This window comes from Eurosta solidaginis, chromosome 1 (assembly GCF_040869045.1).
Source record: "Eurosta solidaginis isolate ZX-2024a chromosome 1, ASM4086904v1, whole genome shotgun sequence".
NCBI lineage: Eukaryota > Metazoa > Arthropoda > Insecta > Diptera > Tephritidae > Eurosta > Eurosta solidaginis.
Window position 1 is genome coordinate 91989096 of NC_090319.1, and position 121896 is coordinate 92110991.

At 38.2% G+C, this 121896-nt stretch overlaps 4 protein-coding genes across 5 annotated transcripts; 1 reads left to right on the forward strand and 3 right to left on the reverse strand.

The window, feature by feature from the left end:
* Positions 1-651: 651 nt before the first annotated feature.
* On the reverse strand, positions 652-1774 carry LOC137236488 (large ribosomal subunit protein eL33-like). Its single transcript, XM_067759141.1, has 4 exons — positions 1655-1774; positions 1108-1332; positions 822-1049; positions 652-758 (listed from the first exon to the last, which is right to left on the reverse strand). The coding sequence occupies exons 2-4, from the start codon at positions 1324-1326 to the stop codon at positions 735-737; spliced, it is 471 nt and encodes a 156-aa protein (XP_067615242.1). The 5' UTR covers positions 1327-1332; positions 1655-1774; the 3' UTR covers positions 652-734.
* Positions 1775-18327: 16553 nt separating this feature from the next.
* Positions 18328-21096, forward strand: bocks (bocksbeutel). Its single transcript, XM_067759112.1, has one exon. The coding sequence runs from the start codon at positions 18457-18459 to the stop codon at positions 20467-20469; it is 2013 nt and encodes a 670-aa protein (XP_067615213.1). The 5' UTR covers positions 18328-18456; the 3' UTR covers positions 20470-21096.
* A 9472-nt stretch (positions 21097-30568) lies between these two features.
* On the reverse strand, positions 30569-35524 carry P58IPK (dnaJ homolog subfamily C member P58IPK). Its single transcript, XM_067759113.1, has 4 exons — positions 35023-35524; positions 34691-34804; positions 34432-34631; positions 30569-32351 (listed from the first exon to the last, which is right to left on the reverse strand). Exons 1-4 carry the CDS (start codon positions 35117-35119, stop codon positions 31266-31268), a joined length of 1497 nt encoding a protein of 498 aa, XP_067615214.1. The 5' UTR covers positions 35120-35524; the 3' UTR covers positions 30569-31265.
* A 15309-nt stretch (positions 35525-50833) lies between these two features.
* On the reverse strand, positions 50834-120127 carry LOC137236474 (zinc finger protein ZFP2). Of its 2 annotated transcripts, none has more exons than XM_067759114.1 (6): positions 119656-120127; positions 102147-103731; positions 93978-94064; positions 87722-88204; positions 56894-57043; positions 50834-51092 (listed from the first exon to the last, which is right to left on the reverse strand). In XM_067759114.1, exons 1-6 carry the CDS (start codon positions 119785-119787, stop codon positions 51004-51006), a joined length of 2526 nt encoding a protein of 841 aa, XP_067615215.1. In that variant the 5' UTR covers positions 119788-120127; the 3' UTR covers positions 50834-51003. The 2 variants fall into 2 exon arrangements, with proteins under 2 accessions (XP_067615215.1, XP_067615216.1); XM_067759115.1 differs by having other exon boundaries at positions 51018-51115.
* Between the last annotated feature and the right edge of the window lie 1769 nt (positions 120128-121896).

Genomic DNA, 121896 nt, shown 5'->3' on the forward strand with positions numbered 1-121896 from the left:
GAGAGGGCAGATGAGCTTGCAAGAAAGGGTACCTCCCTTCCACTTTCGCCATCCTGGAAGAGGTTGGGCATGCCGCTCTCCACCTGCAAGCTCAAGATAAAGGAGGCTCTACTGATGGAAGCGGGAGCCAGGTGGAAGCATCATGGTAGATGCCACACGGCAAGTCACATGGCCGGAATGGAAAGAGAAGAGATCGCGAGAGCTCCGTACTACCACCTAAGCTCGGGTATTACTCAAAATATCTGGTGTGTAAGCCTACCAAGTTTTTCGTAGTTTAACAGCTCTTAGCTCTGCTTAACCGACATTATTTTGGATCATCTCTAACTGTAGTCCTTGCAAAAGTTCTGCTCCAATATGAAAAGATGAATGTGGCGTCGGTATTACATGAAATTGCTGAAAGATGTTTTCGGCTCCCGTCGGGCGTGTTAAATCTAAACATGTACTTTGGGCATTGATTATTCGCCTAACAACTGATCAATGATTACAACCATTGCGGCGTGGTTTGAAAATGTATTATTCGTATGTAATCTAATTAAACGGATTGGTAGCTTATTATTTTATTATTTATTTAGGCGCTACTATTAATACCTAAGCAAAAATAATGCCAAATGAAGCCTATATTCTCCTTAAATGTGTTCTTAGCAAATTAAATTTGTTTAAGTGTAATATTTTTTTATTCTTTAAAAAAAAAAACGTAAGTTTGTAGGTAAAATAATAGTAATTATTTTATGCACTTAAATCCTGGAAGGGTACAACATCTGTAAAGAGAATAATATATTATTTCGATATAGCTCAGAAAATTCAAATACTTATGATCTTACTATACGTATGCGGTGGCCCATTGCATGACCAGGTAAATTTCTGTTGAATCGTGCACGCACAGATCCTGTATTACCATGCACACGGGTCACTTTCCCCCATATCGCACGAATTCTCGTTTTACGTTCAGGGTGTTGGGGAACGCACTTCTTTGTCTTGGCTTTGTAAACATACACGCAACGTTTGCCAATATAGAATTTTCCGTGTTCCTTACGGCGAGCACCCTCAATCTGCAGCATAAAAAAAAAAGGTTGATCTTAAACTGTAAACAAGACCTTACAGACTTACCTTCAATATTGCCTGGTTCTCGTGTTGATTACGAAGGCCACGTTTGTAGCCAGTAAACACTGCCTTGGCAAAGAGACGTCCATGTCGTTTGTATTTATGTGCTACGGCTGGAGCACTGGTAGGCTTTTCGATCTTTGGCGCTTTAGCTTTGGGTGCCTTGGCAGCTTTTAGCGCTTTCGACGCTGGGGCAACAGCGGGTTTTGCTTGTACGTCAGCCATATTCAACTGTAAACAAAAATACGAATAAACATTTTGTCTCAAAATGGAACTTTGAAATGTAGAGCACGCAATTGGCCATATCGCAAGCACTTTTCTTAAAGTCAATATATTTGCTCCAATCAGTTCTGCGAAAAAACTATGTAGTTGCTTGAACAAATTTTTATCCAATAACATCGCTCTGCAATATGCCGCTTTTGTATGGCCAACAACTTGCACGAACATAAAAATATATTATCTCTCATTTTCAATTGTTATTTTATTGAGTTTTCCACAATTCATATGAATTTAGCAATTTATTAATTGAATGGCAGGAAAATTGCGTACATACCGGAAATTTGATAAATGGCGAAAGAGAGGATGTAACAAAAAAGAAATGTCAAAATCGCTCATTTGACAGCCAAATATTCTTTTTCTAATCATAGTTGCCACACCAAAATAGTTTTTAGGGAAATTAATTAGTACCGTGTTGTCGTGACGTGTTGTCGCCACATTAATGTATTTTCATGAGAAACGACAAATAGCAAGGCTCTATGGCTATCTGAAATACAAAAACTGCAAAATTTAAGCATGTGTAGTATCGTGTGTAGTTTACCTCACTTCAAACACGCTTAACATTACAAACATTCGTTCATTGACCCATATAACTACCATGAGTACATTCGCGTTTGCCAAATCGCCTAATGTATTAATGCGTCATACCAAACTGCTCAAGCAGGAATCATATTGACAATATGTAGGTCAATATAATAATCCTCTGACCAAGCATTGCTCACTATTGAGTCATGCACCTGTAGTATGTAAATATTAATATAATATGTATATATGTATAGGTTAAGAACTTTTGTATAAATAATAATGAATGTCATCAATAAAGACAATTAACAAATTGCTATCCAACACTACTCATCAGCGTTGGTCAGCCAAATCATTTGTTGTTCAATTCATTTTTTCCTTACATGGCGATCCTGCCAGTCTAGATCAGAATTAGCAAAACTGCTAAAGATCTATCTTGTCAGAAGAGCCTAGCAGCTCACGTTAAAAACACAAAAGACTAATTTTTTAAAGTCCCGGAAAACTACACATTGGCAACAAAAACAGGACATTTTTTAGAAGTTATTAGAAAATAAAGGAGATACAATGAATTACTACATTCGCAAAGACATTTTGTCGTATCGCAGCAAAAGCAAAGTGATGGCAAAAAATTAAATGGAAGCAATTTCAACAGCATAAAAAGGAGTGGAATATTACACTCGTAGCAAAAGCATAGTGATGGCAAAAAATTAAATCAAATGGAAGCAATTTTAACAGCATAAAAAGGAGTGGAATATTACAATTGACTGGAGGCAGTAAAAAACAACAATTGAGACTGGCAGCAATTAGTGTAAGAGTAAATATAACTAGAATCAATTGAGCGGCCTCAGGGACGCTAAACCATGAGCAAAAACTTGGTTTTTGCTTAGGATTTTTTTTTAGATGAACAAATTTTTTTACAAAATGTTTGATGTCAGCTTTGAAAATGACACAAACTAAACCAAAAAATAATAAAAATTGAAGCCCAAAGTGGCATAGAAAAATAACAATAGCACAAAATTCAATTTTAAACAATACTTTGTAAAGTAAATTCAATAAAAAAAATTAAATAAATTTCAATTTTAAGAAAAACATAAATGTCAAAAATATTAAATTTAAAAACTTTTTTTAAGAAAGTAAAAAATTTTAGAAACAAATTTATACAATAGCTTTTATAATGTTAATTAAATAAAGAAAAATAGCAAAATGGCATAAAAATAAATTTTTAAAATATTTTGTAGATTGAAAAAAAAAAACTAATATTTCTAAAATTTAAAGAAAAATGTTAATCATTTTGTAAAAGTAATTAAACAAAAAGAAAAAAATAACATAGAAATAAATTTTTTTAAATACTTTGTAAAATTAATATTTTGAAAATTTTGTAAGAAAATTTGAAATATCTGAATTTGAAGTGTTAAGTTTAACAAAATTTTTCTTTAAGAATAAGGATTTTTTTTCTAAATAATAAAAAAAAAAAAAATAATAAAGTAAAATGGAATGCATATTGTAACGAATTTACAGCAAATCCTCTTATTTGCAACCTTCTGCTAAGTTCGAATAACTAAACTGTTGAATAAATAACTCCACTATTCAATAATGCAAAATGGCCTTTATTAAAGTTCTTTACAATAACCTACAACTGATTTTCAAGATAATACTGCTATTGGTCGCTAGAAAGCGTCTTAAATCCAACTGATTATCGCGCCTCTACTGTTGCTGCCTTTTATACTCTCTGATTTCCTCGTTCGCATCTTCTAGGCGCTTCCATTTCCAGAATCTACTAGCTGGCCATCAGCTATCAAATTTCTCAGCTGTAACTACAGAAGCACGATATTATAGCTTCTCTCATTGCATACTTTCTGATCGTCCCGCCGAACTAAACGCCGCTAGCATCGCCAAATGTACCACTCTTTTACTCCGTGGTTTCCCAATGGTTTGTATGCGGTAGGTGGTATCACTGATCTTCTTCACAACTTTGTGCGGGTCTTCCCAACTGTACCGAATCTTGGATGGAACACCTTTTCGCCGGTGAGGGTTGTATAACAGTACCAAAAATCCCGCCAAGAAACCTTCCGAATTATTGTTCTCATCGTACCTGTGTTTCATCGTATACTCATTACCCTGGTGCGTTCCTTCACACTCTGTTGTTTGGCCAATGAACTACTTCGTAGAGCTTGCGCTTGACGGATTTGCTTTGCATAATCAGTATTTTTCCGACTCTTCACAACAGTAGTGTGTCCTGGCTTGAAACCACCCTTGCATTCTTTCTGCGAAATTCTTTCCTTCGTTTTAGTGCGTCCGTTAGGGCTTTTCAATGCCAGTGTTTCTCTCACAGGTACCTTCGGGTTTGATTTGTTTGGCCCATTTTTTCCATCAACCTTTGCTCGATATACTTTCCTTAACTTTCATGGTCTCTGTCGAATCTCCACCAGCACTCGCTTACTGCTGAACCCTTTTTCCAAACTGAAGTTAAGTGGCACATCCTGGTTCTCATAACGCATCACCCTTCTCTACATATCGATATTGATGTCATGGTTAACCAAGAATTCCACTCCCAATATGACTTCATCAACAATCTCCGCCACAATGAATTTGTGTAGAACCATGACCTTTCCAATTAATACCTCACATACCACTTCTTCTTGGACTTGATTATACTCGCCAGTGCCCGTACGCAACCTTGCTCCAGGCAACGGTTTTACTCTCCTGTTGACCAAGTCAGATCGGATTAAGGAATGAGATGCGCCCGTATCTACAGTCAGTACACGCTCCTTGCCATCCAGCTTTCCTTCGACGGCAAGACTGCTCGATTTTCTTCCAATTTGCGACACAGATATCACAGGATATTCAATAGCTGGGGCAAGTTTTCGTTCTTTACATCTGACACGCTCTTGCTCATCTCCTCCAGCTTTGCGTTTACGGCCACCCACATTGTTGGAACTATTAGGACCAAGATTGCAATGACGTGCAATGTGACTGGGCTTCCCGCATTTGAAGCATTTGATAATTTTTTCACTCCGCTTTTGCGATCCTTTCAGCGCCTCCAATATTGCGTCCACCCACTCTCGCCTTTCTACTTCCACACGGCGTGCTTTGAAAACTGGCTTACACAGAAGCGACGCTGTTTCCTGAATCAAATTTTGCGAAACCGTGCATTCGAATGTTGGCTTTGGGTTTGTGTATGTAGCTCACTTTGTTTCGACGTTCCGTATGCCATTTATAAAGCTCTGAATCTTCACCCTTTCAGTGTATTCCACGGGTGCGTCCGCATTCGCTAAATGTGCCAGCCTTTCAACATCCGACGCAAACTCTTGCAATGTCTCACCAGGCATCTGGAAGCGGTCCCGTAACTCCAGTAAACTCCCATCAATGCTTCATAACAGTTCCGTTCGCCCTCTGGAATGGTTTGTAAGATTTCAGCTGCAGGCCCTTTCAATGGCACGAACAGTGCAGCAACTTTATCTTCAGCATTCCAGTTGTTCACTGCTGATGTCTTCTCAAATTGAAGCCTAAAGACCTGGAAAGGAACAAATCCGTCAAAAAATGGAGTTTTTACCTTCGGATTGCTTGCTGAAACAGCCGGGGACTTAGTTTTAATTGCTCCATACGACCTTTTAAATCATCGACTTCTGCCTGAAATTGTGCAATTTTTGCATCCTGCGATTCAAGTTTTGATGATACCCTTGCTTCCTGTGCCTCCAGCTGCAAGGATATGCGAGTTTCTTGTGCTTTCAACTGATCAGCCATATATGCCTTCTGTTCTTCTAACTGTGTTTCCATTTTGGTTGTTATCTGTGTCGATATTTCTGAAATACGCGTTTCTTGTGCTTCAATCTTGAACGTTATGCGTGTCTCCTGCGATTCCATATATGTCTTCTGTTCTGCCAGTTGAGATGCTATATCTGTCTTTTGTACTTCGAGCTGTGCTGACATATTTGTGGATATTTGTGATGATATTTCTGTTATGCGTGTTTCCTGGGTTTCCATTTTTGCCGATACCTGTGATAACAAGGCCAATATTGCATTATTCTCGCCGCTTGCGACTGGACCCGGACTTCCGTTCTTCTCTTCAATTTTTGTTGTTGTCTCGTCCCCATCAGGATGAAAGACATCATCGTCCACATTAATTCCTTCCGACTCCATTACCTCTCGTAGCCGTGCTTGAAGTTCGATCTTATTGCCGGTTGTATTCAATCCACGGCTCTCCGACCCCTTCTTCAGTTGCTGGATTCTCAATTCACTCAACTTTGCCATGCCCAAATTGTATTCGCAATCTTTGGAATTTATTCAACAATTCCTATTCTGACACCAATTGTAATGAATTTACTGAAAATCCTCTTATTTGCAACCTTCTGCTAAGTTCGAATCACTAAACTGTTGAATAAATAACTCCATTATTCAATAATGCAAAATGGCCTTTATTAAAGTTCTTTACAATAACCTACAACTGATTTTCAAAATAATACTGCTATTGCTCGCTAGATAGCGTCTTAAATCCAACTGATTATATCGCCTCTACTGTAGCTGCCTTTTATACTCTCTGATTTCCTCGTTCGCATCTCCTAGGCGCTTCCTTTTCCAGAATCTACTAGTTGGCAATCAGCTATCAAATTTCTCAGCTATAACTACAGATGCACGATTTTATAGATTCTCTCATTGCATACTTTCGGGAGTATCTCAGATATATGCATGTGGTTGTACATTGCTTTATCCGCTGCGTGTACGTACATATGTGTAGACATAATGATTGATTCGTTTATGTAGATACATAATGATTGATTTATGAATGTGCATACAATCACTGCTTAGTATCGGCTTAGAGATGGCAGTACCCCTTAGTGTTGCTAATATTCGTAACAATATGATAAAGAATAAAACCAAAAATTTTATTAAAAATAAAATTTAGTTCCTTTCACACATAAGCAGGCAAAATAATTATAGGAAAAATTCAACATGGCTTGGTGGACAAAGATTGCCCACGGCATCCTGATAGCGATAGCTAGATATGAATTAGGGAAAAAAAATTCTGAAGTACCAGAGAATAGACTAATAAAATATGAGCCACCAGCTGAACCAGAGACAAGAATTACACCAAATATTCCAGATGTTTGGCTAGCCGTTTTGCTTTGCATAATCGGGCTATTGATCATTACAATATCCACAATACTAAAGAAATATATGAAGCATAAGTAGAGGCAACTAAAACCCGTTCAAGACCGTATCTAAAATTTTTTCCCCCAATTTACAAACGTCCACTTTAGCACCTTTTACTCAAAATCAAACCCAAAGCTGAGGAAGGGCAACAAATAATTAAAAATAAATAAATAAACCTTTAAACAGAAACCCTCAAAATGTCGCAAACGACATTAAAGGCAGCTTCATTAGACCTGCCCAAATTTACAATAATGACAAATCAATAATTTGCATACTTCACAGTAGTAGTTTCCATGGAAGTTAGCAAAATAACATCCTTGAAGGCTGTCAAGAAAAAGATTTATACCACAGCCCCGATATAATTCATGTCAGTGGATATATGCAAAATACAAAAACTTTAAAACCAGCCCATAACAACAGCAAGAATGAAGAAAAGTCACAAAGAGAACCCTAAAATATATGTGAAGCGCTATATAAATTTGCAACAAATGTTAGCGTAGAAAAATTATCAAGCAACCAGATTGTTGGGGAAGTTATTGACAGGCATACAATAAATGCCGGCAATCCAGGACTTGAAATTTATAAGGAAAAATTAATTGAATATTTACTGCAGTAGGCAAATTTAAAATTGATAACCAGCTTCTCAAGATCAACTAATTGCACAAATCCAAGAGGTTGTGCAAGTGACAAATCCCCGTATATAAAAAAAAAAATTCTTCATAAAAGTCATGACGATTCTGTCTTGGTGGCCGACGCAGAAATCGCATGACAAATAAGATCAAAGAAATTGCTGGAAAAATAAGAAAAATAAATTAAAAGATAGAATAATTTTTGCATCCACTATACCTTCTACCACTAACCAGCTAAACTGTTACCGCTAATATAAACTACCTTTCTCTTCCATCAATCACAGATACGAAATTTCTGTATACTTAGTGACATATTTCATATTATAAATTCCGTATAATTAGCTACAGATTTTTTTATTGTACTAAGTTTAATGTAACCCTGATAAAATGAAATAACAATGAAAAGATGTTATTTAATAGAAATAATTAAAGTTAGAAATAGAAAAAATAGATATAAATATGAGATGCTTCAGTTAGGAAACCTAGTTTTTAGAGAGGTAATAATTTTAGGAAAAATATTTTTTAATAGAATAAGAAATTGTAGTAGGAAAATATCTTTCATTCTAAATAGATTAGAAAATAGAAATAGGAAACATTTCTTTACATGAAATAGGAAACATTTCTTTCTTCTTTTAACCTACCTACAAAATAAGGAAATAGTAATCCATAAAAATAGGTTTAAACTAGTATAGAACATTTACTAGTAACACATACGATTTGAAAACCAAAACAATCATACTATAAGCATCCCAATTTACTCAACAACATAGATAAGTAAGAAAGAAAATGTAAATAAACAAAAGAAATAATAAATACTAGCCCATGTTAGCATCAAGTGACTGTTACTTCATAATAAATATGTTAACATAAACAGATTTTAAGTGAGTCGACACACTTAAAATTCTAATATGTAAAAGCAAATGTCAATAACACTTGATGCAAAACACTATTCATAATCGTAAGCACTCAACCATAAAAAATTAGCACAAAGAAAAATAACTAATTTGTTTATTGGCCGTTAATGAATAAATATATATATTATTCTGTTTTATGAGCTCTAGGCCTGTTTTAAATAAAACAACTCCGTTTGTTGCTTATATGTATTTAATTTCGATATTTCGATCTCAATCTGAGATCATCACCAGGACTGTAATAAAAAACAATAAAAACACACATTCAATTACACATAAAAAACATATCCATCTCTTAAACATATTATATTTCACATAAAAACATGTTAATCTACTTAAACATAATGCATAAGCGTGACTTACATCTTCCGCTGCGATGCAAAGACTAAAAATTATGAAGAAAAGTGATTATCGGAACCAACGAAAAAATAAACAGAGAGTGTAAACATGTAGATAATCAAATGAAATACCGTAATTGTAAACAAAAATTGAGAAAAATTTACAACAATAATATGGCAAGCGGCGAAAATAATAATACTGTAGGTATGCATACAAGTAATCATGTGTATAGTTATTGTACCAAGGCACAGAAACTACATGAGTGTGCATGTGCAGAGAATGGAGTAAATTGTTATTATTTTTGTTTTATTTTATCAAGAGTATTGATTGTGCTTTAAAATTAGATTGCGGTAGGCGTAAGCACAATGATCCGTGTCAGCCTTAAAATTCATCCTTCTATCATTAGGGGTGTTCACTATGTGAAGCATTTCTAAAGTAAAACGCTTATGATAATTTTTCTCCTCTTCCAAAATTTTGATATTTTCGAAATCCGGGTAATGTCCGGTATCCTTACAATGAGATGATAGAGCCGTTTTGTTGTCAGAAAAATTGTTCCTTAATTTTATATTGGATTTGTGAGCGGATTTCCTTGTCTTCAGTTTTGATTTTGTAGTACCCACATATACTTTCTCGCATACGTGGGACCCGTCGCCGTTGCAAGGAATCCTATAAACAACATCCGATTTTTCTTTTATTGGTATTGGGTCTTTTAATCTGCTGAACACCTTTTTAAAGAATTGCTGTAGGTAAATGCCAGCTGAACATTATGTGACGGATTTAAAGATTTTGGTATTTTGATTTTTCTCCTTATTATCTTTACCTAGACGCGAGTAATAATTATATATAAGTTTGTTCACTAATTTAATTGGAAAATCGTTCTTTTCGAGGGTATCCTTTATAAGTTTAATATTTTTGGTATGGTAAATTCTATCACTAATTGAAATTATTGGCCGTGTTCACTATTACTCCTCTATCATGCTGTGAGTTGAAGTTAATCAGTCTGCCGGATGCAGTAGGTTTTTTGTACCAGTCCAATGCTAATTGGTTGTTCCTCCTAATCACTAGGGTGTCCAGAAAAGGTATTTTTCCGTCCCTTTCTACTTCAATAGTGAATTTAATCGATCGGTGGTATCCGTTAAGTAGGTTAAGCAAAATATTTGTGTCCTCCGTTTTTATTATCGCGAACAAATCATCTACATATTTCGTAAGCATTCGTGGTTTGTTCGGCGCCTGCATTTCAAACCGGGATAAAAGTTCCTCCATCACAATATCCGCAATAACCGGTGACGCTGGGGATCCCATGGGCATTCCCGATCGTTGCTCGTATATTTTATCCTTATATTTGAAATACCGATTTTCCTTAATGCAAAACTTGACTACCGTCAAGAAAAGTTCTTTCGTCATGGACGTGTGCTCCTTTATCATGTCCCACTTTGCACCTATGATGTCTAGTGCTAAATCAACTGGTATGCTGGGAAATAAAGACACGAAGCGAACGACACCAAACTCTCGTCGTCATGCACATACGTATTATGTATCTTATTTTTGAACTCAGCTGCATCTTTGATGTTGTATTTGGATGAAGAGGTCAGATTTTTCAGAATTTGTGTGACAAATTTACACAGATTGTAGGACGGAGACTTGACGGACGAACAGATATGTCTAAGTGGAATTCCTGCTTTATGGATCTTGGGCAGGCCATAGATTCGGGGGAACAAAGCTTTAACATTAGGGTGATACCTGAATATATTTGTAACACGACGGATATACAAATACCGACAAATATCATGTGGCTTCTTTCCCTTGGTCCCAAACATGCTCTGCCCACGTTGGTTAAAGAATTCCCGTTATTCAAATTGATAGCAGATGGGGAAAATCACATTCAAACTATTAAAGAAAAAGATAAACAGGAAATCGAAAGGAACAACTTGACGGCACTTCTACAGAACCACATTAACAAAACAAAAATTTCAGCTAGAGACAAATTCACGGTAGACACACTGCGAGCCACAAAACAATTTTTGAAAAAGAATGAACAAATCTTAGTTCTCAATGCAGATAAGGGAAATGTCACAGTGTTAATGGACAGAACTGAATACGACATAAAGATGCACAAAATTGTTAATGATATTTCTATGTATAAAGTATTAAAACGCGACCCTACCAATCAGCTTCAAAGGAAAAACAACGATATAGTGGATAAATTATACAACAACAATGTCATTGATTTAAAAGAAAAAGTTAGTCTTAATTGTAAAACTTCCTATCCCCCCCCCCCCCCCCCCCCCGAATCTATGGCCTGCCCAAGATCCATAAAGCAGGAATTCCACTTAGACCTATCTGTTCGTCCGTCAAGTCTCCGTCCTACAATCTGTGTAAATTTGTCATACAAATTCTGAAAAATCTGACCTCTTCATCCAAATACAACATCAAAGATGCAGCTGAGTTCAAAAATAAGATACACAATACGTATGTGCATGACGACGAGAGTTTGGTGTCGTTCGACGTCGTGTCTTTATTTCCCAGCATACCAGTTGATTTAGCACTAGACATCATAGGTGCAAAGTGGGACATGATAAAGGAGCACACGCCCATGACGAAAGAACGTTTCTTGACGGTAGTCAAGTTTTGCATTAAGGAAAATCGGTATTTCAAATATAAGGATAAAATATACGAGCAACGATCGGGAATGCCCATGGGATCCCCAGCGTCACCGGTTATTGCGGATATTGTGATGGAGGAACTTTTATACCGGTTTGAAATGCAGGCGCACCACGAATGCTTACGAAATATGTAGATGATTTGTTCGCGATAATAAAAACGGAGGACACAAATATTTTGCTTAACCTACTTAACGGATACCACCGATCGATTAAATTCACTATTGAAGTAGAAAGGGACGGAAAAATACCTTTTCTGGACACCCTAGTGATTGATGAGTGATGAGGGACAACCAATTAGCATTAGACTGGTACAAAAAACCTACTGCATCCGGCAGACTGATTAACTTCAACTCACAGCATGATAGAGGAGTAATAGTGAACACGGCCAATAATTTCGTGAGACGAGTTCTCTCAATTAGTGATAGAATTTACCATACCAAAAATATTAAACTTATAAAGGATACCCTCGAAAAGAACGATTTTCCAATTAAATTAGTGAACAAACTTATATATAATTATTACTCGCGTCTAGGTAAAGATAATAAGGAGAAAAATCAAAATGCCAAAATCTTTAAATCCGTCACATATATCCCTGGGCTTTCAGAAAGGATCAAACATTCAAAAATGTATGATATGGATAATGTTCAGCTGGCATTTACCTACAGCAATTCTTTAAAAAAAGGTGTTCAGCAGATTAAAAGACCCAATACCAATAAAAGAAAAATCGGATGTTGTTTATAGGATTCCTTGCAACGGCGACGGGTCCCACGTATGCGAGAAAGTATATGTGGGTACTACAAAATCAAAACTGAAGACAAGGATATCCGCTCACAAATCCAATATAAAATTAAGGAACAATTTTTCTGACAACAAAACGGCTCTATCATCTCATTGTAAGGATACCGGACATTACCCGGATTTCGAAAATATCAAAATTTTGGAAGAGGAGAAAAATTATCATAAGCGTTTTACTTTAGAAATGCTTCACATAGTGAACACCCCTAATGATAGAAGGATGAATTTTAAGGCTGACACTGATCATTGTGCTTACGCCTACCGCAACCTGATTTTAAAGCACAATCAATACTCTTGATAAAATAAAACAAAAATAATAACAATTTGCTCCATTCTCTGCATATGCACACTCATGTAGTTTCTGTGCCTTGGTACAATAACTATACACCTGATTACTTGTATGCATACCTACAGTATTATTATTTTCGCCGCTTGCCATATTATTGTTGTAAATTTTTCTCAATTTTTGTTTACAATTACGGTATTTCATTTGCTTATCTACATGTTTACACTCTCTGTTTATTTTTTCGTTGGTTCCGATAATCACTTTTCTTCATAATTTTTAGTCTTTGCATCACAGCGGAAGATGTAAGTCGCGCTTATGCATTATGTTTAAGTAGATTTACATGTTTTTATGTGAAATATAATATGTTTAAGAGATGGATATGTTTTTTATGTGTAATTGAATGTGTGTTTTTATTGTTTTTTATTACAGTCCTGATGATGATCTCAGATTGAGATCGAAATATCGAAATTAAATACATATTAGCAACAAACGGAGTTGTTTTATTTAAAACAGGCCTAGAGCTCATAAAACAGAATAATATATATATTTACAAAGAAAAATGTACAAAAAAATGTGTCAAGAAAAAAAAAATTTGTCAAAAACAAAATTACTCATAATAGTAAATATACAAAAAAAATAGCAAAAGTCAGCTTATTATGAAGAAGCGAGAATCAGCATAACGGGCACTGAATGTAAATCAAATGCAAACGAGTAAAAACAAAAAAGAAAACACATTTACTCATAATATCAAGTTACCACAATGACATAATTAATTATTACATTTAAATTCAAAAAAAAAATCTATTCTGGTAACACCAAGCAAGTTGACTGGGTCATTTAACGAAAAATGAAACAACACGACACACTTATCACAGTGACATTGAAGTGACCGTCTATAATTAAGCATAAAATTATATACGCTCACTTAAAGGACCGATGGTGTAGTATCGCGTGGAATTCACCTCACTTCAAACACGCTTAACATTACAAACATTCGTTCATTGACGCAGATAACTACCATGAGTTCATTCGCGTTTGCCAAGTCGTCTATTGTATTAATGCGTCATACCAAACTGCTCAAGCAGGAATCATATTGAAAATATGTAGGTCAATATAATAATTCGCTGTAGTATGTAAATATTAATGTAAGTATGTATATATGTATAGGTTAAGAACTTTTGTATAAATAATAATGAATGCCATCAATAAAGACAATTAACAAATTGCTATCCAACGCTACTCATCAGCGCTGGTCAGCCAAATCATTTGTTGTTCAATTCAGTTTTTTTTTTTTTTACAATGGCACCTTTTTTAGGTTGAAAGTTTCCTATCGACAAATTTCTGAATTATCGGTTGGCCCGTTTTGGTGTTTCGCTCCATTGTTCAGTTATTAAGCTTATCCATATAGCCCTAGATAACCCTGTGGTTTTCACATTCCAAACTCCCGAGTGGCTCCTAATAATGAAAATTGTTATTTCTTTTCAAACTCCTTTCTGAATAACGAACAAAACTTTAAAATAGTACAGAAAATTTTACTTTTCATGAAAAAATTTTTAATTGGGCACACTTTTTTAGTTTTGCTGTAAATTTTGGGTAAATTACAATTAAAACCCCAAAATTGTAACAATGCTGATTATTTGAATTTTGCATTAATTTGGTAGATGCCGCAAAAAAGTACAAATCATGAGTGGTTGCCGTCCCGCCAGTATGCTAAAACCGGAGTCAAAGTAGCGCACGAGGTGCCATTTTTTTGCACTTTCATTTGAAAATTATTGCTATTATTTAGTAAGGTGCTCTTTTTAAAACATTTGTTTCGGAAAATTAACCTCCTCATCTCTTTTACGGAATACTAATAAAATTCCGGAAGTTCTGACTCTGTTCTACTGCCCATAGTTTGAAACCTATATGAGCATTCGCAGAGGTAGTGCGTGGCTGTTTCTTTGCTGTCCTCCTCGCCGCTGCTCCTGCCAATGCTGTAAAAAGTTATCCCCGTTCTCTCAGCATGCAGGCCAAGAAGCCAGTGATTGTGGCAATGATACTGAAGATTCATTTGCTGGAATATCCATCTCCACAATCTTTACTGCATCCAGCAGTGCCTTTGCTTTTGCAAGCTCATCGGACTATTGTGTTTCTGACCAGAGGCCCTATTCGCTAACTGTGAGTTTTAAAGTGTATACAAAAAATTATGTAAATTTTGGAATTCTGATTCTGGAAAGCAAAACTGTGAACAAAAAATTCGCTGATAAAAACTTCGTGAGTTTTCTTGACATTCAAAACTCATACGCACTGTTGCAAAATGACTTTTTTGTTTTCATGGCGTTTGATGAATATTTTCTCACTGGCAAGACTTTTACATTCAGCGTTCATTCAGCAAAACAATGTGCACAATAATTTACAGAATTGCATGAAAATTTAAAGTGTAAATTGTGTGTGCAAATGAGTTTTCAATGAGAGTACATTTTTCAGTTTTTCACAGTTAGGGAATTGACCCCCAGGAATCCATATAAGCGCTATTTTTGCAAAGTTGTTGTAGTTATTGTTGCTGTAGCGATAAGGACACTCGCCGAAGGCCTTGGCGAGTGTTCTCGAAGTTAACACGCTCAGCCACTGCCCATTCATACCATTCCCACCTTCGATCAACACACGCGCCGCAACGTCAGCACATTTTGTTTCCCGTCGATCGTTGCATGCGCTGCAGCGTAAGAATATTTGTATTTCATCATGAAATGCAATACCAATAATTTCATAACGCAACGCTTGTGGGAAATCAAGGCCACGGTTACTCTCACCTGCATTCTAACATCCGTACGATTAAGTCGATTTGGTGTTTAAGTTAATATTCAACCATTTATATAACAAATATTTTCTTAACTTTAAATTTCATTGTTGTACTAATTTCAACTTCTTAGTTTGTGTGGAGCGAGTTAGTTCCTTAATTTTTTAAGTGAAAGGATCTGAGATCCCTAAGTGGCGCCCGAGCAGGGACCGCTTGTGGAAGTGAATATCCTTTAAGGATCAAATAGGAAAAAAGCTGTGAAGTGAGAAAGAAGCTTACGTTGAAATAAGCAACCCTGCAAAAATTGTTGGTTTACGTGTTCCACTTTTTTCATGTTGGAGTACTCTAACAATACTCCTTTGCAATGCGTTTGCGGACCACCATCAGCCGATCATTGCTCGTTTTTTAACGACAGTGATCACGACACGATGACGATCGAACAGAGTTGCCAAAAGTAAAATATTGCATGCAAATAACTAATAATAAAATTTACTTTGGCAACTCTGATAAAATGCAACAGCGCAATGGTTTTATGTATACATACTATAGTATGTATAGAGAAATATTAGTTTCTTTATTCACGAAAATGCTAAATAACATAAGAATATTCGTAGTATAAAATATAAAAGTTGTATTGCCCCTCTTCATTTACTTTCATTTTAAATTAAATTCACTTCGATATTTCTTTCCGATACAATTCCTCTTTAGTACTTTGGCATATGATCCTCTGTGGGTGCTCCATGGGGTACTACAGTGAAAGTACTTTGGAAAGTACTCTCACGTATGTACTCTATGGAATACTCACAAACAAAGCGAGAGTGGGATCACCTACTCCTCTCCTCAATGTTAATAGGAGCACATTTTTTGTATGAATACAGATTAGATTTGGAGCAGTCCTATACTCCCAAAGGAGTATTCCTTACATTATTTATGGAGTACTCGCATTTTTTGAAGGGAAATTAAAAAAATATTAATATAAAAAAATTAAAAACCGAAAAGATAAAAGGGGTAAAGAACCTCACATTGAGAAAAGCAAACAAGCAACCAAAAATATATAAATAGAAGCTGGCTCATCTTAGGAAAAAACAACGTACACGATATAACACCACTTATGAACATTATGAACGTAGTGGTGCTGTTACCATAGAACTTAACCAATGATTAAATATACCTTCTTTTTTTCAACGGTAACAAGGATGAAGGATCTTAAAGTGAACGTAACGAATTTAACAGGTGCCGTTAATGCTCTGCTGTAGAAGATGAAAACTTTAGAGAGACTTGTGACGGAGTTTGACCGGCCCAATAATACCTTCAGTGGTCCTACGAGTAGCGAGGCAACAGAGGAAGTGGTGGCGCAAGCGAAATATATCGTCTGCCTGATTGCGTAAAAGAGCTTCAAGTTTTCGATGGAAGCCCTATACACTTCGTGTTCTGGGTACACTCCGTAGAAACCATCCTTGCTGACTTTGCAGTCATCAAGGGAAAACCCTTATACCGTGCTATATTACAGCACATTCGACAAAAAGTCCGCGGTACGGCGGATAGCGCTCTGATTTAAATTTAACCTAAAACAAGAGACGTCAATTTGCTACTCGTAGGCAAGGTGCACACGAGGCTACGTTTCATAGTAGCTGCAGGCGATATTTGTACGCTTTGATACCGAACACATGTATTTGAATGGAGAGCTGCATACGAGGCGTCAGCTGCATGAAAGCGACAAAGCACGAAATTTTCGTGTAGCTAAGCGTACAGCAAGGTTGGTCGCTGAGCGTACGTACGCTTGAAAAAAAGGAAAAACGAGATGTTTGTTTACATTTTTTTGTATGCAAATTTGTGTAATTAGTTAAAAAATGTTACTTAATTAATAAAAGTGCGTGAAAGGTATATTACCTAAGCGAAAAAGATTATTAAACACCACAACAGCTTGGTTAGACATTGTTGAAGCGTTTAAAAGGCTAAAAAGTGTTGGAAGCTAGAAATCACCCTTTTCTCTAGTCCGCGGTGGTTTAAAATTGCCTTTCATAATTTACAAAGGCACGGGGATGCAAACAACGTTTAATACCTATTTTCCTTTAGTTTCGGGAACGGATATAGCTGAAGAAATTTAATTTTTTATTTTTTTCAATAATTGTTTGCTTTTTGTAGCGACGCTAGAAAGTAGCTTCGTGTGCAGATCTTGAGGCGTAGAGAAATTGTAGCTATATGAATTATCTTGTACGCGTCTATGACGCGTAGCCTCGTGCGTACCTTGCCACTATTTTCAGCTGGAGACATTGGTGCTTTATCGGTAACCTTATAACAGCTGATTCGACCAATCTTTTGAGAATCAATGCAATCGATTATTGGTGCCGCTAAGGTCGTAACCATGGTTCAATTATGTACAGGTTGGCTCATCTCATCAGCTGATTTTATTTATATCATTGCATGGTCGAAGGGATTGTCAAAAAGAGATGGCAAACTCAAAATGAAACCAACACATTGGCAACATTTTACTTGCACATACAAAAACTGCTAAGTTTTATGTTTCCATTCCATACCATTCGCTCCAACACCAATACACAGATTTTGACAATATCAACAGACATATTTTGTTGCTTTACAGATGAGCCAACCTGTATATAGTTGAACCATGGGTCGTAACCGTATCGTAGCCAACCAATTGTGTTTTGGTTTACCGTCGTAACGATAAACAGCTGATTACGTTAGGGATACGGATACAGCGATACGACATACGGCACCAATGACTCCGGCTTTCGGTACTGGCGCATTGAGCAGCGTGAATCGTACTGCTGGACCGTATGTGTTATACACATGCAACTATGGGTGCTAATTTTTCAAGTCGGCAGCGCCGCAGAGAAAACTGTGCTAAAAAAACAAACCAAAAACATTTCATCATTTCGATTAGTAATTTTGCATTGTACAGATGTGTTGGAAATTTTACGTGTCGTATATATGTAAAACTGAAAATTGTAAAAAGTGACAAAAACTATTTTATATCATTGCGAAAATGAGCAAAAATGTAGATTATCCCGAACTACGCGCACAATTACAGGTGTTGAATAATAAAGAACTACACCAGAAATGCGTCGAGCATGGCATGAAAGTGCCAGTTGCCGATTCAACACGAGATGTCATTATACGCAAACTAATTAAGTCAATAACCGGGGATCCAAACATAGCATCACCCAAGGCCAACAAAAAGCAACCATCTACACCTATTGAACGACGTAAAACCGCTAATGTGTCGGTGCATGTGTCCAGCGATGAGAAAGAAGTTGAAAGGCAAAGTCGAACAGAAATTACAAAAACTCGAACACGTACGCAATCACCCAAAGGACATAATGTATCATTTGATACAACACCAAATAATAATAGACGTTCAATGGCCAGCGCAACTACCGCAGCGGAACCAAAAACCTCAACAATAAAGCAAAAACAAACTACACAACGCATGGATACAAATGCTAATAGTGGTGTTGGTCTTAGCAATAGCGCACGAATTTTGCCTATAGAAGTTGATTGGACGGAACAAGATGATTATAACATTGAAGTGCGTCGTAATGATGCATCATCACTCAACAAAGATGTTAACTTGAATCATGGAATTAACTTCGACGCGAGTGGAATGCGTACACCCCTGCAGGTGGAACAAACGCGTAGTAGCTATCAAGCAGTTTCAAATAATTTGGGTTTCGGAAATTATTCACAAGATGTATGCGACAACACACCATTGAGTGGGTACAAAGCACCTTCACACAATCTGGGTTACAGTCAAACACGTAATACCACTTATCAAGAGGACGAAAATATTACACCACGACATGGCTACATAGCCACACCGCCAGAGAGCACATACAATCGTACATCATATGGCTTCTACAGCCCAGGCTCGCCACCTACGGTTTTCAATAATGAAAACAAAGCAAGTCATTCATCAACACTAGGAAACCAGTTTGGTAGTGGCACTTCACCACCGACTGCACAAGAAAACGTTTTCAAACGGCCAATTGCACTTTCTAAATCCAATACTACGAATACATCTTATAATCAAGCTGATGCACAACGTTTATATCCACGCTTACCCAATGACTTACCTTCACCACCTCCTTACTCCACCTCACCCCCGACTTCACCGGAATCACAACAATCATCTAATCGCTCCAATCGTGCGCCCTCCTTAACTAAATCGGGTGTAATGACTACTTCATATTATCAAGAGATATCACCTGTTAAAGATGTAAAACACATTGAGGTAGAGAGTGGCGATGAGCACGCTTTAATAGACAATGGTGCTGGTGATTACGAAAGGCCTCATATCAATACACCTAGTGGTGGCACAAATTACGAACGCTCAAGTTATCTTGCTGGTCTACAACGTGGCGCTGAAACACAACATTTGCCTTTTGAACCACATCTACAATCGACATTACGCGATACATTGGATGCAACGCCGCGTTATGCCAACAGCCCATTATCACGGGAGACATATGTGCCCCATGCTGCTGCAACTAAACCATCATCGCCTCCGCCAGCTATCAAGCGTTATACTACTAACTCAAGCAGCAATACAAGTTACACGCGCAGCATTGATGAACCGGACAGTGGCTCAGAAGAAGAAAAACTGTCCGGCGATGAAATTTATGTGCAAGATAGTGAAGAAGAAGAAGAATATATACCGGGTAATAAGAAAATATATAGCAGTTTTGGTAGTAATAAAATTCAAGAACGTTTGCCATATCGACGCAGTACTACGACAGGGTCGAGTTCATCACCCAGAGCACGTTATAATCATTCACCGGTAGGTAGACCCCTAATAAATACAGTTGGTGCGGATGATTATGATGGCGATGATCTTAACACTTCGTTGGCAAACTTTATAGCAGCAATGGATCGCAAATATCACATTAAACAAATGTTATATATGTTTGCCATTTTTGCAGCGGCTGTTTTCGTTTATGTAGTTTTTATTGAGAAAGCTCCAGCTGATGAGGTATTGCTACCCACCAAGGTGCATCCTTGATATGGAAAAAGTGGCAAACGATTGCAAAGATTGTCGAGCCAATAATTGCAAACAGAAGAACATATGTATTTGACTTGTCGAAATTTAATCGCGTGTTTGTAGATTTATAAAAGTATGATATTTAGGTATTTGTTTAAATATTTATAATGAATAGAGGAAATTTCAATTCAAAATTAGTTTCATTTGAACATAATATTTTTCTTTTTCTTTAAATTAAATTGTTTTTTGTTTTGTGCTTGATAAATTAAAAAATGACTGCTTCACTAATTTTGGCAATTTTTGTTTAAATAATTTAAGTATGTAGGTCTGTGCACATTTATGTTTTTGCTATGATACTCAATCAAGAAAGAGAAATTAAATCAATAGATTTGTCGTCATGCTTGAAATGGACAATTTTATAATTTCTGTGGTGAAGGCTGCTCTTTTATAATCTTCCTTATTTATTTCTTTTGTAACTCTAATATATAACAAAAAATGTATTCATTTAAGTATATATACGCATTCTATTGTATTTATATATGCATATGTATGTATGTATGTTTATATGTATTGTACTACTGGAAATTTCGTTTGCGTTATAAAAGTAATAAAGCGCTAATGCGCACACAAAAAAAACCCAAAAACAAATATGAGTCGCCTTTTCTTTATGGAGCTGACGTCATCGATATTTTTTTTGGATTAGACTCATTTAGAAATCGTTAGCTTATCTACTACGTCATAATTCAAAAACAGACAAATGTGCTAAGAACGAATAGCACAAAGCTGCTGATATGTGAGCGCTAATTATTTATATGTAACAATAACATTGAGCGTGCCGAGTAAGCAGAACGAACTACTGCTCTAACAAAAACAACTATATATATAAAAAGAAGTGTACATTTTGATTGTCACTACATAACTCGAGAACGGATAGAAAGATTGCCATGACATTTTTAGGAAAGATACAGGAAGGAGAGATAATGGTTAGATGATTTTAAATCCCAAATCGGTTTACCCATATATATATATATATAAAAATGAATGTTTGTATGTATGTCATCGATTAATTCAAAAACTACTGGACCGATTATTATGAAAATTGGTATATATATGTATTTTTCCACGGGGAAGGTTTATATAATGAGCACTTTGATACCGGGTGGCTAGGGTCTCGATATATAGGCCAAAACATGGACCCGGGTAACTCCAGGAAGTGTTTGTACAATATGGGTATCAAATGGAAACTGTTTATGAGTACTTTGACACTGGGTATTTTTCGTACCCCTGGGTGACTAGGTCTCGAGATATAGGCCAAAACATGGATCCAGGCACCCCTAGAATGTGTTTATACAATATGGATATCAAATGAAAGCTGCTGATGAGTGCTTTAGTACAGGGTAGTTTTCTTACATATTGGTGACTAGAGTCTCGAGATATAGGCCAAAACGTGGACCCGGGCACCCCTAGGATGTGTTTATACAATATGGATATCAAATGAAAGCTGCTGATGAGTGCTTTAGTACAGGGTAGTTTTCATACCTATTGGTGACTAGGGTCTCGAGATATAGGCCAAAACATGGACCCGGGCACCCCTAGAATGTGTTTATACAATATGGATATCAAATGAAAGCTGTTGATGAGTGCTTTAGTACAGGGTAGTTTTCATACCTACTGGTGACTAGGGTCTCGATATATAGGCCAAAACATGGACACGGATACCCCTAGAATGTGTGTGTATTTTGGATATCAAATGAAAGCTGTTGCTGAGAGCTTTTAAGTAACTTTCATTGTGATATTCGATTTAGTCGCATCAACCTGGCAAAACTGATAAATATGCATGCGAATCCGAAATAAAGTCATGAATTAATAATACCCACATACCTATTTACATACGTCCTATTCGATTTGCTTTAAATTTGGTATATAAATTTGCCTATATTAGTATTTACGATGTTTTTTCCGGGAAGTAGACCAGAGACGGACTGGGACTGGGATTAGGACTGGGACTGAGACTGAGACTCGGAGTGGGACTGGGACTAAGACTCGGAATGGGACTGGAACAAAATACATACCACCCTCTGGGGCATTGTAAATTTTACCAAGTAGCGCAGCTAACAGCTGATAGGTGAAAATTCGAACATTCACATGCACAGTTCTCGACTCAGTTTCAAAAAAAAATTTTAGATTATTTAACTCAAATTTTAAAGTGAGATAATCCTTACGAATTTATGTATATAGAATATATAAGGCGTTTTTGTTGTTATTAAAACAATAGTTTTATTTATATTAAAGCTTTTATCATTTTTGTTTAAAACATTGAAAAAACTTCGAACACCATTCCTTCATTATATGACATTCGACTGCCTAGTCCACTGCCTTCCACTCTATTCGCAACATAACCTCTGTTTAAGCTGCCAAACTATATAGTAAACCATGATTCAATTACTAGAGGTTTGTTCTTCAATGACGGCAGAGCTTTGACACTCCCAAATTGAAAAATCTGGACGGGTTGCTTTTACGAAGTAAGGAAAACGGGGAATAATTAAATTCCCTTTAGCGAAAATTGTAGTAGAAAAGTACATTTAGTAGTATATTAGTAGTGATAAAAAAATTTGTAAATGCCAACAGGTTTTGGAGGAAATAATTCATTTTCTACTAAATATTTCATGAATTTATAAAGAGCTATGTTGGTTTAGAATTTTATTCAAAAATACACTATCTCAATTTGTTTCAAAAACCCCCTATATGAGCATAAGTTCAATGCATTTTGACATAAGAGGGAGTTAATGAAAAGCATTCTGAGGCGTTCTTCAATCTAATTCTAATATAGGGCGTTTTTGTGACAAATCATGAAATGGTAAGTTTTTGAAAAATATTTTGAGATAGGACTATATTGAAAATGCAGCCGACATGGTCTGCCAAAAAAAATGTAAAAGAAAATGGTTTATTGTCTTAGAACTTTATATTCCAGTCTTGACTTTGACAGAAGAGTTCAGCTTTTATGTGGTCCTGCTACACAGGGCGTATTCACCTTTTTACTCTGAAATTTCGGAAAGCTCCTTTACGTTGAGTATTCATGGAAGTCTTCCGTTAATTTAGAATATTCGGAACACGTCCCTTTCATACTACCTCACGGGGTCCGAATATATCAAATAAGTATATACTACATAATATTCCAAATATAAACCGATTCCCCAAATTCTTAAATGGGGACAAATTTTCCGAACATACGGAATGAATAAGTTAACATGCTCAATGAGTACATTTCATTATGGCATCTCCGATATTTACTAATTACATTTTTATGTAAATCGATTTACTAGTCGAGTTTTTGACGTTGAACGATGAATTTTGAAGTGGTTTAGGTTTCGTCTGTTCATAGGTTTACGAAAGTGCACGATTCCTTGATGTCCGTACTTTTCAAAAAATTACCTATGTTCACCCACACTAATAGATCATGGCATAGTTAATAAATTCATCATAAAATTAAAATAAACGTTCTAATGAATTATGCAGTTCAGTACTTATCAGGGATTTGTAAACTGATTGCTTCCTTTTTCTACTACTAATATTTTTCGAAAAATTGGAAAGAAACAACACAGTTAACGGATGTCAATTCGATTTGGGAGCAAAATGGCTGCAATTGTCAAAAAATTCGTCTGTCGAGCAAACCTCTTCTGATTGAATCATGATAGTAAACAATGCTCTGGGGCTGGCAATAGGATATGAAGAAGAAGGAGAAAAACTTGAGAGAAGAAAAAAGAGAGAGGGAGGCTGAGAAAGAGATAGAATGAGACGAAGATTGTGATATATGAAGCGAAAAATACGGATGGTGGAGTGAATACAAAGATTAGGAAAAAGTGTAGAGGGGGAGGGCAGATTTAGACGGAAAAAGCTTATTAAAATGTATGCAGATATACCAAATTTAGGGCAGAACAACGTCTGCCGGGCTGCTAGTATATAATAATTTAGGAATGTTAATACATGCAAAAGTAGAATTGCTTATCATAGTTTTTTAGTGCCGTTATTATAGCGGGAGGAGGAATAGCTTAAGTAGCGTGATCCCGCTAGTAGTCCCGAATGATTATTAAAACTTTGATATTTAGAACAATCTCAGAATTGGGTCCAAAAAATCCTAGCAAGTTCAAAGATAGAAATTGTTACGAAGCCGGTCCTAATTTATTAAGAAAACAATCCGGAAAAATTCTGTAAATAGTTCGGAATTGTTTCAGAAAAGTCCCGTAGTTATCCGCATACAGTTTCGAAAAGATCTGGCGATAGTCCCAAAATGATTCCGAAAATAAGCACAATAAGTTCAAGAAAAAATTTCGAAGATAGTCCTGGAACTATGCCGAAATTTTTGAATAGTCCCGATAGGTTCCCAATTCTGAATTCAAAATTCTGCAACTATAGCGAAAATAGTCCCGGAAATAATTTAAATCGACGGCTCCAGGTGGGATATACCCTGCTAAACGACACAGCTCAAGCATTATTTGAGAGACGCATAAAACTTAATCAATTTCCGCAGCCTTGGCACGAGTCGTCTTCATACCAAAGACGGGAAAATTTATTTACTTCCACTATAAATATACCTTGTAGCTTTGAGTCTGCAGTGACGTGTTACTCCTGCTGTTAAAATTCTTAAGGGATTTATGATGGATTTATATCGCTTAAGTCGTGCTTCTCAAACAATGCATTTGCCAAGTACTTTAAATAACTTAGTCAGCGAAGCCTTTGGTCTTTTATTCGTTGCTGTACGATGTTGGCACCCTCCAAAGTATCGTAAATCCTTTGAGACCAACCTTGATTCCATCCCACCCATTACCATCACCCCCACAGAGGTTAAAGCAGCCATCCGTAAGGACAGGCCCTCCAAGTCGATAGGCGTCGACGGAATAGCCATACCAATGTTTAAACACCTTGGCGATGAGGGAATAAAATACCTCACACATGTTTTCAACCTGTCACTGGAATCCTTCGTTATTCCCGAAAAATGGAAAATGGCAAGGATAATCCCGCTACTAAAACCCGGTAAACCAGCTAATAAAGGCGAGTCTTATCGACCGATATCGCTCCTTTCGTCAGTAGCTAAGACATTAGGAAAAGTTCTGCTCTCTCATTTCACGGCAAATCTTCGCCTAGCCACGCATCAACATGGTTTCCGTAAAATGCAGAGCACCACCACCGCGCTCAACACCATTAACACTCAGATTAATTACGGATTAAATCAGCAAAAACCCCATCATAGGACGGTGCTCGTGGCACTTGACCTGTCAAATCTTTTGACACAGTCAACCACGGCACGCTACTCCAAGACATAGAAGGCTCTCACCTTCCTGCTTGTCTAAAAAGATGGACCGCTAATTATCTGAGTGGTTGGCAGGCGTCGGTTGAATTTAGGAACGAAATTTCTAAACAGAAAAATTAAACAGGGGGTTCCACAGGGTGGTGTCCTATCCCCGCTTCTGTTTAATTTTTACATATCAAAACTGCCTTCCCCACCAGAAGGAGTCACAATCATTTCCTATGCTGACGACTGAATGATTATGGCTACTGGTCCTGGCCCTTCAGTCGATGAATTAGTTTCTAAAATAACACGCAACTTGACTAAACTTCTAAAGTACAAAGTCGCAACAAAATCCCCAAGTCTCTTGCCTGCAGCGCATAGGGAAAAGATAAAGAAACGTTGCTAACCACGTACAAAGCAATTGGCCGGCCGCTCATGAGCTACGCGTCACCAGTTTGTTCGCCTGGTCTTAAAAATACATACTGGAAAAGGCTACAGGCCTGTCAAAATGCTGCAATCAGAACTGCCACCGGATGTCTCCTTATGACCCCGAACACCATCTACATAATAAGGCTCTGGATACTGTAAGAGGTTTAACTCTTACTTGTTCAGAATCAACCCCGACATACGTAATGTATGTCCTGCATGTGATGTGTCCCTACATGACACCAACCATCTTTTCAATTGTAATGTGGAACTTACGCCTCTAACACCCATCTCCCTATGTCCGAGCCTGTTGAAACAGCCAGTTTCCTTTGACTCCCGTTAGAGGATTTTGACGACAATTTGTGAGTGATCGTGCCCATTGAATGGGGCGAAGCACTGCTACAACAGCAACAACAGTCATTGAGTGCGTGGAGGGTTTGAATCGTTTAGGGCAAAAACACGACGAGTTTGGCTTGGCTACCGGGCCACACCGGGTGGATGAAACGAGGAAGCGGACAGGCTGGCCAGCAGGGCAGCGGCCGAAAGACTAAGGGTACACATAGTAAGTGGGTAATGGGTCCCACATAATGAGGGATTATTGTTATTCAAGCAGGAGGAGGCCGCTTCAGAGAACGACATTGGCGGGAATTCCAGGAGTCGGTCAGGCAAAGACACTGATAGGACGATGTAACACAAAGCGATATAAAGTCATGATCAACCTCCCAAAAAACTGCATTAGAATTGTAGCAGGCATACTCACAAGTCACTGCAGACTAAATAATCACATGCATAAATTAGGCACATGGCCTAATGTTGTTGTAGCAATGTTTCGCCCCACCTAATAGCTGCGACCGATCACAAATTGTCATCAATATCCTCTAACGGGAGTCCAAGGAAACTTGCTGTTTCGACAGGGGTGGACCATAATGAAAGGGGCGTTAGAGGCGTTGGTTCCACATTACAATTAAAGAGATGGTTGGTGTCATGTGGGGACACATTGTAAGCGGGGCATACATTTTATATGTCGTGGTTGATTCTGGATATGTAAGAGTTTAACCTGTTACAGTATCCAGAACGAAGTTGAGCCAGAGTGACTCGCGTTTCCCTGGGGAGTATGCGTCTTCTTCCGCAAGTTTTTGGTACTGTTCCCTGAGTACTGGATTCACCGGGCAATTCCCGGCATAAAGGTCCGACGCCTGTTTGTGGAGTTCACCAAGGACCTGCTTGTGTTGTTGTTGCTTCATACGGCTGAGTTCTCAGGTGCCGTATTTCCTCAAAATGCTTACGGAGATGACTCCTTAAGTCCCTAGGCGGTGCTGGCTCATCAATCAGATGTCTGTTTGTTGTTGGTTAGCATTTCATTTCTCGCCTCATTATGTAGATGGTGTTCTGGGGACATAAGAAGACAGCCCGTGACGGTTCTGAGCGCAGTATTTTGGCAGGCCTGTAGCTTCTTCCAGGGGGTAGTTTTTAGGCTTGGTGACCATATAGGGGACGCGTAGCACGCAAACGGCTGGCCAATTGCTTTGTATGTGGTAAGCGTTTCTTTGTATTTTCCCCAAGTACTGCCAGCAAGGGATTTGAGGATTTTATTACGGCTCTGGATTTTCGGAACAATTGCGGCTGCGTGCTACTGCCAGCAAGGGATTTGAGGATTTTATTACGGCTCTGGATTTTCGGAACAATTGCGGCTGCGTGCTCACCAAAATGTAGATCCTGATCAAACGTCACACCCAAGATTTTGGGGTGTAGGACAGTCGGTAACGTTGTGCCATCGACGTGGATGTTTAAAATGGTCGACATTTGGGACGTCCAAGTTGTAAATAAGGTCGCAGATTATTTAGTCGGTGATAACGCCAGCTTTCGCGAGGCGAAAAACTGGAGAGATCAGGGAAGGTAGCCGTTTATTCTGTTGCAAAGCTCATCGATCTGTGGGCCCGGGCCTGTGGCCATTATTGTGCAGTCATCGGCGTAAGAAACGATAGTAACTCCTTCCGGTGGCGAAGGTAGTTTTGATATGTAAAATTTTACAAAAGTGGGGATAGGACACTACCCTGTGGCACCCCTTGTTTAATTCTTCTTGGCTTTGATATTTCGTTTCTGAATTGCACCGATGCCTGCCGACCACCCAGATAATTTGCGGTCCACCTTTTAAGACATGGTGGAAGGGTAGACCCTTCCAAGTCTTGCAGTAGCGTGCCATGGTTGACCGTATCAAAAGCTTTTGATAGGTCTAGCGCTACGAGTACTGTGCTATGTTGGGGCTTCTGATGTAATCCACAATTTATCTGGGTGCTAATGGCATTTAGCGCGGTGGTGGTGCTATGGAGTTTTCTAAAACCATGCTGATGACAGGCTAGCTGCAAATTTGCTTTGAAGTAGGGGAGCAAAATGGCTTCAAGCGTCTTTGCTACTAGCGATAGGAGAGATATCGGGCGATATGACTCTTCTATGTTAGCTGGTTTCCCAGGCTTTAGTAGCGGGACCACCTTGGCCATTTTCCATTTTTCGGGTATGACAAAGGTGGAAAGAGACAGGTGCGAAATATTTGAAACCCTCTTTCCCTAGGCTTTTAAGCATGGGAATGGCTATGCCGTCTGGGCCCACTGCTTTGGATGGTTTAGCATGACCGATGGCATCCTCAACCTCTTTGGCGGTGATGGTAATTGGTGACGCGCTGAACTTATGTTTACGTGCGTGTCTGTTGGCCCACCGTCTATTTTTGTCGACCGTATTTATATATTTATTTATATTTATAATTATGTATTGTCAACAGAAAGCGCTCGCTCATTTTTTCGCATCCGACAGCACTTTGTCGCCAAAGGCGATGGAAACTTTGTCATTTTGCCTAGACGGATTCGATAGGGAGGGACTTTACAGTGGACCAAAGTTTACCTACACCGGCAGAGAGGTTACAACCGCTTAGGTGCTCCTCCCATTTCGCCCGCTTATGTTCACCCACAAGCAATCTGATGCGTTGGTTTATATCCCTTATTTAGGGTCGGCGGAATCAAGCTGTCTTATAAGGTCACGTTCTCTCGCTAAACTTGCGGCCTCTGCCGGGAAGTGGGCCCGAATTTCGGTAATTCTACCGGCGGGAATGAAACGAGCCGAGGCGGATTCAATGACCTTGCGGAAAGCACGCTCCCCTTGGCGGGCATCAGTTGGGATAGGGAGGGCAGCAAAGCGGTTGTCTGTAAAGGATTTGTATTCGTCCCACTTTCCTTTGTTAAAGTTAATGAAAGTGTGGTTTTCTGCGACGATGAAGGCGGCGGGACGCTCGAGCGAAATAAGTATAGGCAGGTGGTCGGATACCAATGTTACCATTGGTCTAATGATCTGTGTTGGTTCTGCGACAGCTGGCTGATGAGACGGGAGAACATATCCTTCTCGCCGCGAGAAAAAGACCAAGTGTCCTTAGATCGCTAAAACTATAAAATAAGCTTATACACCCTCTAAATCCGAGCGCCATACTGGATTTCCTCAGGGAGCTTGGCTTGGATGAGGTACTGTGAAGAGAACTAGGGTATAATAGACACAGTCCATAGGTCACAATACATTACTCACAATAATCCATCTATCTATGAGAACTTCATTTTCAATTGCCTACTTATCCTAAAGTACAAATTGTTTGCATAAATGGTTCTCCTTTGATTTCTAAGCTGCCCTTGTTTTCGCTCTTAATGTCAGCAGAGAAAAGTGCATTAAGTTGGAGAGCAATAATGCTAGAGTTTCTGAAATAAGCGGCATTAATTTTATTTATTTGTTATAAAAAGGTAATGCAAATAAATGCCACTTTGGACTAGGTAGGCAATTGAAAAGTAAAGTCCTCTCGGCAAACGAAAATCATACTCTACAAGTCACTATACCCGTCCTGCTATATGGTGCAGAAGCATGGACCATGACAACATCAGATGAAGCGGCTCTGGGAGTGTTGGAGAGAAAGGTTCTTCGAAAGATTTATAGAACTCTACGCGTTGGCGATGGCGAATCTTCTTCGGTATTAACGATGAGCTGTATGAGCTCTACGCAGACATCAACATAGTCCAGCGAATTAAAACGCAGCGGATGCGCTGGCTAGGCCATGTTATGCGAATGAAAGATGACGCTCCGACCAAGAAAGTGTTTCTATCAGCACCCACCTATGGAAGCAGAGGTAGAGGGCGACCCCCATTATATTGGTGTTACCAATTGACGCCGGTTGGCAGAGTGAAGAAGAGACTGGCGCCCCTTGTTGGACGGCCAAAACCGTTTAAGCGGTTAAGCGCCAATTAAGTAAGTACAGATTCTGAAGACACTGAACCGTTTTTCATTGGCCAAGCAGTTCTTTTATTCAAACCAGCGTGTTTATTTTGGTCTCTCACATAAATATTTGCTAATGATTAAATGTTAGCAACAAATCTGTACTCATTTAAACATATTTTCCGCGTTCATTATATATTTTTTTAATTCGTTTCAAATACATTAATATGTTTATGGTTTTATTTTTCAACTTTAAAATTTAGTACTACTTCTTATACAGTTATATCGTTCCTATTTAAGAAAAGAAATAGGAATATACATTTTTGTTAATTTATCCTACTATTTACAAATAAATTTAATTGATTCTTATAGCAAAATAATATAGTTTGGGATGCCGTTTTCAGTTAAAGCAATTAAGTTGCAATGGGGACAGATAGAAAGGTTTATGATTAATAAGAATATGTATAGAAAGTAATTGAGCGTTGACGACATTTGCAATTTGAAGCGCTAATTTTACAAAAACAATTGTTTTCTAAATCATTACGTATGCACATATGCATATAAATACATTAGTGCATACAAATTGATCGTATGTACATTATGCATATTTCTTTACAGTCAATTTAAATTAAAAAAGAAGAAAAAAAAGTAACAAGCAAATATAGCAAATGTACGTACATACTGCATGTATTGCTAATTTGATTGTATGGCAACAGTAGTAACGCACATTGCTCACAGGCTTATACTAAATCAATCGTATTAGAATTAAATAAAAAAGACCTGATAACAAACCGACTAATGCTACATATACGACGCTAATCATATAATGGTTTATAGTTTTCGCCTGATGAATATCATATTCCTAGTTAAAGTGAAATTTAAATTGGAAGGGTGAACCATGTTGGAAATGTGCAAATGGACTACCATCACGAGGGAAGCCACCTTGTTGACTCTCTGGATCGAGAGGATCTTCACCCATATCGAATTTTTTTCGTTTTTCGGGATCGGTCAGTACTTCTTTAGCTGCCGCAATATCGATAAATTTCTTTTCAGCGATTTTTTTCTCCTCATCCTTAAAATTATCTGGATGCCATTTTTGTGCTGCTTTACGATATGCTTTGACTATTTCTTGTTTGCTTGCATTCCGTTTAACGCCAAGAATTTTATAATAATCTCGTCGCTCAGCTTGTTTTTGCATTTTTTTCGCTTTTTCGATGCCTTCTTTGGCACATTGTAAATTCTCATCCAATTCCAATGCTTTCTGATAGTCGTGTATGGCATCATCATACATTTCTGAGCCGATATAAGCATCAGCGCGTACGCACAACAATTGTGGATCACGCACTATTTCGAGCGCTTCTTTACAGTGACCTATAGCCTTAGCGTATTGTTCATCCCGTGTATAGCACGAGCAAAGCAAACGCTTAGTTTCATATATAATCATTTTTTCTTCCTTCTCTTGTTTTAACGCTGATTCAGCATATGTTATACAATCAGCATATTGTTTATGTTCTTGCGCTTGTTCGGCATTCGATAAATTTTTCTCCACTTTTCTAAGCTTCTTGTAGAATGGGAAACAGTCTTTATGTTCGGGATCAAGATGCAAACACTCACGTATCTCTTTGAGCGCATTCGTAGCCTGACCCAATTTGTACAGTAACAATGCAATACGATAATAGCCAGCTGTACTGTCCTGTGAAAGTTTATTCACTGAACGGAGATCGGATATGGCAGACTGTATCTCATTTATAGCAATATTAGCATCTGCCCGCGCTTGACGGAACTCAGTTGCCCATGGTGAGATTTCTAGCAATTGTGTTATCATTGGTATTATGTTGCGCGCATCACCTCGACGTTTTAAATCTTTGATAATTTCCCATTGTTCTATAGCTGCATCAATGCGTTGGAAATGTTCTTTGGCAAGCTCATTGTGGGGATCTTCCTGAAGCTATAAGAGAGGAGAAAAAATTTTAGATTTAGAGTTAAAAAACGGAAATTCGTTCCAATATACATCGTTAAAAAATAGCATAAAATAAAAACATGCATCTTGTTTATGTTTAATTTATTCAGTCTATGATCAAAAAGAATCTTACAGGCTCGATACGAAGTTATTAAAACTGAATAGTCCACTTATAACTAAATGAAAGAACACACCTATTAGGTATATTAAATGACTCCATAGCACAACCACCTCGCTAAATACCATTAGTACCCAGATAAATTGCGGCTTAAATCAAAATCCCCACCACAGAACAGTACTCGTTGCGCTAGACCTATCTAGAAAGCTTTTGATACGGTCAACCACGGCACGTTACTGCAAGACCTGGAAGGGTCTACCCTTCCCCATGTCTTAAAAGGTGGACCGCAAATTATTTGTGAGGTCGGCAGGCATCGTTGCAATTTAGAAACGAAAAATCAAAACCAAGAAGAATTAAACAAGGGGTGCCACAGGGTGGTGTACTATCCCCAATTTTGTTTAACTTCTACATGGTGGTGTACTATCCCCAATTTTGTTTAACTTCTACATATCAAAGCTACCATCACCACCAGGAGTTACTATCGTTTCCTACGCCGCTGACTGCACAATAATGGCCACAGGCCCGGGCCAAAGATCGATGAGCTTTGCAACAGAATAAACGGCTATCTCCGTGATCTCTCCAGTTTTTTCGCCTCGCGAACCCTGGCATTATCGCCGACTAAATCCTCCGCGACCGTATTTACAACATGGACGTCCCAAATGTCGACCATTTTGAATAACCACGTCGATGGAACTAAGCTACAGACTGTCCAACACCCCAAAATCTTGGGTGTGACGTTTGATCAGGATCTACATTTTCGTGAGCATGCAGCCGCAATTGTACCGAAAACGAGCCATCTCCGTAAGCATAATGAGAAAATACGGCACCTGAGAACTCAGCCGTATGAAGAAATAAACATAAGCAAGTCCTTAGTGAACTCCACAAACAGGCGTCGGACCTTTATGCCAGGAATTGCCCGGTGAATCCAGTACTCAAAGAAGATTCCCAAAACTTGCGGAAGAGGAACGCACACTCCCCAGGGAAACGCGAGTGACTCTAGCTCAACTTCGAACTGGACTAACAGGGTAAACTCTTGCCTATCCAGAATCAATCCCGACATACAAAATGTATGCCCCGCTTGCAATGTGTCCTTACATGACACCAACCATCTCTTTAATTGTAATGTGGAACCAACGCCTCTAACACCCCTCAAATTATGGTCGACCCCTGTTGAAACACCAAGTTTCCCTGGACTCCCGTTAGAGGATATTGATGACAATTTGTGATCGGTCGCACCTATTGGATGGGGCGAAGTACTGCTACAACAACAACAGAGATCATAGACAAACAAGCAGTGAAATGATGGAATTAGATTTTGAAAGTTAACTGAAATTAAACACGACTGAATGTTCATAAAATGAATCCGATTGCTACATCAATTGGATTTCATAACACACTTGGGTAACGTTTTACAAGACGATGCACCACCTAATTGTTATCAAAAATTATCAAAGGTGGTATCAAAAGACGGTCGAGACCGTTTTTAGAATCCGAAAGCGAAAATTTAATTTTTTATTTCTGTAAAACGATATAAGCAAAAAATCGGTTCAAATTTTCATGTGGGTGTTGTTTTTTTGGCAGATTTGTTGTACACACACACACTAATGCAGAAGATTGTTCTGACCGCATTTAGTTTTCCTTCCCAAACGGGTGTCGGACCCACCCAGGGTAATTTTTTATAAGCGCGGCCAAAGGCCGCCAACGCAGAAGGGTGTTTTATGCAAAAAAAAAAAAAAAAAAACTATGGATCGGGACCCATATTTCGGACCCTCTAGGGGTCATTTTGTTTATTTATCATTTTATTATAAAATTATTGATTTCTGCTTTCTGATTCTTAAAGCGGATGTCGAGGCGCGTCTTCTGATACCACCTTTGATAATTTTTGAAAAAAATTAGATGGTGCACCGTTTTGTAAAACGTTACCCACACTTGATTAGTGTTTGTACCTACCACTTGTTTAAAGTCCTCTGCGGCTAATTTATATTCGCCACTTTTCATATGCACAATGCCGAGTTGCAATCGCGCTGCCACAAAATCTGGTTTTAGCTCCAACACCCGTGTAAAATCTTGAATGGCAAAACGTGCTTTACTTAGGGCCAAGTAGACGGTACCACGTTTGAAAAGTGTTAAGTAATTGTTTGGATCACCCTCTGCCATAAAAAAAAACATATATAATTGTCCAATAATATGGCTAATGTCTTTTACTCACCAACAGCTGCATGATAATGTGTAAGTGCATCTGAGAGCTGTCCAATTGCAAGAAATTTTTTTCCTAACTCCAGATGGTTTTCAATATCTGCTTGATTTGGCTCTGACGCAGCGCCTAAGGTTAAGGTTATATTAATATCAGTTTTGTTGTTATTGTTTTTGAAGAGCAGCAAGGCAGCGTGTTTGCACAGTTGGCAGTAGTTAAATAAAAGTAGAGAGAGAATAATAAAACATTATTTATAACTCATTTACTTGTTGTAAGCATTACTAAATGCCTTGAAATAATTCATAATTTAAGCGAACTTTATTACGATTTAAATAAAAACCACATACCTTCTAGAAATAGTTCAAGTAGCAATAACAAAACACAGGCTGTCAGCTTTCTTTCCCCGCTGGCAAAATGCAGCATATCATTCAGCGGCACTACCATTGTGTGTAATTGATGTTTGGCTTCAAGCAATGCCGTCTCCAGCAGCCGATGTTTTATATATTAAAAAGGAAAAGTATTATGTATAAACTACTGCCACTTTCTAAATATTTAAGCACTGCTACAAAAAAATGAATACTCCCAAACGCTGTACACTAGACCCGGTGGTGCACTTTCCGGCCAAAAACTTTGAAAAACGACACCTAAATTTTTTCACGCCTACTTTTCTTACAACTTTGTTACATTAAAAATTCAGCTTAGTATTATTAAAGTCCCTCAATCGCTAATTATCTTATTAAATGCTTGCTTCTGTAGTGTTTAATATAAAATAAATAAGAGCTTCCTACAATTGTATTAACTTCTGCTTCTTCACAGGCCTGTTGTCAAACACACGTCAGTCGAGAAAAGACTTACATCCAGCGAAACAGCATGCTAGTACAAGTGCTTTACATTTTTGAAGTGTGATAGAGATCAATAGCCTCTTTGAGTTTCTGATAGAATGCAGTGTTGCATTCGCTATGTGGTCTTCGCTGATTGGTTGATTTGTTATCAATCTTTCGACAAGTTGCTTCTCCCGACAAGTGGTGTTGTTTCCAGTACTTGTGTTTAGGCGGATATTCGTTAGCATAGCCGATATCCGTTATCCCAATTTACTATTCTTATTTCACGAACTGATATTTTATTATATTTCGAAAAGAGCTAATTTTGTAAAGTTGTCTTACATAATGCTTTTGGAGAAGGCTTTATATTGTTTTGCGCTGTATCCTCGCATTATTGTTGTTGTTGAGCTAATCCAAGTCCTTTAACGGAAGTTTAAGGAAACTTAATATTCAACAGAGTTGGACGACCGTAGATAAATTGCTGACAACTTGTGTGTAATCGCACCTATGGAATGGGGCGAAGCACTTCTACAACAGCAACAACCGTAGTGAAATTAGTATTATTTTACAATTTGAAAGATGGTTGGGGTCATGTCGGAGACATTGCATGCAGGACATACATGAAAAGTAAGAGCTGTTGCTGTTGTTGTTGTTGTAGCGATAAGGACACTCCCTGAAGGCCTTGGGGAGTGTTATCGAGTTGATGGTCCTTTGCCGGATGCAGATCCGGTACGTTCCATTATCAAGCCCGACCATCTCGGAAACGATTTGTTATGACCACATGCGACCTTCTACGCCATACCGCCCTCCGACCCCCTAAATCCATGAGGAATTCGGGTTCGCCAGAGCATCAGCTGTTAATGAAACAGGATTCGCCACGGATAAGTGAGGTTGACAATCGGGTTTGGACAAGCTATGTATTGCACTGGCAACCTGAAAGCGCTGTGCCACACAAACCCCTTGAATCCAGTATTTTAGTCGCCTCTTACGACAGACATACCTACCGCGGGTATATTCTAACCCCCTAACCCGCTGCCGAAGTTGTGTAAGTGTGGCACAACATATCTTAATAACGGAATTCACAGTGCGAGATCTGTCAAAGATGTATATAGACTCTGTGGCCGCCGCGGTGTGATGGTAGCGTGCTCCGCCTACCACAACGAAGACCCTAGGTTCACGCCCCGGGCAAAGCAGCATCAAAATTTTAGAAACAAGGTTTTTCAATTACAAGAAAATATTTCTAAGCGGTGTCGCCCCTCGGCAGTGTTTGGCAAGCACTCCGAGTGTATTTGTGCCATGAAAAGCTCTCAGTAAAAACTCATCTGCCTTGCAGATGCCGTTCGGAGTCGACATAAAACAAGTAGGTCCCGTCCCGCCAATTTGTAGGAAAAATTAAAAGGAGCACGACGCAAATTGGAAAAGAAGCTCGGCGTTAAATCTCTTCGGAGGCTATCGCGCCTTACATTTATTTATTTAAATAAGACTTGGGAGCTATTTGTGGTTTTCTAGATTAATGGTTTCTGCTCGTAAATACCGAATCCCATGAAAGTGCTCACGAAGACATCTCTTTATTCTTTACAAGCAGTTCTTTGCTGAAGTGCCCCGCTTTGTGACAATTCAGCAAAAGCTATGTTTTCAGCTTTTCATTATATTCTTTTTTATTGTGCTCATTTGTATCACAATTTCTTGCGACTTCGTGATGCAATGGCCTCCACGCTCAGAATCTCACAGAATGTTGAGGTATCTATTGTGGACAGAACTCTTTGGGAAACAGGGAATACAAATCAAGCCCCTGACTCAAAGGTCTGATTCACGCATGGATCAAAATTTGATGACGGAAAAACGGGAGCTGCCTGGGATATCCCACTATTTTTCAAGCACAAATCCTTGCAATAGAAGTGTGCAATAGAGAATGTTTACGAATGGGCTAATCCTCGAAAATTAGTGTGGACTCTAGTTGGTATATGTGCCCATATTTTATTTAAGGTAGTCCGTATATCTTTTGTCTTCGTCTTGAGATTCGTCCCAATTGCAGATCATGTGTCTCTTAGTCTCTTCCATTCTATCATGGCAGCTTCGCAAGCTGCCGAAAAATCATAAGTAATGATTGCAGCTTGTATTCCTATACAAGGGCTGGATATTTCTAGCGAAGCACTAACATTTAGATGCATGTGAGGTGTCGGAGTAGCTTTTTTGCCTAGCCATTGATGCCTTAGTCATGGTTGACAGTGTCTGATGCAGGAAATATGTTTATTATTTGTGTAGGCAGAGTGAGAGCACCTATAAGACTTTTCCAAATCCTTGGAATATCGGCCAACGCGAGACTGCTGTCCACTCCTATGAACTCGTAATGCTCAAAGGGCCTCATTGCCCATATTGCCAGTCGAAATGTGTCGGTCAGAGAGTTTTAGCCCCGCGTTCCCTCAGTTATGTGACGGAGAGGTCCTTCACAATTCACTAAAGCCTCACTGACAAAGTTCACTCACCTGGCTCATGATAGGTTTCAGACCTTGTAAATCTAATATCGACCAAAGCGGCAAAATAAACTAAACAGCTGTTGTGATCAAGCAAAGTCGGGTCATTTCATCTTGGCAACCACGCCACTATTAGCAGCTATCACTTCGAAAGTGTAGAGGACTTAATTTTCCTGTAAACCAGTAGAGGACTTAATTTGCCTGTAAACCAGTATTAACACCCACAAGAGTATCAACGAAGAACTACGTACTATTTTGATAACAAATCGATAACTTTTCGATAACACTCCGATAAGGAATTGGTAGCAATCAGATACTTATAGCATATCGATCATTTTTCGAAAATAAATCCAAAACTTTTAGATATCAAACGGATTAAAAATCTATTTAATTTAATTAATTAAGTTAAATTTAATATAATTTAATTCAATTTAATTTAATAAATAATAATTGAATTTTTTTAGTTAGATAGTTTTTTAACTTTATTTTATTTTTATCCCTTTCATGAACATGAAATGGTATATTAACTTTGGTCCGATGCTTGTAACGTTGAGAAATATAGAAGATAGACTCACCATTATGAATACCGAATTGATCAGGGCGACGAACTGAGTTGATATATCCATGTCCGTCCGTCCGTCTGTCTGTTTGAACGCAAACTAGTCCCTCAAATTTTGAGATATCTCAATGAAATTTGGCACAAGGATGTATTTTTGTATTATACTAGATATTTGTCGGATCCGTTAGGATCGGACCACTATAACATATATATTCCATACAACCGATCATTCAGATAAGACGACTTTGGTCATTCCTGCCGCAATTTAAAAAGTATAAACGTGAAACTCGGTGATATATATTCTAATATATCATAGAAGATATCCTGAAAAAATCACTTTGATCGGAGTTATATATAGTATAGATCCCATACAACCGATCGTTCAGATAGAAAGATTTTTGGCCATTTCTCCTTTAGTTTCCAATATAAAAACGTGAAACATGGTGATATATATTCTGTTAGTAATAACTGTACCGCGGAATTAAGTATAATATAACTGAACAGATTGAACCGTTTATTAAGAATGATGAACTATGAAAATTACAAGCGCAAAATGATGACACAAAATTGAGAGAAAAAAATACTGGTACATATATGTATGTGACAGTGCTGCCATACAGTCAATATAAAATTTCCTTCAGTTGACGGGACGTAACGTTTCATTTGTTTAATGACGTTTGGTAAAGCATTCCGAAGAGTAATTCGTAACATCCTGGCCGGTCGAGTCGGCGGACTCGAAATCCTCTTGGTCGAAGAGGCGGCACAGTTTCTGGACAGCTCGCTGCATAATTCCACTGGCGGTCTTCAAGGTGACATTGCGTATGGCACCATCGTCGCCAGGATGGACTTCTGTCACACGACCCATGCGCCACTGAGTTGGCGGTAGGTTCTCGCTCTTAACCACCACAATATCACCGATCTTTATATCTGGTTTGCGCCTTTGCCACTTATTGCGCCGTTGCAGTGTAATCAGGTACTCCTCACTCCATCGCCGCCAGAACTCTTGGTGCACTTGTCTGACCCATTGCCATTGCTTCAAACGGTTGGTTGGAATATGGCGTACGTCTGGTTCTGGAACAGCCAGAAGCGGAGCGCCGATAAGGAAATCGCCGGGTGTTAATGCAAGTTTGTCGTGAGGATCATCGTAGAGCGGAGTTATCGGACGAGAATTCAGACACGCCTCAATGCGTGCGGCTAAAGTCTGTAATTGACCATACCACAAAGTTTGCGAACCAACACAGCGGACCAAGTGACGTTTAGCGCTCTTGACAGCAGCCTCACAAAGGCCACCTTGATGAGGAGCACTCGGTGTGATGAAATGCCAATTCGTCCCTGTGCTCGCTAAGGAGTGTTGAGTATAAGCGCTTTGCCATGCCGAAAAGTCTTCTTGGAGAAGTCGATTAGCGCCTACGAAGGCAGTGCCGTTGTCGCTGTATAAATCACAACACGGACCAAGGCGGCTAATGAAGCGGGTGAATGCGTCGATGAAGGCTTGTGCGGACAGGTCGTCAACCACTTCTATGTGAACGGTCTTAGTAGCCATGCATACAAATATTGCCAAATACGTTTTAACGAGAGTGCGAGAGCGTTTCGCACCGATACGCAGAGTGAACGGTCCACAGTAATCTACGCCAGATGAAACGAATGGTCTTACAGGCTTAACTCTCTGCCCGGGTAACGAAGCCATTTGCTGTTGAAACATTTGACCTCGATGACGACGACACACCACACATCTGTGTATACAAGTTTTGACGACCTGTCTAGCATTCAACATCCAATACCTGCGTCGTAAAGTATACAGCATCAGCTGGGTTCCACCATGGAGCGTGGTCTCGTGGACTCGTCGTATTAGAAGCTGAACTAATGGAGTAGATTTCGGAAGTATTATAGGAAAACGTTGATCATCCTCTACATCTGCCTTAGCGAGCCGACCTCCGACACGTAACATCTGATGCTCATCTATAAATGAATTCAATGAGATTAATTTATAGGAAGATGACAAACCTAAAGCAGTCTTCAACTGATTCATTTCGACCTTGAAGTGTCTCTGTTGCTCAAAGCGAATCAAGACATTCAATGCCTCGTCTCTTTCTCTGGCGCTTATGACAGGTTGGCGAAGGTGTCGACATCTACCCAACCAACGCAGCATGATGGCCACCGTACCCAATAATCGCTGCATGGAACTGAATCGTTCGTCCAATGGTATGACCTGACCATCTAGGCGTCGAGTTGCTAGTGGATAGGCAGAAGGAAGACTAGCCACTCCTGAAACGATGCGCATTTCACTACGATGTACTTCTGATTCGTCTTGACTAAGTAGAATTTCTTGCTCGGCTGACTGAAGTTCTATGAAACCTGGCCCACGCCACCAAAGCCGAAATTTTTAATACAAGAGTGTATTAGGATACAATGAACACGAGCATTTAATTTTCGAACTATGTATATATTTACCTACTTATAAATCGGTAACTGACAAATTATAACTACAAATTTCTTATTTATTTTCTTGTTTATAAAATTAATTTATCTAAATAATTGCATAACACACAATAAATGCATTTCATTTAAATAATTTATTCATTATATACATAAGTACATGGTTCCAGAAAATTTAGTATGTTCAAAGTAATTGTTCATAAGCTATTGTTAATAGCTTTTGGGCTATATGTATAAAACTAGTTAACGCTTTTTTCATAGCAATTTATTGAAATTCCAATATAGTTTTTATTATTATTCAAAATTTACTTCACAACTTGCATGCATATGGCCCATTGTTATAGGTATCGTAGGTTGATATTCAATTGCCTCTAGCATTTAAATAATAATAATAAATAATAAATTTAGAGGTTGCTTTGTCAGTGACTTGAACCCATTCGGACATTCGGTATGAAAGGCGGATCATCATACCTCCATACCACTGCGGCTTGCTTCTCACATATATAAAACATATATACACAATACAACGAACAACAACGTTGACTCCAAAATTATTTTTGATATCACTCCGAAAAGTGCAATACTGTACAATTTTACCAAACTTTTTCACATTGCACTATTTTGGTGCTAAATTTGAAAGTACACAAAAATTTGTTTTGATATTACTCGGAAAAGTGTTACACCATACTTTATTTTTTTGTGTGTTAAGAGTGGATTAAGTGCTAGTGTTTTATACCGGAGGCAATGATATCAATTTTCAAGGAACATAGATAACAGTAAGGAGCTGTCAATTCAGGGAAAATCCAACTTTCTATTGTCGCTCCCACGCGTTTCAAACAGCGATGAAAAACTAACACGGTTTCATTATTCCCATGGAAACTAGCGGAAGTAGCTCGTTATTTGCATGGAGAACAAGCACATCAATTTTGTCTGCGTGGAAAAGTCGCGGCTAAAACCAAGGAACAAAAAACACAAGGAAAGCTAGACGTTGAAAAGTTTCAATCACAACAGACTGCCAATGATTTCGCAACTCGACTCTCATACCTGCTCTCTGAGAGCACAACTCATCCTGAAGGAATACAGGAACAGTGGGAGCATATCTCCAAAGCACTTCGTACTGCCGCCGAGGATAAAATTGGTTACCGGCGGCCACGAAAAAACAACTGGCGCGTTAGAATAGCAATAACCAGATTGAAAAACAACAAGGCCGTGGGCGCTGATGGATTGCCTGCGGATCTATTCAAATACGGCGGCGAGGAGTTGGTAGGGCGCATGCAGCAGCTTCTTAGCAAAATATGGGCGGACGAGTGCATGCCCGACGGTTGGAATCTAAGTGTTCTTTGCCCAGTCCACAAGAAGGGGGATATTGCAAAATGCACCAACTATCGTGGAATCAGTCTTCTTAATATCGCATATAAAGTCCTTTCAAGTGTATTGTGCGAAAGATTGAAGCCCACCGTGAACCGGCTGATTGGACCTTATCAGTGCGGCTTCAGACCTGGTAAATGTACCATCGACCAGATTTTCACAACGCGCCAAATCTTGGAAAAAACCCGTGAAAAGAGAATCGACACACATCACCTCTTCGTCGACGTTGAGCAACACCATCAACTCAGTCAGAATTGGGAAGGACCTCTCCAAGCCACTCGAAACTAAACGAGGTTTCAGACAGGGTGACCCCCTATCGTGCGATTTATTTAATTTGATGCTGGAGAAAATTATACTAGCTGCAGAAATTAACCGCTCTGGAATAATATTCTATAAAAGCGTGCAATTACTGGCGTATGCTGATCACATTGATATCATCGGCCTAAACACTCGCGCCGTTAGTTCTGCTTACTCCAAACTGGAAGAAGAAGTGGTAAAGATGGGTTTGATGGTGAATGAGGACAAAACGAAGTACCTGTTGTCATCGAGCAAAGAGTCAGCGCATATGCGCTTTAGCAACCACGCTACTGTTGGCAGCCATAATTTCGAAATATTAAAAGACTTCGTTTATTTGGGAACCAGCATCAACACTAGCAACAACATCAGCACTGAAATACAGCGAAGAATCAATCTTGCCAATAAATGCTACTTTGGACTAGGTAGGCAATTGAAAAGTAAAGTCCTCTCTCGGCGAACGAAAATCATACTCTACAAGTCACTTATCGTACCCGTCCTGCTATATGGGGCAGAAGCATGGACCATGACAACAGCAGATCAAGCGGCTTTGGGAGTGTTCGAGAGAAAAGTTCTTCGAAAGATTTATGGACCTCTACGCGTTGGCGATGGCGAGTACCCAAAAAGATTTTATGATGAGCTGTACGAGCTATACGCAGACATCAACATAGTCCAGCGAATTAAACGCAGTGGCTGCGCTGACTAGGCCATGTTATGCGAATGAAAGAAGATGCTCCGGCCAAGAAAGTGTTTCTATCGGAACCCGCCTATGGAAGCAGAGGTAGAGGGCGGCCCCACTCCGTTGGAAGGACCAGGTGGAAAACGATTTAAACTCCCTTTGTGTGACCAATTGGCGCCGGTTGGCGGAGCGACTGGCGTGCCTTGTTGGACGGCCATAACCGTTTAGACGGTTAATCGCCAATTAAAGCCGGAGTCATTGGTGCCGTATGTCGTATCGCTGTATCCGTATCCCTAACGTAATCAGCTGTTTATTGTTACGACGGTAAACCAAAACCCAATTGGTTGGCTACGATACGGTTACGACATTAGCGGCACCAATAATCGATTGCATTGATTCCTATAAGGTTGGTCGAATCAGCTGTTATAAGGTTACCGATACGGTTACCGATAAAGCACCAATGTATCCAGCTTAAGTAAGTAAGTAAGGAAAAGTTGCATCTTTCAATCCAGTTAGCTGCGTTAACCTTCCTTTCCTCTTCTTTGCCTACAGTCAAAGTTGACTAGAGAGAGATTGACCTTGCCACTTTGATCGATAACATGCAATTTTTCTGTTCATCTCAGCTTAAGCGGCCGAATTGGAAAGGTTAAACTGTAGTTAACAGGTGTAGTTTAAACTCGCACTGAAAAACCGGGCATTAAAGTCTTAAGATCTTTTTATCACCAAAAACTCATTTTCGTTAAACTTTTTGCTGGAAGGTATTGAATATAAGTCGACGATATATAATTACCTTTTTATTATCTATAGTTGCATACTATGAACCAGGCATGCTTAACCAACGAAACGATTTCATTTCGTTACGATAATCAACGTTAATAAACGAAACGAAGTCATTTCGTTTCGTTTATTAACGTTAAGATCGTCAAATTAACGAAATGATTTCGTTTCGTTTTCTGCCATATCAAAACGAAATCAAATCGTTTATGTTGATTATTAATTTCAAACTATGCTGGCAAAGCTGATTGATGGCGGAGTCATTAAAGGTGAAAGCATTAGCCAAGCTGATTGCAACTTTTCTCATGAATTTTGACAGTACGAACATTTCTCAAAGTATTTTTGACATTACCACCAACGAATTACACAAACAAATTACATAGAGTTTGTGTGTGTATGTGCGCTCGTTGTTGCCACCTTACGGCTTCACCACTGCTATAGCATTGCCAGCACAATTGAAACATAAATTATAACGTTTTTGTTAACGTTTTTAACGTTAACGAAAGCTTTTCGTTTCAGTTAAAAACGAGATACAATTTATTTTGATAATTTCTTTATCGATAATATTTCGAAGTGTTTCAACGGAAACGGTGGAAATTTTTTGATAAACGATTAGCTTAACGTTAAGGTGCATCCCTGCTATGAAATTATGTATTAATTTTCTAATTAAGTATTTAAAATATAAAGGTATTGTGACGAATATTAGTGACACAAAGTGATACTCACATCACTAGTCTGATGCTAAGTAAATGAAGCCACTACAACAATAAAGCAGGCAGTCACTTGTATCTACATAAACGAATCAATTATTATGTCTACACATATGTACGTACAAGCAGCGGAGAAGAGACGCACAAACACATGCATATATCTTATCTGAGATGCTCCCAAAAGTAGGCAATTATCTGTGGAAGTGTCACTCACATATACACGCGCATATGAGAAGCTATACACGTGCATTTGTTGTTATAATTTTATAGCAGTAACTATGTTAATTCTGGAAACGCCTAGAAGTATGGAACGAGGCAATCGAAGAGTATAAAAGCGGCAACAGTAGAGGCACGACAATCAGTTTGATTTAAGCAAGCTATCAGTTGCGAAGTATAAGTGTTATTGTGAAGTACTTTAATAAAGGCCATTTTGCATTACTGAATAGTAAATAAATAAATGTAAGGCGTGATAACCTCCGAAGAGATCTAAAGCCGAGCTTCTCTTCTAATTTGCGTCGTGTTCCTTTTGATTTTCCCTACAAATTGGCTGGACGGGACCTATATGTTTTATGCCGACTCCGAACGGCATCTGCAAGGCAGATGAGTTTTCACTGAGATGACAGAAATACACCCGGAGCGCTTGCCAAACACTACCGAGGGGCGACCCCGCTTAGAAAAATTGTCTTCTAATTGAAAAACCTTATTTCTAAAATTTTGATGTTGCTTTGCCCGGGGTGTGAACCCAGGGCATACGGTGTGGTAGCGGAGCACGCTACCATCACACCACGGCGGCCGCCGTTCAACAGTTTAGTGATTCGAACGTTAGTAGAAGGTTGCAAATAAGAGGAATTGCACAAAATTCGTTACAATTGGTGTCAGAAGAGGATTTGTTAAATTAATTACGAAGATTGCGAATACAACTTGGACATGGCAAAGTTGAGTAAATTGAGGATCCAGCAACTGAAGAGGGAGTTGGACAGCCGGCAATAAGATCTAAGCACGGCTACGAGAGGTAATGGAGTTGGAAGGAATTAATGTGGATGATGATGTCTTTCATCCTGATGGGGACGACACAACAACAAAAATTGAAGAGAAGATCGGAAGTCCGAGTCCAGTCGCACGCGGCGAGAATAATGCGATATTGGCTTTGTTATCACAGATATCGGCAAAAATGGAAACCCAGGAAACACGCATAACAGAAATGTCATCACAAATATCCACAAATATGGCACCCCAACTGGAAACACAGGAGACACGTATAGCATCTCATTTGGAATCACTGGAGAGCCCTATAACATCAAATATTGAAGCACAAGAGGCACGAATATCCGAAATTTCGGCACAAATTTCAGCGCTGATCTCTGCACAACTGGAATAGCAAGAAGGACGTATTTCTTCGAAGATGGAGGCGCAGGACACAAAAATTCTGCAACTCGAGAACAAAATCGATGCCGAGATTGAAACATTGTGAGGTCATATACAGGAGTTGCAACTAAATCGCCCAGTTGTTTCAGCAAGCAATACGAAGGTAAAAACTCCATCTTTTGACGGCTCTGTTCCTTTTCAGGTGTTTAAGATTCAGTTTGAGAAGACCGCAGCAGTGAACAACTGGAGTGCTGAAGATAAAGTTGCTGCACTATTCGTGGCATTGAAAGGATCTGCTGCTGAAATCCTACAGACTATTCCCGATGGGGAGCGGAACAATTACGAAACATTGATGAGCGCTCTAGAGAGGCGATACGGAAGCGAACACAGGAAGCAGATATACCAAACTAGCAGACCCGGCAGACGTTGTTCTGCCCTAAATTTGGTATATCTGCATACATTTTAATGAGCTTTTTCCGTCTAACTCTGCCCTCGCCCCTCTACACTTTTTCCTAATCTTTGTATTCACTCCTCCCTCCGTATTTTTCGCTTCATCTATCTCCATCTTCGTCTCATTCTATCTCTTTCTCAGTCTCCTTCTCTCTTTTCTCTTCTCTCAAGTTTTTCTCATTCTTCTTCATATCTTATTGCCATTCCCAGAGGGTGGTATGTATTTTGTTCCAGTCCCATTCCGAGTCTCAGTCCCAGTCCCACTCCGAGTCTCAGTCTCAGTCCCAGTCCTAATCCCAGTCCCAGTACGTCTCTGGTCTACTTCCCGGAAAAAAGCATCGTAAATACTAATTTATGTACCAAATTTCAGGCAAATCGAATAGGACGTATGTAAATAGGTATGTGGGTATTATTAATTCATGTCTTTATTTCGGCTTCGCATGCATATTTATCGGTTTTGCCAGGTTGATGCGACTAAATAGAATATCACAATGAAAATTACTTAAAAGCTCTCAGCAACAGCTTTCATTTGATATTCAAAATACACACACATTCTAGGGGTATCCGAATCCATGTTTTGGCCTATATCTCGAGACCCTAGTCACTCAGCGGTGTAAAACTTACTCTGTACTAAAGCATACATCAACAGCTTCAATTTGATACCCATAATTTAAAAACACATTCTAGGTGTGTCCGGGTCCATGTTTTGACCTATATCTCGAGACCGTGGTCACCCAGCGGTGTAAAACTTACTCTGTACTAAAGCATACATCAACAGCTTCAATTTGATACCCATAATGTAAAAACATATTCTAGGTGTATCCGGGTCCACGTTTTGGGCTATATCTCGAGACCCTAATCTCTGAGTTGTATGAAAATTATCCTGTGCTATAGTACTCATCAACAGCTTTCATTTGATATCCTAGGGGTACCCTGGTACACGTTTTGGCCAATATATCGAGACCCTAGTCACCAATAGCTATGACAACTACCCTGTACTAAAGCACTCATCAACAGCTTTCATTTGATATCCATATTGTATAAACACATTCTAGGAGTGCCCGGGTCCACGTTTTGGCCTATATCTCGAGACCCTAGTCACCCAGGGGTAAGAAAAATACCCAGTGTCAAAGTACTTATAAACAGCTTCCATTTGATACCCATATTGTACAAACACTTCCTGGAGTTACCCGGGTCCATGTTTTGGCCTGTATCTCGAGACCCTAGTCACCCGGTATCAAAGTACTCATTATACAAACCTTCCCCGTGGAAAAATACATATATATAACAATTTTCATAATAATCGGTTCGGTAGTTTTTGAGTTCATCGATGACATACATACAAACATTCATTTTTATATACATATGGCTAAACCGATTTGGGATTTCAAAATCAACTAACCATCATCTCTCCTTCCTGTATCTTTCCTAAAAATTTCATGGCAATCTGTCGAGCCGTTCTCGAGTTATGGAGTGACAATCAAAATATACACTTCTTTTTATATATATAGATAGAGTTGCAAAACCGCTACCAAAAAGCTAATGAGACTTTGCAGGAGTTTGCATCAGATGTTGAAAGGCTGGCACATTACGCGCCCGTGGAATACACTGAAAGGGTAAAGATTCAGAGCTTTATAAATGGCATACGGGACGTCGAAACAAAGCGAGCTACATACGCAAACCCAAAGCCAACATTCGCAAAAACGGTATCACATGCTCTGATTCAGGAAACAGCGTCGCTTCTGCGTAAGCCAGTTTTCAAAGCACGCCGTGTGGAAGTAGAAAGGCCAGAGTGGGTAGACGCAATTTTAGAAGCTATAAAACAAACGCAACAGAAGAATAATGGTGCAATCAAATGTTTCAAGTGCGGTAACCCAGGTCACATTGCTTGTCATTGCAGCACCGGTCCTGGTACTTAGTTCCAACTTGGGTGGCCGTAAACCGAAGCTGGAGGAGATAAGCAAGAGCGAGTCATATGTAAAGATCGAAAACTTGACCCAGCTATTGAATGTCCTGTGCTATCTGTGTCGCAAATTGGAATGAAATCAAGCAGTCTTACCGTCAGAGGGAATGTGGATGGCAAAGAACGTGTACTGACTGTAGATACGGGTACATCTCATTCCTTGATTCGATCTGATTTGGTCTACAGGAGAGTAAAGCCATTACCTGGAGCAAGGTTGCGTACCTGGCGAGTATAATCAAGTCCTGGGAGAAGTGATATGTGAAGTCTTAATTGGGAAAGTCATGGTTCTACACAAATTCGTTGTAGCGGAGATTATTGATGAAGTTATATTGGGAGTGGACTTCTTAGTTGACCATGACATCAGGATCGACATGCAGAGAAGGATTATGCGTTATAAGAACCAGGATATAGCACTTAACTTCACTTTGGGGAGAGGGTTCAGTAGAAATCGGGTACTGGTGGAGAAGACTCGCAAGTCAAAGGCAAAGGTTGATGGATCGAATGAGCCAAATAAAGCGAAATCAAAAGTACCTGCGAGAGAAACACTGGCACTGACAAAACCAAATGGACGCACAAAAACGAAGGAACGAATTTCCCAGAAAGAATGCGAAGGTAGTTTTAAGCCGGGCGCACTACTGTTGTGAAACGTGGGAACGATACTGATTATGCGAAGCCAATCCGTCAAGCTCAGGCTCAACGAAGTAGTTCATTGGCCAAACAACAGAGTGTGAGGGAACGGCCCAGGGTAATGAGCAGTAAGATGAATCACAGGTACGACAAGAAAAATAATTCGGAAGGTTTCCGGGAGGGCGATTTAGTACTGCTATACAACCCTCACCGGCGGAAAGGTGTTCCATCCGAATTTTGGTGCAGTTGGGAAGGCCCGTACAAAGTTGTGAAGAGGTTCAGTGATGTCATCTACCGCATACAAACAATTGGGAAACACGAAACAGAAGGGTGGTTCATTTGGAGAGGCTAGCAGCGATTAGATCGAGAGATTTGTCTGATTGGGACAATCAGACTTAGGTGGAGGGCAGTGTGACGAATATTAGTGACACTAAGTGATACTCACATCGCTAGTCTGTGCTAAGTAAACGAAGCCACTACAACAATAAAGCAGGCAGTCACTTGTATCTACATAAACGAATCAATCATTATGTCTACACATATGTACGTACACGCAGCGGAGAAGAGACGCACAAACACAAACAGATGCTCCCAAAAGTAGGCAATTATCTGTGGAAGTATCACTCACATATACGCGCGCATATGAGAAGCTATACACGTGCATTTGTATATATAATTTTATAGCAGTAACTAAGTTAATTCTGGAAACGGCTAGAAGTATGGAACGAGGCAATCGAAGAGTATAAAAGCGGCAACATTAGAGGCACGACAATCAGTTTAATTTAAGCAAGCTATCAGTTGCGAAGTATAAGTGTTATTGTGAAGTACTTTCATAAATGCCATTTTTCATTATTGAATAGTGGAGTTATTTATTCAACAGTTTAGTGATTCGAACGTTAGTAGAAGGTTGCAAATAAGAGGAATTGCACAAAATTCGTCACAGTATCTATAACTATTTTTAGTAGGTGTAATTTGTATTTGTTTGGAATTTCTTTTCTTCTATTGCTTCTTTAACGAATGCAAAATCTGTGCGTTTTATAATTTTTTGATTCCATTGTAATAGTATAAAGAAAGTAATGCTGATTTTATTTAAAATTTATATATAGTCTAACAATTCCGAAAACAATATAAGTTTTGATTTTAAGTGCACATATTGATTCAATATTGAGGGACATTTAAAATGAATGAATTTCTGAACATGTATTTTAAACTTAATTTTTGTTTGGTTTTCATTTAGGCTGCTTAAAGCCACTTCTAAGTTGGTCTGTTGATATTTGCAAAACGAACACACTGAAAATATACATAGGTGAAAACTAAAAACAAAACTGGGGTCCTATTATGTAACTCGATTCGAAATAAATTTCTTTCACATTTGAAAAAAAGTATGTAATTTGACAGCTTTCGAAACGCATTTCCTTTAGAAGAATAAAGGCTTAAACAGATACAATACGTTGCCGTCCCGATGTACTTGCAGTAAAGTGAGACACAACGACTAACTAAATACTTAATTTAAGTATTAAAACTGTATATTTCATAATCATAATAATAATAGCATGTCAACTGATAGCAATGCTTTATTTTAAACAATAATTTTTCACATACTATAAAATGAGTAAAAATAGTTTTCAGTCAGTAATTGTAAAACATAATACGGGCCCTGCAATCAGTTGTGGGCTCCAAATGTGCCCCTACAATACATATTTGAGTACAAGTTCCGTGTATAAAATTCATTTTAACAATTTCAAATATTTTCTAGCATAAATTTTCTCTAAAATGTAGAGTTATACATAGATTACTACCATACATTTCTACGGTTCACGCATTTGCTCTTCAAAAACATATAGATTATAGTCTTCAAGATTTGTTATGCTTGGTTCATGATTTTTCATCATGTGTGCTGAAAGACATAAAAAAATAAAGCTAATTAGATTTCTACATATATTTACTGTTATCTTACATGATTCAATTACTAACGGTTTGTTCTCCAATGATGACAGAGCTTTGACACTCCCAAATTTAAATATCTGGACGGGTTGCTTTTATGAAGTAAGGAAAACGGGGAATAATTTAATCGCCTGCACCGAAAAATGTAGTAGAAAACTACCTTTAGTAGTATGTTAGTGGTGATAAAAAAATGTTTAAATGTCAACAGGTTTCCCCCCGAAAATTCATATAATATATAAAATAATTTATTTTCCACTAAATATTTCGTGAATTGATGGAGTTATGTTGGTTTGGTCCTTCTTTCAGAATTTGTTTGAAGAATGCCGCACGTTAGAATTTTATTCAAATATACTCTATCTCAAAATTTGTTTCAAAAACTCCCTATCTGAATATAAGTTCAATGCATTTTGACATAAGAGGGAGTTATTTATGTATTTACTTATTTATTAAAAAGCTAAAATTGTAATATAGCTATAAAGCCATAGCAGCAAGGGCCTTAGACCATATAAGAGGGAGTTTATGAAAAGAATTCTAAGATAATGCGTTCTTCAATCTAATGCTAATATAGGGCGTTTTTGTGACAAATCCTGAAATGGAAAATTTTTTTAAAATATTTTGAGATAGGATGATTTTGAACAGACAGCCGACATGGGGTGATACTCTACCAAGCAGACGCAATTAACTGGCAAAAATATAAAGGAAAATGGCTTATTGTCTTAGAACTTTATATTCCGGCCTTGACTTTGACAGAAGAGTTCAGCTTTTGTGCGATCCTGCTACACAGGGAGTATTCACCTTTTTATTATGAAATTTCGGAAAGCTATTTACCGTTTAGTATTCCTGGTAAGGTTCCGGATAAACCGTTAATTTACAATATTCGGAACACGTTCGTTTGATACTACCTAACGACGTCCGAATATATCAAATAAGTATATACATAATATTCCAAAAATAAGCCGAGTCCTCATATTCTTAATTGGAGATGAATATTCCGACATACGGGAATGAATAAGCTAACGTGCTCAATGAGAACATTCCGTTATTGCATCTCCATTATTTATAAGTGACATTTTTACGTGCATCGAGTTTTTGGCGTTGAACGATGAATTCTGAATTGGTTTAAGTTTTGTATGTTCGTAGGTTTACGAAAGTGCACGATTCCTTGGTAGAGCTGGATTTCGATTCGAGTCTTAATCGATTTAATCGATCTTTTTTTTAGAAATGTAGAATGGATTTTTTTTTAAATCGTTCGATTCTCTAGGCATCGAAGTTTTCATCACTATCTACTTTACGGTTACTTGAGGAAAAACGTATTCTGTAATTTTTTAAAATTTAGCTTTATTGTGTTGGTGTCTTCGATAGAAAGGAGAAAGATGAATAAATTTCTTCGCACTTCTGGTAAGCAATATATTGAACATGTGTTTATCTGTTTTGTGGTATGATATTGTGTTCAGTACGAAATTAATACCACAGTTTTAGATTCTAGTAAACCAGTTTAAAGTAACTGAAGGGGAATTCAAACTTATAAGTAATCCAAAGATTCGCAGATCTGTTGTCTGGAAGTATTTTATTCAAGTGCAGGGCGATTCTGCTAAATGCAAATCGTACGGAAAATCATGCAAAACAAGTGGAAATACAACCAACTTGTTAAATCACTTTAAGCGGTCACATCCAACGTTGATGGAAATGTCTTCATCAACAGCTCTTATAGAATCCTTTTTTGAACCTAATAACAACAACATAAGGAAGTCTCAGTCTGTAGATGAGCGAAAAAAACAACTGGATTGTGCTTTGATTAGAATGATTGCCACAGATATGCGAAGATAACGGATTCAGATATTTTACACAATGCTTGGATCCTCGGTACGTTTTGCCTTAACGAGTACCATTAGGAAAACAATTTTAATAAATGTATAAAATCGATGCTTTTTATGACATAGGCAGCAGCAGACACGAAAACAGAAGTGGCAATTTTTATGAAATTTCGTCAATTAAGTTCCTTATTCCTTTTTATTTTCTATAAGCTAAGAAAATACTTCCATAAAGTTTTTAACTGAAACTACGCAAACCATGACACAAATTGCCGTATGTTGTCAATTGCAAGTTCCGTATACTCATTGATTAAAAAGCTGCAAACGTATACTGGAGAACATGTTACCTTACGTATGTAATAAATACTTCCTTTTTATATGACGCTGAACATAGATCGATTCTAATGCCGTAAACGAAGCGAGAACATTATGCATATTGTAATAATAAGTACTAAAGAAGGAAGTGTATTGGTTAATGTTCCCAACGTTTGTTTCCCTATATTTTGAAATAGAAGATTCAAAAAAGCGCAAAAAGTACGACATTTCGGTAAAACTATACTAATTATCTCACTCTGATGAAAGGATCAAGTGAAGACCGATGTGGCATTCCTTAATGCTTCCAAATTTGTCGGCATGCAACGAAACGAGAGAGAAACTGTCAGCTTTATTTGTCGGGGAAAATCGTGTAAATGGTTAAGTACGTAAGATGGCCCATACATGACACAAAAGCCATGCGCAAATATAAAACGACGGAATTTGTGCAAATGAAAATTTTGACATACACGGCTCAAAAACACTGCGCAATATTCATTTCATTTCATTGTTATCGGATCTACTAAGCATTTGGGTTTAACATCAACTAAGAGACCATATTTACACAAAAAATCAGCACCGATAATTGGTTTAGCTATATCCGCTATTAAAAACGTGAACGGAAATTCGCGACGCAGTCCTAAATTAATATTTAAAAGTTTTTTACCGTATGTCGAAATCGTTGAACCGTTAGCTGCAGTTAAAATAATATCTAACTTGCGAACTTGAAGATTTTGAAACCGGAAGCACTGAAATTTCTGCTCCACTATCTATTAAAAAATTAAGTTTGTTTGTTTTATCAAAAATAAATAATCGACGTGTAAAGGTGTCTAAATGTCCGTTGTTTGTCGCCGTAACAACGGATAACTTTAGTTTGACGAACTATTATTTTTAAAAGCGCATGGTTGTTCGCACTTCAAAGCCTGATTACCAAACTTATAATGATACAGAGCCAATTTGGGTTGTCACGAGACTTTGATCGATATCTAGAAGGACTTCTAAAACGATTCCTACTAAAAGATCGAGACCTTGAATAATTTTGACTCATCTGATTTTTAATTTCACTGATCTCTAATGACAATTTTTCAAAATTTTTGCACATCATGTTAGTTGTTTGAACCAAATTTGAAATAATTGCATTTTCGCTTTTAGAATTTGGAAAATTACTAACTGAGGCTATTTCATTTTTATTATAAACTTCCCAAATATTATCGGCTAATTTAACTAATTCACTTATTCCATTCAAATTCGAACTAGTAAGAATAATAATTAAATTTTTGGGCAACTTCCTTATCCAAAGCTTTTTAAGAATTTCTTTGCTAAAATTGTTTCCAGAGAGTAGCACTAGAGACCGATAAAACTCAGAAGGTTTACGATCTCCCATTTCTGAATCGGATAACACTCGATCTAATTTGGCATTCTCACTTAATGAGTGCCGTTCAATTAAAATTTTCTTTAATGCAGAAAATTTGTCATTTTCAGGAGGATTTTGAATAAAATCAAGAATTGTCATAATTACATCCTGTGGAAGTGCAGTTATGACATATTCATATTTTGTCCCTTCCGGAGTAATGTTCTTTCGACTAAATTGCATTTCAGCATGGATGAACCATGCTTCAGGGCAATTAGTCCAAAATTGGGGAAGTTTTACCGATGTAGCAAAAATTTCATTATTTTGATTCACATATGGATTTGGTAAATCATTTTGATAATTTTCATTATCCAAATCAATAAGTGAATCGTTTACTTGATTTCGTGGTGTAGATGTACGTGTATTATTTGATGGTGAATGAAACATTGTTAATAGAAATAACTACAAAAATTATATTATAGGAAGAAATAAAAATGTCCGGAAAGGAGCGTTTATAAAACCCAAATTATTAATATATTTTGATACATATACAGATATATATAAATAATATTAATACTAGATACAGCTCACCAAATATTTGTCGCAATGGTTTTAAAATTGATTGATGAATTTAGACAATGTATTGTGCAATGGCTTTAAAATTGATTGATGAAATTGGACAATGTATTGTGCAATGGCTTTAAAATTGATTGATGAAATTAGACAATGTATTGTGCAATGGCTTTAATTGTTTTGTATTTGTAGCTTTTGTTGTTGTTGCTCTTGCAATGTTTGATTGAAAGGCTGATGTTAATGATGCAGCGGTAACGCCTGAAATAATGACAATCGAAAAATACGACGAAGATGACGTCGTGCAGTTGAAAATAAACTAATTTTATAGAAGTGAATCTAGTTTTTGGACCACCACGTCTACGTCAAATACGCGTTAGAGAGGGCTCTTGTGATGTTCACGATATATTTGGTATATATTTTCAACTTGTTTTTCAGATAATTCTTCGAGTAGTGAGGACACTTCACACTAGTTTAAAGGTACGAATTACAAAACTTTTAGCGAGTTAGAGCTGGACGTTGCAAGATGTTACGCACTTTATTTGAAAGTGAATTTAAATAAATCTCTTCGCTGGTCTTTTGTAAATCAATTAAAGTTTGTTCAAGTGCACCACCTTTAACAATTTGTTTAAGAATTTGCTGATAAAAACGTAATAAGTTGGATATAGTAAACAGAACTATGGTATCGTTTTCGGAAGTCAATATGGTTTCCAATCGCATAATATATAAAAGAATTAAAATTTGATTCGTTGTTTTTGAAGGACAGTTTTTATGTTTGGCTGGCTAGATCGCCAATGTGGTATTTAATATATAAATCACTATTTAATAATAAGCAATACTTACTTTTATAAAATATTTTTATTTAACCGCTCCTAAAAGTATGTTACAAAACGTTTTTAAATATTTCAACCGAATGAAAATTTTTGAAAGACAATATTTTACAATTGAAAAATAAAAATTAACAAGAACAAAAAAATTCAATTTATTTAAAGTAGGTACATTTAAAGTTGAATATAAATATAACCCTACAGTTATATTATCAGAAACAACGGGTAAACTGTGTAACATTCACCACACACGAAGAAAAAAACATGTGCAATATTTGCAGACATGCGTAAATATCAAACTCGTTTTGATTTTAGCGCAGTTCTCTGCGCAAATGGCGCAACCAGTGCACACACCGGGCAAATCCTTGTGCAAATTGGTAATTGGCACAAGGATACTTGAGCCGTGTAATTGGCGTATAAGCAAGTACACTGTTATAAAGAATAAGCAAAATGAACTTTGTTTGGTTCGATTTAATCGATAAATCGATTTTTTTCTAGAATCGATTCTTAAAAAATCTAATCGAATCCAGCTATATTCCTTGATGTCCGTACTTTTCATAAAATTAACTACGTTCAGCCACACTAATAGATCATGGCATAGTTAATAAATTCATCACAACACTAAAAACAATTGTTCTAAGGAGTTATGCAGAGCAGTACTTATCAGGTATTTGTAAACTGATTGCTTCCTATTTCTCGTACTAATATTTTTCGAAAAATCACAAAAAGAAACGAACACAGTTAACGGATGTCAATTCGATTTGGGAGCAAAATGGCTGCAATTGTCAAAAAATTTGTCAGCCGAGCAAACCTCTTGTGATTGAATCATGGTTCTCTTAAATTGGAGTTGTAATAATTTTAAAGTTTTGTAAATATTACTCACTTTTAAATTTCATATGGGTCACAAAATTTTCGCCACATAAATCGCAACGGTAATAACTATCGCCAAGGTGTACACGTTCATGCATACGCAGTGATTTCTCAAAGAGATAGGCACGTCCACATATCAGGCATTTAAAGTTTTTCTCCAGCACTGCAAAGAATAAAGATACGTATATGCAAGGCCAATTGAGCCGTTTATTTTGAAAGTGGGATAAGTCATTTCCAACTCATGGTCTTAAATGCATTGTTATTTTTGAACGATTGATATATGCAGCAGATGGTTCTACAATTATAAAATAATAATAAGAATTGCATCTTTTGGATATTGGACTCTAACAAACTGAAGGCGAGGAGAGATACAAACAAATTATCACTGAACCTAAACGACATGAAATGACTTATGTCACTTTCAAAATAAACGGCTCAATTCATACCCGGTGGTGGCATGGTTCAACTATATACAGGTTGGCTCATCTGTAAAGCAACAAAATATGTCTGTTCAAATTGTCAAAATCTGTGTATTGGTGTTGGTGCGAATGGTATGGAATGTAAACGTAAGACTTAGCAGTTTTTGTATGTGTAAGTAAAATGTTGCCAATGTGTTGGTTTCATTTTGAGTTTGCCATCTCCTTTTGACAATCCCTTCGACCATGCAATGACATAAATAAAATCAGCTGATGAGATGAGCCAACCTGTACATAATTGAACCATGCGGTGGTGGCAAACCGAATTCAACCAAATCGGCGTGCAGAAGAATGTCAAGTCAAAAGAAAATTTTCATTGATTTCCATTAACTGACATATTGTAGTACAACGCATCGTTGAGGCGTTGTATGCGAAATAATCACGAAGAAAAGCAATCAGCTGTTGGGATAACACCTGGTACTGAATTCTCCTTGGGTATACATATGGGGAAATCCGCCAAACTTTGGTTTTTTTGGAGACAAAAATTTATTTTTGAAACATGGTATCACGCAAATATCTTTTTGTTACGAACATTGAGGGGTAAATTTGAGCTATAGTGCTTTGCCGTTACTCGTCTTACATAATGCCTCAAAAAGATATAATCAAAAGATCGAGCAAATCTATATATATAAAAAGTGTACATTTTGATTGTCACTCCATAACTCGAGAACGGATAGAAAGATTGCCATGGAATTTTTAAGATAACTTAGTAGGAACCCGGAGAGTGTTTGTGAAAAGTTTTTTTTTCGGGAAGTGGAACAGGGACCGATTTATTCTAAACTATCGTATATATGGCTCGATTTGTCTGAAATTTGGTATGTAGGTATCGTTATATCTAGAATACAATGTCGGATAATTTTTCTTCCGGGAAGTGGACCAGGGATCGATTTATTCTAAACTATCGTATATATGGCTCGATTTGCCTGAAATTTGGTATGTGGGTAGCGTTAAATATAGAATAAAATGTCGGATAATTTTTCTTCCGGGAAGTGGATCAGGGACCGATTTATTCTAAACTATCGTATATATGGCTCGATTTGCCTGAAATTTGGTATGTAGGTAGCGTTATATCTAGAATAAAATGTCGGATAATTGTTCTTCCGGGAAGTGGACCAGGGACCGATTTATTCTAAACTATCGTATATATGGCTCGATTTGCCTGAAATTTGGTATGTGGGTAGCGTTATATGTAGAAGAGAATAAAATGTCGGATAATTTTTCTTCAGGGAAGTGGATCAGGGACCGATTTATTCTAAACTATCGTATATATGGCTCGATTTGCTTGAAATTTGATATTAAAGTAGCGTTATGCCTGGATTAAAATAACAATAATTTTTCTTCCGGGAACTGGACCCGGGACCGACCTATTCTAAACAATAATTTTGCAACTAAAAACCGGTTTATTCTAAAATATAATATTCGTAATGCGATTTAGTTGAGTTTTGTAAATTAGTAGCATTTTGTCTTAATTAAAATATAGCATAATTTTTATAGAATAGAGGTCCTAACAAATGTATACTAACTATTGTTTTTCGCACATATACCTATGCCTGTAGTGTTTACTCCAGAATGCATAATTTGCTTCCCCTATCTTCTATATTCTTCTATATATATAAAAAGAAGTGTACATTTTGATTGTCACTCCATAACTCGAGAACGGATAGAAAGATTGCCATGAAATTTTTAGGAAAGATACAGGAAGGAGAGATGATGGTTAGTTGATTTTGAAATCCCAAATTGGCTTAGCCATTCTTGAGTTATGATTTTTTTTAGAAAAAATTTAAAATTTGGAAAAAAAAATAAAAAGAAGTGTACATTTTGATTATCACTCCATAACTCGAGAACGGATAGAAAGATTGCCATGAAATTTTTAGTTTGGTATATAAATTTGCCTATATTAAGATTTAAGATCGTTTTTTCGGGAAGTAGACCAGGGACGGACTGTGACAGGGATTAGGACTAGGACTGGGACTGAGACTCGGAGTGGGACTGGGACTGAGACTCGGAAGGGGATTGGAACAAAATACATACCACCCTCTGGGACTGGAAATAAGGGATGAAGAGGAATGAGAAGAACTTGAGAAGAGAGAAGAGAAAGGAGAGAAGGAGACTGAGAAAGAGATAGAATGAGACGAAGATGGAGATAGATGAAGCGAAAAAGACGGAGGGAGGAGTAAATAAAAGGATTAGGAAAAAGTGTAGACGGGGGAGAGCAGAGTTAGACGGAAAAAGCTTATTAAAATGTATGCAGATAAACCAAATTTTGGGCAGAACAACGTCTGCCAGTGCTGCTAGTATATATATAAATTGAGGTCGCAATATTAAATATACATTTATTTCAACACTTCTGTACCGATTATATCGAAATTTTAGCAAAATATGGAGATATATGCAGCTGTTAGTTATGTAAAATTTTTTTGATACACGAGACCGGTTTTCTAGAAATCGGTAAAAATATAAAACCGAATAACCGCCAAATATTTTTTACTGAAAAGTTTGCAACACATTTATTTTAACACCTTTCTACCGATTCTTTTGAAACTTTAAAAGCATATAGATATTTGAACGAAGTATGTTTAGGTAAAATAGTTTTAATACCCGAGATCCGGTTTTGGAGATATTGGAAAAATATAAACCCGGATAACCTTAAATTTTTTTACTTATTTAAACACTTAACCGATTGTGTTGAAATTTTATCAGGATGTACATATCTGTGTGGGGTATATTTAGGTAAAATTTTGTTGATACCCGAAACCCGGTTTTAGAGATATCGGCAAAAATATGAAACCGGGTAACGGTCAAATATTTCATACCCGTTTGTTTATTTTTTCTCTACACCACAGTAGTATACCAACAATTGCCTCATCTTGGAATATTCACGCAAGGAAAGTTATTCATGTTTGTACATGGGGCAAATATACGAAATTTTCGCCAGAAATTGGCAATCGTCAAAAGGTGTAGACAAAGTTTTATTTTTTTTTTTTTCAATTTTTGTACCAAATTTGTGTTTGTTTTCATTTACATTTAAACAAAACCTGGTTTAAAAAAAAATGTTTTTCTACACTTTTTGACGATTGCCAATTTTTGTCAGAAATTTCGTATATTTCCCCATGTACAAACATCAATAATTTTCCTTGCATGAATATTCCAAGATGAGGCAATTGATGGTATACTACTGTGGTGTAGAGAAAAAATTAACAAACGGGTATGAAGTGATAAAAGTAAAATTGTAGCTGTGCCCACAAAACTCCAAACATGCTCCTGAAAAAAATTTACGCAACCAAGCGCTTCCACTTTTCTGCCTCTACCTTCAAAACTGAAAGGGGCACATCTAATTTGAAGCCCCAGGTACTTTTATTCCCTGATATGCTATTATCGTGCGTAATCTAAATTTCAATACTCAGTTGCCTCAAAAAGCTATAAGCAAAAAATTGTCAATATTGAAAATGACAAAAAAAAGTATCGCTACTTTGATTGATGATAGTTTTGAGTATTGGAGGGGCACATTAATTTTACTCATACTTTTAGAATCTCCGTCTGAAAAACAACATTCAGTTTAAATTCCATAGCGTTGCAGCGATGCCTCAAAATTTTATCGAAAAAATTCAAAAAAAAAAAAATTAAAAATCAAGCGTATCGCTTGAAAAAGTGCAAAAATCGACTTTTTTACGTTTCGAAGTTCTGCAAAAACTTATTATCAATTTTCTTGATTTTTAAAAGCATCAGATCGGATAGTCAAAAGGTCAAACTTAATGACCTTGTACTCTTTTCTGGCCTTAAATTTTTTGCCCGTGTGTAAAACCCGAGTATCCAAAAAAGTTAAAGTTTTTGGGATTTGTTTTTATATATCAACTGCCGAGTGAAAGATCAATCAATTGCGGATGTCGTTTCGAAAACTTCCTATATCAAAAACATTTTTTATAAACGGCCTTATTCCGAACGTTACCGGTAAATTTGTTATTATCTAACTGAAAATCTCGACCAGTTCATGTAACCGCTATTCTGACTTACAACTTTATACTGTCAAAACAAAAATTTGAGTAATCGAGAATAAAATGAAATGTGAACTAGATTTTGTGTTAAAATAACAACTAGTAACAATGTTTGGAAATTCTTATATGATACAAACACATATTTATTAAAGACGTGCAATTTTTGGTGATTACAAGACGTTGCCACCTATTTTACTGGTAACATTATCAGCAATAAGAAAACGAAAAGTTGTTTGTCATTTTCGTAACCGATAGAATAATGCTGTTACCAGTTTTGAATAAGATTGTTAATATCAAATTTATTTGGGGCTGTTAACGCAAAACTTGTTTCAAAATGCTCTTTTTATACTCAGTTGAGCAGAGCTCACAGAGTATATTAACTTTGATTGAATAACGGTTGGTTGTACAGGTATAAAGGAATCGAGATAGATATAGACTTCCGTCCGTCCGTTAACACGATAACTTCAGTAAATTTTGAGGTCTCTTGATGAAATTTGGTATGTATGTTCCTGGGCACTCATCTCAGATCGCTACTTAAAATGAACGATATCGGACTATAACCACGCCCACTTTTTTGATATCGAAAATTTCGAAAAATCGAAAAGTGCGATAATTCATTACCATATACGGATAAAGTGATGAAACTTGGTAGGTGAGTTGAACTTATGACGAAGAATAGAAAACTAGTAAAATTTTGGAAAATGGGCGTGGCACCGCCCACTTTTAAAAGAAGGTAATTTAGAAGTTTTGCAAGCTGTAATTTGGCAGCCGTTGAAGATATCATGATTAAATTTGGCGGGAACGTTATTAGCAAAATCGGAGAACGACCACGCCCACTTTTTAAAAACAATTTTTTTTAAAGTCAAATTTTAAAAGAAAAGTTAATATCTTTACAGTATATAAGTAAATTATGTCAACATTCAACTCCAGTAATGATATGGTGCAACAAAATACAAAAATAAAAGAAATTTTCAAAATGGGCGTGGCTCCGCCCTTTTTCATTTAATTTGTCTAGGATACTTTTAATGCCATATGTCGAACAAACCATTACCAATCGTTGTGAAATTTGGTAGAGGCTTAGATTCTAGGACGATAACTGTTTTCGTGAAAAAGGGCGAAATCGGTTGAAGCCACGCCCAGTTTTTATACACAGTCGACCGTCTGTCCTTCCGCTCGGCCGTTAACACGATAACATGAGCGAAAATCGATATACCTTTACCAAAGTCAGTTCACATACTTATCTGAACTCACTTTATATTGGTGTAAAAAATGGCCGAAATCCGACTATGACCACGCCCACTTTTTCGATATCGAATATTACTAAAAATGAAATAATTCCATAATTCTATACCAAATACGAAAAAAGGGATGAAACATGGTAACTGGATTGGTTTATTGACGCAAAATATAACTTTAGAAAAAAACTTTGTAAAATGGGTGTGACACCTAGCATATTAAGTAGAAGAAAATGAAAAAGTTTTGCAGGGCGAAATCAAAAGCGCTTGGAATCTTGGCAGGTATTACATATATAAATAAATTAGCGGTACCCGACAGATGATGTTCTGGGTCACCCTGGTCCACATTTTGGTCGATATCTCGAAAACGCCTTCACATATACAACTACCACCACTCCCTTTTAAAACCCTCATTAATACCTTTAATTTCATACCAATATCGTACAAACACATTATAGAGTCACCCCTGGTCCACCTTTATGGCGATATCTCGAAAAGGCGTCCACCTATAGAACTAAGGCCCACGACCTTTTAAAATACTCATTAACACCTTTCATTTGATACCCATATCGTACAAACAAATTCTAGAGTCACCCCTGGTCCACCTTTATGGCGATATCTCGAAAAGGCGTCCACCTATAGAACTAAGACCCACTCCCTTTTAAAATACTCAAATTCTCCTATAGAACTTAGGCCCACTCCCTTTTAAAATACTCATTAACACTTTCATTTGCTACCCATGTCGTACAAACAAATTCTAGAGTCAGCCCTGGTCCACCGCTATGGCGATATCCTTAAATGGCGTCCATCTATAGAACTATGGCCCACACCCTCTTAAAATACTCTTTATTAGCTTCCATTTGATACACATGTCATACAAACACATTCCAGGGTTACCCTAGGTTCATTTTACTACGAGGTGATTTTTCCTTATTTTGTCTCGATAGCTCTCAACTGAATATTTATTTATTAGTTTCGCTTGATGCTTTTCCGCCAATTTCCATACAAAATTGGAGAATCTTGCAATCCATTTTTAAATAGCTTCCGGGAGAGCTAGACTCTTGAAACTTGAAAATTTTCGAGTTTTAAGGAATTTCTCGATAACCTAGTTACCTGATACTTCGAACGAAGATTTGGTAATATTTAAGATAAAATAGTTAAACTTTGAGAGAAACTTCGGGATTAATAAGTTTAGAATTTTAAGTATAAAAGAGTGGGATCGAGATATTTTAAGATACTGAGAAAGTCCATTTACAAAGTGTGGGATTTTGCGACCACTGTTTGAGCAACTTCCCGTAGAGCTAGATTATTGAAACTAAGGAGATACTGCAGAACCTCATGACAATGCAATATGAGGGAAAAAAATTCGTTATGTTGTTCAGGGATCGTGAAAGTTCTAAAAATCGTCCGAACTTGGAAATTTCACTTTCGAGTTCTATTAAATTGTTATATTAAGGATAAATGTGTTTTTTAGACGGGGCAGGGGAATTGATTACATTTCAAGTCCTCAAAAAAAAAAAAACAAATACCAAAAGTAATTTCGTTTTTGGAGGCTCAAGTACAAAAAATTTTTTGTTTGTAATTGAGAAAAAAATACTTTGTTCACATGTAATTTCTGCCCAATTACTTTCGAAAGGAATTGCAAATGTAATTGAAATTTTTCCAATTACATTACAAGGAATGGAAAAAGTACTTTCGAATTCCCATTCCTCAAAGGAATTGCAAAAGTAATTAAAAAATTCTTAGTGTAAAATATATTTTTGGACCAAAAGAAAATGTTTTTAAAACACAAGCACTGCTCTTCAATGACTTGTAATTCATTTCTTCTCGCTATATATAAGGAAGGTTATGGTAGGATTGTATCATCGTAGTTTAGATTTGCTGTTGAGTGGCCGGCCGATTGCTTTGTACGTGGCTAGCAACGTTTCTTCATCTTTTCCCCAAGTGCTACTGGCAAGCGACTTGAGGATTTTGTTGCGGATTTGTACTTTAGATACAACTTCGATGGCATACGTCTTGAAGGTGAGAGTGTGATCGAATGTTACTCCTAAGATATTTTAATGGCTGACAATCGGTAGCGCAGCACCATCGACGTGAACGTCAAATATTCCACGTCGCAAAACAGTGACCATGGATTTGGCCGGCTAGGTTCAGATAATTTGCACTTAGAAATTGGCTTATATCTAATGAGATAAAATACCGATGCAACCTGTACGTTTCCGTATCTCCTTCATACTTTAGATGTAACTCGTTTTTAGACATCTGTATTGCCGATAACAGATTAAACAAAAAGACAACAACACGGTTAACTGTCTAAGATGCTTTAAATATGACAGCGACCATAACGCCATAGAAATAGTTGCTCGCAGAGACAGCACGAGCTTCTTTACATTGCAGGATAACTCCGTTATAAAAACGTTGGATTATAAAAAAAAAAACACACTGGAAAAAAATTTAAAAACACCCTAAGTTCAGAACTGCAAAACGAAGCTCGGACACCAGACAATAGGAACTTGAAAAACGGTGAAATCGACCATCACTTAGGCAAACTAAACAAAATAATTCTAACCGTCATAGAAAGGAATGTGCCAAAAAGAAGATCTGGCAGCATCACTAACACACTCGCAAACATACCCATTTTAAAATCTCTACTTTTAGAAAAAAGTGGAACCCTTACCATTATAAAAAATTATAACCGCCTACAAGTACATTGCTCTTATAGTGCTATACAACAAGAAGAAGCTAAACTAAAATTAATAAAGAAGCTAATTCAGGACAACATCAAAATACATATAAATAAGCAACTGGAACTCAAACTATCTTATATCAAGACTGGCGATCCCTCTAAAATGTCTTTTATTAAAAAATCATTTCTTCCAAATCAGAGTGAGACCATCATTCACCTTTGTATTCCCTTTACTTCATCCCCACTCATACAAGAAGCGGGATTGGATTGTAACTTAATTGAGAAGAACCTCACAACTAACAGCTACATTATCAAAAATAACAAAGATATAGTTGATATAATTGGCGTTCATCTTGAATAAATTCACTCTTTAAAACAAAACAATCCTGACAATCTAATCCATTCACAGGTTAAAGAATGCATCAATAACATTTAAAAGACTAAAACTTTGTTTGATAGCATCGAGGTAACCAAAACAACATTTAGCGCAGAAAAAAGGGCAAATAACCTTACCGAAGAACAAACCGAAAGATACTTCATTCTTACTAATGACCTCTCAGATGTATTTGCGAATTTGAAGGGAAAACTGTCATCAGGTTTAGATCAAATACCAAATATCATCCTAAAAATCTTCCAACAGATATAATACTAGAATATTGTACGCTTTTCAACAATATGTTGAACAATGCATACATCCCACCCATTTGGGAACCCGCAAAAACAATAGTTATACCCAAAAAGAACAAAGACAAAAACAGTCTCAAAAATCTTCGTCTGATCAGTTTGCTTCCAAACATTAGTAAAGTATTCGAGGGAGTAATAAATATAAATATCAATAGAATTATTGAAAACAATGACTTAATAAGCCCCCAACCAATTTGGTTTTAAATATGGGCATTCAACTACTTATGCCATCAGCCTTCTCGTTTCCGAAATAAACTGGAACTGGAATAAAAAACACGTCACAGGAGCTTGCTTCCTGGACATAGAAAAGGCTTTCGATAAACTGTGGATAAAAGGACTTATAACAAAACTCATTGGTTATAAATTTCCCCTTCAGTTAATAATATTGTAACGAATTTGCTGCAAATCCTCTTATTTGCCCTTTTGCTAGGTTCGTATCGCTAAACTGTTGAATAAATAACTCCAATATTGAATAATGGAAAAATGGCCTTTATTAAAATACTTCACAATAACACTCAAACTGTGCAACGAATAGCTTAATGACCAAACTGAGAGCTTAAATGAAACTGACTTTCAAAATAATACTGCTATTGCTCGCTAGATATCGTCTTAGTCGTAACTGCTTGACAACTCAAATCAAACTGAATTACAGCGCCTCTACATCTGTCGCCTTTTATACTCTTTGATTTTAACATTCGCATCTTCTAGTCGCTTCGAGAATCTACTAGTCCAGTAGCTCTCAAACTTCTCAGCTGTAACTACAATTGCACAATTTTATAGTTTTTCTCATTGCATACTTATAGGAGTATCTCAGATATATGCATGTGTTTGCGCATTGACTCTCCGCTGCTCGTATTCGTACATGGTACATATGTGTAGACGCAATTATTTATTCGTTTATGTAGATACATAATGATTGAATTATTGATGTGAATGTTTGTAGTTTACAGTCTCTCGCGCATACATAGGCGTATAAGTAAATGCATCTGTGTGTAATATCTCTCGGCTGCCTTATATATGTGTATACATGATTTGATTATTGACGTAAATATCGCTTAGTATGGCCTTAGCATCGCCTTAGTGATGGTATAGCTTAGTGATGCTAATATCCGTGACACTGCCCTCCACCTAAGTCTGATCGTCCCGATCAGACAAATCTCTTGATCTAAACGTTGCTAATCTCTCCATATGAACCACTTTCATTTTGGTTCGTGGTTTGGTAGTGGTTTGTATGCGGTATACTACATCGCTGATCCGTTTTACAACTTTGTATGGGCCTTCCCAGTTACACTGAAATTTCGGGGACAAACCTTTTTTTCGTTGTGGGTTGTATAGCAGCACCAAATCTCCTTCCTGAAACCCTTCCGAATTAATTGCTTTATCATACCTCGCTGTCATCTTGTCACTCATAATCTTTGCTCGTTGCCTTACCAGATCGTGTATCTCTCTCAGCTCTTCTTCCAAGACACCAGTGGATTTCTTGACATTCCTCTCCGCATCGGCATCTATCCCATACTTCAAATCAGCTGGCAGTCGAAGGTCATTGCCAAAAATTACCTTTGCGGGAGTTTGGCCCGTTGTGTCATGTACTGCCGATCGGTAGGCCATCAAGAATAACGATATGTGTGTATCCCAGTCCTTATGGTACTTGTCTACTACTTTCCTTAAATGCTCCTCCAATGTTCTATTGAAGCGTTCCACCATACCATCGGACTAAGGATGCAATGCAGTTGTCCGTATTTTTCGAATGCCCAACTTCTTGCACATTTCTTGGAACACAGCTGATTCATAATTCCTGCCTTGGTCAGAATGTAACTCCATTGGTACACCATACCTTGCAACCCATTCGTTTTTAACCACTTCTGCCACTGTTTCTGCTTCTTGGTTTGGGATTGGGTATACCTCTGGCCATTTACTGAAATAATCCATAACCACCAGTACGTATTTGTTTCCGCGGTTGCTAGTAGGAAATGGACCTGCGACATCCATGGCGATCCTTTCAAATGGTGCACTTGAAATATACTGCTTCATCTGGCCATGACTTCGGGTTTTAGGCCCTTTCGCTCTGTTGCATACCTCGCAATTGACAATCCACTCGGAGACCGACTGACGGCAACCAACCCAATAGAATCTCTGCTTAATTTTCTCGAGTGTCTTCGTGATTCCAAAATGACCTCCACTTGGACCATTGTGCAGCTCGCTGAGCACGTCAGGAATCCTCTTTCTGGGAACAACTATCAGTTTCTTCTTGCATTGACCATCCTCACTCTCCCATACTCGATGCAAGCAACCGGATATCAATTCTAAACTGTTCCACTGTGCCCAATATGACTTCGCAATGGGACTCTCTGCTGACATCTCCTCTCTGCTTGGTCTTTCGTTTCGTTCGAGCCCTTGCATAACATGTGACAGATCTGTATCTTCTAGCTGACACTTTCTTAGTTGTTCCTTGTCCCATTCATCCGTAAACGTTATAGTCATTAGCCGGACATCTATAATGTCTTCTTTATCCTCGGCCTTTGAACAGTGCTTGCATTCCAAACTACGTGGCCTTCGTGACATTGCATCGGCATTTCCATGGGTGCTACCTTTTCGATGCTCAATGGAAAAGTCATAGCTTTGTAGTCGCTCGATCCACCGTGCCAATTGTCCTTCCGGATTACGGAACTGCAGCAGCCATTTCAACGCTGCGTGATCTGTCCTGACACGGAATCGCTGGCCGTAGAGGTATTTGTGAAAATGTTTAATGCACTCTACCAATGCCAACAGCTCTCTCCGCGTAACACAGTAGTTCCTCTTTGCTTTTCCAATCGAACGGCTGTAATATGCAACTACCTTCTCCTGTCCATCGACCAGTTGTGATAAAGCGCCTCCTATAGCATATCCACTCGCATCTGTATCTAGAATAAATGTTGCTCCTGGAATCGGATATGCTAACATTGGGGCAGTGCACAAACGCTCCTTCAATATTCGGAAAGCCACTTCTTGATCCTTCTTCTATTCAAAAGCTTTATTTTTTCTTGTAAGCTCATGGAGGATATGGGCTACGCTGGAAAAATTTGGTACAAATCGGCGGTAATACGTGCACAGCCCAAGGAAACTTCTTAATTCACGTAGGTTCTGTGGTCTTGGCCAATCCTTTACAGCCTCTATCTTTTCGTTCGCAGTGCAGATGCCCTCTGCCGTTACCTTGTGACCCACATAATTTACTTCCTTTTTAAACAGCGCACACTTTTTGGGACTTAACTTCAGACCAGCGCCAGCTATTCTTTGGAAAACTTCCTCCAAGTTCCTTAGATGTTCATTAAAATTCTTGCCCAATACGATGATGTCGTCCAGGTACACCAAACATGTTTTCCAATGTAGTCCTTTCAGTACCTGGTCCATGAGTCTCTCAATAGTAGCTGGTGCATTACAAAGTCCAAAAGGCATCACTGTAAATTGCCAAAGACCATCACCGACACTGAAGGCTGTTTTCTTTTTATCTTCCTCCTTCACCTCCACTTGCCAGTAGCCGCTTTTCAAGTCCAGCGTGGAAAACCATTTCGTACCAGATAGCGAGTCCAGAGTGTCGTCAATTCTTGGCAATGGGTAGCTATCCTTTTTCGTTACGTCGTTCAACTTCCGGTAGTCCACGCAAAACCTCATTTTTCCATCCTTCTTTTTTACAAGTACTACCGTCGAGCTCCATGGACTAGCTGATGGTTCGATGACGCCGCTGTCGCTCATTTCTTGAATGATTTGACTCACAACTTCCCGCTTCGCCAGTGGAACACTACGTGGAGCTTGAAGGATCGGCCTCGCATCTCCAGTGGCAATTTGATGTTTCACAACGTTGGTGCGGCATGGTTTAGAATCATCCTGGTCAAATATGTTCGCGTACTTTAGGAGCAGTCGTTTTGCCTTACTCTGAGATGCTTCCTCTAGCCCCTCCATCCATGCCGTGATGTCATTTGAAAGATCAGTATTACTAGCTGAAACGTGTTCCTGGAGCTGTTCACAGTTAATAACTACTTCAGCCCCTTGGCATTTTCCCAAAATAGCTCCTTTAGTCAGTTTGAGTGGTGAATTGAACTCATTGAGTACTCTTACCGGAACACGTCCATCTTGTTTTGTCATAGCCAGGGTTTTTCCTACAAGTATGTTTAGTGCTGATTTGTTTGCTGCTTCGACAACCCACAATTTGTTTGTCCCACAATCTCCATCAACCTTTGCCCAGATGACTGCTTCGGATTTTGGTGGTATTTGCTGACTCTCTTCCACCAGCACTCGTTTACTGCTGTAGCCTCTCTCGTAGCCGAAATTAAGTGGTACATCCATGTTTTTATATCGCATCGTCTTGCTTTGCATGTCGATTTTGATGCCCTGGTCGATTAAGAAGTCCACTCCAATTATGATTTCATCAACAATTTCTGCCACTATAAAATTGTGTACTACCGTGACGTTCCCAATCGCGACTTCACATTCTACTTCTCCAATTACCTGGGTGTCCTCTCCCGTGGCTGTACGTAATCTTGCTCCAAGCAATGGTCTTATCTTTTTGTTGACTAAATCCGCTCGAATGATGGAATGAGATGCACCCGTATCTACAGTCAGTAACCGTTCCTTTCCGTCCACATGTCCTCCAACAGTAAGATTGGTCGATCTTCTTCCAATCTGCGAGATAGAGATTATGGGGCATTCAATTGCGGGAGCCAGCTGTCGCCCCTTGCGGCTGACTCGATTTAGTTTAACGATTGAGTGGTCTTGGATATTTGCTCATCACCTTCTGCTCTGCGTTTACGACCACCCACATTGTTGGAGCTATTGGGACCGCTGCTGCAATGTCGTGCAATATGACCTGGGTTGCCGCACTTGAAACATTTAATAACTCCGGCATTTTTCTGTTGTGATCCCTTCAGTGCTTCCAAAATAGTGTCTACCCAATCTGGTCTTTCCACTTCTACACGATGAGCTTTGTATGCTGGTTTACTCAATAGTGAGGCCGTTTCCTGAGTCAATGCATGTGATACCGTTTCAGCAAATGTCAGCTTTGGGCTTGCGTATGTAGCTCGCTTCGTTTCCACGTCCCGTATGCCATTTATGAAACTCTGGATTTTTACCCTTTCAGTGTATTCCACGGGTGCGTCCGCATTTGCAAGATGAGCCAATCTTTCAATATCTGAAGCAAACTCCTGCAATGTCTCATTTGCTTTTTGGTAGCGGTTTTGCAACTCAATTTGGAATATCTGTTTTCTATGCTCGCTTCCATAACGTCGTTCTACAGCAGCCATCAATGCTTCATAATTGTTCCGCTCTCCTTCGGGAATCGTCTGTAGAATTTCCGCTGCTGGCCCCTTCAATGCCACGAACAGTGAAACAACTTTATCTTCCGCATTCCAGTTGTTCACTGCTGCGGTCTTCTCAAACTGTAGCTTGAAGACCTGGAAAGGAACAGAACCGTCAAAGGATGGTGTTTTTACCTTTGTATTGCTTGCTGAAACAGCTGGGCGGTTTAATTGCAACTCTTGTATACGACCTCTCAAAGCATCCACCTCGGCTTCGATTTTTTCCTCAAACTGCGTTATTTTCTCGTCCATACGTGCTTCGAGTTGTACTGTTATGCGTGCCTCTTGTTCTTTCAGTTGTGTCTCCATCTTTGATGTAATCTGTGTCGACATTTCTGCTTCAATCTTGTGCTTCAATCTTCGATGTAATCTGTGTCGACATTTCTGACATACGCGTTTCTTGTGCTTCAATCTTGGATGTTACTGTCGATGTTTGAGCAGTTATTGCAGCCAATATCATGTTCAAGTCTGTGCTGGTAACCGTCTGCGATGTTTCGTTTTTCTCTTCAATTTTTGTTGTTGTTTCGTCCCCATCAGGATAAAAGACAAACTCGTCCACATCAATTCCTTGCGACTCCATTACCTCTCGTAGCCGTCCTTGAAGTACGATCTTATTGCCGGTTGTATTTAATCCACGGTTCTCCAACTCCTTTTTCAGTTGCTGGATCTTCAATTCACTGAACTTTGCCATGCCCAAGTTGTATTCCCAATCTTCGGAATTTATTCAACAATTCCTCTTCTGACACCAATTGTAACGAACTTGCTGCAAATCCTCTTATTTGCAATCCTCTGCTAAGTTCGAATCACTAAACTGTTGAATAAATAACTCCAATATGTAATAATGCAAAATGGCCTTTATTAAAGTACTTCACAATACACTCGAACTGTGCAACGAATAGCTTGCTTAATAACCACACTGATTGATAGCTCAATGAAACTCTACTATTCAAAATAATACTGCTATTGCTCGCTAGATATCGTCTTAATCGCAACTGCTTGACAACTAAAATCAAACTGAATTACTTCTTACTCGCCTGCCCCGCTTTTATAGTTTACGCTGCATACTTCTCGGTTCTTCGATTTCCAGAAGTTACTAGTTAGTTTCGGCTACAAAATCGCCAGCCACAACTACGTGCACAAATTATTGCTCTCTCTTGTGACAACTCAGATAAGATATATGCATGTGTTTGTGCATTGCCGCTCCGCTGCTCGAATACGTACATATCGAGCCTTTACCGCCAAATTGGTGTAAGGGACAAATAACAAATTATACAGGGGGAGGTTTTTTTTAATTATCTCTGTTAATAACCAAAAAAATTTTAACTAAATTTTGTAAACGGCCCTGGTTGTGCTCTAAGTACATAACGCAATCAATTTCAGTAGCTAAAATAAGTCGTAGTTGTGTTTTTTGTTACTTACTTCAATTTCGCTGGCACACTCACCACCTGCTGCTGAAATGTTATGTTACTTACATCAAAATAATCATAAAGTTTTTTTACATATAAACTTTTATTTCATTCAAAGAACGTTACAGTATATTTTATAAAATTAAGAAAAATTCATTAAACGTAATTTAAGCATATCAGGGACCGTAAATAACAATTGCTAGCCAAAATTAAACAAAAAATCCGAAATTCAGAAATTAACTTATTATTTGTTATTTAATACCTAAAATGTATCTTCCTCGTCAGTTTCAAGTAACTCATCTGTAATTGTTGCGCTTTGTTGCATATTTAAAAACTCATTGTGAAACTGTTTTGGTATAGCGCCTTTTTCGCAAAGTTTTTTTAAGTCGTTAAACTTTTTTAAAGAAATTTTCAAGGGCTTATCATACAGAGAAAGGGGTTCTTCGTTTCTAATGGAAATATTGCGTTTGGATTGACGCATTGAAGCTAGATTGTATTCTTTTATCTGTGAGTTATTGCAGTATCTATGCTTTAAAGTCTTAAGAGAGGAATCCTTTTGGAACATAGCAGATCGAAGAGAGTTAAACTCTATTTTGGTTGAGGTAGGGAACATAGTACGCGCAAAGTTTTTCCAGTCTTTGAAATCGGAATATTCCATTATTATACACTCGTAATTTTTTGGGTTAGTTCTCGCATTGGAAATAACGGTATACAATTCGCTGGGAGCCCAAATATTTCTTTGGCGCGTAAACGACTCTATCGTACTATGAATAGAGTAGACTGGCATCATGGTATGGCCGGGTAACAGAAAGGTTATTTTCAGGGTTTTTATATTTGTACAAGATTTTAAAAAAAAAGCGAACATAGCAAGCATGGCTCTCTTTCGATTTTGTCCTGCACAACTGTCACAGTAAAGGCTAATAAAGGTATACGTTCCTTTTTTATCAAGGAGTTTGAAGTACTTAAAAATTACTGTGCATATCTCATTACATCCCCGTTTTCCGTCCTTTTCGCCCCACAAAAAGCAATAACCATTTCTTGTAACACTTTCATAAATGCTTTCATTGTAGTAAGCGTATTTGGGTAATAAAAGATTTCAAAAGTGCTACTGTATTTTCATCAGACTTATTGTGTGGTTTTAATTTTTTGTTAGCTTCTTTGGTTGTTTGTAGACACTGTGTATTATTCCTAGTATAGATTAGCATGTTTTGAGATACATTAAGAGTGTGAAGCAAACACTTTTGGCATACTTTTGGTTTTATATTATTAAAACTTATTGTGTACTCAAAACTCCACTTCCTTTTAGTATTTTCGGATTTTCTTCTTTTAATACACTTACGTGTCGTACATGAAAGTATACAGTCCCGCTGCCTTATTTTATTCCCCATACTCCAGAAGTACTCGTTTATTGCCACACGATCTGATTCCGTAAATTTGTCCGCACATGAGTTTCCACAATTTTTATTCAAACAGGGATTCAGTTTAACGGCAGTGGATTTCCGACTCTTGTTTTCCGTTTTTTCGGATAACTTTTGACTTTTTAAAGCCCCTATTACCAACGCACGTTTCATCATCAATGGAAGTATTGGACTCACTTTCACTATAGGGGGCGAGAGCATGTATCTTTGCAAACTAAAGAAAACAACGATAAACTAATTTATTATTAAGCCCTAAATAGAAAGGTATAATTTTTCCTATTGCTTGCAGCCAAAATAATTACCTCTGATTCAAAAGCTTCCATTATTCGCACAAAGAACTATTTATTATGTTATTTTATATATAACTTATCTCCGTGAAGCGCATTTAGTTTATTAGAATTAAATATTTTTGCTGCAAGCAACAAAGCACACTAGATATTTTTGATGTAAGTAACAATGTGCGCTCATGGAAAAATATAAACAAAGTGTATTGCGCATTTACACCAAAATTGTTTCTGCTATAACTTTATAACGGTAAAACATAGAACTATGAAATTTTCGGAGATGACAGATCAGGACTAACACTATCGACTTCGATAATAAAAAAAAATCGATATTTTGTCCCTTACACCAATTCGGCGGTTAAGGCTCGATATGTGTAGACGCAATTATTTATTCGTTTATGTAGATACATAATGATTCAATTATTGATGTGAATGTTTGTAGTTTACAGTCTCTCGCGCATACATAGGCGTATAAGTAAATGCATCTGTGTGTGACCTCTTTCGGCTGCCTTATATATGTGTATATCTGATTTGATTATTGACGTAAATACTGCTTATCGTGGCCTTGGCATCGCCTTAGTGATGGTATAACTTAGTGATGTTAATATCCGTGACAATATCAATATGAAGACCGTCAAGTACATGAGAACTCGTCTAGCCATTGTATAACTATATTGAACAAGACAACTGAAACTATTGTTTATTTTAGTATCTAAGCTCATGAATATTAAATAAATAAACATTATTAAAAAACAAGTAAGGAAGGTTAAGTTCGGGTGTAACCGAAAATTACATACTCAGTTGAGAGCTATGGTGACAACATAAGGGAAAATAACCATGTAGGAAAATGAACCGAGGGTAATCCTGGAATGTGTTTGTATGACATGTGTATCAAATGAAAAGTATTAAAGAGTATTTTATGAGGGAGTGGGCCATAGTTCTATAGATGGACGCCATTTAGGGATATCGCCATAAAGGTGGATCAGGGTTGACTCTAGAATTTGTTTGTACAATATGGGTATCAAATGAAAGGGGTTAATGAACACTTTAAAAGGGAGTGGGTCTTAGTTCTATAGGTGAACGCCTTTTCGAGATATCGCCATTAAGGTTGACCAGGGGTGACTCTAGAATGTGTTTGTACGATATGGGTATCAAATTAAAGGTATTAATGAGGGTTTTAAAAGGGAGTGGTGGTAGTTGTATAGGTGGTCGCCTTTTCGAGATATCGGCATAAAGGTGGACCAGGGGTGACTCTAGAATGCGTTTGTACAATATGGGTATCAAACGAAAGGTGTTGATGAGTACTTTAAAAGGGCGTGCGGCTAAAGGTATTAATGAGGGTTTTAAAAGGGAGTGGTGGTAGTTGTATAGGGGGTCGCCTTTTCGAGATATCGCCATTAAGGTGGACCAGGGGTGACTCTAGAATGTGTTTGTACGATATGGGTATCAAATTAAAGGTATTAATGAGGGTTTTAAAAGGGAGTGGTGGTAGTTGTATAGGTGGTCGCCTTTTCGAGATATCGGCATAAAGGTGGACCAGGGGTGACTCTAGAATGCGTTTGTACAATATGGGTATCAAACGAAAGGTGTTGATGAGTACTTTAAAAGGGCGTGCGGCTAAAGGTGTTAATGATTATTTTAAAAGGGAGTGATCCCTAGTTCCATAGGTGGACGCCGTTTCGAGATATCGCCATAAAGGTGGACCAGGGGTGACCCTAGGATTTCTTTGTACGATATGGGTATCAAATGAAAGGGGTTAATGAGCATTTTAAAAGGGAGTGGCCTTAGTTCTATAGGTAGACGCCTTTTCGAGATATCGCCATAAAGGTGGACCAGGGGTGACTCTAGAATGCGTTTGTACAATATGGGTATCAAACGAAAGGTGTTAATGAGTATTTTAAAAGGGAGTGGGCCTTAGTTCTATAGGTAGACGCCTTTTCGAGATATCGCCATAAAGGTGGACCATAGGTGACTCTAGAATGTGTTTGTACGATATGGGTATCAATTTAAAGGTATTAATGAGGGTTTTAAAAAGGAGTGGTGGTAGTTGTATAGGGGGTCGCCTTTTCGAGATATCGCCATAAAGGTGGACCATGGGTGACTCTAGAATGTGTTTGTACGATATCGGTATCAAATTAAAGATATTAATGCGGGTTTTAAAAGGGAGTGATGGTAGTTGTATAGGTGGTCGCCTTTTCGAGATATCGCCGTAAAGGTGGACCAGTGGTGACTCTAGACTTTGTTTGTGCGATATGGGTATCAAATGAAAGGTGTTAATGAGTCTTTTTAAAAGGGAGTGGGCCTTAGTTCTATAGGTGGTCGCCTTTTCGAGATATCGCCATAAAGGTGGACCATGGGTGACTCTAGAATATGTTTGTAGGATATGGGTATCAAATGAAAGGTGTTAATGAGTATTTTAAAGGGGCGTGGGGCTTAGTTCTATAGGTGGACGCCTTTTCGATATATCGCCATAAAGGTGGACCAGGGGTGACTCTAGAATGTGTTTGTACGATATGGGTATCAAATTAAAGGTATTAATGAGGATTTTAAAAGGGAGTGGTGGTAGTTGCATATGTGAAGGCGTTTTCCAGATATCGATTAAAATATGGAGCAGGGTGACCCAGAACATCATCTGTTGGATACCGCTAATTTATTTATATAAATAATTCCTGCCAAGATTTCAAGGGTTTTTTATTTCGCCCTGCAGAACTTTTTCATTTCATTCCACTTAATATGGTAGGTGTCACACCCATTTTACAAAGTTTTTTTCTAAAGTTATATTTTGCGTCAATAAACCAATCCAAATACCATGTTTTATCCCTTTTTTCGTATTTGGTATAGAATTATGGCATTTTTTTCGTTTTTGGTAATTTTCGATATCGAAAAATTGGGCGTGGTCATAGTCGGATTTCGGCCATTTTTTATACCAATACAAAGTGAGTTCAGATAAGTACGTGAACTGAGTTTAGTAAAGATATATCGATTTTTGCTCAAGTTATCGTGTTAACGGCCGAGCGGAAGGACAGACGGTCGACTGTGTATAAAAACTGGGCGTGGCTTCAACCGATTTCGCCTTTTTTCACAGAAATAAGTTATTGTCCCAGAATCTAAGCCCTTACCAAATTTCACAAATATTGGTAAATTTTTGTTCGACTTATGGCATTAAAAGTATCCTAGACAAATTAAATGAAAAAGGGCGGGTCCACGCCCATTTTGAAATTTTCTTTTATTTTTGCATTTTGTTGCACCATATTATTACTGGAGTTGAATGTTGACATAATTTACTTATATACTGTAAAGATATTAAATTTTTTGTTAAAATTTGACTTTAAAAAAAATTTTTTTTTAAAAGTGGGCGTGGTCGTTCTCCGATTTTGCTAATTTTTATTAAGCATACATATAGTAATAGGAGTAACGTTCCTGCCAAATTTCATCATGATATCTTCAACGAATGCCAAATTACAGCTTGCAAAATTTTAAATTACCTTCTTTTAAAAGTGGGTGGTGCCACGCCCATTGTCCAAAATTTTACTAATTTTCTTTTCTGCGTCATCAGTTCAACTCACGTACCAATTTTCATCGCTTTATCCGTCTTTCGTAATGAATTATCGCACTTTTTCGGTTTTTCGAAATTTTCGATATCGAAAAAGTGGGCGTGGTTATAGTCCGATATTGTTCATTTTAAATAGCGATCTGAGATGAGTGCTCAGAAACCTACATACCAAATTTCATCAAGATACTTCAAAATTTACTCAAGTTATCGTGTTAACGAACAGACGGGCAGACATGGCTCAATCAAATTTTTTTTCGATCCTGATGATTTTGATATATGGAAGTCTATATCTATCTCGATTCCTTTATACCTGTACAACCAACCGTTATCCAATCAAAGTTAATATACTCTGTGAGCTCTGCTCAACTGAGTATAAAAAAAGATAATTTGCAGTCTATCCTTTTATATAAAGGGGAAAGGCTGAATCTTCTAATCTTGGAGTATAGTACCGTGGTTGACTGTGTCAATAGCTTTTGACAGTGCTCGTAGTGCTATGTATTTTGCGGGAGCCATGCTGATGAGTGGGTAGGCAAAGATACGCACTAAACTAAAGGGGCAGGAATGTTTCCAATGTCTTTGCTACTCGCGAACGGAGTGATACCGGTCGTTATAACTCACCTAGGTTAGCCTGTTTCACAGGCTTGAAAACGTGCGTCAGGTAACTTTCTCCTCAGCACCAAGAAGTTTTAGCATTGCCATGACTACTCCAATTGGACCTATTGATTTAGAAGGTTTGGCTTTTTTCATGGCTTTTTGTGTCTATGTTCCCCTCATCCGGGGAATTAAAAATTCCGGGCATTAAAAATTGCCCGCAAAAACCGTTCACGCGTGTCTTCGAGTCACCAGTGTTGTATCGCCAAAGGCGATGGATAAATTACACAGGCCGACAAAATTTAACCACCATTCACACCCAGATACCGGACTATATATTTTCAAAGGTTTACGATGTGCTGAATCCAAATCTGGCCTCAGAATTGCCCTATAAGCTCTAGTTTATCCTAACCTAAAAGTGCAAAAAACACCGTTTTTGCCCATATTTGAGGTTATGTAGTCTTGCAGATGTTTTCTTTCACCAAAATTAAAGGATGGCATCTTTAAATACAAGTATTCTTCTTTCAAGTTGCATTGAGTTTGCTCAAATATTTTTTCGCTGAGATATCGCATTTTGAAATTTTGTGGTGTGGTAGGGGCGGTTTCTAGGGGTTAGACACTTTTAGGTTACGATATCTCGAAAATTAGAGCTGATAGAGAAATTTTGAGACCAGATTTCGATTCATAGCATCAAAATCCTTCGAAAATATATAGTCTAGTTTCTGGGTCTGAGATGCTGTCGGCCTGTGTTATAATTGTGTTTCTTTGGGTTAGATAAAGATTTTACAGAATCTTTTAATTAATTTTTAAACATATATTAGGTGAGCTCGAATCATAGCGCTGAGTCTGGTGATATTGCAGCAGAATGGAAATCAATATAAAGATCCCAATGTCCAATCCTGTGTCGGTATATTCGGATTCTGATTCTGCAGAAGTCGCAGTGTACCCTTCGACTTCTTCACGCATGGTATTCGTACTTTAGATTTTGGTACCGTGGAGATTTGCGCTTTATCCACCAACTCGAACTTCGCGTTCGTGCCTTGGCTTTGGAGGTTTGGAACCACTTCCTCCAGCCACAGCAAGCTCGCGGACGATATCATCTTCACACCAGGGCCTTACGTGGTTGTCCCCGTATCATCTTAAGCATTAAGTAAATAAGCCTCCTTTCTACAGATCTCCACTTTTCAGTTGTCATCTGTCCGAAAGGATTCCTGCTATCAACCAGCACCAAAGTCGGCGACTACCTTGCTACATCATTCATCTTCTCTGGAAAAGCCGGAGTCTTAGCTTTTTCTCCCTTTGGATTATCTCCTACTTCCCTAGTTGGCACTTCGCCACTTTTGATGTCCTTCCTCTGACTTGCAGCTTTCGAGTTAGCTGTCTCGCTATTGGGGCCACCTGTCATACAGCTTTAGGCCTACTTATCTTGTCTATGCGGCTGCCCTGCCACGCGGCTCTGGGGCTGGGTCCTTTCAGACTCTTGAAAGCAGACTTTTCGCTTTCCTTCGAACGTTGCCTCCTCATTCTGTAATTCGATATTTCTTCCTACTCGTACCGGTTGCAGTGCCGAGAGTTTCTCGCAACAAACCTTTTGAACTGCCTTCGAGCTAACACTGCTCCAAGGTTTTCTTAGTGCTGATCGGTAATGCGACAGGGCTCTCTTACTTCCTCTGGCCAGTACCATTCTCCACTCTTCTACTCCGTTTTCAGTTGTATGCTTTTCCAACACGGAGTTCATTGAATCAGCACTACTCTCGCTCCCCGGGTCCGACGCATCGCTTATTGCGTTTTTTTCGTTTTTGGCTTGCGACTCAGTCCTCCCATTATCACCGTCCTTATTAGAATTAGATAATGAGTTGTTCATCTTCGTCGTATGACCACCTGTCCGACAGGGAGGGCTCAGCGGTTCAGTATTATGTACGGGGAAAGAACCGTCCTCCACTGCAGCGTCCCTTACTGTGGTAATGCCATCAATACTTCCCGAGTGGTCCGGTATCGGGAAGGCTTCGTTCGAATTTATCCCATGGCTGCAAACCGTCCAATAGGCACGGTCCGAATAATGCCGTGAATTAGGGGGTTGGCAGTTCTTGGTCACCGACATTCCGCCGCCCTCCTATGAGGCGAAACGGCGTAGTCCTAAACCGTTGCGCTTCATAGTCGGGCGCTATTGTGTTCGGCTAAGCCCTCACACAAACGACAAGGTGCCTACCTTAGTGAGGGATATTAGAAGCATACTTCCAAACCCTTTTCCCATATAAAGCCATGTAATTCATGCGAAAAATTTACAATTTCATCAACACAAATTGTTTTTTATTGGAATACATTTTACATCTGTGCCGAAATCCTGTTTCTATATTGCATTTGTGAAATATGTAACAATAAGAGAAAACGGCAGCTGAATGTATCAAAGAAAGTTAAAAAGTATGCTGCTTTCCTATAGCCACCACCCCTTGATAGGGGAGGAAGGAAAGGAGATGACCTTACTTAGCTATGAACTTTAAGAGGTTAATGATTTTGTATTCATTGGTGTTTCTAAATGCTTTCAGTTACCACTCACAAGAAAAATCTGATGAAATAATGAAAACTGTGACCCGAAAAGTCACCCACATCAACCGGAGTAAATTCCTATACACAGAGTAACTTGTAGTTTTTCAATTACTTTCGCAATTCCTTTGCGGAATGGAATGGAAAATTCGAAAGAATTTTTTCCATTCCTTGTAATGTAATTGGAAAATTTTCAATTACAATTGAAATTCCTTTCGAGAGTACTGGGGCAGAAATTACATTTGAGCAAAGTATTTTTTTTTTAATTACATTTTTTGTACTTGAGCTTCAAAAAACGAAAGTACTTTTGGTATTTTTTTTTTGAAGAATTGAAATGTAATCAATTCCATTGCTGTGGAGGAAAGAAATTGATTACTTTTTCCAATTACTGAGGAATGTAATCGGTAATGTAATGGAATTGAATTTACCCAGCTCTGGCTGCAATAAATAGACCTTCGATATTATCCATAGCTTAGTTCGGCAATGTGCACTCCACGTTTATATGTACGTTCGTTCCTCATAAAAATGTTTACAGTGGATATGTTAAAATTCAAAATATCAAAGTTCAACCAAATTATGTTTAAAAAGACAAGTTTTCCTTTGTTCTTGTCCATTTATATAAAGAAAGTACTTAAGAAATTTTTATCTTCTTTTTTAATTTTTTTTTTTTCAGAATGGCGTCCACCAGCAAGGAAGCAGCAAAAAAAGCCGAGCTCGGCTAAACAAATGAAGGCGATGGTCGACAGTATCATCGATACTGAGGGATTAACATAAGGAAGATGTCAGTGACTCCATGGAAAAATGACGAATGGAAGAACTGGAAAAAAATGGCGGAGAAGCTCAACGTTGCATAGTTTCAAACATATAATACGTTTTGTCTGTTTCTCTTCCGATATTGTGGTGATTAGTTTCCCGTTCAACTTTTCCTCCAGATGTTCAGCGACATCGATGGTAAAATCTGGATCCACCCCATGGTGCAACTATATGGTTGGCTCATCTGTACAAAAACAAAATATGTTAGTTCAGATTGTCAAAACCTGCGTGTTGGTGTTGGTGCGAATGGTATGGAATGAAAACATAAAACTTAGCAGTTTTTGTAAGTTGTAAGGAAATGTTGCCAATGTGTTGGTTTCATTTCGAGTTTGCCATCTCCTTTTGACAATCCCATCGGCCATGTAATGAAATAAATAAAATGAACTGATGAGATGAGCCAACCATATAATTGAGCCATGATCCACCCGGTTCAATTTTCGAAACTCGCTAGCCGCTAACTCAAAAGTGTCATCAATATCTTTTAGCATCTGCGTTCTCAGTTCGTGGAAAAGTTTTTGTACGATTAAAGCCCAATGAAGAGCCTAAATTGATAGCTAGCAAAGAGGAAGTGGATTCTCTTTTGAGCACCGTAGATGGAAAAGGAGCAGCTGATTAATATGACCATACTTTTAGTTATATTTCTTTGTTCTTTTGCATTAGGAATATTTATTAATATGTTTAAGTTTTTATTTTATTCTTTAACCACTTTTCATATGTACTCTCCTGTTGACCCTTCTCTGTTATGCACTCTAGTATGTTGGCAATTTGAAACGCACACTTGTGGATTTATTTATGAAGGTAAATAGCTCAGCTGTTGGCTCTAATGAATGCAACAATAAGATAGTACTGAAGATTTTGAGTGATTGTCATCCTGGATTTCAGGTTTGTCATTTTAACTCGAGAAGTTTAAATCAAACAAAACTTGATTACTTAAATCACGTTTTTAGCTCTGCGTGTATTGATGTCTTGTGTATTACTGAAACTTGGTTTCAGAATGATATGGCTGATTATAATTACCAATTTCTTGATTACGGTATTGTAAGGAATGACAGACAGCAAGACAAGCGCGGTGGTGGTATTGCGATCTATTATAAAAAGGCATTGCAGGGAAGAGTAATTGACAGGTCGGATCAACTTGATCCTGTGGAGTTTTTGATGTTTGAGTTCTTCAATAATTTTGAGCGTTGCCTTGTTGTATGTGTATATAATCCGAAAAAGTCATATGATTTGGGTAACTTTTTTAAGAGTTTCGATAAATATAGTGCAATTTATGAACACATACTCTTGTGTGGAGACTTAAATATTGATTTGCTTGTGGAAAACGATCGGTCCAAACATTTTGTTGATAGCATTTCAGGCGTAGGATTGGAAGTTGTAAATAAACTTGCTACTCGTTTCGGACCCCATTGCAAACCTAGTTTACTTGATGTATTTTGTGTGGCTGACATGGGCAATGTCTTACATTTTGATCAGCTTTCTCTGGGAGGTATTAGCGACCATGACTTAATTTTTTTGAGTTATAATGTAGTTTTGCAATCTACGAATACTATCTCCATTAGCAACCAGTACGTTCGTGATTTCAGTAGAATCAATATCAGAGCTTTAGCTGCTGAAGCATCTTCACTTCCTTGGAATGACAGTTGGTTTGAAGCAGACATAAATAAAAAAGTTGAAAATTTTTCCAATTTGGTTAACTACCTATTTGATAAATATGTCCCACTTAAGAAAATTAGAGTGAACAAAAATAAGCAACCATGGTTCAGTCGAGATGTACTTCAGGCAATAAAAGCAAGAAATAAAAGCTATTCACTTTGGAGGAAATCTCCTTGTGAAGAAAACTGGCAGGCTTATAAGATATTGCGAAACAGAGCTACCAAAATTACTAGGGATGCCAAAAGGGGTTATTTCCGAAGCAAACTTGATCTATGTCTACCACCAAAGATTCTCTGGAATAATCTAAAACAACTTGGTATTAAGAATGATTTAAAATCGGAATGCTCGATTGAGGCTGATGTAATGAATGATTTCTTTGCTACCAAGTTACCGAATGAGAGTGAGTCAAATATTTCCAGCGACGATTCTTTGCTTGATTGGTGCAGTAAATTTAACTTTTCTAATATTACTGAATCTGAAACAATACAATCCATATTTTCAATAAAATCAAATGCAACAGGGGAAGATAAAATAAGTCTAAGATTTATTAAACTTATATTACCATATGTGATTGCGCCATTAACGCATATTTTAAATTTTGCTTTAACATCTCTAAGTTTTCCTGATGCTTGGAAGGTGGCTAATATTATACCTATTCCAAAAAAGGTTAATGCTTCCCAACCATGTGATTTTCGGCCAATAAGTATTCTTCCCTGCTTATCAAAAGTGATGGAAAAGCTCTTATCGAACCAGATTAGGAAATATCTGACTGAAGAAAATTTGCTTTCGGTAAATCAATCAGGTTATCGCATTGGACATAGTTGCTCAACCGCTATGCTCAAGGTTTTAGAAGACATACGACCAAAATTTGACAATGGCGAACTCACAATTCTTACGTTATTGGACTTCTCTAAGGCATTCGACACGGTCTGCCACAGAATTCTCCTGCATAAGCTAAAAAAATATTTTGGATTCAGTAGCGATGCTGTGAAGCTGCTTGAGAGCTATTTGACAAACAGGTACCAACGGGTAATATGTGGGGATCGTGGATCCAGGTTATTACCAGTAAAATCTGGGGTTCCACAGGGTTCTATTCTTGGTCCAATTTTATTTAGTTTGTACATTAATGACATAGAAAAATGCTGTCGTAAAGTATCCATTCACCTCTACGCGGATGATGCTCAGATATACCTTTCTGCCCCTCTTGGCTTAATAGAGGATTTAGTTTGCCGATTAAATGAAGATTTAGAAGCTATATTTCAATGGTCTAAAAAGAACAAGCTACACCTTAATGCATCCAAAACACAGGCGATCGCTATTTCACATTTTTCCTACAATCTGAATGGCATTTCTCCGCTAGTTATAAATGGAAGTGTTGTGAAATATGAGAAGAATGTCAAAACTCTTGGATTTATCTTAAATAAGCACCTAACTTGTGTTGATCATGTGAATTCCTCAATTAGTAGGTTATATTATATGTTAAGGCATTTATGGAAAACGGCTTATTTTATTCGAGAAGATATAAAACTTAAACTTGTCAAAAGTCTATTAATACCAATAATATCTTACCATGAATTGATATATGGTTGCCTGGATAAAGCTTCCATGAACAAATATCAACTACTGATTAATAATTGTGCCAGATATATCTATCTTAAACGGAAATATGATCATATTTCGAACTTCTCAAAAACTATTCTTGAATGCAGTTTATCAGCATTCTTTGACCGTCGTTTACTAATATTTATACATAAGATTATCTTTTCTCGTACGCCGGAATGCCTTTTTGTAAAACTTACTTTCGCACAATCATCCCGTACTTGCAATCTAATTGTACCGTATTTTAAGTATTCAGTAACATCGAGAATGTTTTTCGTTAGGGCTGTGCAGTTGTGGAATGCTTTGCCTAATAAAGTAAAATTAGAATCAAATCCTAAGTGCTTCAAATTAGCTGTACATCGCACCCTTTGTTCTTGAACATTCTTTTGTATTTTACTTTTTCTTTTTCTTTTTTACTTACCTCCATGGAACATATGCTGTATGGTTTGAATGTTACTTCTATTTTTGTTTCTAGCTTTTAAACTTACTTTGTACTAGTAATAAGAATAATAGCAAATATGGCACTGTAAAAGACTATGTCTTATATGTGTATTTTAAATAAATAAATAAATAAATAAATCGTTGTATAGCACAACTCTTTCAAAAAAAAAATATCCCTGAGCAAACGCCGGTCTATCATTCTTGTATTATTTGCAGTTGCATACCGCAACAAACTCAAATGCCATTTTCTTAAAAAAAAGCACAAAATTTATTTCTAAATAATAATAATTTCGGTATTTAACTCACCTTTCTCGAAAGATAAAAATATCAACAAAGATCACAATAAATTGCCAATTGTCAAATGGACAACGATTTATCGAGCTTAGGTTTGACAAAAGTTAGCGAACAGCAGTTGTTAAACGAATATACCGCTGTCAAATGTTGGCAAAGAAAAAATCGTTTTAAAACGAACGAAACAAGTTCAACATTAAGAACATTCGTTGACAAAAGTCTGTTAAGTACTTTTTTTCTTACCTCGCGACCAATGGGCTTGTTTTAAGAACAGTTTTTCCAAGCACACCGTTCGTATTTTGTGACCAGTTTGGTATTGATGTGTGAACCTTGTGTGCTCATTTCGAGCACTACATGGGCTTGATTTAAGATTTTTCGTTCTCACGCTTCGAGAATGATTTGTGGTCGATTTAACAGTTTTCGGTCTCAATTCAAGAACGTTTGTGCTTGGTCATTGGTGGGCAGGTAATTTTTTTAATCATCACAAATTTATTTATTTATTTTTTATTAATAATAATTGTTTTGCCATTAATAAAAAATTTTAATAACAAAAAAACTATTGTGACGAGCATTAGCAACACTAAGGGATACAATCATCTCTAAGCCGATGCTAAGCAGTCACTTGAATGCACATCATTAAATCAATCATTATGTCTACCTATATGTCCATACGAGCAGCGGAGAAGAGACGCACAAACATATGCATACATCTTATCTGAGATGCTCCCAAAAGTATGCAATTATAATTGTGCTCACATATACACGCACATATGAGAAGCTATAAACGTAGTCATTTTATAGCTGATAACCAACTAGTAAATTCTAGAAATGGAAGCGCCTAGATGTATGCGAACGAGAAATCACAGAGTATAAAAGGCAGCAACCGTAGAGGCACGACAATCAGTTTGATTTAAGACGCTATCTGGCGAGCAATAGGAGTGTTATTTTGAAAGTAGTCTAATAAAGGCCATTTTGCATTATCGAATATTGGAGTTATTTATTCAACAGTTTAGTGATTCGAACGTTAGCAGAAGGTTGCAAATAAGAAGAATTGCAGTAAATTCGTTACACTATTATAAAAATCCAAAGATTAGAAAAAACGCATAATATGCATCTTATTGAGAAATTCTTGTTATTTGGTGATGCAATCTAAACCATTTCATAACAAGTTTAAGAATTACCTTTGCATATGTAAATGGAACTGAACGAAAAATAAGAGTTACCAAAATAGAAGATAAAAAAGCTATTTTAAAAAACTTCAGACTTTGACGGTGATCGAACTCGCGCCACACGATCACAACAACATCATAGCCGCTGGGCCACTACAACTGCTTGATAGTTTGTGCCAAATGTTGTATTTAACATTGTAGTGCACACGAATTGTCCCGTTTATTTTTTCTTGAACTTAATTTAAGAACATCGGTCTCATTAATAGAAGATTTGTTCATATTTTAAGACCAGCCGTTCTCTTTTCAAGAACATGGTTGTCAGTTCATGAACAAGGCTAGTTTTTTGAGGTCGTTCGTTTTTCAAGAACAAAAAAGTAAGAATATGAAAAGCTTGAACTGAGGCCGGTGGTGCTGCATTTTAGAACGGCGTTTTTCTCGAGTGTAGCGACCTCCGAAATGGATGTGTCAACATAACAATAGTTGTTGTTTTTATAGTTTTATAGGTTCTATTCAAATCTTAAATTCTGGAAAAGAATATTTATAGCCGTTTTCTTATTTAAACTTTAAGACTAATCCATCCAAAAATAAATTTTTTAGGGTTACATGAGAACAAAACATTTAAAATATATTTTCAAACCGTAAAATTAAAATAATATCTCAGTTCTTTGCCTTCGCTTACCTTCATGACTCCGTTTATGCTGATTCAGCACATATTTGAGAGCAAATCCTTTACCACAAATATCGCAAACATTTGGCTTCTCATTCGAGTGTGTCTTCATATGCCAACTCATGTCTTGAGCTCGTTTAAAACGCTTCGCACACGCTTCCACTGGACATTTATGCGGTCGTCCAATACTCGAATGCACCGCTGAATGTCGATCCAATGCCGATTTCATATTAAAGCGTTGACCACATAAATCACATTGAAATATACCGCTATAATGCTTTTGACGTTTATTACGTACGACTCGTTTATTATTCGCTATCAATAATACTGAAGATTTTGGTTTTTCCATATGTTTACTTCGAATGTGTTCACTTAATTCGAGTCCATTTTCGTAATGTTCACGACAAAGCATACATTCGGTGCGTTCGATTGTAGTGAGATTTTCCAAATGATTATCCAGCATATGTATTCGCTTTTCCAAATATGACGCAAAAACTGATATTTTTGAGTTAAAAAATTGTTTTTTTATTTTTAATTATTGCAAATAAATCGACTGGAACATTACCTATTTCCTTTGCTTATTCAAAAAGCGCCCTATCACAGCAAACTCTTCAAAAAGCTCTCAGAGTTTAACGTAGAATTTTTTTGAATGACGCGCTATCCAAAAATTTGTTTCAAAATTGTTCAATTCAGTATATTTTCAACCAAGATTTGGCGTCTTCGCAGCAAATTTCGAGATATTCGTTTTTGGACAAAATACTTAGGAAGGGTGTTCTTTAAACTCGTTTAACGACAGGGCGTTTTCGAATTAGCAATAAAGATAGGATGATATTCCACTGAGACGTGGACAGTTTTATAGTAAGTATAAATGCAATTCAGAAAACTAAAAATTTATGAATGCAAATGATTAGCAGGCTTTTGTGATATACTTCAATTATTTGATTTCAATTCAAGAAGCCTTGAACAAATGAATCGAATATTTAGGAAAATAAAATAATGTTATTCTTGGCGGAACGATATAAGGTGGCAGCATGGTTACATACCTACAAACATATATAAAATTCTATGTACTTTGTTTTTGTAAATTCGAAGGACAAATGTCAAAGTCGTACTGCGCCGGAAGTTGATGTATCAAATAAAATAAAAAAAGTTTATAATCAGCTGTCCCATGCTGCCACCTTGTATCGTTCCGCCATGCTGTTATTAGAACAAATCGTATAATTAATAATCGTAATAATTAAAATCGATTCAAAATATTTTGTGAAACCCGGAACAGGGCTGTCTATTATGATTTTATAAGACAAAAAAGGAATTTCATGATATCATTAACTCCCAAAAAACTTAAAATATTATTTTCTAATATCATGGCGGCCACCGTGGTGTGATGGTAGCGTGCTCCGCAAAGCAACATCAAAATTTTAGAAATAAGGTTTCTAATTTAGAAGAAAATTTTTCTAAGCGGGGTGTTTGGCAAGCGCTCCGGGTGTGATTCTGCCATGAAAAGCGCTCAGTGAAAACTCATCTGCCTTGCAGATGCCGTTCGGAGTCGGCATGAAACATGTAGGTCCCGTCCGGCCAACTTGTAGGGAAAATCAAGAGGAGCACGACGCAAATTGGAAGAGAAGCTCGGCCTTAGATCTCTTCGGAGGTTATCGCGCCTTACATTTATTTATTTTTTTTTAATATCATTTACGGCAAAATAGGATGCGGTCGACGTGGATGAGGACCCCTGCGAGGAGAAAGTAGAAACGACATAAAACTCATGCTTAGACGTTGACGCCATGAAGGGCAAGGAAGAAGTATTTGGACCTACACTCGAAAAGTTCAGTTTCCACGTTGAAAAACTTCTTAAGTGTTGATCGAATTCGACGCGATTCGAAAAATAGTTATCCCGAAGTACCAGGCTTCAGCTCAAAAAAGATGCATCAAGCTGCTTGACTGTCCTGCACCCAAAATCCAACATTTGCCAACGCTAAAACTACATCGTCAAAAATATCTAAAATAAATACATAAATAAAATAAAAAGACATACTTTTACATAGCTGCTGCCTGATATGAAAATGTAGTGAAACTTGAGCAAAAAATCTGGGACAGACTCCTGCAGGAATAATAAGTTAAGGAGGGAACTCTTCTCATTATTAGATGGATAGGAATAATACGAGCACGATTTCCCTGACTTTCCATCACCGGCAAAAGAGCGTTGACTAACTCCAGTACAAAAATATTTTCAAAAGAGTGCATGTCTCTATGTTGGAAATTAAGTTTGCAAAGGCCAATCCACAAAAAGGCGACTCCTGCTTAACTTTACATATTAAGTTTTATTTAACATACCAAGGACTAAAGCCAATATTTTACACAAAGTTTAGAACAAGAGAATCTATACGCAGCATATTTCGTCAACCTTAAAGCGGTTTTTTTAGGAATTTGAGTTCCTCGAAAAGCTTATAAGGCTTTGCCAAATGACAACACCATCTCCTCCGTAAGGATAACGCAATGACCTTTCAGAATCCCCCGACATCAAAAAAGGCTTTAGTAAAGGTGTTTTTATCATGCCATTTACCCTGATGGTGAAAAATATGACTTGAGGGATCTTGACCGCGATGGTACAATCTATTGGCTTAAGACCAGTTTTCTCTATTTGTAAAAGGCTTTGCCTGTTTTGATCCAGCATTAACAGCCTAGAAAACAAACTGAGAATCATTCTTGCCAACATGGGTTTCTTTGAGATGAGTAGGCATTCGAAAAAAAACACTTCTTTCTTTAAGCTACAGAGGATACGACAGAAAAGTTCACTGGAAGACTCATGATCATTACCGTCAAAGTTTAATGATGAGTTATATGAGATTATAACAGATATGAACATAATAGGTGCGAGAAGAATCGATTCGACGATGGCAAGAACAGTGGAGCAACAACACCGTAGGAAAGTGGACTAAAAAACTAATCCCTGAACCATTGATGCAGGTTGCAGCGACCTCACGAAGAGGTAGACTTTTACCTGATTCTGTTTTTAACCGGACACAGTTACTTCCGCAAATATCTGAACATAATGGGCATTACGCCACCTGCCTGTACTGTGGGAAAATAGACGATGAGCGTCACACCTTCTTCGAATGCAGGCAATTCTCCGACCATGAAGAGATACTTGGAGGCCTATCTGCGGGTAATGTTATCAATAACACGACCTGGCGAAGCGCCAATAAGTAATGGACGATTATTCAGAAGCCTAGGAGTTTATGCATTTCTTTGTACTACATGCATCCTGATTTCAGCTGTCGTACAGTATAATTAACCTTTGGCAATACCCCTAGGCGTATGAGTAACATCATTATGCTTAATTCTTCACAATCATTGGTTGCAGCACAGATTTAACTGAAAATATTTATATTTCGCTGAAAGTGTCATTCATCATTAAACAAAGCCATATACATACATACATATTAGAACACCCACAGAAATAAAGTGCTAATTTTCTTCGCTTCCCACGCATTTTCTGAAATAATGAGGATACAAAATAAGCTGTAAAAAAATTTGGCCATCTGTAATGAAAAATTCCATGGAAATTTGACCTAAAGGCTAAAAATGCACTAAAAAATAGTATATGTCTTTATTGGCTAATATCCCGTAAACCAGTAATTTTAGGAGAAATAATGGCATAAGTTCTTTTATTTAGATTGGAGTGGGGAGTAAATTGCCCATATAAATGTTGTACTTGCGAATGTCCTTCAAGGACTTTTAATAAGTGGAAGTTAATTTTTTAATCAGAATACAGAATCAGATTACATATTAATATTAATTTCTAAAATGTAGTTAGCAGATAAAATCTGAGCAGCCAATTAAGCAAACATTTTAAAATATGTAAATATTGTAATAAACCAATCGTCTACAAAAATGTTTGCAAAACACTATTGAGCAAATGATTTAAGTAATCGAACAGCGATTAAAAAGGTGAACGAGGACGTCAACTATCGTAAACTTTTTTATCAAACATTCGTCACTTGTATGAATTCACAATGGGCATATTTAATGATTTCGGAAAAAAACTTTTCGACAATTTCAAAAAGGTTCAAAAGGCTGTACTCAAAGTGAAGTTAAAATTTGTGAAAGATAGTTTGTATTTTTAAACAAAACACTACTGCGGACTTATTCAGTCTATGTGAGGTCCTCATGGACCGGCCAGTTCAACCTTACCAAAATTTGCGAAAGCAACTTGTTTTTGTTGTTCATGGTCCTTTGCAAAACATAGACTGGGTACGTTTGGGTAAAAAGTACCATTGAGGTACAGGCACGACTATCTCGGCAACATTAAATCAGACCACATTGAACGTCCTTCAATATACCACACCCACTTCGTAGTTCCATGAGGAACTTGGGTTGCCCAGAGCCTCGCCTGCTAAATATTTGTATGATATATACATATTTGTAAAATGAATCCTCTCGGGCAGGTGAGGCTGCACTTATCAACCCCTTGAATTCTTTTACAAGTCCATTTCGATCATAGAAGGTAGAAGTGTGGAAAGGAGTAGAACGTTTTAAGGAAACTGATTTTATCTGAGAGATCTGAGTCTTTTCAAACATGCTCGGTTGTATCCAGGAGCTGTTTCCATGCGAACACATTGAACCGAGTCCTTCCAGTATGGGCACAATTAAGCAAAAGACCATATAAATTTCTGATTCGGAAACTCAAACAGAAAGCCCTTTCGAAACCAGTTCTCGAAAGGAGAAAATAGGAAACATGAAAGCAAGGAGAGTAGTTCTGGAATTGGGATGATAATTGATGTAGAAAGGCATATGTCTTGGCGAAATATATATTAAAAAATGGCTAAAACGGTTATGTAAGCAGATATGTTTTATTTTTAGACAACTGTAACTTGTGTGTTTGGTTTTATTGAAACAAGTACGGTTGGCTTTTGAAGTTCTAATATTGTTATCTATGTAGTCATAAATGATGCTGTCATACAATGTAAAATGTTACATGCACCACATAGGGTTAATTCATTTGTTTACATTTGTTTGACATAATAGTCGCTTACAAGAGAATTATATTCAACTGTCAATCCAGAGATGTATCTGGATTCCAACCATGATTGTTGGCAGCAGGTGCCCTATTCAGTAACTATGAGTTTTGAAATGTACATTTTTCTTTCATACAAATTCTATGAAGAAAAAGTGTACATTTTAAAACTCACAGTTACTGAATAGGACCCCAGGTCTTCGATACTCCCGAATTCAAAAATCTGTTCGGGTTGCTTTTACGAAGCATTGAAAAAGGGGAATAAATCAATCCCTTTCTGCGTGTAGTAGATAAGTACCTTATGTAGTATATTAGTAGTGATAGTTGTTTTGTAAATGCCACTAGGTCTTGGAGAAATTATAAAATTTTAACTAAATATTTCAGGAAAAAAGAGGAAAAAGTGCTGAATTTCTCAGTACTTCAAGTTCAGACTTCTTCTGCGTGAATCGTTTGCCAATCGTATTTGCCAAGTTTTATAGTTTACTTACGAAACCATTGAAAATAATCTTACAACAAAAAGACATGACAAGCATTCAGACTATTTTTTTTTTTTTTGAACTTAATAGAAATGCTGCTAGGTTGAATCCACGATCGCGGCCCGAATATTCCAAATATGTACAACGATTGCACAATTACTTAAATGAAAAATTTTCCTTAACATTGTTTACAATATTTTGTCTATCGGGTAAACCTCTTGTAATTGAATCATGCGTTCCGACAATTCTATAGACAAAGGAGAAAGGAGAAAAGGATTGGAGAATGGGAGGTCCAAAGGGAAGTTGAGATGCAGATGGATATTAAAAAATCTAGGGTGTGAGAGTCCCTATTAAATACATATCCGAATGTCATCAGGGATCTCTGTTAGTAAAAAAATTAAAACAAATTTTTAAGGACATCAACATACTTAAGCCAATTGCACTAACTTACATGCAAACAACATGCAACGAATATCTAAAATCTATGCAAATAGGGTAAAATGATAATTAGAATTTATGAATAAGAAAAAATTACTTTTACCATTAAATTTTTTTAAGCGTTTTCTAAATATATTCTCACTGCTATGCATTTGAAAAATGTGTGTATCCGATGATGTGATGATATATATTGTAGAGATTGTAGTACGTACATACAAAATGTTGTAAACGATAAATGATTTTGAGAAAGATGTTTTTTTTTTTTGTATGAATGAGCGTATGAAATGCATGTAGTTCTTGTTTTAAATGAATTTCGAAAGTCGGGTAAAGCTCTGCTTACCCTCGGTACAATGACCACATTTATATGGTTTTTCGCCGCCATGTTGTCGATACAAATGCCAACGTAAAGTTTTCAAGTGAATAAAAGCTGGAAAGAAGTTTTTATAACAAAATATTTACATATGTACTAAGTTACAAGGTTATGGTTTCATATGTTTTATTAAAAACTATCTAATTGCACGCAACCTTATCCGTACCACCTGTAACAAGTAAGGAAGGCTAAGTTCGGGTGTAACCGAATATTACATACTCAGTTGAGAGCTATGGAGACAAAATAAGGAAAATCACCATGTAGGAAAATGAACCTAGGGTAACCCTGGAATGTGGTTGTATGACATGTGTATCAAATGGAAGGTATTAAAGAGTATTTTAAGAGAGAGTAGGCCATAGTTCTATGGATGGACGCCATTTAGGGATATCGCCATAAAGGTGGACCAGGGGTGACTCTAGAATATGTTTGTACGATATGGGTATCAAATGAAAGCTGTTAATGAGTATTTTGAAAAGCAGTGATCCTTAGTTCCATAGGTGGACGCCGTTTCGAGATATCGCCATAAAGATGGACCAGGGGTGTCTCTAGTTGTACGATATGGGAATCAAATGAAAGGTGTTACTGAGCATTTTAAGAGGGAGTGGGCATTAGGTCTATAGGTGCACGCCTTTTCGAAATGTCGCCATTAGGGTGGGCCAGGGGTGACTCTAGAATGTGTTTGTATGATATGGGTATCAAATGAAAGATGGTAATGAGTTTTTTAAAAGGGAGTAATCCTTAGTTCTATAGGTGGACGCCTTTTCGAGATATCGCCATAAAGGTGGACCAAGGGTGACTCTAGAATGTTTGTACGATATGGGTATCAAACGAAAGGTGCTACTGAGCATTTTAAGAGGAAGTGGGCATTAGGTCTATAGGTGGACGCCTTTTCGAGGTATCGTCATTAGGGTGGGCCAGGGGTGACTCTAGAATGTGTTTGTACGATATGGGTATCAAACGAAAGGTGTTACTGATCATTTTAAGAGGGAGTGGGCATTAGGTCTATAGGTGGACGCCTTTTCGAGATATCGCCATTAGGGTGGGCCAGGGGTGACTCTAGAATGTTTGTACGATATGGGTATCAAACGAAAGGTGTTACTGATCATTTTAATAGGGAGTGGGCATTAGGTCTATAGGTGGACTCCTTTTCGAGATATCGCCATTAGGGTGGGCCAGGGGTGACTCTAGAATGTTTTTGTACGATATGGGTATCAAATGAAAGGTGGTAATGAGTATTTTAAAAGGGAGTAATCCTTAGTTCTATAGGTGGACGCCTTTTCGAGATATCGCCATAAAGGTGGACCAAGGGTGACTCTAGAATGTTTGTACGATATGGATATCAACCGAAAGGTGTTACTGAGCATTTTAAGAGGGAGTGGGCATTAGGTCTATAGGTGGACGCCTTTTCGAGATATCGCCATTAGGGTGGGCCAGGGTGACTCTAGAATGTTTGTACGATATGGGTATCAAACGAAAGGTGTTACTGAGCATTTTAAGAGGGAGTGGGCATTAGGTCTATAGGTGGACGCCTTTTCGAGATATCGCCATTAGGGTGGGCCAGGGTGACTCTAGAATGTGTTTGTACGATATGGGTATCAAATGTAAGGTGGTAATGAGTATTTTAAAAGGGAGTAATCCTTAGTTCTATAGGTGGACGCCTTTTCGAGATATCGCCATAAAGGTGGACCAAGGGTTACTGAGCATTTTAAGAGGGAGTGGGCATTAGGTCTATATGTGGACGCCTTTTCGAGATATCGCCATTAGGGTGGGCCAGGGGTGACTCTAGAATGTTTGTACGATATGGGTATCAAACGAAAGGTGTTACTGAGCATTTTAAGAGGGAGTGGGCGTTAGGTCTATAGGCGGACGCCTTTTCGAGATATCGCCATTAGGGTGGGCCAGGGGTGACTCTAGAATTTTTGTACGATATGGGTATCAAACGAAAGGTGTTACTGAGCATTTTAAGAGGGAGTGGGCATTAGGTCTATAGGTGGACGCCTTTTCGAGATATCGCCATTAGGGTGGGCCAGGGTGATTCTAGAATGTGTTTGTACGATATGGATATCAAACTAAAAGTATTAATGAGGGTTTTAACAGCGAGTGGCCCTTAGATGTATATGTGAAGGCGTTCTCGCGATATCGACCAAAATGTGGACCAGGTGATCCAGAAAATCATCTGTCGGGTACTGCTAATTTATTTATATATGCAATACCACTAACAGTATTCCTGCCAAGATTCCAAGGGCTGTTGATTTCGCCTTGTAGAACTTTTTCATTTTCTTCTACTTAATATGGTAGGTGTCACACCCATTTTACAAAGTTTTTTCCAAAGTTATATTTTGCGTCAATAAACCAATCCAGTTACCATGTTTCATCCCTTTTTTCGTAGTTGGTATAGAATTATGGCATTTTTTTCATTTTTCGTCATTTTCGATATCGATAAAGTGGGCGTGGTTAAGGTCGGATTTCGGCCATTTTTTATACCAAGATAAAGTGAGTTCAGGTAAGTACGTGGGCTAAGTTTAGTAAAGATATATCGATTTTTGCTCAAGTTATTGTGTTAAAGGCCGAGCGGAAGGACAGACGGTGGACTGTGTATAAAAACTGGGCGTGGCTTCCACCGATTTCGCCCATTTTCACAGAGAACAGTTACCATCACAGAAACTATGCCCCTACCAAATTTGAGAAGGATTGGTATATTTTTGTTCGACTTATGGCATTAAAAGTATTCTAGACAAACTAAATGAAAATGGGCGGAGCCACACCCATTTTGAAATTTTCTTTTATTTTTGGATTTTGTTGCATCATATCATTACTGGAGTTGAATTTTGACTTAATTTACTTATATACAGTAAAGATATTAACTTTTTTGTTAAAATTTGAATTTAAAAAAAATTTTTTTTAAAAAGTGGGCGTGTTCTTCATCCAATTTTGCTAATTTTTATTTAGCACATATGTAGTAATAGTAGTAACGTTCCTGCCAAATTTCATCATGATATCTTCAACGACTGCCAAATTACAGCTTGCAAAACTTTTAAATTACCTTCTTGTAAAAGTGGGCGGTGCCACGCCCATTGTCCAAAATCTTACTAGTTTTCTATTCTGCGTCATAACGTCAACCCATCTACCAAGTTTCAGCGCTTTAACCGCCTTTGGAAATGAATTATCGCATTTTTTCGGTTTTTCGAAATTTTCGATATCGAAAAAGTGGGCGTGGTTATAGTCCGATATCGTTCATTTTAAATAGCGATCTGAGATGAGTGCTCAGGAACCTACATACCAAATTTCATCAAGATACCTCAAAATTTACTCAAGTTATCGTGTTAACGGACGGACGGACGGACGGACGGACGGACGGACGGACGGACGGACATGGCTCAATCAAATTTTTTTTCGATCCTGATTATTTTGATATATGGAAGTCTATATCTATCTCGATCCCTTTATATATGTACAACCAACCGTTATCCAATCAAACTTAATATACTCTGTGAGCTCTGCTCAACTGAGTATAAAAAGGGTACCAGTGCATATAAGTAAATTTTTTATTTTATTTGGTATACAAAAGGAGGGTTACATACACACTAGTGAAGCTAGCTTTAGACCCGGTTTTTCAGTACAAGTTCAACTCAGTTTGTCATTTAAACCACGCAAAACTTATTCTGCAGTTTTTCAGTCTACTTTAACTGTAGTTTAAGCTGAGCTTAAGCGGCCGATCTCACAGAGTTAAACCTGTGTTAACCTATCGGTGATTTGCGTTCGCTCAAAATGGCGACGAATATACCCAACAAGCATTTGGGCTTGAGTACCATTATGAGTATATTATGATGATAACTAGCACAGCCCTAAAATCTAAAGAGTTGTTACGAAACAGTGGCTCAACTTGAGAATCATAGTGTACTCAGCAAAAGAGGGAATTTTTTGTAAAGCGAAAAATACTATTACTTAAGTTGAAAAAATGATAGTTCCAACATCTGGTTCTTTGACTGGACTCAAATGAAAGATTCCATTGCTACAGTATTTTCACGAAAATAAAATAAAATATATGTGACCTGGAATCATCAAATGACCCATTTGTAGCAAAATACCGTTTTTCACATTTTGAGTGATTCTTATAGGAAATTTAAGGCTCTTTCCAATGGAATAAACCGCAGTTTCCTCTTTTTCTTAGTTTTTTCACAAATTAAAGTACAAGTGACAAGTACAATTACTTCTTCTGTTTCTATCTTTAAACGCGTTTTTCTCGAAAACTTGTTTTCGCACAATAGGGTCGTGGTCACATATATAATTTATTTTTGATAAATTACGCTTCATTACTGCTATCAATCAGGTGTTTATTTCTCACAATAAATAGCTGTTGGCGGTGGTGGTCCCACCTTGGAGATTTTTTTTCAACTTCACCTCAACTCAATATCCAATGTGGGATATCAACTGTAGAAATGTGTTGAATATTCATTTGAGAACTGTGCATTTCTCAAAATCTCTCAAAGGTTCGACAATAATTTGAAAATGCTAATGACGTTGGAGATCAACTCGAGAACTATCAATTTTACAAAATTTCTCAAAGGTTGGATAGTGATTGGAGAATGTTGTTGGATATCAACTTGAGAACTATCTGTTTAAGAATAACTAGATAATGATGTTGGATATCACCTCCGGAACTAGATGTATATTTCGCTGGAGAAATATATTTCAAATGTTTGATGGGTAAGAAAAATCCAGCAGTTGTATCTACAAATTATCTGAATGTGGCTGAAAAACTGCTCAGTAGTTTAACGGGAGTTTAAATTTGACTAGAGTTTAAGCAAAATTAGTTTAACCTTAGCTTAACCAAATACTGAAAAAGCGGGTCTTAAACAAATTTGATATAGTAAACGATTTCGACATCAAGCGGTTGCAGACTAATAACACGATCAGCACTCCCGATCCCTGAGAGCCAACTAATAAAGGGGCATATTTCTAAGCGCTACATTACTTACTAAATTTGCGCGTAACAGTTTTAACGGTTTTGGCAGTCCGAAAAACAGCGCCGGTCGCTAACTAGCACTAATTGGCAACACCAAAGGAACTCTTATCATTTTCTATCTGGTCCTACCAGCGGTCTGTTTCCATAAAGGGATCTCGATAAGAAAATCTTTTAGGTCAGCACCTCTTTTTTAAACGGTTTTATTCATTCACATAACATGTTCCAGTCATCGTAGCCGCTGTGTTTTAATTCGCTGGACTATTTTGATTTCCACTCCAAATTCCTAACTAAGAATAAATGAGTCTACTTTGAAAAATATGAAATGCAACAGCGAATTGTAGTTGCCAACAAATGCTCTTTTGAACTGAATAGGCAATTCTGAAGCAAAGGAACGAAAATAACACTCTGCAAGTCTCTTATCCAGTTGGTCACAATCATGCGTTTTAGCTTTCAAACATGATAAAATGGAGCTGGCGGTACAAGATACCTTCAACTGTCGTGTATCGCTGGTTGTATGAATACCTGTTGAATACAGGATAAGGAAGGATTCCTCTCAAAAAAAGGCTTTTTTGATTTTTTCCTTTTTTCGGAAAACAATACAAATAACCATTGGCAACTGAGCTATGCATATATTTAATTGATAACTAATCCTAACTAAAATTTAGCTGGTCTGGATTAAAGTCATATGACCCAGGTTATATAAGATTAAACGGGCCGTTCAATAGAGATCTCGCTTCGGCACACCAGCTTACTTACGCAGAATAATAGGTAGCTATCTTAAAGACAGAGTACTTCTTTTTGACACGGATCAAGGAGCAAAAGAGTACAAAATCACTGGACGCGTCCCACAGGGATCTGTTCTCGGTCCAACGCTTTGGAATGTAATGTATGACGGGTGCTAAAGATTGATCTACCAGAAAACACGCAAATTGTGGGATATGCTGATGATATTGCAGTGGTAGTAGTGGCCAAGAAACTGGACCTGCTTCAAGCATTATGTAATGACGCAGTAGGAAGACTAAAGGAATGGCTAACCAATACGGGACTGGAGTTGGCTAGCCAAAAGACGGAAGTGGTATTAGTAAGCTCCAAACGGTTGGCGAACGTGTTAGTCTTAACTGTCGGGGATCATCAAATCACTTCAAAGGATTCTCTAAAATACTTAGGAGTACAAGTTAACTTTCAAAGAGCACTTCAGAGCGGTGGGAGAGAAAGTTACCAAAGTTAATGGAGCACTTATGCGAATAATGCCTAACATTGGTGATCCGAGCGAAGCTACACGTCAACTATTGTCCACAGTAACCAGCTCAATAATACTATAAGCATCACCAGTGTGGTATGGATCTAAACGGACCCATCAAAAAGATATATTAGCAGGGTAACGACTTGCTGTTTTAACAATAGCAAGTGTTTATCGGACGGTGTCCGACTACGCGATCATGGTTCTAACCCGGCAAATCCCAGTGGACTTACTGGCACGCGAAATGGCCGATCTGTGTAACACTAATATCGAGCGACAATCTGAAGAAGCCAAGAAAAGAGCAAGGACACAAACAATAGCTAAGTGGCAAGAACGGTGGGAGGCTTCGTTCACGCTTTTTTGGAAAGTAGGAAGCACGGCGGTTTCAAAGAGTATTTATGGAAGCGTAGGATAGAGGAAGATCTTCTTTGCCCAATGTGTACCACGGAGTTAAAAAATGCAGAACACGTCATGTTCCACTGCCCCGTTTCCACGAGAAAAGTTTTGCCTTGCATAGAGACTTTGGGGAGGAACCTACCACGAGAAATTTAGTATCACAAATGTGAAACAGGAAAGAGTGCTGGACTGCAGTGAGCAAAATGGCATTTATAGTCATGACACGCCTGATGGATGCTGAGAGGGGACGCAGAGAAATGCGCATGCGAAGCAGTGGCGATTAAATCGACACTCAGAGTAAATAGCGGGTACCTGGATGTAGGGACAACGGTAGGCTCTTAAAAAATGAGAAGTATGGAACGCCACCCTGAAGTAATGCGAAAGAGGTACCGGGGTGGGCGACGATTAAAAAAAGGGGATTTTTTTAGTCTACGGACACACGGTGGCTGCGACGGCAGCAATTATGGTGCATTAAGCATTTTTCAGCCCTCCCGCAAAAAAAAAAAAAATAGAGATCTCACGTAGACTGAATGTATCTATTTGAACTAACAGAATTTTTTTGACGACCAAACGTGAAAACTCCAATTAGGTACTAGTACTTATGTTATTAAAAAGAAAAACTTCGTTGTCCTGGCAAATACTAGAAGTTTTCTATGACTTAGTTTAATTGCTGCATCGATATCTGGCTGCTCTGCCGGCCTTAGAAGCTGAAGCCTTGACCTCGCGAGCGTAGTACGCGAAGACAACACGTACTCAACCGCTTCTCCCAACTTACCGCTGTTGCTGACGACGCCTACTTTTAAAGTATCTATGTGACGCTAGAAGGCAGTGTCTAGTTAGTATGTCCATCATGAGTCTTTCTTTAACGATATGAGTAACATGCACATGATCTTAGAAGTTTTGCATCCCCGTGCTTTTATCCATGCCTGTCTTGCTGGATGAATCATATGCAACTCCTGGCTCCTTTTGATTTCTCCTAAACTGATTGGGAAGCCTACCGTAAGTTTGTCAAATGCTGCACCCTCCTTTCCCAGCTCATCGGCCTATTCGTTACCTTCTATCCCTGGAAAACCAGTATAGATGTATGGCCTGGCCTGTGCAATGCTTCTTAGCATTCCAGGGCACTTATCGATGAAGTTCTGTTTGAGATTATGGCCTTGATCGCCGCCTGACTATCAATATATATAGCGACAGGTCTACAGCTAAAGCAAACTTTCTTCAGAATTTCTGCTGCTTTCCTTAAAACTACAATTTGTGCCAGAAAAATACTACAGTGATCTGTTAGCCTGTAGGATCTAGTTATTTCTGAATCGACACAGTATATAGCAGACCCAACCGCTTAATCATTTTTGGAACCATCGGAACACACGTGCATAGCATGTTCGTCATACGACCCAATTCTTAGTAATATTTCCGGGCGAGATATTCTTCATCCTCCTATAAAAATATGGAGATGAGGAAAACACTTGCTTTTATAATATATACAAAACTACGAACCCTCTCAGTGCTATTATAAATTATAAACAAATTTACTTACTTTTACCACAGAATGTACAACATTCACTATTCCTCACCCCATTGTGTGTCTCTTCGTGACATTTCAAATGTCGTTGATTAATGAATATCCGGTCACAATGGCTACATTTTAATAATAATTCTGGATTATGCCATTTCATATGATAGTTAAGACTTTTGCGCGAATAAAAACGCTTTCCGCATGTCTCACATCCAAAATCAGTTTCGCTATGAAATTTCTCATGATGATGCCTTAAATTGAAGCGATCTGCATATTTTTTGCCGCACACATCACACTCATAATGTTTGGCCACGTGTTCGCTTTTCATGTGGACCGTGCGTGAGGCGGCGTCGCGAAAACCCTCTTTACAATCACGTTGTGGGCATGTAAATGGATATTCGCCATCGTGGGCATTCGTTATGTGCTCGAGAAGGGCACGTTGCGTCTCGAAGTGTGTACTTGGCATATCTTTTGTCTTGTAACAGTATTTACATTCGAAGACAATGTTTACCTCCTGCGGTTCACATATTGCCGACGTTGTATATTTGATGGTCGAGGTTGGAAAGACATATTGTGATACTATCTTAGTATTGTTATTGGTATTGTAAGTATTCCTTGGAAGCGTTACTGGTTCGAATGCTTCCAACACACCTTCATCTTCACTGTTATAAACGTCGTTTTCCTCATCATGAGTAGTTTCTACAAAAGGCACACTTTCTTCGGCATAACCTTCAGGTTGTGTCAGACTTCCGTTCAATTCATGATTCAAGAGTTCATTTGTCGAAGCCATTGTTAACTCCTCTTCATCCTCAAAATCTTCCTCAATTATATCGTCTACATGCAAGTCCATATGCTCATTCAAATTTTCTTGCTGTACTACTGCCAACTCTTCTTTACTTCCTTCTTTTGCATGGTAGCAATCCTCTCGTTCATCATCGCCTTCCGCTAATTCATCTACTACAGACATCATCTTTGCCATGGGCATATCCGTTTCACTTTGACATTCTACACCGACGCCGGCAGTGTAAAAATTGGAATCAGTTATGGCATCGGCGTTCAAAGTATTATCATCTGTTTTTGTTGTTGGGAAGTTATCGTATCGGATTGTTCTAGTTGAAACCTTTTTTGGGATTGCTGAAATGTGATTAATCTGTTGTGTGACATCCTCATATTCCCTTTTGTAACCATTAATGTTGCGGGTGGTGCTGGTGCTGCTCCTGGGGTCGGTGGTGTAATTAGTTATACTATTCTCATCGAGCATATCCAACATTACAATGGCAGCAGCTGAGGGGGTGGTCTTTTTTGGCGCTGCAGCAGCAACGGCATCGGCAGCATTACAGTCATCGCTTTGGCAGTTTTCTTCGTTATTCGGTGAATTTGTTATTTGTCGTGTGCTTTCCTCTACAATTCGTAACAGCTGTGCGTTTAATTCTTCAAGATTATCCTCGAAATGGTCGTCGTCCATGCTTTGCGTTTCGATTTTATCGAAAATATTATTTAACTTCATTTGTGCTTGCTGGCATTGTAACCGAAACGTGAAGACATTGCAAAACTTCGAAAAGCAGTCCGAACAGATTTTTTGCGGCAGTCCATCGTTGGGTGAGATCTAAATATTTTGTATGGGGCGTGAAAAGAAGAATGATTTATGATTTATTACTTAATTTAAGGTGGTGGTGGAAAGTAAAAGTCATAGGAAAACTTAGATGCATATAAATTAGTGCATATATCTGTACTAGGGATGACCATCCGGTACGTCCGCAAAATCCCGTGATTAAGGGCTTTAAATTTCGGGATTGTTGAAAATAGCCGTGTTTTTATACGCGCGTATACGTTTCGTTTGCGCGTGAATAAAAACGCCTATGCTCGCTTAGATAATGCTTAGGAGACCCATCTAGCGGCTGTGGTTAAACAACTACCTACAGCAACAGGGTGTACCGAAAAGCGGAGACACAACCCTCTGTTGTATTTCTGTGTATAACATATAGCTGAATCAGTTGCGATAAATAGTGGACGCGCATAGAATCCATAGAATTAGTGCAGAGGGTGACACAAAGACACATATTTCAGTTACATTTGAGTATAATGCGTATTGAAATTTAGTAGTACCAAAGAGGATAAATACAATAAGAGCCGTCACTCGTTATTTTTAGGCATTTACTCGATGTATACTGAGAGAGAGTCGCTACTTTTTTTTTGGGCGAGATGTTTATAAATGTCTTCTATACATTTTCGTGGGGCTTTTGTGATTATTTTTCCGACTGTATTTAACTAACTTATTTAATTCTCTTTCCAAAAATCGGCATGGATAAATGCGAGACAATTAAAAATGTCCCTCTCAGAAAACATTCGGCATCAATTTTTTCAATTTCCAGCGAAATACTCGCCACAAAATAACGAGTGACGGCTCTTATTGTATTTATCCTCTTTGGTAGTACTAATTTTATGCGTAGCAATTTCAGAGGTGTTAGCAGTCCATATAAAGTTTATGTGTAAACGTATATAGATGACAAAAAAAACACAGCTAATATCATTTTAATATCTGTGTTTTTTTTACATCTATAGACGTTTACGCTTAATCTGTAAGCTTAATCTAAGCGTCAAACTTTAAATACACCTCTGAAATTGCTGCGCATAAAATTAGTACTACTAAATTTCAATACGCATTATACTCAGATGTAACTGAAATATGTGTATTTGTTTCACCTCTACACTAATTCTATGTATCACCTCTTAAAATGGTGCGTGTCCACTATTCATCGCAACTGATGCAGCTATATGTTATACATTATGGCCACCATAGGTTTGTGTCTCCGATTTTAGGTACACCCTGTTCTGTAGCTAGTTATTTAACCATTGCCGCTAGATGGGCCTCTATTCATTTAAATAATTTAAAACTTGTTCCACAAAACTCCCCCTTTTAAGAGCATAGCAAGTATAGCAGGGACTAATCGGTTAATCGATTTACTCTTCCTGACAGAAGTCGACAACTGTTATTCGCTGAGCAATATTCGATAAGTCGAAAGCTCACTTAGATATTTAACATTTGGGAATGTTATGAACTAAAATCAAGTTATTCCCTAACTTACGTTGGGGGAATAGAATCTTTTCCACTGCACCAAATGGATTTCAGAGGCCATATAAAGTAAAAGTGGGGTTCACCGGGCGCGGGCTGGTAAAGGCGGTTCCAGATCTGTGTGCACATGGCCTAGAGCTTTCTTATGCTCGTCTGGATCAAACGACTGTATTGGCAGGTACCGGGTCTCACGATACTGCTTATGAGGATCTTCCTTTAACCCTCTTGAAGACGGGGCTATATCAAGCAATTGTTTGTTAGGGTGTCCCGGTTTGTGACAATTGTGGAAAAACTGTCCGTTCCACATTAAGTTATGCTCTTTAATGTTGAGCCTTTTCGAGCATGCGGTTTTAAGTTCAGCCGACTAAACTGTAGGCGCCTAGCACATGAGTGGCTCAATTGCTTTGTAAGTGGTTAGCAAAGTTTCTTCATACTACCGAAAAATGGCTTGCGGATTATGTTGCGGCTTTGTACTTTAAATACAGGTTCGGTGGCATGCGCCTTGAAGGTGAGAGTATTATCGAACGTTACCCCTAAGATCTTTGGATGACCGACAGTTGATAGCGTAACACCATGGACGTGAACGTCCAATACTTGCGCCGTCTGCAAATCCACGTCGTGAGCAGAGTGGTCGTCGATTTGGTCGGTGATTATGCCAGGTCGCGCGAGGTCAAGAAATTAGAAAGACTGGGGGTTAGGTGGCTTAGACTATACCCGCGGCAGGCATGGCTGTCGTTAGAGGCGACCAAAATATCCAAATGGTTTAAGGGGTTTTGTAGCGTAACCTTTTCAAGGGGTTTTCAGCGCAATTTAGAGCTTCTCCAACCCAATGCCCATGGTAAATTCAGTTTCTTTATTAACCGAGGCTCGGGCGACCCCAAGTTCCTCATGGAAGTAGGGGGTGGGGCTCGAGATTGCGTAGAAGGTCAATGTGGTCATATTAAATCGTTCTCGCTATTGTCGGGTTTGTACCTTAATTGTGCTTGCGACCAGTACGTTCCGAATCTATATCCGGCAAGGGACCATAAACATCGATAACACTCCCCAAAACCTTGTTTAATTCTCCCAGACTTTGAGGTTTCGTTCCTAGATTGAACCGAGGCTTGCCGACCATTCAGATAATTTCCGGTTCATCTTTTTATAATAAAAATATATAAATGTAAGGAGGCCGGACGGGACCTACATGTTTTATGCCGACTCCGAACGGCATCTGCAAGGCAGATGAGTTTTCACTGAGAGCTTTTCATGGCAGAAATATACCCGGAGCGCTTGCCAAACACTGCCGATGGGCGACCCCGCTTAGAAATATTTTCTTCTAATTTAAAAACCTTATTTCTAAAATTTTGATGTTGCTTTGTCCGGGGTGCGAACCCAGGGCATACGGTGTGGTAGGCGGAGCACGCTACCATCACACTACGGTGGCCGCCGGTTCATCTTTTTAGACAAGGGGAAAGGGGTCAACCTTCTATGTCTTAAAGTAGCGTGCCGTAGTTGACTGTGTCAAAAGCTTTTAACAGATCGAGTGCCACGAGCACCGTCCTATGATGGATTTCTCCTGATTTGGTCCAAACTACTCATGTCGTTTTCCTACCAAAGGAGTGGAAGATCAGTCATATGTATCTAACATGGATGGAAAACTGTTCCCCAAAACACAGCATGCGTACACCAAAGGCATGTCGGTAGACACGGCACTGCATGGGTTGGTTATAAACATAGAGAAAAGAATAGGACAATTCCTTCTCTCTCCTCTGCTGCGAGCGCTGATCATCAACCATCTACTCATACAGTTCGATGTAGAACCCGTCAATCTTACGGCGTGGGAAGATCACGCTTCAGTTGTCATAAGCGGATAGTGCATCCCAACAATAAGCTCTTCGATGGATCGGGCGTTTCCGCTTAATTTATCTGATGGTTTATCGTGTTTAGCACCAGGGTAGTGCTATGCCATGTTGGAAAAGAGTGATATCGGTCGATATGGCTTGCCTTCGTTAGCTGGTTTCCCAGGCTTTAGTAGTGTACAAAACTTTCATTTAGTTGGAAAAGATTGCTTGCTCTATTGTATTGTGTGTAGAAGTATGTGACCTTCTATAACGAAATAAGATCTTCACCCAATATTAAGATGGATAGGAAAGACATATAAAGACTAACTGCGGTATTTACGAAGCATTGGTTTGTTGGAACATGGCGACATGAAGAGGACTAAAAAACAATACCACATCATAGCCACAGCCAGGTGCGCAAGAAACTGTGGCGAACCGAATGATTAATTCAGAAGCTGGTTTATCAAAGCGGCGAATTGGGGCTAATTGAAGTCAGGGGCAACTTGCCACACAAGCCAAGTAACGAATGAATAATTTTGAGAAATTTTTCCAAAAAACGCCCCACATCTCTTCATTTACTTTTCGTCCTCCTAATTTAGCGACCGCTCACTTTTATGTACATACATACATTTTTGTACGCATTTCTAAATTAATTTAGGTTTTTGAAAAACGCCTTTGCCAAGTCAATTTTGTAACTTTCTAAATACTTTCTCAAAGTTTTTGACGTGGTGAACCTGAATCTTAGATCAAGTATAAGATATTTGAACCTAATAGTGCAAAAACACGTTTTTAGGTACATTTGAGCTCACGTCACTTCTAGATATCTTTTTTTTCTATCTCTATTCAAAATCAATTGAATTGTCAGATCTCTAAAGTTCCGGGAGCTCAAAAATTGTCATTCCTCCTATATAAGTTACAACATAGAAGTTTCATCCTCAGTAAAACCTGTTGAAAAAAATACATTACGAAATCGCCTGATGATGATGACGTAGCGGTTTTCGGAATGGTACCATCAGTATGCCAGTAAATGTTTCCTTCTTTTCAGTTTTCCCTAATCATCATATATATTATTTCTAATTGCTGTTGTTATGTACGGGTCGCTTTTTCTCTCTTATTTGGCATCCAAATAAATAAATAAATTTTTGGTTGTAAAGATGGAGATTCGGGCTATTAGCGAGCTTTGGGCAATTTTGGTCGTAGTGCTTTTATTTAGCTATATTTTATTAAAATAATTTGTTAAAAATAAACGACTGTGAGCACACAAAGATATCTATTTGTACTATGGCACTATTGTGAATATTTGCACTGCATTACCGGCAGTTGCTATCGTATGCTATATTGCAGCGCAAGCGTTTCATCTTACTACTCATTATCCTGGATCGTTCCCTCGCACTCTGTTGTTTCGCCAATAAACTACTTTGTAGAGCTTGCTCTTGACGGATTGGCTTCACATAATCAGTATCGTCCCGCCGTTTCCCAACAGTAGTGCGCGCTGGCTTGAAACCACCCTTGCATTCTTTCTGGGAAATTCTTTCGTTCGTTTTAGTGCGTCCATTAGGGTTTTTCAATGCCAGTATTTCTCTCGCAGGTACCTTCGGCTTTGATTTGTTTGGCCCATTCGTTCCATCAACCTTTGCCCGATCTACTTTCCTTGAATTCTGTGGTCTCTGTCGAATCTCCTCCACCATCACTCGCTTACTGCTGAATCCTTTCTCCAAACTGAAGTTAAGTGGCACATCCTTGTTTTTATAGCGCATAATATTTCTCCGCATATCGATCCTGATGTCATGGTCAACTAAGAAGTCCACTCCCAATATGACTTCATCAACGATCTCCGCCACAACGAATTTGTGTATAACCATAACCTTCCCAATTAAGACTTCACAGATCACTTCTCCCAGGACTTGGTTATACTCACCAGTGACCGTACGTAACCTTGCTCTAGGTAATGGCTTTACTCTTCTGTTGACCAAATCAGATCGAATCAAGGAATAAGATGCGCCCGTATCTACAGTCAGTACACGTTCTTTGCCATCCACATTCCCTCTGACGGTAAGACTGCTTGATTTCCTTCCAATTTGCGGCACAGATATCACAGGACATTCAATAGCTGGAGATAGCTCTCGATCTCTACATCTTTAATTGATTGGCGGCAGTTGCTAGATGGCAGCGTAAGCAAGTTAATAGAACAGCTGATTTCTGTTGATATTTGATAAGAGACTTTTGTATTGGTTGCGCAAGTTGCGCACGGGTCAGGCTCGTAAACAATTATTATAATTGAATTAAAATTATTATTTACTGGTGTTAAGCTCATTAATTATTAAAAAGTCGTTTATTTCCTTTACTTACCCCTCCTTTCAGCCCTTTTCACGGCATCCCTCCTCCTTCCCCTCTTCTCATCCTCCTCCTCCTCCGTCTTATGCCTTCTTCTCTTTTTTCTAAGATGTATTTTCCAGGGACTTGAACATAGAATCGTTAGTATGGTAGACCAGCAAATTACCTCTATACCATGGCGACCACAATTATTAGATAGTTCGTACATATACTATAGCTATAACGAATTTATTTTCACGACAGGGCGTGGCATCGCACACATTTTTCGAAATAGAAATTTATGAAGAATTGAAAATTGATATTGCCGTAACCTTTTTTTCATATTCCATATAAACGTAATAATGCCTTACAAATTCAATGGGCTATCATACTGTAACGAATTTAGGGAAATTCCGCTTATTTTCAACCTTCTACTAACGTTCGAATGACTAAACTGTTGAATAAAACTCCACAATAACACTTATACTTCGCAACTGGTAGCTTGCTTAAATCAAACTGATTCATCGTGCCTCAGCTGCTGTTGCTTTTATTCTGTTTGGTTTCCTCTTTGGCATATTTCTAGGCGTTTCTATTTCTAGAATTTACTAGTTAGTTACCAGCTATAAAATTACCAGCTATAACGTTTATAGCTTCTCATATGCGCGTGTATATGTGAGTGATACTTTCACAGATAATTGCCTACTTTTGGGAGCATCTCAGATAAGATATATGCATGTGTTTGTGCGTCTCTCTCTTCTGCGTGTACGTACATATGTACAGACATAATGATTGATTTGTTTATGTACATACAAGTGACTGCCTGCTTTATTGCAGTTGTGGCTTCATTTACTTAGCATCAGACTAGTGATGTGAGTATCAATTAGTGTCACTAATATTCGTCACACCGCCCTCCACCTAAGTCTGATCGCCCCGATCAGATAAATTTCCTGATCTAAACGCCGCTAGCATCTCCAAATGAACCACTCTTCTATTTCGTGATTTCCCAATGGTTGTATGCAGGTGATGGTGTCACTGATCTTCTTCACAACTTTGTACGGGCCTTCCCAACTGCACCGAAATTTGGATGGAACACCTTTCCGCCGGTGAGTGTTGTATAACAGTACCAAATCTCCCTCCAAGAAACCTTCCGAATTATTGTTCTCATCGTACCTGCGTTTCATCTTACTACTCATTATCCTGGATCGTTCCCTCGCACTCTGTTGTTTGGCCAATAAACTACTTTGTAGAGCTTGCTCTTGACGGATTGGCTTCACATAATCAGTATCGTCCCGACGTTTCCCAACAGTAGTGCGCGCTGGCTTGAAACCACCCTTGCATTCTTTCTGGGAAATTCTTTCGTTGGTTTTAGTGCGTCCATTAGGGTTTTTCAATGCCAGTATTTCTCTCGCAGGTACCTTCGGCTTTGATTTGTTTGGCCCATTCGTTCCATCAACCTTTGCCCGATCTACTTTCCTTGAACTCTGTGGTCTCTGTCGAATCTCCTCCACCATCACTCGCTTACTGCTGAATCCTTTCTCCAAACTGAAGTTAAGTGGCACATCCTTGTTTTTATAGCGCATAATATTTCTCCGCATATCGATCCTGATGTCATGGTCAACTAAGAAGTCCACTCCCAATATGACTTCATCAACGATCTCCGTCACAACGAACTTGTGTATAACCATAACCTTCCCAATTAAGACTTCACAGATCACTTCTCCCAGGACTTGGTTATACTCACCAGTGACCGTACGTAACCTTGCTCTAGGTAATAATGGCTTTACTCTTCTGTTGACCAAATCAGATCGAATCAAGGAATAAGATGCGCCCGTATCTACAGTCAGTACACGTTCTTTGCCATCCACATTCCCTCTGACGGTAAGACTGCTTGATTTCCTTCCAATTTGCGGCACAGATATCACAGGACATTCAATAGCTGGAGATAGCTCTCGATCTCTACATCTTACTCGCTCTTGCTCATCCCCTCCAACTTTGTTATTAAGACCACCCATGCTGTTGCAACCACTAGGATCAAGATCGCAATGACGTGCAATGTGACCGGGCTTCCCGCATTTGATAGCTCTTTCACTCCGCTTTTGCGATCCTTTCAGCGCCTCCAATAACCAGTCTGGCATTTCTACCTCCACACGGCGTGCTTTGAACGCTGGCTTACACAGAAGCGATGCTGTTTCCTGAATCAGAGCATGTGATACAGTTTCTGTGAATGTAGGTTTTGGGTTTGCGTATGTCGCTCGCTTCGTTTCGATATCCCGCATTCCATTAATAAAGCTCTGGATTTTTACCCTTTCGGAATATTCCACGGGTGCGTCCGCATTCGCTAAATGTGCCAGCCTTTCAACATCCGACGCAAACACTTGCAATGTTTCACCAGGCCTCTGGAAGCGCCTCAGTAACTCCATTTGGTATATCTGTCTCCTATGCTCGGTTCCGTATCGTCTCTCTAGAGCGCCGATCAATGCTTCATAACAGTTCCGTTCGCCCTCTGGAATGGTCTGTAGGATTTCGACTGCTGGCCCCTTCAATGCTACGAATAGAGCTGCAACTTTATCTTCAGCATTCCAGTTGTTCACTGCTGCGGTCTTCTCAAACTGTAGCTAAATAACTGGAAAGGAACAGAACCATCAAACGTTGGGGATTTTACCTTCAGAGTAGACGTTGACGTGATTGGACGGCGCAATTGTAACTCCTAAATCCGATCTTTCAATGCCTTCATGCATGTGTTTGTGCATCTCTCTCGACTTCGTATCCAACGAACCACGCAAACAGAGTCGAAAGTCACCAGGTATGCCTTGCACCTTTTTCTTGAAAGCCTCGGAAAAACTTGGATGCGCACATTAGAAATAATCGTCATTCGAAGGAAAGTCCGTGGAGATAACTCTTCATGGTATCATATCAAAGCATTTCCTTGAAGGAAGTCACCTTGCCTCGACATAGAGGGAGCGCTTAAAAACGTATATCTGCTAACTCTATTGGTATCGATTTCTTGAAGTTCGACTAATAGATACCAGCTCCCGTTTTTCCACCATCAAATTTCGATCCAGTCTGGTCATTATATGGATTCCCTGTTCTGGCCACAATGAACACCTCAAAGTTCCTTAAGATTCTGAGCATAGCGGCCATTGCATCACTTAGTTTCAGTATGTGATTTTCTATGAATTTTCTAATTATCTTCATATGCCCTGCCATGTCAGCAGTGCAGCAAAAGTTGCCTCTTTCTCTATAAGAATAGGGAAGGAAGAGACATTCTCATCGCACTCGTTATGCCAATAGAAGCTAGTCGATGCAGTTTGACTAGTTTAAATTGTAGCTAGAGTCGACATTAAAACCACATAGACAGTGCATATAGAAGACACTATCTGGGTGCTTGGTGTATCGTTTTATATTGGAGCCTGGTACCAAAGAGGATAAATACAATAAAAGCCGTCACTCGTTATTTTGTGGCGAGTATTTCGCTGGAAATTGAAAAAATTGATGCCGAATGTTTTCTGAGAGGGAAATTTTTAATTGTCTCGCATTTATCCATGCCGTGTAGGCCCCTTGTGCAACTGCGATTTTTGGAAAGAGAATTAAATAAGTTAGTTAAATACAGTCGGAAAAATAATCACAAAAGCCCCACGAAAATGTATAGAAGACATTTATAAACATCTCGCCCAAAAAAAAGTAGCTACTACCTCTCAGTATACATCGAGTAAATGCCTAAAAAATAACGAGTGACGGCTCTTATTGTATTTATCCTCTTTGCTGGTACTACATATGGCCAAACTTCAATCCACGGCGAAGTAGTTCTACCTCATTATTTATAATTTTCTTTACTGTTTTAATGTAACGAAAATAAAAATTTACTATCTCACTTAATTGGCGCTTAACTATTCAAACGGTTATGTCTGTTCAACAAGGCTCGCCAATCGCTTCTTCGCTATGCTACCTGGCGCCAATTGATAACAACAAAGGAATTTAAATCGTTCTCCACATGGTTCTTCCAGCGGAATGGAGGCGGACCTCTTTCTCAGCTTCTGTAGGTGGGTTCCGATAACAATACTTTCTTAAGCTGCAGACATTGGTTCTTTATCGGTAACCGTATCGGTAACCTTATAACAGCTGATTCGACTTATGGGAAGAATTGCAATCGATTATTGGTGCCGCTAAAGCGCCAAATACACGACACGAACATTCCGCAATCTTGTTCGCAACTTTGGCTATACACCATACGAACTTTTGGCCGAACATTAGTTCTCTTCCAGACAGCGATGAATACGGACAACAATTGTGCTGCAGCAATATTGCTCGCTGTGGCAATTAAGCGTAAAAAAAGAGAGAAGATCGCAAAAAAAGAATTTGGTGCAAAGAATGGTTTAAAAAACGAGCAGTTCTTGGACAAAGTGAGCTTATTAAAGAAATGGAATTCACGTCACAAAATGATTTTAAAAATTACGTTCGTATGAGCAAGGCAACATTTGACCAACTTTTACAAAAAATGTTGCCACTCATAACGAAACGGGATACAATAATGAGAGAAGCGATTTCCCCTCATCACCGCCTTTCTTTAACTTTGCGCTTTCTAGCTAGTGGCAATAGCTTTGAAGGCTTAAAATTTTTGACAGCAATTGCGCCCCAAATGATTGGGAAAATAGTTACAGAGACTTGTCATGTCATAATAATTTAATTGAAAGATTTTATTAAGGTAATTATTTATTGATTAAATTATTTGTTTTCGACTAAACAAGAAGAGTTTCATGTGATTTTGATTCACGCCGGTATTACGCCCGCAAACTACTTATTTTTTTTATAACTGTATCCTTTGTGGCATCAGGATCTACTTCTTTTAATTTTTCGATTAAAGTCGCATAATCATTATTCTTTTTAATTCTAATACAATAATCTTTGCTTTTTACTTGCCACAATGATGGCAAAGATTTATACATTTCAATAAATTCACTCAGAAATTTTTTATTGTCCATTTTACTTTTCCGCGCACGTCTGTTCCGTTCAGAAATTACTACGATTATGAGCTATTTCGCCATACACGCACGAACAGTTCGCGCAAATGTTCGCCAAAAATTAAAATATTTTGATTTTTGGCGAACATTTGCGCGAACTGGCAAACACCACCATACACGACAGAAAAGGTCGCAGAAACATGACATAACGGGAATGTTCGCGGAAATGTTCGTGTCGTGTATTTGGCGCTTAAGGTCGTAACCGTATCGTAGCCAACCAATTGGTTTTTGGTTTACCGTTGTAACGATAAACAGCTGATTACGTTAGGGATACGACTACAGCGATACGACATACGGCACCAATGACTCCCGCTTAAGTCGGAGCATAATCTTTCATCCACATAACATAGTCTAACCAGCGTAGCCGCTATGTTTTGTTATGGATTCGCATTTTCGATGGAAGCAGTAAGGAAGGCGGTCGGCATGATGTGGTGGTGCACAGTGGCTAGTCATTGTCGGCTGGGGCGGGTCCTTGCCAACCTTACTGTTCCTGCGCCATAACCAGAAAAAAATGTCATATCATGCCTATCAAAACTAACAGCTGTCAAATTCGAAAAAACCGACAGAAGCGCAGAGACAGACTCAAAACGCTTATCAATACAAATTAAAACGACATCCGGTCGAACCGGATGCCACGGACAGACCGTTGACATATTCAAAAATTCAAATTCAAAAAAGACTGACGCAAAAAAAAACTACCGAACCGGAAATAACCGGTTACCACAAGTTCAAAATCAAAATCAAAAAAAACTGCTGAAAAATAAAAAGAAAACAAAAAGGAAAATAAACGAAAAGGGCCGAATATATATAGGGGGCGCCGCGGGTATTGTTGCGACGCCCGGTGCTATGTCCCACCCTCAAAATCCATGGCCACCGACGCACCTAAAATTTCGGTGGCCCCTTACCTGGTAACCCTACGTGCCTTCTAAATGAGCCAGAACACCAGCATTCCCATTTATTTACAAATTTTATTCAATACTCATTTCTGTTCACGTATGTATGCTACAAAAAAATACGATAGTGCAGGTTTCTTAACCAGGGCTACAGCATAGGCTCCAAAGCCAAAACTGCTTATAGCATCGTCCCAAGATAAATTCAGAACGAGAAAAAGAAAATGTTGAACTCGGAATAGCTATTTACACTATGAAAATGTATGTAAGTGTATGTAGTATATAAAGTGAGAGAAAAAAAATGATCCAACAGTTCACACTTTATTGGGCCGAAATCGAAAACGAAATCTAATATGAATACCTAAGTCTGGCTAAGTTTGTTCTGTTGGGGGTTCTTTTCTTACTTTTGCTCGTAATATTTCAAATTATACATATATTTATGTCTCCCCCTTTTTTTTTTTTGATAAGCTTTATAAACGCTTTGTGTGAAAAAAAAAATGTAATTAAATGTACTTATGTATAGTAAATATACTACATACAAAGTAAGAATTTGGTTGAATACCCCTTTTTTCCATTCACAAAACATATTTTAGGGCTATAAAGTTTGGATACCCATTCCGGTAATTGGGGCTCTCTTACAAAATTATTATGTTGTTGTAGTAGATCTTAATTTTGAGTGTAACAAAATATCAATCTGGTATAGTGGCATAGTATAATGCAGGCATGCTTAACCAACGAAACGATATCATTTCGTTACGATAATCAACGTTAATAAACGAAACGAAGTCATTTCGTTTCGTTTATTAACGTTAAGATCGTCAAATTAACGAAATGATTTCGTTTCGTTTTCTGCCATATCAAAACGAAATCAAATCGTTTATGTTGATTATTAATTTTAAACTATGCTGGCAAAGCTCATTGATGGCGGAGTAATTAAAGGTGAAAGCATTATCCAAGCTGATTGCAACTTTTCTCATGAATTTTGACAGTACGAACATTTCTCAGAGTATTTTTGACATTACCACCAACGAATTACACAAACAAATTACATAGAGTTTGTGTGTGTATATGCGCTCGTTGTTGCCACCTTACGGCTTCACCATGGCTATAGCATTGCCAGCATAATTCAAACATAAAGTATTACGTTTTCGTTAACGTTTTTAACGTTAACGAAAGCTTTTCGTTTCGGTTAAAAACGAGATACAATTTATCTTGATAATTTCTTTATCGATAATAGTTCGAAGTGTTTCAACGGAAACGGTGGAAATTTTTTGATAAACGATTAGCTTAACGTTAAGGTGCATCCCTGGTATAATGATAATAATATGTAATATGTACTAAGAAAATTTGTTATAAAAGCAATAAAGATGAAATTGTGATAGCACTATGTATTATATGCACGTATATTATTTTCTTCTGGTTGTTCGAACGATGTTGCTAGCAATAGTGATTCATATATATATATATATATATATATATATATATATATATATATATATATATATATATATATATATATATATATATATATATATATATATATATATATATATATATATATATATATATATTGTATTTGTATGATATAAGAAAAAAAGTTTAAATCTTTTAGCCAATTCGTTCATAATCGACCAATGGCTGCGGTCGCAAATTTTTTTCTAACAATTTATGGTTGAGCTCCAAAAATGGATCGCCAAAACGTTTCACGTGATAAAGACGGCTTATTATGAATAAAATTTATAGAGCTAACTTGAATCATTTTAAAGCAACAAAATATATTATTAAAATGATATAAAAAATGTATGCCCTTTGTTGTAAAGCTAACAATTTCAAGTATTCAATAATAAAATTTGACGAAAAAAAAATCGACCCTTGTTAAATGGTTTAACCGGGCTGCATAAAACTCTCTAGGTACTGCTTAGAAGTTTCTTTTAACTAATTACATCTAGGGTTATACTTTGCTGGTACTTACATAGCCGCCAGAGTACGTACCATGGGCCTCTGCCGGCGTGGTTACTGGTGATGTTGTTTTTGCTGGTGAAGCCGTCGCCGTTGTTGGTTATGGCACGCGGTCTTGGGCGCGCTGTGTTGGTACTGTTGGTGGTTGTTGCGCTCTGGTCCGAGGTAATCGAGTGAACCTGGTGGCGATAAAACTTCGTGCTGACCTTTACGATCTGGATGACTTGGTAATTTTGGCGTTAGTTGTATTACGCGGCAGCGTACTGCTGGCCCTGGAGGCGGAGGTGGTGTCGGACGCTTTTCCGAAGGTGGTAGTGTACTTCGTAAACGTAGAGAAAGGGGTTTATCTTCGGATAACAAGGGTTCTCATCACCATTTAGTTTAGTGCCGTCCGAATCCGAATCGGAATCACTAGAACTTTCCTCACTAGGTGTGACTGTGAAACGCCGACCTACTTCAACTGGATATTCTATACGGGGAGCTTGTGTCACCACCACACAACCGTCGTAAGGTTTATTACCACCCCGAAATAGACGAGTAAAAACGAGGCTTGTCGGAATGGACTGTGTCGGTACTTTGCGCTATCGACTCTTCCTAGTTTCTGGGCATTTCCCGGTTTATTCTTTGGTAGTTGGGTTAAGGAATCGGCCGGCGGTTCCTCGTTGCAGTCCTTTGGTTCTTCACAATACTCTCTTGAAAATGTGCACAGCACGCGAGGGTGTTTTGCGATGAGTTGAATATAGTTGGGGGCGTGCAGTTGAGGTAAGCAATAGTGCTAATGAAGCAATCTCTGAGCCTGACGCCTTTGGTGTTGAAGTTGTGGCCTAGATGTTATACGATCCTTTTGGTATGGTCGCAGAGCCGCCAAAATTTAGGCTGAAGCAAATCACAAATCTTCTCGTTGGTATAACGCCTTATAGGACTTGTTTTACGATAAACCTTTTTGGTTTTATAAAAATTTCCGATTAACTGCGCAAGTAAAAAGCTATTTCTTGCCTTTTTTCCCGGCCGGAAAACTCGTGGCTATCGTTTTTGCTGCTTTTTTTCTAAATTTTTCCACGTCTTCGTTTTACTTGCGGCCGGAAACTCATGGCAATTTTCGCTAGTGATCGCCGGTCTGTTTTTTTTCTGGTTTTCGATACTTTTGTATCGCAACTTTCGCCCCATCCCCAGTCATTCAGTGTGTTCGCACAAACACGCTCCCAAGTCAACCGTAACCGTAGACCATAACAGTTTCAATTCACTGGACTATGTTGATGGTTGCGTAAAGCTCGTACAGCTCATCAGTTAGGGCCGGATTATGTATGACGCATTTGCGCACTTTGCGTCGCAGTCACTCACATTCACAGTCACCACTTTATAGTTCTAAAAATTCCATAAAGGCATTCAAATTTACTGCCACTCACTGAATTGTATGAATGCTCTTATATGATAGAAATTTTGGTTCGAACAAGGAAAGATAAGTCCATTGTGTTATACATAATGTGCCCCCAAATCTTGCTCGGCACTCGCCATCGCGTTGAGGTCACCATAAAGGCCATCTTTTTCGCTTCTCATACATGTTTACAAAAGCAAAAATAAAGAGGCCAGCAATATCTGGGAAGCGCATACAGTTATATATTGGCACAATGGAGGTGGACGGTTGGCGCAAGGGTGCTCAAATGGCGGACGAAGCGATACATGTGTTCACAGATGGTGTGCTGATCCGGAAATAAACAGATCCTACAGGCTCCGGATTACTGTAGCGTTTTCCATGCGGAAATAGTAGCCGTAACCAAAGCAGTAGAGACCCTGGAAGAAAATAGCTCAAGCTGCAATCGTGTTAGCTTTTATATTGACAGTCAAGCAGCAATTAAGCAATAATCTCGCATAGCACAGAATCTAAATGCGTGTTAGAGTGTAAGCAGTCCCTGCTCGTGCCCTGCGCTTGTCAGGCTAAGGCTCCAGCTATTAGGAGTGATACAGCTGTCATATCCAGAAGCAGCAAGTGGCTTAAGTCCTAGGAAGCTTCTAGTATTTGCCAAGAGGACGGAGTTATTTTATAACATAGCTCCTGGTTTTTCAGTTTGGTAACACTACGGACTTATTCAATCTAAGTGAGGTCCTCATGGACCGGCCAGTTCAACCTAACGTATATATTGGCGTCCGCCGTTTTCTGGTAGTAGCGTACTCCGCCCACCATACCGAAGGTCCTGCATTCAAGTCCCGGTTAAAGCAACATCAAAATATATAAAAAAGATTTTCAATTAAAAAAAAATTTTCTAAGCGGGTTCGCCCCTCGGCAGTGATTCGGCAGATGCCATTCGGAGTCGGCTTAAAACAAGCGAGGCCCCGTCACGCCAATTTTTAGGAAAAATTAAAAAGGAGCACAACGCACATTGGAAGAGACTCTAAATCTCCCAGAAGGTAAAATTTATTGCATAAAATATTTACGGTTATATATATGCATGTATGTACCTGCAAATGCCAATTATTGAACTCCACACGCATTTCTTCGATTTCACGCGTCCAACGTGTCGTATGAAATAAATCAAACCATTTATTTTCGTCCTCAAAATCACATCTCGCACAGGTTCTGCATGTCTCCATCTCAGCACCAACATAGGTACCTTGTATATATGTATGTATGTATGTATTGTATAAAAGGCACACAAACACACAAAATGGTTTAGTGGTTACACCCTATTATGCCAATTCGACGACCGCAAAATAACATAAATGCACTATAACGACATACTTTTTTCTACTTTTTTCCACAGGAATAACTTTGCAAAATATTTTTCGCTTTATTCAATTTACCGTTATTCTATACTCGTCTGCTAAACTCTTATCACAAGCGACTAAGCTATACGTTTTCTTTCTATTTACTTATATTTTGTATTTTGCTTAATTTAATCCTTTTGATTTTTCCTTTTTCTATTTAACACACATCCACACATGCAACACGAACCGCCGCGAATTGCACTAGAAGAATTGCAAAATTGTTCACTACTGCTGCTAGCGGCTATTGGACGAACACTGCTTTCACCTAATACCGTTATTTTTATGATAACTATGCGCTGCTTTACGGAAATATACTCCCAGCCACGTTCGCTCCTATAGCAGACATCCTGTGGGAGAGAATCTGTGTCAAAATCTCATTCTCCCCCTTTTATTATACAATAACAAAGAGTGAAAATGCTACATATACATGCTGTTGGCTCTCATCTTCTGTACTACGTTTAATGTTGTAAATACTTTGAAGTATATATATAGGCGCTTGAGCAGTCGTCGACCTTCAATGTGTTTGTTTCAGAGGGGATTGCAAAGAGGGATTTTTGGCGGCCCTTACGCCCCCTCAGAAGTCACGCACATAGAACGTGCTCAACCGTTTCTTCCTGTGCGTCGCACTTCCCAAATCTGCTGTTACTGACTTATAAGCATTTGAAGCCAGACGTCTTTCGTTGCTTCATCTAGTGCTGCACGCTCCTTTGTTAACTCATCGGACTTTCGTTGCCTTCTATCCAAACTATGGTAAAACTATCTTGGAAGGTATTTCTGCCTTGAAAAGCTTCTCAGCAAATTCACCCGCCTTAGTCGTTCGAAGCTCTTGTAGAAACAATTTTAAATAAGCACTTGGAAAATGGAATCAATCCTTCTGTTTTTAGCATCATAGTACAGCTTTTAAACAAGAGCAAACTGAGAGTGCTTTCTGCGCTTCTTATAGAGCAGTGAGCTGGCAAGCGAATAGACAATATCGTACAACGAGGCATTTGTAATGTTTTTGAAGTGAACTCCTTCCATAAGCTATTCCTCTAGAAGCGAAATGGCAAGGCCTTTTCAATTGATTCAATTCATACAAAAAATAATTCAAGAAAAAATTTAAATGGAAACGCTCTCACTAAAAAAAATAGATTCTGTAAGTGCTTCTACTTCTTTTTTCTACCGGATTGTTATGGGGTCGCTACCCTATGAACGATGTCTTCATCACACCATCTATCCCTGTTTAGCGAAAACTGGTGGTAATTGGGATCACCTAGGGAAATCAAGTCCTCTTCCACCTTCCTCTCCCAACCCAGTGGACATCTCCCTGTTTCCTTTGAAAACGGGTACCGATAAGAGTACCTTCTAAGCCAAAGCGGTTTCATCCTTTGGTAAAACATGACCTTGCCAACGTAGCATCCATGACATCAAGACAAGTACGGTGAGAGACTTTAGAGCATGATTTTTTTTTTTTTTTTGTCAAGAGAGGACTTTACTTTTCTATTGCCTAATCAGTCAACCACTTGATCATGGCGCTTTTGTTAATGCCAATAATATCAACAACATTGGCATACGCCAGAAATCAAAAGCTCTCATAATAGATTGTGTGATCGCGGTTTAGATCGATACTGGTATTCTTCTCCAGTTGTAGTTTTTTGTAGCAGTGCTTCGCCTCATCCAACAGGTGCGACCACTCACTAATTGTCATCATTGTCGTCTAACGGGGGTTCAAGGATATTTGCAGTTTCAATAAGGTTGGACCAGAGAGATAGGGAAGCATTGGTTCCACATTGCAATTGAAAAGATGGTTGCTGTAATGTTGGAAGACATTACAAGCAGGATATACATTGGGTATGTCGGGGTTGATTCCTTTAAGTAACAGTTTAACCTATTATAGTATCCAGATCGCGTCCCTGGGGAGTTTGGTTTGCTCAACTGCGAGTTTAGGCTATTTGT

Coding starts and splice junctions, on each gene's coding strand:
- LOC137236488 (XM_067759141.1), bottom strand. CDS start 1,326: ATGGCTGACGTACAAGCAAAACCCGCTGTTGCCCCAGCGTCGAAAGCG. Junction 1,050..1,107: donor AGAACCAGGCAATATTGAAG/GTAAGTCTGTAA, acceptor TTTATGCTGCAG/ATTGAGGGTGCTCGCCGTAA. Junction 759..821: donor TGGGCCACCGCATACGTATA/GTAAGATCATAA, acceptor TTCTCTTTACAG/ATGTTGTACCCTTCCAGGAT.
- bocks (XM_067759112.1), top strand. CDS start 18,457: ATGAGCAAAAATGTAGATTATCCCGAACTACGCGCACAATTACAGGTG.
- P58IPK (XM_067759113.1), bottom strand. CDS start 35,119: ATGGTAGTGCCGCTGAATGATATGCTGCATTTTGCCAGCGGGGAAAGA. Junction 34,632..34,690: donor ACATTATCATGCAGCTGTTG/GTGAGTAAAAGA, acceptor TTTTTATGGCAG/AGGGTGATCCAAACAATTAC. Junction 32,352..34,431: donor CAGAGGACTTTAAACAAGTG/GTAGGTACAAAC, acceptor CCTCTCTTATAG/CTTCAGGAAGATCCCCACAA.
- LOC137236474 (XM_067759114.1), bottom strand. CDS start 119,787: ATGGAGACATGCAGAACCTGTGCGAGATGTGATTTTGAGGACGAAAAT. Junction 88,205..93,977: donor ATGTGGTCATTGTACCGAGG/GTAAGCAGAGCT, acceptor CAAAAATATCAG/TTTTTGCGTCATATTTGGAA. Junction 57,044..87,721: donor GCATAAACGGAGTCATGAAG/GTAAGCGAAGGC, acceptor TATTCTTTGCAG/TGCTGGAGAAAAACTTTAAA.